Genomic DNA, 127,526 nt, shown 5'->3' with positions numbered 1-127,526 from the left:
GCGGCGTTCATTCATGCGTGTGACTTGGTGCACTCAAACATAGAGAAGGCAATGATGGTCACAGGGATTCTGTGGTTGCTTCAAAGCAAGATACATCAAGCTCTGCCTGTAGATCCTACAGTCTAAAGGTCTGCTGTTAGTAAAATGAGATCAATAATTTTGAAGCAAGCCCTGTTTGGTTGAGTTAAGCTTTAAATCAATGGGTATAAAATATTGCAGTGAATGGTTTAACACAAAAGGGGAGGGTCTCTTGACAAAGCTTGTTCAGCAAGAATGAAATGAATCCTCAGGCTGAGCTCCACAGACCTCAACACAGCTACAACAAATTGCACAATCTGCCTCTGAACAGAAAAACCAGCTATTTCATCTTATAATGTATAAACATCCAACAAAGAAATTTTAAATATATATGCTAAAAAGATAAAATATAACAACTTTACAGAAGTCTCAGAGAGATGTGTTTAGATAGCTGTGATACATTTCAAAACTCAAGTAAACATCAGATATTAATCAAACATTAACTTATCCTAACTTCCCAGGTTAAAGATTGCTTCCACGCACAATTAAGGATCAATTTTCTGCCTCCCTGCCAACCTGGCAATTCATGGAACACGCTGCTTCCTCCAGATTTGAATTTTATAGGACTTATAACTAAGTAAACATAGAGAATGCATTTTATGAATGTTTAAAAACCTCGGTAGCCAACATAAAAGAGAGCAAAATATAAAACAGAGAGTGAGGGAGTGAGTTTCATAGGCTGCCCAGGGGGTTGTGGAATCTCCTTCTCTGGGGATATTCAAGACCTGCCTGGATGCCTATCTGTGTGACCTGTCCTAGGGAACCTGCTTTGGTGGGGGGTTGGACCCAATGATCTCTGGAGGTCCCTTTCAACCCCTACAGTTCTGTGATTAATAAAAATAGACATGACAGATTCCATAGAAATAATGGGAAGGATGATGCAAAAAGCATAATGTTGTTTTTGCAGTAATTTGATATATTTTCTGAAGCCTAGCTCTTTAAAAACTTACTTCTCCCCCCACCTTCAAATCAGGTCTAATGGTATCTTGTCAGTTCTTTTTTTAATTTTTTTTTTTCTCCTTAATTTCTACTGCATATCGGAATGGTCAAAGTTTGTTTAAAAATTAGTCATAGTTATGACATAATTATGAGAGAAGTTATTTATTTTGCCTTCAAGCTCAATTTGAAGATACAGCCTGATGCAACTAACCCAACTAGTTGGAAAAAAATAGGGAGGCTAGAACCAGTGTTTCCATTCAATGAGAATTCTGCTGTGCCAGAATTTCCTCTCATTTCAAATTACTTAAAAGTAACAGAAATTACTTACCTGTAGTTAAAAAATGTGTAAGGATTCTGTGTATTCACATTGCTTCTGCAGCTGGAGCAATTTTTCCACGTTTGTTCACCATTCTTGACCTATTGGATCAAAAACGTGCAAGAGTTAAAAAACCACCGTCTCCTGTGTGGTTTAGATTAGCCACACTAACTAAATAAAGTTATTTTAATGGCTGAAGAAAACCACTACCACTTGACAGGCACCAAAAAAGAAGCAGTGTTAGGTACTTAGTGTCAAAATGAGGAAGGCCAAAACCCAGCTGGAGCTGAGACTGCTGAGGTGCACCCACTGATGGGGACAAGACCGATTCTGTGAGAATGCTGACTGGAAAAGCAAGGTCAAGGAAAATGGGCTTCTGGTGATGGAGGCCCCTAATGATGACAAGTGTCAATGAAAAAGCTGAGGAACTCAGCACTTTTTTTCTACCTCTGTCTTGACAGCCAAAGCCAGCTTCCAGCCCCTGCCTGTACAGGCACAGTCAGGGAAGGAATTGGGCAGCCAGCAATGGAAGAGAACAGGTTAGAGTAACTGGATGTATTCCGACCCATTGGGCTGGATAGGAATCATCCCAGGCTACTGGAAGAGCTGGTGGCCTGAGTGCGCGGCAACTATGAGTCTGTCATCTTTAAAAAAGGCAAGAAGGAGGACTGGGGAAACTATCTGCCAGTCAGCTTCACCTCAGTCAGAAGGAAGCCCAGGGAACACATAATAGCAGCAGTCAGCCCAGGAAGCCAAGCCAGATTTGACCTGCCTGATTGCCTGCTATGATGTATCCACTCTGTGGGCAAAAGCAGAGTCATGGACGATTGATTTGAGTATGTCCTTGGACACCACCTTCCCCATCCTTCCTCTCTGGAAACAGCAGAAGCATGAACTGGACAAACAGACTGCTTAGATATAAGTGAAAACTGGCTATAAGGGTAGCAGTCAGTAACCCAGTATTTGGCTGGTAACCAGCAAAGCACCCAGATCCAACCCCTTCATCAATGACCTGGCTGGAACGGAGAGCTCATGCTGAAAAGATCTGCAGGTAACGCTGAGTTAGGGGAAGCAACTGCTGGTTCAACCCAGAAGGACCCTGAAAAACGTATGGATTGGACAGAGACCTCATGAACCCTGTAGGAAGTCCTGTATTTGGGACAGCTGGAAGAACCCGTATGTGGTATGGGTTCAGGCTGGGAAGTACCTGGCTAGGTCACAGTCTGGGTTACAGCACATGCTGGGTTGGATGTGAACCCATGGCAAGCTCTTCTGGAAGAAGGTACACACTGGGTTACATCAGGAGTGCCCTCAGCAAATCAAGGGAAATTTGCTGATAATCTCTGCTTCGTCCTGGTGAAGCCATACCTGGAGGAGTGTTTAGTTTTGGATACCTCTGGTCAAGAGAGACATGGAGAAATTAGAGTTCAGTGGAGGGCTAGTAGGAAAGCTATTGAGGAGAGGCTGGAGGAGCTGGAATACTCTGTCTGGTAAAAAGGAACCTGAAAAGTGACATAAGTGCAGCTGACAATTGTATGAAAGTTCATTACTAAAGTGACAGAGCCAAACTCTTCTTGCTACTGCCACCTGGTCTAGCAGAGCAATTGCCACAGTTTACAACTTGGGAGGTTCAGCCTGGGCGTTAGACAATAAAATCAACATGAGGGTAGCTGGCCACTAGAACAGGTTGTCCAGAGAGGTGGACACATCTCTGTCACTGGGGCTTTTCAAGACTCAGCAAAGCCAAGAGCAACATCATCTAGAGCTAAGCTGGTCCAACTAAAAGACAACGTCCAGCAATGCCTTCCAACCAACATTTTAATGGTCTTGCAGCAGGTCTCAGGTCTTCACAACATCTTATTAATAAAGCCCTATTATTAAAATAATCTGTTTATTAACTTGTTTGTTTTCATGAGTGACGGTAGAAGATTGTCACCTAGCCTGTTTGAAGGGAGAAGGTTCAACAAATGGGAAACACCTTGGTGAGTTGCATAACTGAGGCAACACCTCTCATCAACACACTTCATGGAATTAGAACTATAGCAAGAGGCTCCAGCTAAGGAAAGGCATTCAAGTCACACTTCCGCTCCACATCCCTTTTTCCCTTGTCCTGGCACCCATTCACCTTTCCAACTTAGTTGACTCAGTCCTGTACCACAGTAAAATCTGAATATGGACTCAGTCACTCCTCCTGCGGTGTCTGAAACAAAGAGGACCTATATTAGTAATTAGCCTCTCTCTGCCCTTCTGTCATCAAAGCATTATCCAACTTGCTTGGTCTGTGGGAAGTGGTTTGACATAAATAAGACACATTCTGCTGTCACTCTTTTGGTTCCATAACATCTCAGCCCAGCTGTCTTCCACACTGTAGGATATAGGAGGGAAATAAATATATGTCTTTCTCAATTGCAATGTATTTTTTTCTCCATCAGGAAATCACAGAATCACAGGACGTTAGGAGTTGAAAGGGACCTCAAAAGATCACCTAGCCCAACCCCCTGCCAGAGCAGGATCTCCCAGACTAACTCGCTTAGGAACGTGTCCAGGTGGGTTTTGAATGTCTCCAGAGAGGGAGACTTCACATCCTCTCTGGGCAGCCTGTGCATTGTAATTTTCCTCTAAGTCCATGGACTGCCATTGCCTTTAGCAGCTGGGAATAAGCTGCACGTGAAATACAAGATTTTGTTTCTGAGCAAAACATAAATTTGCCAGTTTTTTCTGCATAGCTTAACATGATGGGACAGATCACATTGTCAAAGGCCATCTGATGTTTAAGTCTCGATAGAAAGATACTTACAAAGTCACGATTCTGTCCTCAGCACGACAGAGTACAGAGCATCCTCTGGAACAGAGGACATTGAAGCAGTTAGACCTGTGAAGAATTCTGCTCCTACTTCTTTGACCCTCTCTGCTGGCCACAAGCTTATCTTTTATCTGTGCTAGATGAAACAGGGGAAAATGCTTTCCAAAGAGGCTGAGTTGGTTGGAATCGCATACTTTAGATCTAAAAAGTATATTTCTGCAATATTTACAAGTTGCCATGCATATGAGAGGCCACATGATTTCTCTAACCATAGGCAGATGGCAAGATGATCATTTAGAGTCAGTAGGATTTTCGAGTGTCACCACCAAGAGAACTTGCTTCTCCATGTTCAGGGGAACAGAAAGCTGCTTGTCTCCGGTTTGGAGGTGTGGGATTTCTCTTTGGATCTTTTTTTCCCTTGCAGCAAAAAAAACCCCAAACCTCAGAGGGTAGTATATATATACATATATACATATATTCTACACATATACATACACATATACATATATTCTACACATCTGAATTCTTGCTTGTATCGGGGGTTTGACCTTCGCTCCAGTATTCTAGGTTTCAATGGAAAAAATGATAGGACATGATGTATCTAAAGGAGAGGAGAAGTGCAGCCATGGTTTGGGAAACTAGAACCAGAAGGTACAGGATAGGAGGCACCTAATGCACCCATGGGTGCCAAAAGATCAGATGGTTTGGTTTAGAACATATAAACCTTCCATGGAGAAATCTGAACTACATATGCTAAAAAGGTAAAAGAACCTGACTTCACAGAAGCTCCACAGGGGTGAGTTTAGATGGATTTAGGTAGCTGTTGGTCAAGACCTGAGCAAACATCTGATGTTAATCAAACATTAACTTGCCTTAATTTCAAAGGTTAAAGATCACTCATGTACGCTTAAGGATTGGTTTTCTCCCTCCTTGCAAATTCTGCAGTTCATAGAACATGCTGCTTCCTCTAGATTGGTGTAGTTACAGCATCATGGAGCTGGCTGATGTCATTGTGAGGTCACTCTCACTAATCTCTGAAAGGTGACAGTGATTGGGGGAGGTTCCTGGGGACCAGAAAAAAGCAAATGTCACTGTTATCTTCAAGAAGGGCAAAAAGGAGGATCCACGAATCTACAGGGCAGGTGGCCTCACCTCAGTCCCTGCGAAGGGGCATTGCAAATTATTCCCAAACATACAAAGGGTAAGGAGGTGTCAGGGAGTCAGCACTGATTTACAAAGCAGAGATTGTGCCTCCCCTCTGCTGAGATGATGAGTGGCTTAGTGGAAGAAGGAAGAGCAGTGACTTGAGCAAGGCAGTCAACACTGTCTCCCATAACATCCTCACAGACCAACTGATGAAATCTGGACTAGACAAACGGACTTTCTTCATTAATGACTTGGATGATGGGACAGAGTGCACCCTCAGCAAGTCTGCAGATGACACAAAACTGGGAGGAGCAGGCAGTACATCAGATGGGTGTGCTGCCATTTGAGGGACCTTGACAGGCTGGAGAAATGGGTCAACAGAATCCTTATGAAATTCAAGAAAGGGAAACACCTAGCCCTGCCATAGAATCATAGAATGGCATGGGTTGGAAGGGACCCCAAGGATCATTAGAGCTCCAACCCCCCTGCCACAGGCAGGGCCACCAACCTCCAGGCCTGGATCTACACAAGGTTGCCCAGGGCCTCATCCAACCTGGCCTTGAACACTTCCAGGGAAGGGGCATCCACCACCTCTCTGGGCAGCCTGTTCCAGCACCTCACCACTCTCTCTGTAAAAAACTTTCCCCTAATATCTAATCTAAACCTTCCCTCCTTTAGTTTTGCTCCATTCCCCCTTGTCCTGCCAGTGTCTATCCTTTTAAAAAGCTGCTTCCCCTGCTGCTTATAAGCTCCCCTCAGGCACTGGAAGGCTGCAATGAGGTCCCCCTGCAGCCTTCTCTTCTCCGGGCTAAACAAGCCCAGCTCCCTCAGCCTCCCTTCATAGGGGAGGTGCTCCAGCCCTCTAATCATCTTCGTGGCTCCTCTGAACCCTCTCCAACAGTTCCACATCTTTCTTGTACTGGGGGCCCCAGACCTGGACACAGAATTCTGGATGGGGCCTCACGAGGGCAGAGTAGAGAGGGACAATCACCTCCCTGTCCCTGCCGGCCCCCCTCTCCTGATGGAGCCCAGGATACCATTGGCCTTCCAAGCTGCAAGAGCACACTGGTGGCTCGTGTTAAGTTTCTCATCCACCACAATCCCAAGTACTTCTCAGCAGGGATATTCTCAAGGAGCTCTTCTCCCAGTCTGTATCTGTGTCTGGGATTCTTCCGGCCCAAGTGCAACACCTTACACTTGGCAGTGTTGAACCGCATTAGGTTCCCTCGGGCCCACCTTTCCAGCCTGTCAAGATCCCTCTGGATGGCTCCTTTCCTTCTAGGGTGTCAACCACACCACTCAGCTTGGTGTCATCCACAAAGAAAAAGAAGAAGTGCCCAAGGATTCACTGAAACAATGTATCTCACATCCTTTTTGCATTGCCCCAACCCACATGCAGCACCTTGCCTTTGGCCTTGTTGAACCTCACGAGTCGCATAGGTCCACTGCTTGAGCTTGTCCAGGTCCCTCTGGATGACATCCCATTCCTCAGGCATATCAACTGCACCACTCAGCTTGGTGTTGTCTACAAGCTCGCAGAGGGTGGACTTGATCCCACTGTCCATATCAATGAAGATGATATTAAACTGTTCTGGTTCCAGTACAGACCCCTGAGGAACACCACTCATCACTGATCTCCATTTGGACATTGAGCCGGTGACCGCTACCCTCTGGATGTGACCATCCAGCAAATTCCTTATCCACTGAACAGCCCATCTATTAAATTCAGATAGACATAGGAATGGATTTTAAAATGGGGCTTCACTAGACAGGCTGTCATAACAACCATGAAATTATTCCAGCAGTTGCACTTACTTCCTCAGAAGGCACCTCCCTAGAAGAAAGGCTGCAAGCTAATTAAGTATAAAGATGAAGAAATGATCCTCCAGAGTGAACACTCTGACTGATTATAGCCTTAAGAAAAATACTTCATTTAAACATGAACTTAAAAATAATTCCAGAACCTCACAGCTCAAACAAATATACCTCTGAAGGTCCTTCTGGTATGAGAAATATGTACTATCCTCTTGTGGTGGTTTGACCCTGTGGAGGCCAGATGCCCACCAAAGCTGCTCTATCACTCCTCTTTTCAGTTGGATGGGGAGAAAATACATATTGAGAGGCTCAGGAGTTGAGATAGGGACAGGGAGAGATCATTCCACAATCAGTGTCACGGGCACAACAGACTCAACATGGAATAAAATGCATCTAATGTATTACCCCATCAAAACAGAGTAGGATAACAAGAAACAAAACCAAATTTTAAACCACCTTCCCCCACCCCTCCCTCCTTCCCAGGCTCAATTTTATTCCCTATTTTTCTCCCTCCATCTCTCCCCCCAAGCAGCACAGGGTGAGGGGAAATGGGAGGTGGGGTGTTGGTTGGTTGATTACCAGTTATCTTCACTGCTCCACCTCTCTCAGGGGGAGGACACCTCATGCTCTTCCCCTGCTCCTGCATGGGGTCCCAGTCACAGGAAACAGTCCTTCACCAATTTATCCAAAATGAGTCCTTCCCACAGAGGCTTCAGTTCTTCACGAACTGCCCCAGCATGGCTTCCATGGAATGCAGACCTTCAGGATCAGACTGCTCCAGCATGGGTCCCCTGGGGAGTCACAAGTCCCCTCAGCAAACCTGCTCCAGCATGGGCTTCTCTCTCCATGGGCTGTAGGCCCTGATAGGAGATTGCTCCAACATGGGCTTCCTACCAGGTAACAGCATCCTTCATATGTCTCCACCTGCTTCAACATGGGGTCCTCCATGGGCTGCAGGTGGGATCTCTACTCCCCATTATCGTCCATGGGCTGCAGGGGGACAACCTGCTCCACCATGGTCTTCTCCAAAGGCTGTGGGGGAAATCTCTGGCACCTGGAGCGCCTCCTCCACCCCTTCTCCCCTGGCCTTGGTGCCGGCACAGTTCCTTACATCTTCTCATTCCCTCCTCTGGTGGCAAGAAGTGACTGCTCATGTTACTTTTTTCTGAAGTATGTTATCACAGAGGTGCTACCACTGTTGCTGATTACCTCACTGCTGGTCTGGCCTTGAGCCAGCTGGCATTGCCTCTCTCAGACCTGGGAGAAGCTTCTAGCAGCTCCTTGCAGAAGCCACCCCTGCAGCCACTCCTCTACCGCCCTCCCTCTGCCCCCCAAAAAAAACCCCACTTGCCACACAAACCCACACCAGCTCTATACGAGCATTTAATCTTCTCAGCTGAGCTTCAGCACGTATAAATCAGACCTTTGGGTCTGAGCTGTAAGTTAACAATCTGAAATCATCATCGAAATAATAGAAACCTTCTCACAACCCCCCCCTTCCCCTCCCCACACTGCCAATCCCTCTGGCAGCCGTACAGTTCCGACAGAAGGAAAAGAAATCCAACCCAAGAAACATTAATGGATTGAACTTTGGCAGCTGAATGCTGAAGAAACAGTCAGAGGATCACCTAAAGCCTCAACTTCGGTCTCACAGAAGTCGCAGGCTCGGCTCGCGACAGAGGCGCGCGTAGAACCTGCTGCCTGTTGGCACGTTCCTCAGCTGGCTCAGAAACCTGCAGCGACAGCTGGGCCTCACTTCTTCCCCCACTGAAGTCCCACAGCTACAAACGAAACCAGCTTCACAAAGCACACAGGCAGGAAAAAAAATAATCAAAAGTCACTCACAGGGAGCCCCTAAAACATGAATTACTCTATTTTTTATTCCCCCCCCAAAGATTTTCAGATGGATCCGTGGTTCTGACAGTAACCAGTAACTGGACAGTAACCAGTCCAGCGTGCAGCTTTTACTGGAGGTACAGGCAAATCTGACTGCACTGAAGACAAAGCTAGTCCAAAGAAAACCCCACAGGGAACCTCTTCATATTTTCTGTGCAATACCCCCTGATTGTGTTTGTTCCACGTGGTACAACTTCTCCACTGGGACAGTCCCACAGTTACCTTCTCTCACAGGGACGCGAGTCAGGTGTTCACTGATCCTCAGACCCAACTTCAAGTCTTGTGATTCAGATCAAGTGCTCCAACTGCTCAGCAGTGGGCAAAAAATAATAACTTAAAATAAAATCCCACATCAAATGCTTGGTTCAGGCTGCAGTGAGCAGTTACATGGAGGTTGCATCTCTTTAGGGGCTTCCCAGCATGAGGAAAAACCAGCAAGTCCAGCAGATGATCACCAAGAGTGCTGGAGGAAGGGGCTGCTGTGTGTGACGCTGAGGAGAGGCTCAGAGACCCCCTCCAACCTGTGCAGTTCTGTGGACCTAACAAATGAGTAGGGCTGTGATTTCCTCAGAGTCCTCAGAGGCTCCACCAGCTTACCACACAGCCTTGGTACCTCTGCTGCTCTTCTCACCTCCCAGTGCATTTTCCCACCAGCTTGGCTGGCACTAATGCCAACTTAAAGACAGGATTAAAAAGGAAAAAAAAAGAAAAAGAAAAAAAAGGAAGAAAAAGTTTTCTTGAGTTACTTAAACTGTGGTGAGATGGTTCTGAGTGCCGCGTTGGCACGCTGCGGCAGGGCTTCAAAAAGAGCATCAACTAGGGGAAGCCCCTCAAGATCATTTAGCAAAAAAAAGTCGTCTCTCTAATGATCAGCATTAGAATTGTTACTATCTCTGAAACTCTCATGTTGTAATAGATGTAAAGTTTCCAGCCCTTTCCTGTGCCAGTTACCACCAGTGCACTCTCATCCTGCCAACACAGCCCTACGGAAACAGAGTAACGCGGGTACCACGGCCCTAAAGCGGTTGGGTACTCACCTCACTCAAACAGAAGGCTGACATTTAGGACCATCAAGGGACTCCTTTCACAGAAGAACTACAGTGGGGGGGATCTGAACTGAAAAGACCCCAACAGGACCCCTAATTCAGCTCGAGAGAGAACAGGGTTTCTGTGGCTTCTGACATTATTATTGTGTGACAGTACAACCCATGACCCTGCTCTGGCAGGGGGGTTGGACTTGGTGATCTTTGGAGGTCCCTTCCAACTCCTAACGTTCTGCTGCGATTCTGCAACATACTACCTGCTGAAGAAATCATACAGACGTAGTACTTAAGTGAAGTGAACTAGGAGCATTCATCAGTTACCACTGAAAAATAACAAGAACTATGGAAAAATGCAGGAGCCCCTAATCTGAAAGCGTGATCAAACCTGCTCTCCAAAGGCACATTTTCAATGTCCTCTGCACAGATGTGACTATTTGAGCTGGAAACAGTTTTAGATCTCACAGTACTTTCCTCTGTCAAACTGCACGAGCAACCTACAAAAGGGGCAGAACGTGCCCCATCTCCTGCACACACCTCATACCCAAGTTGTGTTGAGGGATTCAAGGATAACTACAAAAGAACAACATAGATTTTTAATTAACTTCCTGTTTCACGGGAAATGAGTTAATTATTTTTCTCCAAATGACTGTCCCAGGAAGGGCTCTGTGTGTGGGGTGCCTCTAACCAGCAGATCCCCTGCACTTTTAACCTAGAATCATGAAGCTGAATTAGGGACTTGCAAACCGCTGAAAATAGGGGCTGGAGGAGCTCACAGCCCACTGCACCATCAAATTTAAATTCTTTTGTGCTGGCATACTGAGCAAAAGCTTGAACCAGTATTTTTGCACATCCCAGTGACAGAAGCAGTTCTGGAGAGCACCCAAGAGTCCAGAGAACTCTAGTGCAGCCCCAGGAGGTCCTTCTGCTCCCTGGCAAATCTCAGCAGCGTACCAGCAAGTAAGGCAGACACCATCACACCTCTCTGGAGAGAACAAAGGTTTGAAAGGGTTGGGAGTATCCAACAGGAGCCTGGAGAGAGACCTGACTTGGAGCTGAAGGTCTAGTGCTTTCTTAGTGTGTGATGAAAAGAATTGACCTCAAGGTTTTCTCAGTCCTGAGAGGGACTGTTTCCCCCTTTGTGATCTACTGTTCTAAAATGACTCAAATATTCTGCCCACATACATAGTGCTGTCAGTGATTTACAGCTGAGCTCTCCAACAGAAGAACAGGCTCCAAGGGGAAAATGCTTTTTGACCCAGAAGAACAAATCTTGTGCTACTCTCTTTAAGCAAGGCCACCAAAATGTGTATTTCTGATTAGAGCTGAGCACTCAATCCAGATTCCTGATATGCCCCAGGGCAGACCCGGGCAGCTTGTAGAATCAAAAAAACCCCACAATCTCTTCCCTGCCTTTTCCTGAATGATTGTCATCCTCACTCCCCATTTCCCTAGCTAAAAAGGGGGGGCTTTATCATGACACAGTGAGCTCTGGCTGGACAACCCCCAAGCTGGCAAGCACTGGAAGTGGAAGAACACATGAGAAGAGAGATTTTGTTGTGTATGACCTTTTTTTTGACATTTTCTGTCTGATTTTGGCTATTTCAAAGCCAGGGTGAGAGGGGCCAGACGGTCCTTTCAATCTGTCAGAGACTGGGTGTTTTTCACATGTTTATTAAGTGCTCAGTTGAGGTAACAAACCCCAAATATTCCAAGTTATTTCAAGAGATTAGGTGCAATTACTTAAAGCCTTATTAAGACTAAAAAGGGACTAACAGGGGAAGTGTGGAAGAGTGTGGTGAAGTTGGGAAGTGAAACATGAGACAGAACTTACTTTGCCAACTCTGGATTAGAATTTATAGGAAAAAAGATAAAGAGTGTATTGGGCATGGATCTTCTACCCCCCACTGTTTCAAATCTACTCACCTTGCCAGTAACTCCACCTCAGCACTGCATCCCATCACGGGCTGTAGTCTGTTACTGGAAGGATTTGGTCTAGCAGAACAGTAAGGCTTTTGTAAGGTAAGCGTCAAGGTAAGGTACCTCTTTAACTGGTTCTGGTCAGTGAGTCACACGTGGCCCTTGAAGGAGCTGCCATAAAAGCCAATTTAAAAAATATATTTCTGAACACCAGTAACATACAGCTTGATAAAGCATTTTCTAACTATAATGTCCACATTCAGTTATTTTGAAATACAGGCATTCAGCTATGGCATACAGTCACCAAAAAGATTCCCTGACCCCTTTAAGTTTTGGGGAAAAAGCCAGGAGCTCAGCTGAACAGCTTTGCTTCTGCATGTCTGAGTTCTGATTGCACTTAAATGTGCTCCCCTTGGGGGAAATATGGTTTTGGGAGAAAGAAAAAATAAAATATGCTGAATTTCACCCTTGGGAGAAATCAGCATCCCAGACTGGTTTGGGTTGGAAGGGACCTCAAAGACCATCTAGTCCCAATCCCCTGCCATGGACAGGGACACTCTCCACCAGACCAGGCTGCCCAAAGCCCCATCCAACCTGGCCTTGAACACTGCCAGGGAGGGGGCAGCCACAGCTTCTCTGGGTAGCCTGTGGCAGGGCCTCGCCGCCCTCACAGGGAAGAATTTCTTCCTAATGTCTAAATTAAATCTACCCTCTTTTAGTTTAAACCCATTGCCCTTTGTTTTATCAACCACACTTCCTGATGAAGAGTCCCTCCCCAGATTTCCTGTAGGCCCCTTCAGGTACTAGAAGGTCTCCCTGGTGCATCGAGCCTCCAGGCTGAACGAGCCCAACTCTCTCAGCCTGTCCTCCTAGGAGAGGTGCTCCAGCCCTCTGGTCATCTTCACAGCCCTACATTTGATCTCACAGGGTATCCATGATTCGTACTTTCAGTTGTCCAAATCCAACTTGAAACCAAAACATTAACTACGTGTGGCAAGAGAAATCATTGAAACAAAATGGCATATGCAGTGTAAGACAGTACAGTCTTTACATCTGTTTTCCTGGTGGATGTGATGTTAAACTATTGGGTGTTATACTCTCCTTGCTCCTCCTTTTATTACTTCAATTGATTTAGATGTCAGTCTACACAAGGGATCAGAAACGGTCTGAAGACAAGGTCTTCAACACCTTTTCAGGGTCTTTGACATCTTGGTGCATCTCCCAGATGACACAGACTTAACCATTTTATACATCTGCAATGTCAGCCACGAGCAGGGGAGATCCTTGCCCTGGGTCAGGCAGCAGATGAGTAAAATTCTTCTCAGAAACCAAAGTGGTTCCAAAGAATGTTTATCAATATGGTGATAGGTGCTTTATATATGTAAATATATATATATATATATAAAAGAGGGGGCATCTTTCCCCAGCCCTTGCCCCCACTGTCTACTACACTTCATTTTAAAGCCTTGGGAGTCAGGAGCTGCTTCCTCGAGCTCACTGCAGCACTCGCCTTTCCCCTCTGCGCACGGAGACCGAACGCGGCAGCGGCAGAGTCCTCTCGCAGTCTTGAGGGGTGTCACAAAGCCGAATCCTCCCTGACGGCTGGTGGCAGAATGAATGTGACCCACGCGGGTCTGGGTGTCCTGTGAGGATCCTCCCTCCAGTCTCTCCGCTGCCCTTTGCTGTATTCCCTACGGATAGGAACAGCAGTGCCCATCCCACATTGCTGCTGGTGACAGGCCTGCGCCTGAGCCCATACTTACATGCTTGGATCAGCTTGTTCTTCAGGAAGAGGGTGACCTACTCCAAACCCCTGTTTGGTTCCATTGCTGGCAACGCTTCTTGCAGGCACTGGCCCCAAGAGTCCCTGAAATCCAGTGATAGAAACTCTTTCTACGGAGAAATTGAGGCACCCTTGCTTCCTCTAATCTGCCACAGTTTTTTGCTTGTCTGCTCCCTCCAGAGGCCAAACAGGCCAAGGGCATTTTCCTGATCTTCCTTGGGAATAAAAGTCATTAACTTGACCATAAAGACGAGCAGGACCAATTAAGGAATATGGATGCTCGTGACTGCAGAAGAGATTCCTACACCATCTCAGCTTAGAGACGCAAAGAGGAGCTACTCACTTGCACAAGACAGAAGAATGAGTGTCTAAAAAATACAGTAAGAGTACCTTGAAGAGAATTTACTGTTAGATAAATTGTGCAGTAGAATCACAGAATGGTTGGTTAGGTTGAAAGGGACCTTTAGAGGCCACCTAGTCCTACCCCCCTGCATTAAGCAGGGACATCTTCACTAGATCAGGTCGCTCAGAGCCCCATCCAGCCTGACCTTGAATGTTTCCAGGGATGGGGCCTCCACTGCCTCTCTGGGAAACCTGTTCCAGTGATCCACCACCCTCATAGTGAAGAACTTTTTTCTAGTATCCAATCTCAATCTGCCCTTTTCTAGTTTAAAACCTTTACCCCTCATCCCATTGCTACATGCCCTCGTGAGCAGTTCTTCCCCAGCTTTCTTCCAGGCACTGTTCAGGTACTGGAAGGCTGCTATAAGGTCCCCCCAGAGCCTCCTCTTCTCCAAGCAGAACAAGCCCAACTCTCTCAGCCTGTCTTCACAGGAGAGGTGCTCCAGCCCTTTGATCATTTTCGTGGCCTTCCTCTGGTTATGTAAGAGCAATAGGCCTCTTAACTGTTACCAAGCCTCCTTCAGCTTCTGATGAAGCTTTCCCTTCCTGAGCTGGCAGCTTGAATGGAAATAAAACTGCTGTGCAGGTGCCCTCTCTGTCTGTAAACAGTTTCCATGGTTTGGAAAAAAACATGAAGAAAATATAACTCATAGGACAGACAACACAGTCTACTTTATATTTTTTAATGTATTTTTGTCCCACTAAGCATCTAAAGGAAAGTCTGAAAACATAATTGCTACAATTAAAGCATCTGGCTTCCAAGTGTGGCCCAGGAGCAAAGAAGCACTCGAAAGGAGAAACTAGTGGTACCCTGCTGCTAGTACCTACTTCCTAGATGGAATTACTACATGAAGGTGCTCACTCTTTGCAGCTCACCTGTTTGTATTTTCTAATAACAAAGTTGACCTTTGGCACTAAATGTGATGGGGAAGGTATAGCACAAGCAGCCTGAATTCATCAACAGAAACTCTGACTCATGCTTGCTGTGATGAAAAAAATATTAAAGGCAAGGCATCCTTCCTGCTCCCCTCTTCTCCCTCCTCCTCACCTCTTCTCCCTCCTTCTCCAAAGGGAAGGGCACACGCAGCATGAGCAGCAAGTTCTGAAGATTCATTGCTTTGTGTCTCTGCTGGTTTTGGCTGGGATGGAGCCACGTTTCTTGATAGCAGCTCGTACAGGGCTGGTTTCCATTGTGGGGTGTTTAGGTCGCTGCTGAGCAGGGCTCACACAGAGCCAAGGCCTTCGCAGCTTCTCACCCCATCCCACCTGCGAGGGGCTGGGGGTGCACAAGGAGTTGGGAGGGGACACAGCCAGGACAGCTGACCCCAGGGATATCCCATACCATATGGTGTCATGCTCAGCGTATAAAGCTGGGGGAAGAAAGAGGAAAGGGAGATACTTGGAATGAAGGTGTTTGCCTTCCCAAGTCGCCGTTGGGCACGATGGAGCCTGCTTCCCTGGGGACAGCTGAACCCCTGCCTGCCTGGGGGCAGTGGGAAATGAATTGTTTTGCTTTCTGCATGTGGCCTTGGCTTTACCCATTAAACTGCTTTAAATCTCAGCCCACCCGTTTTCTTTTACTCTTCTGATTCTCTCCCCCATCTCACCGGCGGGGAGCAAGAGAGTCGCTGCGTGGGCTGGAGCTGCTGGCCAGGGTTAAGCCCTGACAGCACACAGGATGAAGCACCACCACCAGCTACCTTCACAGCAGCCAGCCACGGGCCTCAAGACTAAAGGGACAAGTAAAGCTGCACTCAGGCTACTCCAAGATTATTTCTGCTAACACTTCCCTCTCCCTACATGTCTTCCAAAGCCTGCACTTGTTTTAGCTCTCAAGAGCTCAGTTCTATGAAATGGTCAAACTCTCTGTAGGATAGTGCAGTGTCCAGCTGAAAGGCTCGAGTCCTCTAGCGAACCATGTGGTACAGGCACTCAAGTCCCATGACAGGCATGTTCAGTAACATAAGTAATTACTGCTTAGATGAGCTTGCTCAACAAGCAGGAATGGTCAACACCCCAACTCACCTGAAAACTGGACTTACCTCCTGACCAGAAGGTCCCTGGGAGCCGCAGTCACAGCCAGGACGTGCCACCAGTCCTCTGCACTCAGCCGAGCCAGCTGCCCCCCTCGGCCATCACCTCATCTTCCTTCAGGGACATGGCACTGGCCACTGTGCCAGCCCAGCCCCGAGCAGGCTGCACGCCATGCAGGGAGCTGAGCGCGGTGCGCACACCTACGCGGTACCACAGACGTACATCTGGCACGTATCACGCACACGTATGGCGCCAGCACACGGCGCCACAGACACAGAGTCACGTGATACAAGCAGTAGTAACAAGTCAGCGGCACAAGGCTCAAGTCATCATGGGGCACCAGCTCCTCCGCCTCTTTCCTAAGGAGGGGAGAGGGTTTGGGGTTTCCTAAAACCACACACTTCTTTGTTTCCAGTGAGCGTGTCTGGGCTGCACCTGCTGAGGATCAGGGCTGCCCAACCAAGTGCACAGCTGCCCTGGTTACCAGGTGAAGAGACAGCATCTGGAACGATGAACAAAAACCATGTTTCAAAGTTTTAATCACAGAGCTCAACCTGGGAAACAGAGAGCGTGAAGTTCACACTCTGGCTGCAGGAAATTAAGGTTTGAATCCTTTCAATTTTATACTACAGGTAAAAAGGCAGCAACAGCACCCAAAGCTAAACAAGCATTCTTACAGGTTACCCAGAAGCTCCTCTTGCAGGTGGAGCACCTTTCATGGCTTTACAGTCGGCATTTTTGCAATCCTCTACCCAGCAGCAGCTGACCTACCACTGGTCTGTGCATGGAGACATGGGACAGAGCTCCTTCTGTGGCTGTTTCCCCCCACCCCCCAAAAGGGAAGGGAAGGAAGGGCAATATACAGCTGCCCGGACTGGGTTATGGAAGAATCTTTAAGCAGCAGACAGAGAAAATGAGGAATTGTATTCAAGGAAGACAACGCTGCCCAGCATGCAAGCAGAAAACAGAGAGGGTTGAGTTGGAACATTAGTCAGGAAATTTCCTGTTTAGCTATCAGTTTCTTAAGGACTCTGCTGCATCTTGGTCCTACAGCTGAAGTCTCTTGTTACACAGGAGAACTGGGGTATGGTGAAGCCAGCCCCTTACAACAGTCAATTTTATTTTCCCTGTACCACTCAACATTTCCTCATGCATGCCATGTTGGTTTTGGTGAGTGGAATTTCCCTAAAGGCCTGGACCTTGCGGCCAGTTTTGAGGGCTCTTAACCGTTTTCAGAGCTGCTCCCAGTCTGTTTAGTACAGTGAGGAACCCAGTGAGCTAAGGAGCAATTTATAAGCCTTATCCTGACCCATTATGGCATTTAATGCTGCTTCACAACTGAACCCCATGGGCAGACCAAGACAGTAAATTCATGTGCTTTAAGATCAGCAGAGTAAGAATGGTGTATTGGTACATATCCCATCCCAACAAATACTCAAACCCCATAAAACATTTGGCAAAATGACTCAATACTAATCAAATATTATCCCTAGAGCAAGACACCAGATCTGTGTAAGGAAAATAGACGCTGTAGTGACAGATAAAAAGAAAGAGGGAAGATATTTTGACCAAAGGTCTGGAGATCCAAATCAAATGCAGGACTGCTCCTTGGAAGTCATGTAAAGCAATGAGGCCACTCTGTATTTAAAGCCATTTTGTTTTTATCTATTGGGGTAGTCACTTTACATCATACCAAAAAGACCGTATAATGAATACAAGAGTCAAGAATCAGAATTTCTTTTTATGGCACAAAGGAATTTTTCCATTAACCTGCTTTCAGAGCTGTTAAATACATCATTGAAGACAAATTAACTAAGGCTACCACAAAATAATATCTGCATGATGTTGTTAGTCCTTTATTCAGCTTCTTAACCGACACCTCCAGTCTGAAGGCGGAGAAGAATCTTTCCCCCAGTTTGTTTCAGGGATTTATTCTGGATGAAAAGATTCTTTTCCTACATCTGACACAAATTTCTCCTCTCATTTATGCTGTTAATCAAAGTTCACGTAAGCTCCAACGCTGTACCTTACAATGTATGGAATTCAAGACTAAAATAAAACTCTACCCTTAACATAACCTTTCCTATAATGTAAAAATATTCTATGCGTTTAACATATCCAGAATGTGAAGCATTCGCTTTTTTTTTTTTGGGGGGGGGGGGGGGGGGGAGAGGGAGAAAACATTTGAGGCTATTTTTTCAGTACAAACCCAACGGCTGATGCTCGGCGTTCCCGGCTCCTGGTGAGGTTGGGTGCCACCCAGTGTCCATCCTCCGCAGCTACAGCTTGCCCACCGCACTGACCCGGCGGGAGGAGGGAGCTAAAGCGCACAGGAGAGTTTCCAACAACTGCGAATTGGAGATGCTGCTTACCCGTTCGCTTTACTTCCCCCCCCCCCCCCATCCCCCCTCCCCAACCCCTACCCCGACACGGTGGCAGATTTACACCTTGGAAATCAGGAGCGTGTTTTTTTGTTAGTTATCAAAACCAGTATAAAAATAGCAGCGTGCCACGAGGCGCCTGGGGCAGGGTCATCGCGCATCCCGGCTGCCGACGCGGATTCCTGCCTTCCTTTTGCATTATCAAAACCTTTGTGAGGTCAACATCAAGGCAAGGGGGGGTCTCAGGACAGACACTGCATAGTATGACTTGATGTTGATCTGAGCTGGGCATTTGCATTTAATCAGAATCCATGATAATTACAGGGTAAACAGTTTTTATTTCAAAATACAAGTTTAACTGGAATTGTAGTGATGAAAGCAGAAGGGGGGGGGAAATGCAGTCTTTTACAGCCCATGTCACTGTATCTCACTCACACCCAGAGGTAACAGCTCTAATTGGTGAAGAGACAAAATATTTGTGGCGTTTCATTGAACCTTTGTGATAATCCAGCATTATCCATTTCTAAAGAAATATAAATACTTTAAAACAACATTGAAAATAAATCCTTTTGATGTAACAAACTACACTCTTTACTGAGAATTTTCAGTCTTCTTAAAAGAAAGGGACTTCACCCAAAAAATAATCGAAATATCAATGTAGAACAATCCTTGGAGGGAAAAAGTCGGAATGTAAACCTCTGTTCCAAATTAGATCTGAAAAGTAAACACACCACACCAGGTATTTAATTCACACACGTTCTTCAGCAGGGAACTCTGCCTTTCAGCTCTTTGTAGGGTTCAAGGGGAGCCTTCCTGAGCTCAGTTCTGGTTCTCCCACAGCTCATATCCCCTTTTCTTAACAAATGAGCAGTTTCTCTCCTCGTGCCCCCCACCCCTGTCCCTGTCCCCCCTGTTACCACACCACAGTTCTGCAGGTAAGCAATTCTGCCCACAGAATCAGACAAATGGTACGGGCACAAATTAGCCCACAGTCCACAAAATCAAAACTGAAGCTGAGTTTAAGGGTACCTTCCTTAAGCAGTGACTGTTCAAATTAGTTTGGTGGCAAAATTAATGGCTTCCTAACCATTCTTCTGACATAAAACAACAAAGGAATCATTCCAACATGTCTTCCGTGCTAACTACGACCTTGGAAGCTGCCCTTCATTCTAGGCAGACTAGGACGATCCTCAGAGAGGTCACTCTCATTTCATCTCCTGATGTCTTTTCTTTTCTTCAAGCAGGATATTAATATTACACTGCATAGCTGGCAGAGCTTAGCAACAACCACGGCTGCTTCCTTCCATACATTATCCCACACAAAGATCCACCCGTTTGCAAATCTTACTCTTTCGCTATTCCTATCACTACTCATCACTGTAATGTCTTACAACAGCTTTACTACTAGAAGCGTGTAGAAGCACACGGTGCTAGAAAGTGTTTCCAGCTTCAGTGAGCTCAACCACAGACAGGTCCAAAGTGCAATTTTCAAAAGCCTGAGGAAAACCCATGGAGGTTTGGGTATTTTTAAAAGATCTGATCTAAGGCATCGCGCCTTCAGAACCTCGAGCACATAAAAATAATGCAAGCGTTTACACACAGAAAACATCATGTCCTCAACTCAGAGAGAGAGAGGGAGGACTAAAAAGATGAAGAATTAAAACATAGTAACTTCCTTAGGACAGTATATCCAATTAACTCAACTCATTGGCTCAGTAAGTTACTACTGATCCTCTCAGCCAGTTGACCCTACACACATTCATCTCAACTGCAAAACAAAGCACATCTCATTAGAAAGCATTTCACAGCAGATTCTGCATTTTACTATATAAATTGAATCACAACAACTGCTTTGTTTTTTTTTACAATCAGAAATCCTTCAATTACTTCTGTAGTTATTAGAGAGTGAGGTGGTTAAAACTACAGAGGGAGCAGAAAGGTAAATCCCACAGTGTGGATGCAATTCTGCAACACGCCTAGGTAACCTGTGACCTGTTCCAGATGCTGACACCCGGTCACTGGCATTGGCACTTCTGGGCTCTCCCTGCCTCGGGGAGACAAGAGGCCACAGCTGCCCTACACAGCACACAAATGACCCACCAACCTTTGTGCCCCCTCTCCGAGAGGTGTTTCTAGCCTACTGAGCCGGTGAAGTAAGGAAATCCTGCTAGTCTGCTAAACCTTCCTGTATCATCTCCTTTGCTTTCCATCATGAGCTCTTCACTTCAGGGAGCAGCACTGCGGCCGTGCTTGGCTCCTTTGACATGAAGACACCCACCTACATGGTCCCCGACTCGCGTACCTGCAGCTCCTCGTGCACACACACACGTGTGTACACACACGGAGACACAAGATGGTGTGAACGGGTGCTGCTACGTAACGCCAGCTCTTTGGGGTCAAACTACTTTGGTTTTCTTCTAGGAATTTGATCTTCTTCTCAAGGGCACTGAGAAGACTGCTCTCTCTCCATGTATGTTTTAATACTATGGCACTAAGCATACTATTTGCTTAGAGGTCAACTAGGGAACGATCTTAGGACCAGGCAGAGAACAGAAAACTGGCCTGTGGATGTCCACACCACTTCCTGAAGCAGCCCCTGAGAAGGTGAGCTATTCTGGACATCAGTGTGTTACCTCACCTGTGCTAGAGCAATGAAAAGCAGCTTACTGCCAAAGGCGACAGTTTCAAACTACACAGTTACTACTTACATCATCAATATCTTCATCATCATCGCCAATATCATCAAACTGGATTTCATCATCATCTCCAGGACCAAATGTGTCTGTTTCATTGATTTTAGCTAAAAAGGAATTTAGAGAAGTTAAGGAGTGCACTTACACCAAGTCAAGATAGACTGACTATTCTTGCCTGAAATGAACTTGCAGTTTGGAGTGAAAAGATTCTTACCATGTTCTGGAAGCTCCCCGTATGCTTTCAGACTTCTGGCTTCATCTGCATTGTACTTTAGAATAACATCAGCCTTGTTATCCTAAATAAGAATTTATTAGAATTTATTAGTCACCTATGAAGAAAAAACCCCTCCCAATTAACCTCAGCAGACTTGTGACACCTATATTATTTATAGAAGAATATCCTGTTCTTCCTTCCACTCTGGTTCCTTAAAATATGAAATTAAAAAAGCTCATTTGTAGAATAACTTCTTCTGGGTGATTACTTATAGGAACACAATTAAGTTATCTAGGAAGTTCAGTTTTGTGCCTTTGAAACTAACCTTCAGAGAACAGACAGAACCTTCCTCAGAGAGCACACGCAGCCAGGTGAGCTGCTGGGTGGTCAGCCAGGAGGTGTCAGCACTTCTCAGCTGTAGGTAGTTTCACCTATGCAGTGGATGACGGTGTCTACAACACTTTACAACTCTATCATACAGTTCAGAAGCAGAACCTGTGTTCAAACTGCTGACACAACACTAATGCTCCTGAGAAAGCATTTGCCCAGTGAAAATCTGACAACTGCTTTCCACCAGCCTTTACATTAGGTAAAATTACACTCCATTTTTGGAAATTTAAGTAGAAACTGATCACTGATGAACTGGCCTCTGAAGGTGAGAGGCTCCAGAGTTCTGATTACCAATAAAAACACTTGGGTGCTTGGCTCAGTCTCACTTACATCACAGGACCCAAGCACCACACACTTATAACCAGGAAAAAAAAGAAAGAGAAGGAAGGAAGCGTGTGATGCCAATAAGCACCTTCACTCATGAAGTCTCAGGGTGCAATTTAGAAGAACAAGTTGAACCAGGTTTTGTCATCTACTCATGACAACCTTTCTGTCATACAGGGAAACTAAAAGCCATGATTTAGCATAACTAAATACAAATTCAAAGAAAGCTAAATGGGAATCTCCTCCTGCTAGCTGCTGCAGTTTAACACTAAAGCAAGCTGTAAGATACCCTCCATTGACAAGTCACACTGAATTTTTACCTGGTAGTCTCTTAAGCCAACCAATATAATATCAGACGTATTTATCCAAACCTGAAAGAGAAAACATGTGTTATATTGCAGGAGTTCAACTGCTGCTGTACAGCACAAGAGTCAAGCATTAAGGTTTACCAGGAGACAGGAAACATTTTACTACAGCCACTATTTTCACTTTTACCTGGTAAATTACGAAATTGGGTATTTCCAGTTTAACAACAAAACTAAGGACACAAATGCTCATATCACTTCACAGGTTATGGAGCTATTACTAAGGTAAATCAAAGTTCTTTGAAGAGCCTCAAGCTAACAAGGTGGTTATTAAGTCATAACTTCTGAGAAAACAGAAATAATGCATCAAGCTACCACGCTGTGAACTGAGCTCCATGGGGAGCAAAAATGAAAGAAGAACGTGATGAAAGGGTGGTGGGTGATGGACAAGCACAGCGAAGAGCACACAAAAACAAGTGGAGCTGTTTCTAGTAACAAAATGGGCAGGTGGAATAATCCACACACACAGAATCATGTGTGTGGAAAAGACCTTTAAGATCATCAAGTCCAACCATTCCCATCCTATGCTAAACCATATCCCTAAGTACCTCATCTACCCATTTTTTAAACACACCCAGGGATGGTGACTCAACCCCCTTCCCTGGGCAGCCTGTTCCAGGCCCTGACAACTCTTTCAGTGATAAATTTTTTTGCTAACATCTGATCTGACCCTGCCCTGTCACAGCTTTGTGCCATCTCCCCTTGTCCTATCTCCTGTCACTTGGCTGAAGAGACCATCGCCCACCTCTCTACAACCTCCCTTCAGGTAGTTGTAGGTGGTGATAAGGTCTCCCCTCAGCCTCCTCTTCTCCAGACTGAACAGCCCCAGCTCCCTCAGCTGCTCCTCATAGGATTTGCCCTCCAGCCCCTTCTCCAGCCTGGTTGCCCTTCTCTGGACTCACTTGAGGACCTCAATGTCCTTCTTGTGGTGAGGAGCCCAGAACTGGGCACAGCACTCAAGGTGTGGCCTCACTAATGCCGAGTACAGGGGCAAATCCAGAGTGAAGAGAGCTGTTTTTATGGAGAACAGACTGTCTGAGAGGACCTCCTCTGTAACAAACACCCGCAGAGGACAGAAAGCTGACAAAGGCAAGAGTCACAAGACTGTGAACGTGCACACCTGACTTCCCTGAAGGTACAAACTCCTGCAGATCATCTTTGCATGAAAATATTTTGAGAACTTACGAAGTGGACAATGAATCTGAAGTGCCTGCGAGAAGCTATATAGAAATTTTTCCAAACCACCCTTACTGAGCTGTTCTCATGTAAATTGCTCAGTGAGATGAGGATGATGATTATCCAGTTCCTTCACAGACCCCACTAAGTGAAGTATCAAACCCGGGTTCTTAGCGGTTTCAGGAAAGAGCATACAAAAGAGGTGGCTTTGCACAACCCTTTTACCCCTTTATTTTGCTAGGCTGCATGTCAATCTTGATGATAACAGAAGTCCTCTTCCAAAGCTAAGCACTCATCTGGCCTCGGATAGAACATGCTGATTCTCCAAATAGTCAAGTTCCCTGTCTACAATTTATAGTATTTAACTCTATAATATTTCATATGCATATAATTTTCTAGAAGATGAAAAATTCCTATTTCATAAGCAGCCAAAAAAATCTCCACTGAAACATACACATCCAGGAGCAGCCCTTCAACTACGAGCTTCACCCAGACATCAAAGCCTGCCTGTTTTTGTACTGGTAGCACAAACAGGCAGACAAACAAGACTTTATCTAAAAAAGAAGTTCAAGATATTAAACACAGTAGAAACATTAGCCTTTGGAACGAGCTACATCACATGAAGTTTTACAATTCCGTATCACGCTCGACACCACTGTCGGCTACCGCTGGGCTTCAGAATTACCTTTTTCCTTAGCTTCCCTCTAATGTGACATAACCTCTTCACACCATCGAAACACAATGCCTCCAGTCTTCCATTGCCTAACATCTTGATCACCTGGGCATACTCTGAAAAGAGACAGTAACAAACAGTCAAACTTCCCAACAAACAGAGCCACCAAACCACCTGTAACTTCTGCTACTGTAGCCACAATCTGCTGTAACATTTTATCCAACGCCCCCAGTTGAGAGGAGGTTTGGTCAGCCACACAGGCTGGGCTTTAGTGCCCTTGTTGATATCACGGTGTTCAAACACTGCCCATTCTTGGCTGTACCTGTGGCTTTGTTCCCTTTGAAATGCTCACTACCCCCAAGCTTCAGAGTGATCGATCGTATCACGTTCACAATTTGAAGGTTTATGGCAGCATCGCGGTGCCTGTCGTAACTGACAAAATCTGGCCCTGTCACTGAAGGAAGAGGAGACTGTGGCACATCCCGCACACCCCACTGATACCCCAAAACCCTTCCGCCCAGGCTCTGTGAAAAAGCTGCCCTTCAAAGCATGCATCACAGTGTTCTCAGAAGCCTTCTGCAACAAAGGCAAGTGCCAGGCTTCAGCTGAAACCTACCAACCCTCTCTCCAACATCCACCCTTGGTCTCCCTCCCCAAATTCAACCCCCTTCCCACGCAGGGTTCCAGAAATCACTGCTGATGCACTCCTCACAATTAAAAGTTTGAGGCAGAATGCATTATTGCCATCCAACTGAAAGGAATAAGGCTTGCAAGAATGATAATGTTATCTGACCGCCCGTACTCGCCAGGGAAAAAGCTGCTCTCAGTCAGCCAAAGCTTTATTTCAATATTCTCATGTCTTTCCCCAGCACAAGCTAGAGAGTGACAACAAACACACGGGACTATTAATACCCGAGAATAAGGAGATTTTACTTGGGAGTTGAAAAGGATTTTAAGTTTAAAAGCAACTCCTCTTCTGCTTACAACCGTCACAGAACATCAGAAAGAGCACAACGTTTCTTAGTCCAGCGGTCACTTCTTTATACAGTGGTTTAGGTCAGTAGTTTTCCTGTATTTCTAACAAACCAACTGATTAACTGGTCACTGGGTAAGTCCTCACACCTACGTGAGCAACCGCAAGAGCGTGACGCAAAGCGGGCCAGAAGGGAGGAGAGCTCACCTCACCAAAGGGCAGGGGAGACAGGAATCCTCGTCCCCGCCCCAAGGCTGAACACGCTTGTGGCTCACTTGACCTGACAACATCCAAGTAAGAGCCCTGCCGATTGCTCCTGCTTTAGGAACTGTTGGACATCCCAACGCAGGAGCCGCTTCAGCCGAGCCAGCGGGGGACAGCGGAAGAGCTGTCCTGCCAGGGCAGGGGCTTCAGAGTTCTGCCAGGGCAGGGGCTTCAGAGTTCACACAGGGACCCAAGACACGTCACACTTGGTATAAAGCCAAAAGGGGACGGTGCAGCCAACAGACACCAAGAACTACTGGCAACACTGAACTACAGCAGCCAAGCCAGCTGCTTACAGACCCTCACACAGAGCTGCTCAAGGGATTTCCAGGGAATGTTTACAGACGTGCTGTACTACACACTGCACTGCAGTATGGTCAAGAGGAGGCAAGCTTCATTCTTAAGTGGTGAACCTACTTAAAACGTCCCTTTTCCTAGCATCTTCTTCCTACACCTGACACGCCATTCAGAATTCAAATAACCCCCCAATAACACCACCTCTCCTTACTCCACAATAACTTGGTGTTTCTCAGACTTCCAGATGTTTTCTTTGTCAACTTCCAACGTACATCACTTACAATATCTGACCTAAAACAATGGTGTCACCACACTATAGTTCAAGACTCACCTTGCCCGTCCTCCTTGAACACCAGCTCTCTTTTTTCCGATTCATTCTCATTCTTACCTCGTCGCCTATTTTTACCTCCTTTGCCTAAATTAAAAGAGAAGTGGGGAGGGAAAAAGCATGTGTTACTCTCTCTGCATACAGGGAATGAAACAGACTGACGGGGAGCCCTGGGCTTGTTCCCTACGCAGCTGCCTTCAGCACCCTAACCAGACCTAGATATTTTTTTGCTTGCCTTTAACATTTCAAGCTCTACCCTTTTAACTGAGCAGCAAACAGCAATTAGAAGATTAGAACCTCCACTGTTTAAGCCGTGGTGGCTGCTCTCTCGAGTGACAGAGCGGCTTCCAAGAGGGATTTGCACAGGATCGCCATTTTCAGGTTCTGTGACGGCTACTGCCAAACACCCCATAAATAATGGTGGGGTGACCTGAGGCACACAACCACTGAGGAATAAGTGGAGGGGACCCCGGTAGCGCTGAACCCCCCGAAATACTGAGCGGAAAGCTTACGCCCAACGCGAAGACGCCGTTTTTACAAGGCACACACGTGGCAACAGGACTGGATGCCCTTCACGAAGACCCGGAGGGGCAGCTCGTTCTTCCCCCGCGAGCTCTTAACAGGCCGCGGTTCCCTTCCACTTTTTCTTCTTTCCCTTTAAGCGGGGGGTTGAGCGGGGGGGCCGAGGGGGGAAGCAGCGGTCCCCAGCCAGGCACGGAGGAGCACGCACACCCGGCCGCTTCCTCGGCGGCCGCCCGCGGAGGAAGGGGGGGGCGGGCAGGGCCGCCCCTGACAGCCAAACCCCGCCAGGGCCTCTCCCTCCCTCCCTTCCTCCCGGCCGGGCCCCAGAGGCCTCCGACACGCCGCCGCGCCGCGTACGGCCGGGGCCAGGCCGGGACCTGCGCCCCAGAAAGGGGAACCGTCCCGGGGAACACGGCGGCGTCGGGAGGTGGGCGGGAGGGCTCCTCCGCCCCCTCCCCGCCCCGCCCGCGGGCTCCAGGCCGCGGCGGCTCCCACGTGAGAGGCGGCGGCGGGCGGGGGAGGCGTCCCCGGGCCTCCGCGGCGCGGGCGGGCCCGGCCTGATCGCTACGGCGAAGGGACGGGCCGCCGCGGAAGGCCCGGCGGAGGGGAGGCCGCCTCACCTTTATTCTTGGGCATGGCGCCGGGCGCTGCGCCGCGAACGGGCTGCGGACAGGGGCGGCGGCTCGGGCTTCACACGGCTCCCGCGGGGCGGCGGCGGGCGGCGGCTGCGGGCGGAATCGGCGGCGGCGGCGGCTCCTCGCGCGGCGGGACCGGGGCCGGGGCTGCGGCTGACTCGTGCGTTCCGGCCGCTGGCGCCAAGCCGAGCCGCAGCGCCCCCTGGCGCGCAGGCGGGCTCGCCGCCTCCGCGCAGGCGCCTAGCGCTGGCTCGGGAGCCTGCCCGCTCCCGGCGGCGTAGCTGCGCCGCGGTGGGAGGGGTGAGTGTTACACCTCAATGGGCGTCGTCATCGGCGGCCGCGACGCGATTGGCCGAGACTCTACGCCGGGCGGGCAGCGGTGGCCAATCAGAAGCTTCGGGAGGCGGCTCTTGGCGGGACAGGCCGCTCGAGCACGGCTGCGGCGCGTTGGGTTGTAGTTGGGCACCGGAAGAAGGGTGCGGACGGGCGACCCGCTGTGCCCCACGGCCGCCTCTGCCCGCCCCCCGCCTGCTCCCGCCTTCCCTGCCCCAGCGCCGGCAGCGGCCGCGCACGGGGATTGGGACTTCCAGTGGTGGCTGCTCCGGAGAAGGACCTCGCACCTTGGCCCGGGGGAGCCGCCGGCCCGGGGGAAACCTGGAGGCTCTGGGCGAGGAGCAGCATTGTCAGGAGCCAAAGCGAGAAGCCACCGCGAATGGGAGGGTGTGAGGATCGGCTCACGGGGGTCCCGTGTTACACTGACACCCCCCCCCCCCCCCCGGGTTCACAGGATCGCAGAACGTGCCGGGTTGAAAAGGGACCTCAGAAGATCATCCAGCCCAACCTTCCCCCTCAAGCAGGATTGCCTACAGTGGGTCACACAGGGATACGCCCTTCCCAGAGCTTCTGGAGGCCTCGAGATCGCCTGGTTTGGTCAGAACCTCATTTTCAGATGGTTTAGGTTGGCAGGATAACGCCTCATGTGGCACCTCTGATCCGAGGTGAATTTCGCTCAGGAGCGAACTGTCCCCTCACCGTCTCTTGTGCTTTGCTGGGCCTGTGACCAAACCTCTCTGAGTGCCTTTACAGCTTGCTTTTGGCACGCTTAGCAAGGCTACTGGCTGTGTTCCTTGTATATTCTCTATCAAAATCATCGTATTTCTGTGTAGACTTAAGCAAACTTTCACAATTCCAGGTTGCAAGGCTAAAAAGAATTCCTGTCGCAAGCTCCCAAGTTGTGTGAGCTGCTGCAAGGCGTGGGGGTGGTGGGCATGGAGTGCGTGTGCATAATACTCTCATTTTCCAAATGCTGAAAGGTCACCCATTCTCACACATGCCCCCGTTTTCAGTGTCCAGAGGACACGGGCATTGCAAGTGCTTAGGACCCTGCTTCTACGTTGTACTTTTCACTCACCTGGAGCCTTTAGAGGGTATTAAAATAGAACATTCTTGCACTTCAGTCTTGCAGTGTCATATATTGTGTCTTCAACATCTATTTACCTGACTAATAGTGATCTGACTAAACACGCTGTGAAATAGTGACATTTTAACTGACAAAGGCTTCCTTATTACAAACTCTGGCTGGAAAAGCACCCTCAGTATGCTGCAAATGTTCAGCATTCGTGGTGAACAAATGACAACTCTTACAAGTGGGCTGGACAAGCAATTAAGCAACAAAGCACTTTAGGATGTTTGAAAGTTTATTCATAGTAGAAATTTCAATTTCTTTTGAAGACTACAAAACCTGCCATTAGACAGGAGTACAAGCAATGGTATCTTTCCAGAACTGTTCATCGTTACATCTGGAACAGTTCTAATTACACATTAATAGCATGATTGGAACATTTCCTAGATCAGACTCTGAATAAAACAATCATTTAAAGTATTCAGTACAATTTTTTTTTTTTCCTTTACTAGCATTTCAGTTCTATGACAGCAGTGCCAAGCATCTAACAGATGCTATCATAATGGTCTAGAATAAGGTACAATACCACTGATTTCCTGGAATGGTACCTTAAAGTCACTTACATGCCATGCTGAGAAAACTAGTATAAAGTATGATTGTATAGAATTGTAGAAAAATATTTTAATCTGTGATTTTGTCATTTTTTAAAAACGTTTTAAGTAGGACCCCCTCCCCCCCAACTAGGTTGCAAAATAATTACATCCCTCATAAGTACACCTTCCCTTTGATTAGGTCAAGAGTATCAAGATAAAGCTAATCATTTACATCATTTTCATCAGTGAAAATTCATCTATTAACCATTGCTGCTTCCTAAGGACCAGTATACTTTGAATCCTTTCCTTCTGACAATAGAAAAGCACAGCTTTAGTTGGTACACCACATTTACAAAAGCAAAACACACACAAAAAAAATCCCAGACATGTAAATCTATGTTCTTATGCCCTTGTCTCTTTAGAAAAAAAAGTTTTAAGTATTCTTTTGAAAAAAACCCAAACCCTTAGAAGTTTCATTCAACATTATAGCCATTATGAATAAAGAACTTTGCCCTTACTGGATGTAGATGGCATTTAGTAAGTATTGCAACTACGCTCATCCCTCTGTTCTCTCATGCTCTGAAGCAGAGTAAGTGGGATTTCACACTAAAAAAAATAAACCACCGCCTCCAGAGAATTCACCTGTATCTGCAGCTCTTCTTTTTATCCTCCATGACTCTCTATCCTAGAGTTGCTTGCTATGCTTTGCAGAACAAAAGGCAGTCTAGCAATGAGTTTGCAGTGTGTCATATACACTCACATTCTACCAGGAAGGGGCTGGGATTCAAAAACAACATCATTATGTTGATTTCTTTACAACTTCTAACAACTGCAGCTACAAAACCATAAAAACAAATGTGAAAGTTGTGAACATGGTTCCAAGATAGGAGGTAAGGTACAGAAAAGCACGTAGGCTACCCTGTGAAATACACCGCCTGCACAGGCGGGCCCTGTATACCTTGGGTTTAGAAAGTAACTTGAAAATACAGTGGATCTGGACTTCCAACACATTTGAGCCAGTATGTGCTAGCTATCTGCATTTAAAATGTTCACCCTGTGCTGAATGTCACACATGGCACAGTAGCAGCATCTGTAGAGTCCAGACTAAATTAACCGCTTACCAGAGAACGTAGATGCGTGAAGTCTAAGAGTTTATTTTGCTTTGCTCCTTGGCTAATGACCAGTGAGCTTGAGGGATCAAATAAAATTTACTTTGGCTGAAGTAAAATTACTGAATGTACTTCTATTCTAACACAGGCGTTGCCAGTAGTGAAGCAGCCTAGGGCTGCCTCCTCTTTGCCAGGTACCATTATATATACACACTGAGGACCCAGGAAGAATTCCTTCCTGAAGTGAAAGTCTGTGACTGACACACTAGCAAGTACTGACATCCCTTTATTGCAACAGTATCACTTTTAAATCCTGCTTGTTAACTAGATACAACAATCTTCAGATTAACATGTTTAAAAGCCACTCCAGGAGGCATGGTTTTGAGATTTTGCTAAACCTGACTTACAATTGCTCACAGAGCTGAAAATAGGTTTTCTGAAAGGTAAGGTTTTACTAAGTTCCTCTGGAACTGCAGGCGCTGTCAAAGAGAAATTAAAATGGCCTTTTCTGCCTCTAAAGATGTTTCTTGAAGGGAGGGTAGATGCATCTGTACAGCTAAAGGGAACTTCAAGCACCAGGCAAGGGTAAAATTCGAATTCCGTGGAAGAACTGCGTGTTCAAATTTCTGAGGTCTATGGTAACTTAAGAATCCTTGTCCATAAAACCAATCCCTTAACAATTATGTGATGGATTAAATACTTAACAGACTTCTTTAAGGGCAATAAAAGTGGGACCCTTGGCAAGTCTAAAAAGAAAGCTTCCCCAAGGACCCTGGAAAAACTTGTGGCAGGAGCAGCACTCACATTCATTTAGAGCAAATCTGTGGTGTCATAAAGACATTTCTCCCTTTCGACAAACCTCTGATGATTTCAGGGAAACTAGCAAATTAATCACCATAAAAGAAATTTCATACCACTAAATCAAGGAAATGCCTTCTTATGGAAAACACAAAATTGCACATTTAAGTTCGTAAGTTGTGTATTGCTCACCTAGAGCTCGTCACCCAGATTCCTATTTATTAAAGCTGGAATTCCCAATACCTGTATTCATATCTGGACTGAGTTGATGGAGCAGTACACTCATGGAATTCAACACATTCCAGGACACCTTCTCATGTGGGCAATTTGACCTTTCATGACCAGCCATCAGGATGTGCCATCGAGATTACTTAAGACACTGAGAGGCCAAGACTACTAGACACTTAGATTCAGATTTAAAATAAGTCTTTCACCCTCACTGTGAACTTGCTTCCAGCTGGGGAGAAGTGAGAACACTCACTCTGCTGATATGGTTTTCATGGTAAAGGTAATTACGACGACCCTTTTCTAAGCCCTGACAGATCTGGGTGATTCTTGTTTTGTAAATTAAAGTTACCAGGAAATAACTGACAGAACATTACATCCATCAGTTTCGCAACCGCAACACAGGCGGTTTAAACCTACTCTTGTGCAGGCTTCTGTCTATTAGGGGACAATATGTTTTGCTTTATCTTCGATGTTGCCTTTCTTCTATAATGCCAACATTCACTGAACAAATCCTTTGCAGCTTAAAACAAAAGTCACAGAATAGAGATAAAATATTAACAATGGATTATAAGAATAAACAATATAGAAATGTCCTCTATCAGAAAGTATTTAGCAATGATTCCTGAGTCCAGAGATTAGATGAGGGGGAGAAGAAAAGGGAGTGGAAGGGGGAACAAAAGACAGAGTGAAATACGGAGCAAGTTATCTTTTCTCTGGGTTATATTACCTATCGCATACATAGTAAGGTGAGAGATCCACTGTTTAAATTTTGAATACTATAAACAGTATCCCGATTTTCATAACACGACATGCAGTGTCAAAACCATGGAAATGTAGAAAAGACATAGGCAAGGAGAAATACATATTCATAGTATTACATTCAATAGCTGTTTAACAGTCAGGCTTCTTTTAGAGCTGTCCAACAATACTGATTAATCCAGGTGAACTGTTTAATCAGCCTTAATTGTCAAAATGATTAATAATATCTAAGTAAAACAAGGCATGTATACATTAAAGAAAACAGCACAGAAACGTACTGCTTGTGAACTGTTTACAAAAACATACAAAATGTTGGATGGCACAAAGTATATAGTGCTAATATAAACAGATTGTTTAAGCTAAGTGCTTAACATAAACTGTCCATCTCTACCTGTAACAAAGAATATTTTAGGGGACAAAAAAATATTCCTTATAAAAATAATGCTATGTGGTGCAGAGTGCTTTATTCAGTGTATTTTTGACAGAGGTGGCATTCGTAATTCTTCTGGTTTATTCAATCGTGAACATGATCGTTTGCATTGTGTTTCCACTTGTCACTCCGTTTGAAGCTCCAGTAAGATCAGTAACTTGCCATCAACAGTTTAAAGCGAGAATAGATGAAAGCAGTAGCAGCAGCAGGAGCAGCAGCATTATAGGTACCAGCTGGGACAGAGTGTGCTTGCAGGTATCTGTCAGATATGTGCTACCTGTCGCCATGATTTGTGCTATCATCTTATGCCGTGGTACCAAACATCTGGCTGAGGTCACTTCACAGGGCTGTCGAGGTAATCTTCTTTATACCTCTTCTCTGAGCAAGAGTTGAACGGCCGACTGGCTCCAGAACGGGTGACTGGTTACGATTCAAAGCAGAGTAAGTTGCTGCCATTGCACCCTGTGAGGCAGAGGGGGAAGAAGAACCCGAGAACAGTAAGTGGTGGCTGAGGCGCACACTGGGGACTGCGCAGCGCCAGGGATTCTGAACGAGTTCTAACTTCCAGTCTACTTCCCATCTACGAAACGGAAACGTACCCCTGCGTTACTCAGATGCCAGCAGCGTTAGGAGGGAGTGTTTTCCAGGGTAACAAACGGTGTTCAGAGTAATCTAAAGCAGTTTCACCTCGCTTAAAAAGCCAGACCCGGAAGGCATACGCTAGATTGCTAAATTCAGTTCTCTCTCCGTGCTTTGAGAGTTAGCTGAGGAGTGAAATCCCCTTGGCTACGCCATCCCCGCTTACCACTTATATAACCAGTTCAGTTTCCAGCACAATATTTAAAAATCACCCACATTATTCAGCACATGAAGATTCATTTAAACAAAAAGTGTTAGGAAGTTGTGAGATGTGGGAGCAGAACTTCCCCCTCTTTCCACTTGGATGCTAGAAATGCCTAATAGCTGACTCAGAGAGAGTGTTAATTATATTCTTCAGATCCCTTTTATGTTGCGTGACAGAGATTCTTGGGTGTAGGACTGACAGCAGGGTGGAATACAGAGAACCAGAATTCAATTATTTTTGATTTCTCTCTGCTTGTTCAAAGTGAAAAAAGTTTATTAGGGTCAAAACCAGACTGTGTTTTAGACAAGAGCAGAGAACAGTACAATGCCATATTAACACTGCCTTTTTTGGCCTCTTTTTAGCTTATGCTGTGAGCATGAAGAACACTGTTTTCTTTTAGTCACTGACAATCTCTTCTTAAACTGTGAAAATAGCCAAAATATTTTCCAGCTCCCCTATAATCACTCAACAACATTTTTCAATATTGAAAGACAATTTCCTCTATGCTGGTTTCTTAAGGCAGTTACACCTCCCAGTGTATGTCCAATATATTTCAAACCTAAAAATATTATTTTTCAAATGTTTTAGATCTATTCTTTGTGAGTGGGTTCTTATGAAATCCTATTACATATTACAAATTCATGTCATGGCTTAGTGCAATTCTCAGTCCTAACAACTTTCCAACAGTATTTAGAGGAAACACATGCTGCTCTAACTTTTTTTTTTTTTAAAAAATCATTTTGTTGACATTATTTTTGGCTAAACAGCAAGCTGAACAAATATCTACTTACCTTCACTAAATGGGGAGCATCCTGCCTGTTCAGCTGGTATTGAGGCAACTGGTCGCAGTGAACTATCCAGGGGTGACTAAGAACTTGGGCTGCAGTCAGTCTTTGATGTGGGTCAACATGAAGCATTTTTGAAACAAGGTCCTGTCAAGAATACACAAAGAATCAAGGAAAATAACGGTAAAACTTCAAGTTTAAAACAGTTTACAGTTCAAAAGGGCAGACTTCAGCGGTACAAAAGTATATTCATAATGCCAGTTTGGAACAGCTGAAAAACTGCCCATCAATACTAAACTCTATCTTTTAATTATGTGACTTAATAGATTTTTGGTAATGCAACAGAAAAGTATCTAATTAAATGAGGCAGAATTTACAAACATAAGAACACACACATTGGGCTGGAGGCCCCACTATACCCACTGTTTGGTTTTTTTTTTAACAGTGACAGATAGCAGGTACGTAGGAAGTGAGTACTGAAAAAGGAACAACTAAGGAAATAGAGGTGATCCTTTCCTTTGTGTATTTGCCCCATGTCCAACAATCTTTCAACAACTGTGCAAGTTGAAGGTTGAATTTCAGTACTCCTCCTGGCCATAAACATATCCTTAGTGACTTCTACTCCATCCCCTCTGAATTAATTTTGCTGCTCATAATTTTATTATAAGCATAAGGAGCAAAAGTGTAAGTCCCTTCCCTGAGACAGCTCAGTTGTTTAACAATAAAGTTGTGATGTGAACATTATCAGATATTTAATTATGGGGGTATTTAACTTCCACAGAATTTATTACTCGAATGATTCCTAATTTCCCTAATAAAATCATCACATGAGAAAAAAAAAGGAACTAGTCTTTCCTTCTGTGTATCACCAGTGAAATGATCTTTTGTCTCATGTCAGTCAATCCTGCTGAGATCAAACACTGTATTCTATTTACTCTCTTTACATGGAAGTGACTCTTGACATCTGGCAAGATGTTTTGGTACATCCTTTTCAACCACCTTTTCAATTTGTATTTTAATCCTTTTCCAATTATGCCAATGAGAACTGTGTACAACACTCAAGGTGTTGAAAAAAATTTATAGAGCAGCATTAACACTTTATAGATGACTTTTGATGTCAGTCAGTAAGGGTAGACCATAAACCACATTTCTGTACTAATCAGTGACCTGGGGAGAAATACTTTTAGTGGACTACAGCTGGATTTAAGATAATTTAAGTTACATTAGCAATACCTGACATTTCTGTATACAACACTGTTTTGTAATTCAAATTAAAAGTTTGAACCTAAGGATATTAAAAAGGAATCTAAGACTTTTTATTTTATTTGGTAGGCTTTGGTTCATTCCAGGATCCCAAGTACAACTGAACAGAATGTCACTGAAGGAAGGAAAAGCCGATACTACCAGATTAGTGTAAATGTGTTGCTTTGTCAATCTAACTGACAAAGGTTACAGGTTGCTTTGTCAATCAACTGAACAACATGATTTGTGGGAAAATGGTTGGGTTATGAGAACAGTCCATTAGAAAGCATATCTCAAATCAATTCACAAGAAAGAGCACAACATATGTAAGTGATTTTTTTTTTAATTATGGTAATTATTGGAGTATTTTCATTATTCTGATTTAGACTATCTGTACTAGGCTAGGTTAGCATGAATGTCATGTTTCCACATGAAATTTTATTACAGCATTTCTCATCATGGATGACTGTGCATGTGCGTGGATAATGATCACAGAATCACAGAATTGTAGGGGTTGGAAGTGACCTCAAGAGATCGAGTCCAACTCCCCTATAATACATGCTATATTTCTGAGGATGCTAGTTAACAGCCACAGTATAAGGCACACAATCAAATTTCTAGGCACAGTATGGATCAGATCAGCGTTTTAAAATAACAATGATAATGAGTGGAACTTGCCCAATCATATATGATGTAACATATCCATTATAAGCAACATGTTACAGTGCATTCCGTTTCTCATCCCCATGGAACAAAGCAAATATACTTGCCTTAGCTGTGTCCGAGACGGTATTCCAATAACCACCGCTGAGAGAGAACTTCCCACTACCTATTCGGGCCAAAATCTCCTCTGGGGTATCATCAGGACCATTGGCGAAAGGAGTGTAGCTAGTTAACCAAACAATTCCAATGTTAAAAGCTTCCATGATCTGGACCTCAGTAGTTACTATAAACCTTATCATAATATTCAGAATGTTCAACATAGTTACAGGCAACAGACAGTCAAACAGCTGTAATAAGAAATGACTCTTAACAAAAGCAACTGCCCGGTGCTGACTACAGATCTGTTTTGTGGCATGTATTCCCTCTGCACTGGATCTGAACATCAGGTTTTTCCTATACCAGACTAAATACTGGTGGTTCCTGAACTACAGAAAGTATTTATTAAGCCTTCATATTTTAGTGAACTACTAAACAAACTCTTATAAAATTAAATGTGAAGACTCTATGATGCATCTGGAAAAGACTAAATGCTGTTCTGATCTTAGAGGAAGGAAGGTACAGGAATTTTGCTTGCTTCACTGTAAGCGTCCTCCCTGCTACCAGAATATCCACATCCAAGAGAGATAAATTTAAACACGAATATGTTTTTCTCTTATTTATTTTAAAATGCCAGAAATGCCTCTGATTATGTTAACTCTTAACTAATTCAGGCAATCTGAATAGTCCATCATAAAAAGGCAAGCGATTTGGCAGGCACAATAGCAACTATCTTTTGAACTCGTGGAGCTACAGTTGAATTTATTATTCATCATCTTTTATACAAGTAATTTCTGTTGCATACATAAATGCATTTCTATTGTATTTATTATACCCTAACTGCATCAATTCAAATTACCCAGTGGCTGAGTTTTGCACATAATCATGCTTCAATGCATTGCAATTATATTGGCAATATGTATTTCCTTCAACATATATATGCTGCTTAATCCGCTAATTTTCACATGAAACAATCAATTCTCACTCCTAAATCACCATAAAGCAGAAATTCAACACCTAAAGTAGGTGAGACATGAGAAACCAAGAACTTTTCCCATCAGTCCCCACAAACTTGGACTCTAGTACTAAAGGCAAAGCATATTCTACCCCCTACTGAAGCCAAAGTTCAGATGAAGTGCCTCAATAGAAACATCTTCAACAGTCAGCCTACTTGTATTATTCTTTTTGTTTATATAGGGTTGCTATACTGCAGCAAAGCAAACTAAAGTTACCCTTACCCAGTAAGCATGGTATAAAGTAGAACACCAAGGCTCCATATGTCACATGCAGCATCATAACCTTGCCTCTTTAAAACCTGAGGGAGACAAGTATTTTTTCTGAGAAAAATGCATTGATTATGCCATAAAAATAGTGAGATTACACACTTTCAGTTTAGTGTTTAAAAAGTGATTTCACGTATTACAGAAGCATGAAGCAAGTATCTGAGAAGAAAAAGAATCCTATCAAAATAAATCAAGGCATATAAGCTATCCCCAGCATTTACCTCTGGTGCAACAAAATTTGCTGTGTAACATGGAGTCATCAGAAGACCATTTTCTGCTCGTAGTTGTTTCGCAAAGCCAAAATCACAAATTCGAATTGATTCTGGATTACCAGATTCATCAACATAAAGAATATTGCTAGGCTTCAGGTCTCTATGAACAACCTAAAAAACAACCCAAAACAAAACCAATAAACCACTAAACACAATAAGCTGAACACAGGAAAGGCTTTATATTGTATTTATCAACTCTGCTCCTTTATTTCAAATCTCCCATCAGCAATCAGTATTCCCAATTTCCAGTTTCTAAGATCAGCTGCAGTATTCTGATGCTCTCTGGTGTCAGGAGTACTACAATTCTGACTTGGAAGTTCCCTCCAGACATCCCACTTACCCCAAACTGATTTGTACAGGCAGTTCTGAACGTCTTGTTCTAATGGGTAAACATCTGCATTTTCTATTTTAACATGCATGCCCATAAGGCTCTTTAAATTGGAGCCTTTGTCTAGCAATATCTTTTGGAGTCATGGATGTCCATAGCTGCTGATGCACCACTGTGCTATGTAGCCACAGACTAGTTACTCTTGGAGTAACCTCTATATTGTGTTCTCTTCATTCAGATAAACTGAATTAATTTCAGTGCCAACATATAAGGCCTGATTAAGGAGGAATTTTAATACAGAACCCTAAAATATCAAAGAAGTATTCTCCTAATGGACTTTAATGTCTCTCCATCCCTCTTCCCCGGTTCCGGCTGTTTTGTAGGGGCCTGAGATGTAGAATGCTTGACAAAAACTAGTAAAGCTGCCAAAGTACTGGCAGAATGCATCTGATCTTAATTGAAGCTAAGTTATAATAAGCCTTAATAAAACCTGGAATGTGCAAGGACATTATTTGAAATCAGATGACCCGATATATTTTCTTCACAAGACAAATTAGCCAAGTCTCTGGAGACTTTGCTCTCTCTAAGGAAAAGGGTATAAACTGCTGTAAGACAGTAAAGTGGATCTAAATGTCCTCTCTTAAATATTTAAATACACCTGCTATGAAGGCTTTTTTATCTTCCCAATTGTCCAGTCCTATGTGTTTGATTAATATTAAACAAAGCTTTTCATGGTTAAACTTGAATGGAAAACTCATTTCCTCTTGGAAAGACATAGAAGGTGGTGATCACCTTAGAACAAGAAGATACCCCAAAGCTTCTGCAAGTGAGGAATGCACAGAATCAGAAGGTCTATGCAGTCTTTCAGAAAGCTAGCAGTGCTTCAGGAAAGTAATAAAAGACAAAGTAGTAAAAAACTGCAGAAAGTCTAGAGATTGTAAAGCCATTTAACACAGTAAGTCTATTTAGTAGAGACCTTTTTCAACATGCAAATACTTTGTAATTCTCAGATTTAACAAAACAAGTACTTAAAATTACGGAAAAGAGCACCTTTATAAGTTAAAATATATAAAGTGATGTTAAAGAATCTGAGTTGGAAGAGTAGATGTTAACAGGAATGTTCTGGCTTGTCAGTGTACAAGAGAATTGGCTCTGGATAGCCTTCCTTTTTTGGTGTTCAGGGATCAGAATCCCTTTTCTCTAATGACTGAAACATCCTTTACTGCTCCAAGAGGAACATGAAAAAAACCCACAGTTTTATGCTAACTGGTTGGGTTTTTTTTGAAATACATCCCGAAAGGGGTAGAGAGGAAGAAGTGGGCAACGGAAGCAGCACAGAGCTGGGGACTTGGCAGACTGTTTCTAGAACCAGTTTGAGTTATGTTTTTTGGGTGTGGGTTTTGTGGGTTGGGTTTTTTTTCCAAGGGGAAGCAATTCTCAAGTGGGAGGAAGAGTAAGTGTAACAGTCTAGTTCAAATCCAAATGCAAATCCTAGGCAATCAAAAGTTCATGTCAAAGAATAAAATACCTTCCTGTATTAAACTGTTTTCCCCAAGGAGAATTTTAAAAATATTTCATATTACTTTGAATATATTGATATTTTCAACAGAAAAAAAAATCAGAACAGAAAAGCAAAACAATATGCAAGATGCTGCATTTATTAGAATCCTGGTTTTGATTAGCATTCTCAATCATCTACCAGCATGCAGAACTATTCTGCTCCAAGATGACACAATAGTTCTTGTTCATCCTTTTTATGATGTCCCTTAATTGACAGAAGGTCTCTTATTTGACACTGGGTCTTTTTTGGCCACATGTGGTAAGAAGGAACTAGGTTAAGATTTGTGTTATTCTATTATTTGTATTTCCATACAGAAGGTATCGAGGTTTATTCATAATTCCCATGGGTGGTGCTGGCCAAGGATTCTAGGCCTGTGCACAAAGGCTCAAATAAAAGCCCACACATGAGCAGGTGACTGAAGGAAGCCTTGAATCGCAGAATAAGATACACCAGATTATTTCAGAGAGCTTATGATCAAAGTTCCTAGCTCCAAAAATGACAGTGTGTGTAGAATAGTTATTTATTTCTTAAAATAATTTGAGTATTATCAATTGAAAGCATCTTTTCTTGGATACCAGTTTGACATTTTCTTTGCTCCCTTACTTTCTGCTTTTTCTTGATCCCCCTTTTCTTGTTCAGTTAAAAATGCAACAGGACTTGTTGTTCTTGCCATGCAATTGTCACACCTGCCTTGTCCATCTTTGACTACTTCCTCTGTCTCCAAATTAATTTCCTGCAGCATTAATTTTCTTTCTCTTAACAGTTCAAGACAACTTTCTGATCCTTTGGTGCAGGAGTTACAAGTCATAAACTGTGTTCTTCCAAACCAAGAAGTGGAAGAAATTGCCAGTGTGATAGGTAGAAAATAAATTTTAAGGGTCTATCTCAAGATGGGGTCAGAATTACACTAGGTCCCGTGGCTAGGTAACAGCACTCGTCCTAGCAGCTCTTCCTGGCTTACTTCCTTTCATATCCTGTCTATTAGCCATCTGCATATTCCATGGAAGTACTGACAGCAAATGCAGGACAAGAGAAACACCACCTTTATCTGGACATCTACACAGCCAATGAGGAATGTTTTTATTTCAACACAAATTCCTGCTGCCATGTTATTATTTACCAAAATTTACTTAATTACCACACAAAACAACACAACAAGACATGAGTTTTTCACCTCTGAAAGAAAATACAAACTTACATGAGCATTCTGTCTGAGATGAAAACTTACCCCTTGTGCATGGAGATATTCAACTGTTTTTGTGATTGTGAACAGAACAGCACTAGCTTCTCGTTCTGAGAAGAATTTTTGCCTAAGGATTTTATCCAGCAGCTCTCCTCCTTTCATAAGTTCTGTTACTACATATACATATTTTCCATCATCGTACACCTGCAAGAAGTACATAAAGATGTAAATTTCAAAATATTTGTCCTCTGCTGTCTTGCTGCAAAATGCACAGAGATAGTGCAGGTGTATCCACAAGCTGTTTTCTTCAATTATCTTTCCCTTATTTCTCACCCCACATGGAAACCAAACATTGTTCCTCTTCAAAAAAAACCCAACACCTAAAACCTACAAAAAAGTCTATGAAAAGGCAGTACCATAATGAAGTAACATAAAAATACTGGCATGTAAATGTTTAGACAGGAAAGGATGAATAACATGTAGTTTTCCCTACATATTTTTACTGAAACAAATTAAAATAGACACTGGAGAAATTAAGAAATAGTAGCAAATGGAAATTAGCCTAATTAAAGCAAAGCCAGAGCTAATTCTAGACACAAATTATTGCAGCAAATTACAAATATGAGCAGAGATCACTCCAACTGAACAGTCAGACAAAAAAAAAAAGAAAAAAGGAATCTAAGTTCACCTCAAATAGTCTCCATGAACAGTGAAGTTAATGCATGCAAAGCTGATATGCTAAAATCCTACAACTCCACATATAAATCCTTGTATAAAAATTAATAAAATACACATATTTTAGCCCTTCTAGTTATGGAAAATGGCTTAAGTTTTTTGCATTGCTTTTACCATCTAGGGAAACAATAGTTGGAAATGTTTTATATTATCACCAGGGGGCACTACAGACTGAGCTATACTACAGCACAGTTTAAGGTACACTTAAACATTTCATTTCAGTTGCAATTTCTTGGGGTTTTAATTTAATCCAGAAGGTAGTTCCTGCTTTAGTGAAACCTTTTACTGACTCTGTTCCCTATTATTATTTCAACGTATTTTTTTAAGGTAATGTTGGAATTGTTGTCTTCAGTAATACATGTGAAATAAAAACTAGTTTGACTTTAAATGGAAAATTATCCAAGATGTAGTAAAATAAATTTAGGAATAGCTACCAGCTAAATGAAAAAAAAAATTCATCCCAATTTCCTTGTCTTAACTCTACATAGAAATTTTTGTGCTTTTAATGATACTAAAAGGATTTATGTTCTTACAAAAAAAACTCAACAAAAAAACCCCAAAAAACCAACCCCAAACCAAAAAAAGAATCAGAGGAGGAGTGTTTAACAAATAATTTTGTAGGCTTTGCAAGCTTATGATCTTAAGGAGAGGAAGACATGATGGGCTTCTATGTTCTCATTTAACAGTAATTTTCCCCTCTTGAAATATGAGTCATAATTAAGACTTTAAACCTTACACAAAACCCAGAACTATATCATTCTAGATACAAAATTGACATTTTATATTTTCTTAATAGGCATGCTCCCTCTAATCCTGGTATAACATGAGGGAACAAGCTTATTTCATTTGACATCACAACACACACACATCTCAGTACTGCAGGGGGTATTCAAGCCAAATTTGCATTTCGTTACTATTTTATCTGTTACCCCGTGCTGGACCCATCTGCCTGCCAAAACCAACCCAACCAAACAACTCAACTGAAAACCCCACCCCAAACAAACCATTACCATCATCCCATTTTCCCCTTATGGTCTTTATCAATTTAGTTGTTTGCACTGAGTAAATACTCCTGAAGTTTCCCTCACAGTTAGGTGCCCAGTATTACACTGAACTCATAAATGCAATACTAATTTCTCAAACGACCTCCTGGCACACACCAAAGATCAGTCAGTGTGGCTTCTCTACCAGGCCAATGGGAAGAAGCTGTAGTGAGAAACAGATGCAGGCACACCAAGAAAATCTAATGTAACGAAGAAAGAGGCTGTGGTTTTTTGCAAAGTGAAACAAGATCTCACATACATATTAGGAGTCTCTTTTGAAGCCTAAGTAAGCACTTGCACAGGGAGAATGCATATACAGTTTCATATTTCTAAAAGCATTCTTCAGCCAAGGCTTTAAATAACTCAAAAGAACTTTAAATAAAAGTTCTGATACAGAACAGTAACTAATAGGTAAAAAAGGGGAATTTTTTTATATAAATATATATAAAATTTTTATATATATATATATAATTATATATATATATATAAAAAATGTTCTGGTACAGGAAGTTTCTAGGTAATGGTTTGTTGGAAGCTATGTGCTTCCTCCAGTGTTACACTGTTTCCTACGCATCCACTAATGGCCACTGTCAGAGGCAGGATACTGGATAAGAAGGACATCTGATTTAGCACAATATAGCTCCTTTTGTTTATATACTATGGTACTGAAAAAGACTAGTGATAACAATCAGAAGGAAAAACCCCAGAGGGCTGTACATTGCAGTAAGAATTTGGTCTTTTGAATATCCATTGTTTCAATCCAAACACCTTCAGAATTAAAATACTTAAAAAGGCTGAGCAAAAATGAAAATTTCCATCCTAGGCTTAATTCAAATATGACTGCATTTATTCTTGAGTTACATTAAAAGAAAGAACTTATTTCTTGCAGAACAGTAATTTCCAAAGACACACACTTAAATGCTGAAACACTTCAGAAGCATTTAAATTTTAGTGTAAAACTGAATGAAAAAATGAATCAAATCAACACTGACTTTTATTTGTATAAAAATTCATGGAGCTGTTGATGAGTTTGAGACCTGAAGGCCAAGTACTCATCCTTTCTTTTGAAAGCTGTAATAGCACACCACTATATTGCGGGATATACAATCCATCAGCATCTATATTAGGAGAATGAAAACTTAACACAATGTTAACTTTCTACAGTAGTGGATATCCTACAAGTTTTTAACACATATGAAACCTATATCTCTTTCCTTACACTGGACATACTTCCATAAACTGAGCTTGAGAAATTGATCTGAAGTAGAAATAAGGAAGGATTACAGTCTCCTGTCTTTTTTTCCTCTGTGAACTGAAGGATTTTTCTTTCTTTTTCTTTTTTTTTTTTAATTTTTTGTAGTCTCCTTTTGCTATTTGTGTATTACTGTTGGTGTGAATGAAAGATGGCTCCTCCTGGAAGATGACTGATGATGAATTAATGACAAGGTAGAATGATTCAGCGCATGCAGCAACTTTTAAGACTCCCTGGGTTTCTCTGCTCTCAATGAAAAATATTCATAATGCTTAAGTTCGGGTATGTGCTCACATTCCTTATGTTTCTTTTTCTGCCTAAGTAACATTACCTCTATTATGAATTCAACAAACACATAAACCTAGCACACAGCACTGAAAGCAACCTGAATGCAGACGCAGGATCTATGTTACCACAATTGCTTTCAGGTAGCTTTATTGTCCAACCACATGAAGCAGAACAAACAGAAATTGGGGCTGTAATTATGGTATCTAGCTTGCTGGAAGGTAAGGCCCATGGTGAGCTCCCTTATACATCTGATTTCCTGTGTTCTCCCGAGAAAGGGCCAAGCTACATGATATCAAGAGAGTGAGGACAGATTATAGTAAGAGAAGGCATTTAGGCAGAGTTCTCTAGTACTCAGCTCCACAGTATTTACGAGCTACTGTTTTAACAACTTCAAAATGTCTGGGAGTGGCCCTTCAACTGAGCTCAGCTTCCTGGAAATGGTTAGCTGTTTCACTTGAGGTTTGATTTTGGGTACCAGAATAGTTTCTTGCAGACTAAGTCATTAATTTTTAATCCTCTAACGCATAATCAAGGAGAAAAAGCCATTTTTCTTTTTCTCTTAGATCATCAGAATCTTCTGTTTACTATGAAAAACCTTTCCTTCCCAATTTATGGTTTTCTTTGCTTTTTATGGTCAGAGCAAATAATAATAAAAAAATTGCTAATCTTACATACAAAGACACTAAGAAAAGTGATGACTGTGGATATGAAAAGATTTTATCTACTACTGAGTAACACTCACTACTGTCCATGCAAATTACTTTGGCCGTTGTGGTACCTCAAACAGTGGGTCCTCTGCAACTACATAATAATGTCTTTAAAATGGCTTTTGACTAATGTAGACAAAAGTAGATTCAAAGTTAACCAAGCAACCAAAAAACTTGCTTGTTCCTTTAAAAATACAACCAATGTTAAATGAATGATTCCTGTGCTAGGGTTTATGAAAGATGAATTATTTGACTGTGTAAGATTATGCTGTACCAAAGTATGAGCATCTTTAAAAGATGACGAGACACCTCAGTAAAAAAAAAAGGTACTGTTGAATAAATTGCACTATAGGGCATTAATTTATTTTTAAATATTGAGAAACAGTAACATAACTTAAACATGTAGTCTGTCATCTGTCAAATGAGAAATTGATGTGCAATTGTAATACACTGAAGGATGTCTAACACAGTACTTACATCTTTTAGGGTGATAATATTTGGATGCTGTCCATAGCGCAGTAGGATTTCGATCTCCTCTGTTGGATCTCTTTTACTCTTGTCAATGATCTATAAGAGCAAATAGATACATAGGCATAATTCTTTTTGTGAATACTATGTGGTGTAGAAGTTTGGTGTGCTTACTAGCATAAAAGATATGCACTATTTATTGTTATTCAGTAAAGGGTGTGAATTATAACCAACACAAGTTAAATTGGAACAGCAAGGCACAGCAAAAAACATTGGAAAAACATGGGAATAAACCACTCAGTTGAAAACAGTTTTGGAGGGTAAGTGATCTGATCCCTCAGGCTGTGATAAATAATGCAAGGCTGTTCAGTGGATAAGACTTCTGTCACCCACCATTTAATAAAATAGGCAGTTCCGAATTTGACACGAGATACTGGTTTGACGATGCTAATGAACTGATTTTCACAAAGCTAGCCTCAAACAAATATTTAATGCAGTATAAGACAAAACAGGAGAGTAAGGGAATAAAAAATAAGAAAAAGGAAAAATTCCTCAAGAGTTAATTCAGACAACCATTCCATTACGAAAGTTCATTTGAATCTCTGGAGGCTTGCTGTCAGACTCTGAAGTTCTCCCTGTGCAAACAAGCAAAACATTATTTTGCCCTACTTAAAATGTATTTTTGTTCTTTTCCTTTTTTTCCCTCATCTGCTAAACTTCAGAATTTTCTCTAATGTTTTTTCAATTTCTGTCTTGCCCCTTCTTCCTCTTGGCAACCTAAAGCCCTTACTGCTATCTGCACCATTCTAACACACTGGACATTGATCTTCTTACTTTTTTTTTTTCACGAAGAAGAAGCCACAACAGAGGCAGCAGAAAAATGAGGTAACCCTTAAATGTTACAGATCAGAGAATTAACAGCTATGCCAGTCCTTTCTTCCAGTTTGAAGAAGTTACTACAAACTGCAAGCATCAAAGTTAGATCTGTTCTTGGCCAGAACCAGAATAATGACAAGTATGTAACTAGCAAGCTGAAACTGGAGGGTTTCCAGCAGACAATCCATGTACAAGGATACAGCAAAACATAATGTGCTTCTGCATTTTTCATATTTGAGCAGTAAACTATTCAACAATTCAAATAGAGAACTGCCTCACAGTACAGGATTTAAATGTTTTTGGGTTTTTTATTTTAATATCTGCTAATCTATAGTCCTGCTTTCCTAGTAACCATTCAGCTCACAGTGTTACATAGAAAGATAAGATACACTTATCATTCCACTCCTGGGAATTCTGCCGATTTCAACTAAGAATTTAACACCTTCAAAGTGCTAGAAAGCCCAAGAGAATAACATACAAACAACATTAGAAAGTTTGTGGAAAAACTAGCAAGCTAAGACAAACAGCTGAACCTTATTCTGGAAGGTATACTAGATTTAAACACTGTTATAAACTCTTAGACAGCTAATCTATGAATCTACTTTGGAAGCACCCCCCTTTGCTATATCATAGCTATGTTTAAATCAAAGTAACCAATCATATTTTTAAAGAGTAATGGAAGGTCAGACAAGTTTTTCATTGTGCATTTCCTTCTAGAAGCAGTCATGTAACTTCCATCAGCTTTACTGTAATTACATAGGTGTTTCAAAGATCGTAGATTGCTTTTCACCACCCAAACCAGAATACAGAGAACAGCACCCATAGCAATTCTATATAAATATTTGCCACTAAATATTCTATTTGGTTGATTAGTATAGTTCACATTTATATCTAAAATATTTTTATACTACAAAAATAATCTTAATTTGTTATGCTCTCTATGGCAAAAAAAAAAAAACCCCGATGCCCAATGCCTATGATGCTAAAACCTGAAAAGAGTGGGTGTGTTTTATAACAGAGTAATTACCTTTACAGCATATTCCATGTTTGATGCTTTATGAATACATCTCTTGCAGATAGAGTAGGACCCAACTCCGATATCTTCCTTTACTTCATATCCATCAGTAAACTGAATGCTGTTCCTGTGCAACTGCTACCAAAATAACATTATCAATTAATGAATATTCCAAATATATAACTGACCTTTATATTAATTTTTTTACTTCCTATTGATTTGCTTCATATTTTAAACTGACAGCTGCACTAGGTCAAAGCGGCCTAAATATCACTACCTTCTGTTTGATTATTGGTATGTGGTAAATTATATATTAGACACATTGTAATGATTGCACACTGTATTGAGTTTCTGAATACTGATGTATTAATATAAAGACAGAATCTCCAAATCAAAGATGATCAGAAGACTACACGATAAGCTAACGGCATTGCTGTTCCCGTTATCTGAACAGATGAATGCCAGCCGGAAAATTCAGACATAATGAAAAGAATCAGATTAACTGGAAGTTCCACAGACTGGCAGTCAGTAATCCTTTCACAGAAATAAAAAGCTGAAAGAAGGACAAGTGCTCACTCTTGCAAGGGAAGGAAATGGTGTTCTACTATAAGGAGGCTGTTTAAAGGATGCAAAGCATGTGCAGGAAACCATCTGGGTATGCTGCAGTACAGAAAGAGGAAACAGGAGTGAGGAAGTGGTTGAGGGACACAGAGGAAAGGTGGCAGAGAACCAGACTTTTACAAGAGAAGGAAACCATATACAAAGAGAAAGAATTTAATCCACAGAACTATGTGGGAAAGGAGCACAGTAAAGCCTGAAGGAACTTTTACCAAGATTTTAAGATCAGAAGTCATTCTGACCTATATACCAAATCAGGCAGCTTCTTTACAATAAAAAAGAATCTAAACCCCCTTGAAATTTAATGGTGTATTACACATGGAACAGGTAATTTGTAAAAATGAGCATGTTACGACTATTCTAGACATAAGGCAATTACAGAAATAGAAGAATTATTAATTTTCTGAATAACTTTTAGAAATTCTCAGACATTTACAAAATATCCTTGCAGCAAAGATACAAACCAAATCATACAGCCACCTTTTTATTGCTACCTATATACCAATAAGCACTATCACCAGTTGTTTTTTCATGACTCAAGTCCTCCTCAGTAATTTGAATTATTAAAAGCAGAAAGAGGATGGAGAAATATATTTTTTGCTGAGGTTTTACAGTTTTCTTTCCTGTACACACATCTGCTTTTTTTCCCCCATTCTGGCTGCAAACTCTCTGGTGCTGAAGCACGCTTTTAAGAACGACCTCATAAGGAGCCCTCTCCCCCATTTAACATGAGGTTCACTTTTCTCATCTCACACAAAAATCACACCTAAGCAATGGGTTTTTTTGTCCCAAAATAAGCAGTAGTCTTCGTACAGCTTATATATGAATAGCTATTAAAAGTGACAAGCTTGGGATTGTTAATGTGGGAGACTGCACTGGAGTCATTGCAATACTGCTAGGAAGGCAAAGCCCATGTGCGTACCATAGCGTTGACTTGTACGATACACCGAAAGCGGTCAGAAAATACCACATCAACTTAAAGTGGCTCAGGAGGGATGGGACACGTCCTGGGGTGTGCATTCCCAACCACACAGCAGTCCAAAACATCCAGGCAGAAATGACATTTGTACTCCAGTGCCTTCTACTGCGCTGTTTGGATCAATTGACATTTTCATACATTGGGGGGGGGTGGGGTGGGGAGGGGGGGGAATGAAACAAAAAGAAATGCCTGTTACTCCACTCTACCTTCTAATTCTGGCTGGACAGACAGGAATTGCCAGAGACCTGCGTGCGGTCGTAGGGCCGTGATCGCATTAGGATTACAGAGAGGTGGTGGGACAGGCCAGATGACTGGAATGCCATCGCAGATGGCTACGGACTTTTTTAGGCAAGGCAGCGGAGTGGCTCTTTATGTAATACAGCAACTGGAATGCATTGAGCTCTGCCCAGGCACGGATGAAGAATGAGGTGAGAGTTTATGGGTAAGAAGTAGGAGGCAGGCTAGTATGGGTGACACTGTTGTGGGTGTTTACTACAGGCTATCTGATCAGTAAGGCCTTCTACTGACAGCTGGAAGTAGCCTCACGATCAGAGGTCCTGGTTCTCACGGGGGGACTTCAACCACCCTGATATTTGCTGGAAAGGCAGCACAGCCAGGCATGCACACTCCTGGAGGTCCCTACAGAGCACTGATGATAACTTTGACATAGGTGGTGGAGGAGCCCACGAGGAGAGGGGCATTCTGGACCTTGCACAAACGAAGAAGGACTGGCTGGGATGTGTAGGTCAGGGGCAGCCTGGGCTTTCCGTGTGGAAGGATAAGGACAATAAGTAGGATTACAACCCTGGACTTTGAGAAAGCTAACTCTGGCCTCTTTGAAGAAGTACTTGGAAGAATTGCATGGGTTAGGACTCAAGCAGATAAAAAGTTCAAAGAGGGCTGGTTAATATTCAAGTACAGCTTCCTCGTAGCTCCCGATTGGTGTATCACAAAGAGTAGGAAATCCAGCAAAGGAGGAAGGGGCCCTGCCTGGATGAGCAAGGAGCTTCTGAAAAAATTCAAAGGGAAGAAGGAAATTTTTAGAATGTGGAAAAAGGGACAGGCCACTTAGGAAGAATACAGAGACATGATCAAACTATAGAAACACAGAATGGTTTGTGTTGGAATGGGCCTTAAAGACCATCGAGTTCCAACCCCCCTGCCATGGGCAGGGACACCCTCCACCAAACCCAGGTTCCTCAACGCCCCACGCATCCTGGCCTTGAACACTGCCAGTGAGGGGGCAGCCACAGCTTCTCAGGTCAACTGTATTGGGTTTGCATGGCAAGGTTTTGGTAGCGGGGAGGCTATAGGGCTCCTGCAAGAAGCTGCTAGAAGCTTCCCCCATGTCTAACAGAGAAAATGCCATCTGGCTCCAAGACAGACCTACCGCTGGCCAACACCAAGCCAATCAGCAATAGTGGAAGCGCCTCTGGGTCAGTACTTGGTCTGGTCTTATTCAACATATTGATCAAGACAAGGGAACAGTGTACCCTCAGCATGTTTGCTGACAATACTAAACTGGGAGGAGTGGCTGATACACCAGACGGCTGTTTAGGGAGACCTGGACAGTCTGGAGAATTAGGCAGAGAGGAATCAAATGAAATTCAGCAAAGGCAGGTGTAGGGTCCTGCACCTAGGAAAGAATAACCCCATGCACTAGTACAGGTTAAGGGCTGACACGTGCTGGGAAGCAGTGCTGCAAGGAAGGACCTGGATATCCTGGTGGACAACAAGCTCTCCATGAGCCAGCAATGTGCCCTTGTGGCCAAGAAGGCCACTGGTATCCTGGGGTGCATCAAGAAAAGTGTGACCAAGCAGGTTGAGGGAATTTCTCCTCCCCCTCTACTCTTCCTTGGTGATGCCACATCTGGAGGACCATGTCCAGGTCTGGGGTCCCCAGTTCAAGACAAACAAGGAACTACTGGAGAGAGTCCAGCAAAGGGCTACAAAGATGGTTAGGGAACTGAAGCATCTCTCTTATGAGGAAAGGCTGAGAGAACTGGAGAAGATTGAGGGAGGATCTTATCAATAAATATCTAAAGGGTGGGTGTCAGAAGGATGGGGCCAGACCTTTTTCAGTTGTGCTCAGTGACAGAAGGGGCACTGGGCCCAAACTGAAACACAGGAAGTTCCATCTGAATATAAGGAAAAACTTCTTCACTGTGAGGGTGACAAATCACTGGAACAGACTGCCCAGAGAGGCTGTGGGGTCTCCTTCTCTAGAGATATTCAAAAGTCACCTGGATGTCATCCTGTGCAAACTGCTCTAGGTGAACCCGCTTTAGCAGAGGTGTTGGACCAGATCTCCAGGGGTCCTTTCCATTCCCCACCATTCTGTGATATTAAACAGTTATTACAGTACAGATGATAAAAGAGTTAAAGAAGCCTATTCAAATCTGTGGCTGCTCAGTAACAAGTCTTGCACCTTCAGAGGTTTTGTGTGGATAAAATAATCTGGTCTTTACTTTTCTTCTATAAAGCTGATGACAACTTTATTATGGTACTTTATTCTGTGTTGAAGGAAACAATCCATCCATCTAGAAACAGCAATATTGTTTTATTCACTTTATTTTTTAAGCAGATGTACTCACCTGGACAATCGAATGCACCCCAACTGTCTGCATTGCTTGGCTTTCATCATCTGATGCAATAGCTACAAAACTAAATCCCCGAAAAAGCTGATGTGCATTAGCACTAGGTGGGATACCAGGTGAATCTGAAAAACACATTGTCTACTTACAAACAGCTTTTAAAACGTAGAGATGAGATTAAGTCTGCTCTGAAGAGTAAGCTAGAGATTTTTTTCTATGAAGTATACAGAAACTGGAACTTGTAGGAAGTGTTTCTGAGGACCAAAATACAAATAATTACTGAACTGTCCCCAGCATGAATTAAACGAAGCCATAGATTATAGCCTTTAAAGGGACTCAGACATGAATAACCTTTTTGAATAAAAAAAATTACTTAAGTAAAATTTAACTTCTGTATGTGCTTTGTCGGTGAGGATTATTTTTAACATAGGACAACTCAGTTGTCACTTGTGATATTTCAACAAAGATCACAAAATCTTTCATGACCTATGGAACACTTGTCTGTGAGCATTCATTTGGGCCAGCAACACCTGGAAGAACAGGACACTTTGCATAAGCTGATGAGCAACAATGTTTCTGATTTTTTTAATATATAAACTGTTTAATTCTTCTCTTTTTACCTTTTGGAGTTTTTGCTGTAAATTCAGGGTCAAAATAAAATGTATCTTCTGGTCTGCCCGTTGCAGGTTTAAAAGGGGGATGAATTTCTCTCCTGTATAATTTCTGAAGAGAAGGCATAGGTCAGAGTGAGTTAAAAAGTTATATGACACCACCAAACATTTAACTAGAGTATTTACTGAATTAACTTTGAATTAAATACTCACATTCCAATCTATTTTGGAAAAGAATGCATGCCTCTTAATTTCTTCAACTCCATCTGGACCTGCTCCTTTTATAAGGAAGTAAAATGTCTGTAAATTATTTTCTTCTTGGTCAAAAGAATGACTAGCACAATTATATTTTTTACTTCTTCTACATTGATTTTAGATGTGTGAATAACAGAAATGATACTTTGTCAATCATTAGAAGACCAAACAGATAAATTATGTTCTTATTTCAAAGCCTATTTTACACAAGAAACTGTAAACTTATTTAGTCATTTTAATGATAATTAGCATTATCAACATTATGATAGAATTTAAAATATTCTCTAAAGCACTTTACCTAATCTGTTTGCTGGGTTTCTTTTGAAGAGCATTCGCAGAAGACTTTGTGCTTCAGGACTCAAGAACTGGGGCATTCCAAGTTTGGCCCTATAGAACAAAAATAATTAATAGCATACAAACATATTCAGGTAAGAAATAACTCTGCATTCTCCTTGTCCTTTGTCATTCAACAAATCCATATTAAACAAAATAGTGACACTGAGAAATTGCCTTCAGACATCAGAAACAGAGAAAAAGTGCTGTCAGTCATGTAAAACTCATTTATCCTCCCCTCTCCCCCATTTTGAACAGTATCATTTTCAGTAATGACTCAGGAACTTAAGTAGAGGAAGATGTGGTAAAAATGTAGAAAATAAGCTATATGATAACAGTTTACAAGTTTGTAAATTTTTGCAATATGCTTGCATCCACTTTTAAGTTTAGTTATTACTAAATTATATCAAACAAGAAAATCCATTCTGATAATAAAAAGCCTTTCAGATGGGGTAAAAAACCACAATATCGTACACCAAGAACACCCAAGCAAAACAACAGGAAACCTAATCTAGAAGATAGCATTAAAAAAAAAAGAGAGTTATTTTTCTCTTTTTCTTTCTCTCCCTCCCCTCCCCCAACATTTCAAATATTATTTTCCAACTTGTCAGTTTTGAATTGTTAGACTTATGTTTTTGTAGTTCTGCACTTCAATTTTTGGTAATCCTTTACCATAATTTTTTCCTCCCCATTTAGTGTAGAGCTTTCATCCTCCCACTATTAACAGGTTTCACTTTTTCTTATGACCATGATAATGGTACAGATGGGTATAATTGTCTCTTTTTCATCACTTGTTCAGGCTGTAGCTTTTATTTTTCCATAATAATCTATGACACAAGCTTTCTCTGTTTCAAGCAGAAGATTTGATTTATAGACTCCCAGACTGATTTGGGTTGGAATGGGCCTTAAAGCCCATCTAGTTCCAACCCCCCTGCCATGGGCAGGGACACCCTCCACCATACCAGGCTGCCCAAAGCCACATCCTCCCTGGCCTTGAACACTGCCAGGGAGGGGGAAGCCACAGCTTCGTTGGGCAACTTTATTGGGTTTGTGTGGCAAAGTTTTGGTAGCAGGGAGGCTACAGGGGTGGCTTTTGCAAGAAGCTGCTAGAAGCTTCCTCCATGTCTAACAGAGCAAATGCCATCTGGCTCCAAGACAGACCTGCCACTGGCCAATGCCGAGCCAGTCAGCAATAGTGGCAGTGCCTCTGGGACAACATATTTAAGGAGGATAAAAAAAACTACCAGCAGCTTTTACAGCCAGAGTGAGGACTGAGAAGACGTAAGATACTTTGCAGACACCAAAGCAAGCATGAAGCAGGGGCAGGAGGTGCTCCAGGTGCTGGAGCAGAGATTCCCCTGCAGCCAACCATGGTGAGGCAGGATGTCCCCCTGCAGCCCGTGGACATTGATGGTGGAGCAGAGAGCCACCTGCAGCCCCTAGAGGACCACATGCTGGTGCAGGTGGAGGTACCCAGAGGAGGCTGTGATCCCACAGGAAGCCCTCACTAGAGCAAGCTCCTGGCAGGACCTGTGGTCCCTTGGACAGAGAAGCCCACATTGGAATAGGTCTGCAGGCAGGACTTAGGAGGAACACCATGCTGGAGCAGGGGAAGAGTGTGAGGAACCCTTCCCCTCAGGAGGAAAGAGCAGCAGAGACAGTGCACGATGAACTGACCGTTACCCCCATTGCCCATCCCCCTGTGCTGCTGAGGGGAAGAGAGAATTCGGGAATAAACTTGAGCCAGGGAAGAAGGGAAAGGCTCAGGGTGGGGGCGGGGGGGGGAAGGAGTTTTGGACTGGCTTGCATTTCTCATTATTCTGATTTGTTTGGTATAGGTCAAGTTTTTTAAGTCAAGTCTGTTCTGCCTGTGACAGTAACTGGTGAATGATCTCTCCCTGCCCTTATCTTGACCCATGAGCTTTTTGTTATATTTTCTCCCCCCAAGTCCACTTGAGGAGGGGGAGTAATAGCAGCTTTTGGAGGCACCTGGCCTCCAGCCAGGGTCAACTCATCACAGCAACCTTTTCCAGAGCCTCACTGCCCTCACAGTGAAGAATTTGTTCCTAATATCTGCTCTAAATCCTTCTTCCCCTTAAAGCCATTATCCCTTGTTCTATCGCCGCATGTCACTGTACGAAAGCTGTAGTGGGACTTCTTATCTAGTTATCCAGCTATTCTTATATGTCCCCCCCCGTCACTTCAGCACGTGCATATACATTGCCATTGATTCACTATTCATTACTTTAAAAGTAGAATTTACTAAATTTTCCATTCCTTTCTGCATTAAAAAGCATTGGGCGGGTGGGGTGTGCAGTTCTGAAAGACTTTGCCTTCTTTGGGCTCTTCAATAACATACTAGATTTAATTGCATGTTGGCTTAATGTTATTTCTGCTCACAGCAAAGTTTCAGGGAGTTACACTGCACGAGGGAATCTAGGAACACATTTTGTGCACAAGCACAATAGTATCATTTACAGTATTACTGAAGAACAGAGGACAGACAGCTACACAACAGGGCCGTGCTGAAGTGGGTGGAAATCCTTCTCAAATTATAATCCAAAACAGCTCCAACAGTAGGATGCAGCCCTGGAAGTTCAGCATGAGAGGTCAACTGCTTAGAGACATCTAAACCCAGGCCAAAACCATAACTGCAATTAATCTCACAGGGAAGTGACTTAATAAACAGAAAACATGAAGAAATTCTACAATACTCTTATGTACTGCAGTCCATGGTGAAGTGAAGGCCTTGTGCAAACCACAGACACTAGGATTGTCTGTATTTCCTTTCCATCATGAACCTTTCACAAGCCTCTTTATTGGGCACATGACACAGCAAAAGAAAAAGCTATCACCAGCCGCTCAGAGTTCCTGGGTTATACAAGTACATGAGTGACAGCAATTTTTTTCTGACATTCCTGATGGACAAAGAGAAAATTTTCTATGAAGGTATACCTCTTCAGTAAAGGAGAAAAAGAGCTTTAAAAAGTTAACTTTATTGCTGCAATCTGTGATTCCTTCAAATTGCAGAGTTTCTCAGTTTTACACAAAAGAATAAACAAAAACTTGTCTTGGTAACTTTATGAAAAACAAAAAGCCCAGGAAAACAGGTGTTGTAAGCAGAATACACTTTCTGTCAACATTCAGGAACTGGAGGTAAGAAAAGCAATACATCTTAAATGATACACTATGAAAATATGAATTTGTATGCACACCTGTCCATTTTAAACAGTTTTATGAGAAATTTAAGGAGAAACATAGTAAGTTTACTAGAATACAGAAAATAAAAAGAAAACATACTGCCATTCTTATGGGGCCAGGCAAAATGGGAGCTTATCAGAAAAGACTCTAAAATATCTTCTGGTTTTCAGCTGTTCATATTACCAACAGCAAAATGTATTTATATGTATGTAATAGTAATAAGCACACAGAACACTAAAACAGAAGTAAAAATTCTTTACTTTGTGCTACATTTTTTGTGTAGCTTTCTGAAACTGATCACAGTTATAAGGACTAGAAAGTGAGAAAAGTTGGAAAAAGGAGTTAGAGATACATGCTCAGATGAAATCTGAAAGCAATTATGAATGTCAATTAACTGGGGAGATGCAAGGAGGATATTCTACATGGCAGCTGAATACAGAAGATTTTTTGTAGCAACAGTGGAAAGACTGTTGAGGTGCAGAGTGGAGTCACATGCGGGTAAAGACAAGAGAAAGATGTGACTCGAGAGACACGGATAGAAAAAAACCCCCACATAGCTCCCAAAATAAGTGAGTGCAGCAGAACTATCTCAGACTAGCTTCTTGTAAATAGGAGGGGCTCAGGAGTGAGCTTGCTGTGAATAGATAGAATCTTTTCATTAAAGACATTCAGTAATCAAAACATGAAGATTTGAACTGGCATGGTCTTGAGGCAGCAACAGAAATTAGCACCACTAAATACGTTTGCACATATAAGATGAGGAGGAAAACCAAGGCAAGGAGTAACATAACATGTATGCATTATGAAAAAAAAAAAAAGAAAAAACCCAAGGAAAAGAATGAGTGTACTTTTTCTAGTGTTTTTCACATTTAAATAACTTAGAAAAAATGATTTAATGTATTTACTGTGCAAAAGAAACCCTGACTTCAATATACAGGCAGACAAGTGGTAACAGGACTAAGAACAATGATAATGAAGCAGAAAACAAATGAGAAAACTAAAATAGTCTTATGAGCTTCCATGGGAAAAACCCCCATGGTGTTAGTAAAATAGGGCTGGAAACAGAGAAGTGAAACCATGACATAAGGAAACAGAACTGTTTGCACAGTGTTAGGCTACAGTCCCAAAAGTGGGACAATTATGCCATAAGTTTTATTAGTTCAGAGATATGTAGGGGATCAGCAAGGAAAAGAAGCAGGCCTTCATTAGCAAAACCAAGAATGTTAACTGCATGAAGGAAAGCAATTTCCACAATATAGCTAATACAAAACCTATACTGGGAATAGCAAAGGAGAAAATCGGAGCTCGGGCAAGTCACAGGGGATTACAGAAGGGAAGATGCACTTTAGCAAATAGGGGAAATACTAGGGAAGCAAGTTGTTGGCAGCACTAGTAATATTAAAGAAGTGGGATAAGGAGCTGGTAAGATAAAAGGAGGTAAGGAGATACTATCTCAAAAAAACCCCCAACCCCATACCACCAAACAATCCAACAAAAAAGCCTAAAACAAAAAAGACCAAGGAAAAAATTCACAGGTTATCCAAAAGGGTAAGAAAGTTTAAAAATATTATGGAAATAAGATGGGAAGGGGAAGATCATACGGTTGGAGGAGTTATTATTACAGGTTAAAGAGCTGCTATGAAATTCTTTGTACCTGGTATGGGAGAGGAATAGAAAGGCAAATTAGATAGGCAGCAAAGGGAATTAATAGTATGGAATAGGGAGTGAGGATTTACCAGTACCTTTGGAAATGAGGGAAGAGTAGAAATTAGATATTGCAGCCCGGAGGGCATCCCTGTAGAATACCTGATGAGATATATAAATAAGAGTGTACTCACTTGAGAATCATAGTCATGGTTTCTTTTCTGTCTTTCCCTTGGAAAGGTAGAGTACCAGTGAGCATTTCAAACTGTATAGAGTAAAACTTTCATCAATTACATTACCTGGACAAAATCTAATTTTTGACAAAACTACTTAGCATCTTAACCTTCCAAAATTCATGCATATGTTAACAACCAAGTCTGTGCAAAACAACTTCTCATTGTACAATTTAAATTACTATGAGCATCGAGCAGCCTTTGCCATTTTTAAAGCTGCAAAATATTTTCCTGTATCGATACCTTGCTTGACATGCTTTTATCTGAACAATTTAGACTATAATGGTCTGTGTTTCAATTCTACCTAAATAGTTTATTCTTGGAAGACTTGTTCTATACGACTGCAGCTTTCAAGAGGATGGGGGTAGGGAAGAATTAATCTTTCAAAAGTTAGTGACAATTTCTCCTCATGCAGAGATATTTAAAAAGGTCAGAATTTTTAAAATTGGCATTTACATATCCTTCATTGGATAGGGGGAAAAGGTTAGTTGATTGACAAAGACATGCATGATGGAAAGCGGTTACTGTTGGCATACAGTGGAAATAAAGCCTGAAGGAACACGTAAGAGCTACACAGTACGTGCATGCACATTCTACAGTGCCCGGTAGTAAGGCAACAGACACTGTTAAAACACTGGTTTGTTCTGAAAGTGACTGAGTAAAAATAGATAAACATGAAGGGACTTCTGCTGGCCTGCAGTATACTGCAGGGACATCTGATCTAAGCCTGGTAGCCAAAGCAGTCTGGCAGCAGTCATGGCAGCCAACATTCTGAGGCAGAAATCGTTATTTTTGGCTTAAGAATTGTAAAACGATTTAGTTCAAGGAAATTTCATGGCATACACTTAACGCCATAAAAATTAAGATAATTATAAAGAAACCCTCTGAGCAGCTTATATTCAAACTCAGGTTATCCTGAACACAATGTATCCTTTATTCCCCTCTTTTTTTTGATACAACCCAAGCATTCAGCTTTCTAAGCACTAAAAATGTACGTGGATAACTTGAGTGGCTACTGTGTGACTGTAGCATTTTCAGATCTACAAGAGCCTGAAGTTGCACTTACAGCATTCTTTAAAACCCCTTATTATTAAAATAAAATGTTAAATTTCTAATTGGACTGTAAAGTATCCAGAGAACAAAAGCTGTCAACTTTCCACTACTACTAGATACTTTTTACCCTAAACGTTTTTTGCATATAAACTTATATTTTAGATTTAAATAAGACTGACATGAAAAATCCCTACTTTTAACACTTAAGACAATTTTCATGAAGATGTGAAAGGCATAAGCCAAAACTATATATATATAAAATTATCTTTTGTTTATTTAGTTTAGAAAGATCTTGACAAATTGCACTTGCAAAAAACCACAACCTTAAAGGTAAAATTGTAGTGCTGCATGTTTTACCCACAGTTGCTTGAAATAGTTTCTTTAGCAAGCTCCTATTTTTTTCCACAAGCATACACACTTGTATAATCATATATGTTTGTATGTTCAAGCATACATGCTCTTTATCCCTTAGCCCACCACCTCAAATACTACATTTGAACATCAACAGCCAAGAGTACTTGCAGAATAAACCAACATTGGCCTCCCCTAGATATCTTTTATTTCAGCAGGAGAGCACCTCAACAAATGCATGCTTCCAAAAACTTTAAATGAGTGCTTTCAGATGTCTGGCATCCCTTAAAACAGTCACTGTTTTAAAGGACAAATTTGAATATACTTGTCAAGGACAGTTTAAACATACTTAATGTGTAGCAGCAGGAGAAAAGAGGCCAAATGATTTGTTGAGATATTTTTCTAGTCTCCCTTTCTATGCTATAAATTCTGTTCCACGTAGGTACAGTGTAGTTATACCACTTGAATTCTCAATCAACAGAGATTCTAATTAAGAATGATTTAGGACTGGCTACATACAGATGGTCTATGAAAATCACCACGCATGCTAGAAATGCAGGCAACAAAAATATGTCATAAAGAAACCGCACTGTATTCTATACACTAATATAGAGAATTTCCTTTTTAAGGTCATATTTTTGTTTTCAAAGTAAAAGCCAAAAGTTTTTAAAATTCAGTGCACTTAGACTGTGAAAGCTACACCAGTCATCTAATGTCTTTCAATTTTTAACATATGCACTTTAAAAGCACAAAATTGTATTTTCCAGCTTTATAGCAAAGCTGAAGATTCTGCAGCTAGATTATAATCAGATTAATTGACCGTGTTCTTATTGATAAAATGTGTAATTGTGTGTGGGGTGCTTGTCTGTCTGGAGAGAGTTTAGTTCTCAGGTGCTACTTTTACATAGTCAGTTTTCAGATCACAACAGCATTCTAGGTGATTAAAAGGTGATAGATAGGACGACTTATTTTCAGACACAAGAGTCCTCGTACTACAAAGCACACACATTAGTTATACTGTTACAATCATATGCAGCAGAAGCAGCAAGAAACAAAAGCATTTCCTTTAAGAAATACAATTATTTAATCTTTATGTCAGAAATGCACACAAAGACCATAAATATTCAAAGTCATTCAGTGTTCCTAAAACACCAACCACGATTTTTCTTTTCCAAAGCTGTATTTGATATAAATATTATTTTCCCTGACCCAGCAACTTCACAGAAGTTAGCTCCTTGCAAAAACACCATAAGCAACTGAGCAATTACATCCCCTATCATCTGTGTCATTTAGCTTATTTTGATGTGAGAGCAACAGCTGTCATTGTAACACTAAATTGTAATCAGAAAACACTAATTAAAAAGTTATTCCTAATTTTTTTTCCACTTGAGAGTAAATTCAAATTTAAGACTTGGATTAAATTTCTTCCCTGCCTTGGAAGACACAGTATTTTGCCTGTATACTTTAGTATTCCTATTAGTCTCCATAACATTCAAACTACAATAGATGCATAATATTTCAACGATAACAAAAACATGGAATATTGTTGGTGTTGATATGAGAGCTAGTCCATGTTCTTGATCCAACTCTGTGGTATTAATTTAATGGTATTTAGACTTTTTCTTGGTAGTTACAATTCATTTAAAGCTCACCTTACAGTTCAATGTTTGATATGTCTCACCAAACCTCACAAAGCACAGTATTGCTCTAATTTACTTTTACCAGAAACCTACCATTAAAACACCAAACGACCACCAGTCTGCACTCTGTGTATGGCCTCGTCTATTAACAACTTCTGGTGCCATGTATTCCACTGTTCCACAGAAAGAGTAGGCTTTTTTTTCATGATCAATTGATTCCTTACTTAAGCCAAAATCTGGAAGAAAAAAAAAATAATAGTTCTAAATGTAACAATTTTTTATAAATCACTCATGGTTATTACTTGCACCATAATGCAAAATGTGATGCCCACATCAGTCACATATACACCCAAATGCATATAAAGAATGACAGAATTCTCTCTCCCTGCTTTATCACAGGTCCATAACATCAAATGTACTTATAGAGCCAGTATCTTATTTAAATATTAGCTTATTTATTTCAAACTAATTACACTATTTGCCCCACAGCAAAATGACCTGTTAAAATTATTTATTTTGCCACATTGCTTTCCTGAAAAAAAGTAAAATGCAAAAATTTTATTGTGACCAGAAAAAATCCAGGTGGTGCAATTTCCCTTTATTCACCTGTCAATTTGATATGTCCTTCCTCATCAAGCAGGATGCTAAAAAAAATAAACACAAAAAGAATAAAATGAACGAAATAAGAATATCTTTTAACTGTTGTTTCAGACAATGTACTGACAGCATAGAGGCATAAAAAGAACATACACAAAGACAAGCAGAATTGAGTATGTATGAAAACGAATCATCAGGAGTAGAATTTGAAGCTACATGTTTTCTTTTCTACAATTCTTCCTTTTTAAACATTATGAAACATAATCAGTGTATCAGATTTTGTTTATCTGTTTGCTTTAATTCAACACAGTATGTAGTAACATTTATCTGGAACTTCCAGTTTTGGCCATCTGCAGTATGTGTCATTATCAATTGTTTAAAATAGAGATATCATTCTACTTCTATTAAACTGAGAGAGACACATTGATACAAGGTATATTTGCATGTGTATACAAAATGAGTATTCATCTGTAATTACCATTTCAAATGGTGTTGACCACTTCAAACAACATCAGGTAATAAATATTCCCATATGGTACCAAAGGACAGGACCCAAGGGCCCTACACTTAAGAGGAGGCCTGTTCATTTCCATCACAAAAAAGGCCAAACTTCTGAGATGCCAGCCATCCTTAACCACTGCAAACTCTCCAACAACTTGACTTGCTAACAGAGCTGACTTAGCTTTTCCAGCTTCTCCTGTGGGGAGCTGTATTCCAGGGATGATACATGACCAAGAACACACTACTGCTCCATTTGTCCTGCCCTTTTCCTCATTTCACTCCCTGTGGTGGGAAACAGCCCCACAGTAAAGACATGGCCTGCGAGAGTTACCACTATCTCATTCATAACTGGCAAATAATTTCAACCTTTGATTTATTTTTTTTTAAATCAGATGCACTCAAGGCTTAAAACCAAGGCTTTCCAATAGGTAGACACACATGCAATTTAAAAAAAAATACAAACACCACCACAAAACCCTAAACCCCCCCCCCAACCCAACAAAGAAACCTATGTTGGAACAGTAACTATTTAAGTCTTCTGACAATTACTATTTCATCCTTTCTCTTGGAAGTGAATGTTAGCAAATCAACCAAAGTTTTCTCACTTTGTTTTTTAAAGACCTTTTTCCACTCCGTAACCTTATTTTTCCTCACTTCAGAATTATTTAACAGAACACTCTCAAAATCCAAACATAATTCACCCCCTGGTGATTTGTAAGCACAACCCCATGCAAAAAGTCTCCAAAATTTTGATATGAGTATGACTCTTTCCTTTTTCGTCTATCAAGGCTAAACAATTTTAATTTTGTGTCTTTTTTTTTCCCCAGGAGACACACAAAAGAACAAGCCTTCCTGACTGAAGTTCCATATAACAGCCAGTTTATGTGATGCTTGTTACTAATTGCTCTTTTCCATTTCTAATTCACATGAGACAATTATCTTGCTCAGAAATTCCAGGTTCTCCATATAGCCATAACAGAGGAGTGGGGTCACCAAGGACATCAGGACTTCAGAGTTATTACATATTTCCTGGCAACAAGACAGAGTACATTATCTGTTTAAGCACAACTGAGATGCACACATCTTTGTGCCTTAGATTCCCCTCCAGGTAGAGGGTAACACTACAGCACACATTGATATCTGAAGGTTCAGATGTTCTAGATGACAGCACTGACATTTTCATAAATATATTGAGACACAAGACAACACTGGAATTGTAGCTTCAAGCTCATTTGAAATTTTCAGTGTAATTATGTAATTGCCAATACATTAAATAAAGCCTGTGCTCTACTATTTTCATATTTTACTTAAAATTTAAATTCCATTCTTACTGCAGCGTATTAAAAAACCCCCAACCCATCAGCTTTAGGAAAAAAGTGTGCTCTTAGGCGTTCAAATACAAAAGGACAACATTCAGCTGGATCTCTGTATCATGCATTCATTCTAAATTTATCTCTAGTCCAGAAAAGGCCAAGATAACCTCTTCTCCATTGTATACCCTAAACCACCTGGAAAATGAGAGCTAGGAATATTTCAGCATACTCCTTGAAGTAACATGGATCACAGCACTTGGCACATCACTCTGAAAATAAATGCTCATGTCCTGGTGGAAATTAAATCCAACCTTTCAATTAAAACAGCCCACAAGCTTTCCTCACCCCTCCTTCCTGTTAAGATTATACAGTAAATTACTGAAATTTATCAGCTGGAAAGAGAATTGCATAGCTAGAAGAGCTATACAAATCAAATTAGTACACCACATTTGCCACAGAGATGTCTTACTTTTCTGGTTTTAGGTCCCGGTATATTATTCCAAGACTATGTAGATGGTCTAAAGCAAGTGCTAATTCTGCCAGGTAAAATTTAACATCATCTTCTGTGAACATCACCTGAAAAAGCAGAACAATGACTTTTACATGTAAAATCTATAAAGCTTATACCAGCAGCAACTAAGGAATGATAACAGTGTTTTTGCAGAATGGATCTTCACAATACTTGAATTTATTTCTATACAAAACCAGAGAAATTCAAGTTTCTTGATTAGACAAAACCTATTTTATAATCAATACTAACTCACAGTACATATTTGAAAAAGAATCTCTGAAGCCACTATCTTATTAATCTTTCAGCAAAACTGAAGTTCTTTGTTTATGACTGTTCAAGAGAACAGACACACTGCAGCAGGGTTGAAAAAATTTTTGGAAGTGTTTAAAGAGTGTGACTACCTTTTTATTGGATATCACCATTTAATTTCCAGGCCATAAATCGAATAAAGAAGTCCAAATGGTTGAATTTTGTCTACAGAGCCAGAGACAAGAAAAGCACATGCATCTTGTTTTTGTCTCTAAATACTGAGAAAGAAGTCATCACAGTGGTGGCAAAAAGCTCCAAGGTGCAGCCCAAGATGTAATTGCAGAAAAGGTAGATCAAAGAGTAAACTAAGAAATCTAAACTGTTGTATGAGTCCAGAGGACCACCATGAAGGTTGTCAGAGGGCTGGAGCACCTCTCCTGTGAAGACAGGCTGAGAGAGTTGGGCTTGTTCAGCCTGGAGAAGAGAAGGCTCAAGGGAGACGTTATTCTTGAAGGGGGCCTACAGGAAAGATAGAGGGTTTATCAGCAGATGTAGTGATAGGACAAGGGGCAGTGGGTTTAAACCAAAAAAACCTACACCCACCCACCCCCCCCCAAACTGTTGGGAAGATAAACTACTCCTTGTATACATTCAATTAAATGAACATGTTGTCCCAATTTCATCAAGAACCATTGTGATCTACCAACAGAAAATTCTACAATTACACTTTCCTGAGAATTCAGAAAAAGACAAAAATAATTAATAAAAAACCCTGCAAGATTTGATTCTATCTCAGTTCCTACTCCAAGCCTTTTTTAAAAAATAAGAAAATATTATTTTTAATTTAGAATTTAAGACTAACTTCTTTAGACAGCATATGGACCTGGAAAAAAGGATAGTAATGGTGAGCACAGATGAACATTATTTTAAGCAAGTGTTAAGAATGGGGAACACCATACATTTTCCCCTTAGCAGCTTAAAGAAAGCAATACTAAAGCTTCCACAAAAGGTTGTTGCTGATCTTACTTCTACAAAAGAGCCAATATTTAGTACAGGACATTAAAAATGGAAATCTCAGTAAGAAAAACTTTAAAAGCTCAAATAATAAAAGATCCCATGAGGATGATAATACACCCACACTATATACATATAAACATTGTATGCAATTCATCACTCCTAACCTTAAACATCTGCAGTGCAGACATCTAGCTCTGAATTAATCGCTTCTCCCATTGTAGTCAATAGGGAAAAAGCAGGAACTTTTAGACTGCAGCTCATCTGATCTATTTTAAAATCACATCAACTGATATCAAGATGACATTAATTGCATCCAGCATGCCCATTTTACTACATCAGTTATGAACAATTAGCATATATTCAGATAATTATAATGACTATTTCTTATCTAACCATAACAGATCTTTTAAAATTTGAGTGGTTTAAGACAAAAAAGTCCTCAGCAGGAAAGTGATATACATTCTTTCTTGGGAATCAAGAAAGGACTATGGATTTTAAGAAAAAAGTGCTAATACCTTCTACTTATCTGTGGCATAAATAATAAACTGAACTAAAAGAAGCAACTTGAAGCAGACGGCTTCACTGAATTAAATGTAATAATTTATGTGGTCAGCACCAAAATTGTGATACATCTATACACAAAATGCATTGCATTCTACTCTCCTCTTAATAATATATAGCTTTGTAGTGGTGACCCAATTGTCCCAGATACTTTGTGAAAATAGCAGGCAGCTACAATTACAAGTTCTGGATACAAGATATGCATTGGATATATTTAGATCTCTATCTGATCATATATTTCTTGGAGGTTTTTGCATGAGTGACAGCAAAAACGTAGAAATTTCTGATATATGAAACGGTGACCTCTATTTTAAGGGTTATAATAAAATTAATTTGAGATAATAAAATTTTTAAGAGTTGTTACTTCACATATCTACACAGAAATGTCACCTGCATGACAGAGGTGAAGCATTCATGTTCAGCAAATTACTAAAGGAAGTATCACACAATTCTTGCTTTTTATATTCATAAATAATGTATTTTTATGTTTATGTGTAAATCATTAAAGAAAAAGAAAGACACTTAATTCTGGATACTAAAACCAGGCAGAGATCAGTAAATTTGAATCTCATGACTTTATATAAACCCATGCTCTTTCTGAGACTGATCTCTAAATATGGTATGAATAGTAGAAAATTTTGGAAGGTGTAAAAAGCAGCATGGAAAGAGACTGCATGCCTAAGCTTTTTTTCAGAAACAATGTCAATTATCAATAGTATTTTCATGAACTACCCTGCAGAAAAATCCCAAACAAACAAAAGACCTAACTTGTTAATAATCAAATTTTCATGCAATGAAAGCTGTATTTAAAAAGTGAACTCCCCTAATACAGGCAGAACTCCCCTAATACAGGCACTATTTGTTTATAGTCAAATTTTATCAAGACACATTTTTCAAAAGTTTACCTCTTTGGATAAACGTGTAAACAAGTCTCCTCCCCTGAGAAAATCCAAAATAAGATACAGCTTCCCTTCCGTTTGAAAAGCTGAAAAATCAATTAAAGAAATTAAACATCATTTATTTTATCAATAATCAGAAAAATAACATAAAAATCCACTCTTATTTTCACTATTAGAATGAAATCTTCTTTCTCCTGAAATGAATTAAGTAACAGTTCCTCTACCATGGAGCAAGTAACTTTGCTTTCACATGTCATGGGAGTAAGTCACCAATGGGATTTCTAAAAAAAAATAAACCATACTTAGGGTAGTCCACATTTCATTCCATATTTTGGGAGTAAAAAGCCTAGATTTAAAAGGCCAAGTTAGTAACTAATGCATGTATTCTAAAATCTTTGGAAACTCAGCTTACCAGGAACATCTAGTCTATTTTGGAACAGTGACAAATAAAATAGTGAAGACTACATTATTTAAGCCACGTTAAGTCTGAGGTTTGAACTACAGGAAAAACTGGATCCTAAAAGAAAACCAGAGACTGAGAAAAAGAAAAAAGAACAACAGAAGCTGTTTCCAATCTTTTTTCAGTTTACTTTCTTCATGACACATTAAAAGTATTGATTTCCTCCCTCCTTGACATGAGTAATTTTTTACGGCTGTCCATAGTGCTAAAATTGAAAGCCTATCCCCACCAATTCTGATAAACTGGAAACAATGCTATTGCATATGTTTTCTACAGAGTAAATAAAGCAGCGATAAAAAATATTTAAGAAAAAACAAAAGGTGAATGACATATACAAAAGACAAGAGGTTCTGGAAAAAAATGGCTAGGCAAATACATAGTTTTAAATGAAGGGCTACAGACTCAGTCCTATAGATTTAATCCCATCAGCCGTGTACTTAGTTTGCATAAGAATTCCTACAAAGCAAGTCTATGCACAATCAGGATTTAGACAGCACGCTAATTTTCTATGATTCTCTTAATTACAAAGCAAATGTTAGGTACTATCTTGACAAGAACCCATTTTTATGATATAAAAAATGAATTTTTCCTGCAACTCACCATAATGTAACTTGACAATAAAAGGATGATTAACTTCTACCAGGATATCACGCTCCATTTTTGTCCGAACCCGATCTCGAACTACAATAGGACAAAAGCAAGATAAAAAAAAAAATAATTGACATTATTTCCTAAGTTTCTGGATGTACTTCACATTGTATTCTGCAAAATTACTTTTGTAACATTAATAACTACAGAATACGTAATATTATCTATTAATATTACACATTAATATTACATATTCTGTCTCTATTACAACTGTCTGCAGGTTACTACACACAGAAGAGAGACTGGAGACAGAGAAGAGTTTTTTGATACATCTGCATTTTGATTTGCTTCACCTCCTGCAGATTGGCAAAATCTGACAACAGGTAAAAAAATTTAACAGAAGCACAAGAGAACACAACTATCCCCTTCAGTCTGCTCTACACTTGGTTAATCTTTTGAACAGCAGAACAGAACTGCCACAACTATATTTAGAAAAACACCGCCTTTTTCTCTATTGGTGAAAAGTAGGGAGAATCAGTTATAGCAAGACAAGATTATATAACATAAATACAATGACACTATCATAAAGGTGCTTATATTGGCTTAAATAAGTTACACTATTAAGATACTAAAGCACGATCACAATTTGGAAGGGAAATTTTTCAAATTTCCTTAAAATTCCTTTCTTTGGTATGAACTGACAATGAAAAGAATATTCATTCGATGCAGTCTGTACTTCAGACAATATTTTTGATTTTTGAACAAGTTTACTGGCAGCACACATGCACACAGAGCAGTGTATCAGACAGCAGAAGCAGCTCCGGCTCAGCCTGCCCGTGCTGCCCCAGGACACCCATCAGCTCCTGTGCCACTCCAGGCTGCGCTGAGGATCACATGCAGATGCCCCACATACAGGGCTGGCAATCCACACAGGGCAGTCAGCTGAGCACAGCACCTGCTTCAGCTGTCCCAGGCAATTCCCCTGTCACTCCAGTCAGTGCCTGCTTCTCATCCAAAGCTCCAAATCCAGCAGGATTCAGAACTCGTCCAGATGAGAGCTAGTGAAGTTTGCTACCCTGGTTTAAGGTCTTGAATTTTATTTTACATTTTATTCTACATTTTGTTACTGGCCCGTTCTGAAACGTTAGAGCTTCTTGAGGGAAGTGCCCTGGACCAATGGGACCAGTCCAAAGTTTAAGTTGCTGGCATTCCCTGTACAGTTAACAAGCCAGAGTTCTCAGGTATTAAAACATAACAAGGCAAAAAAAGTTCAGCAGCAAAATGGTCTTTTAGAAGATTAGCTCATTTTTTCCCCAGAAACAGGGACGGGCAATAATACAGACACTTATGAAATAAAGTTATGTTGATGTATTTTAATGAATGAAACAATCAATTTTCCATCTCTCTGCAGAAGATTCCTAAATATGCATGAAATAAATGCTCAAATGCAGAGCAAACATCACATTTGAATTTTGACCCTTACATTTAAAATCATGAATGTCAACATAGTTGTGTAATTTCACTCTTCCAGGGATTAATGTGAAGCATAAAATTGAAATGCAGAATATTCTTTCTTTTGGGTTTTTTTTTTAGACAGGCTTGATTGGGGACAAGAAAAAATAAATCAGAAGACCTAAGTGCATATAGCTATGAAACAGTTACATGGACAAGTCTTATTTCTGAACAGCTAGAGAAAATTTGGACTCTCTCAGACATTAGTGTTAACCATTAAAACTTTTGTTGACTATAGTTTCTGTATGTATACTGCTGGAAGTACTGATTTTTCATAATACATTTGTTGCCAGACTCTCTAGGAATGATTTGGCCCTGCTCCTCTCCCCATCATAAAGGGGCACTGAAAGATGATACCGTCTATCAGAGCATATTAATAAACTAGTTCATGCACTAAACAAAATTGTATGTGTATATTCTTGGATTTGCTCTAAACATTAAAAGATCGGACCGTGTAGTTAGATCAACATGAAAATGTTCTCTCTAAATTTGATTTTGCTTATCATTTATCATTTGCTTGCAACTCCATTGTTCCTAAAACATGAGTCACCACCAGAAAACACTCAAAATCCTCTGAAAATTCAGATAAATGTTGAAAAATGTGGCATTCTCCTGTTTGTGCCACCTTTCTGCTCAAACCTTTTGCATCCTTAAATTCTTAATGCCGACAAGTTGTCTTTTCCAACCAAAAGTCAAGCTTCCAATTTCAGTGTTTATCAGTCTCTGTCATCTGTAGGCAAAACTAGGTCCATGGCTTGGACTTTAATTTTTACACTGCAGGTTAAACCACAATCAGAAGGTGATGGAGGGAAGCCCTCAAGCGCCTTACAAAAAGCAACTGCTGAATGACCCTTTGACTCCAGTTCTGAGCTATTAACATGGTCAGGGTAATGCAAGGTTCTTGAGGCTATCAAAGTGGAAATAAAATTCAGAAAAATAGGAAGTAAATAATGAGAATAACACATGCCACAAAACACAGAGGAATCAAAATATAGGAAACTGTTCAAAAACACATCCTCTGTAATAGTGTTAAGTGAAAGTGATGCACAGTGAGATCTGAGAGAGATATTCAGCACTAGATCTTAAGCAGAAATATATCAGGTTTAACATTTCAGCAGAAGGTCACAATTCAATGTGAGTTTCTGTTCCCAGCATCATTCTACTAATATTTTCAGATTAAATCAGATGGGAAAATTGCAAATCAATATAATAATAACCAATAACACAGGTAAAGTACTACAAGTTGTAGGAACGATACCAAAATTATCACTGCAATTTCAGTTCAGTCATGAGTTGGAAAACTGCAAGATGTATTAAACAATGGCATAAAGCAACAAATACACATTCAGGTTAAGGTGTTAATGTTAAAGAGCACTTTAATTTTAATCTACAGTAAACAGAAAAGATTAGTTCTTTCTCTCTTACGGAATCTTCCAGGACAGAATTGGGATTGTTCAGGACTGAACTTATTTTCTTACCGATACCATTCAAGACCAAAGCCACCCAAGAAACTATGTTTTAAAGCTCCTTTTATTTTTTTCTGCAACTACTTTAGATGATTAACTTAAGATTTTATAAAATATATCCTACACCCGGAACACACAGCAAATGTCTTGGGAAGAGGAACCATACACTTCATTTTAAAGACAGACTTGAACTCCTGTGCTTAGAACTTTTAGAATAAACACCTGATATAATGTTCTTTTAAATATCATGACCTAAATATAAACTGAGCAAAAGGCATCAACTGTATCCTTGGGGATATACAGCAGATGAAAAAAGGAAGGATATTAAGTTTCAAATAACAGCTCCGGAACAAGTCAGGTGGCAGATGTAACACAACTACTCTATTACAACCATCACCTAACTTAGCATGGAAAGGAACCTCCTTACCCCTGTAACTATCAATATACTACTGTTTACTTAATTCTTCTGCGTTTACAATACAAGTGTTCCGCTGCTCAATAGGGGAAAATTCTAAATACAATCTGTAGAATAGCAAGTATGTGAAGATTTAAGTTTTGGTATAATGTCCCTAATCATTTTCTTTTCTTTTTGTTCTTCTCTCTACAACGCTTACCTTTTAAGGTGGCCTTTTTCAATACCTTCATTGCATAAAGCTGTCTAGCATCTGATCCTGAGATTTTTTTGACAAGAAAGACCTGCATTGAAAATTAAATAGAATTCTTAAAATAAAGGCAATTCAGATCCATATACTTGCCTATGAAACTCAAATATTCAGTACTATTTCAATCTTATTAGTTCTCCAACTACTATTACTAGCTTCTTCAACAGTTTGCTTGGTCTTGCAGAATCTAAACCAAAAATTTCCTTGCCGTTTTTCCTAGTGTCCCTTCAATTCATAATCCAAAAGGTTCAAGACAGTATGAAAAATTAATTTTAGTTTAAATTAAATTATTTCAGTGAATAAAAGAATGGATTTGGATTCTTTGAGAAACTGAGACAAATATTAAACACAAAATTCAGCATTTTAACAGTAACCTCTACATACTTTTGTCTTTTTAAAATGTATAAGATGGCATAACAAAAGTTAATAAAATAATTGTCAAATATGAAAATAAATGTGTGTACAAAAGTTGATCCAGAAAGAGAGATGAATCAATGCATAATCTCGTGTCACAAAACCATTTATTTTAATGACATGATCTGGTTGAGTTTTGCACGTACCGATAAAGTACAATCAGTCTCAATTAAAGTGTGTTTCATTTCCTTCTTTAGTGTAAGGGGATTTTGTGAATGAGATTGTTTTTAATATCCTCAATATAAAAATGGAGAAAGAAAAGAAAAAAGAATGAAAAAAAGACCTGCCACAGAGTTTCTGGTTCATTATGAAGAAGCAGAGAGATGTGTGGTGGTATATGAGAATGTTTAACATGGTTTATGAAATCAGTTTCTTGTCTGGATTTGTATCCAGTTTCCACGTATGTGAACATCGCTTTGCATTATCCAGATTACCAGAACATCAACAGGCCTTGTAAAGCATGCAAATTAGTCTTTTTAACTGAATGGGAAGTAGTGACATCTTCCCAAATTATCAGAAAAAAGGGACTACAGGTCTTGTGCTATTTATTAATCATTTCTGCATAAAAGTGAAAACAATTAAGACCAAGGTTGGTAACTTTGCAATACTTGGAGTCAGCCAAATGGTTAATTATTTCTGCATTTTCAAAATTTGCCCCTCCAGCAGTTATAGCATTTAATTTAGTAATATCAATAAAAGAGTTATTAAAAATAGCATTTATTGGCTTACATTTCCTTACCCCTGAATTATTTTATTCTCCTGATTTGAAAATTTCCTAATAAAAACTTGTTTATGCTTCTTGATTAGATCAAACACAGTAAATAATCTTTAGAATTAGGTATCTCAGTGAATTCTTACTAGCTTGAGTATAAAATTCTACAGTAGCTAAACATTTGGATTTCCAAGTTTTACTGGAACTGCTTTACTGAGAGAATTGGACTGATCATTCTCATTTTCCCCCGTATCCAAGCTAGATTTGGCATCATATGCTAGATCTTAACATCACATTCAGAATAGCAATTAAAGCTGAAAATGGATGTAAAGACTGTACTGTCTTACACTGCATATGCCATTTTGTTTCAATGATTTGTCTTGCCACATGTAGTTAGTGTTTTGTTTTCAAGTTGGATTTGGACAACTGAAAGTACGAATCATGGACACCCTGTGAGATCAAATGTAGGGCCGTGAAGATGACCAGAGGGCTGGAGCACCTCTCCTAGGAGGACAGGCTGAGACAGTTGGGCTTGTTCAGCCTGGAGAAGAGAAGGCTCCAGGAAGACCTTAGAGCCAGTCTTCCAGTACATAAAGGAAGACTGCAGGAAAGCTGGAGAGGGACTGGTTACAAGAGCAGAACATTGGGTAATGGTCTTAAGTGGAAGGTGGGCAGATTTAGATTAGACATTAGGAAGAAATTCTCCCCTGTGAGGGCGGTGAGGCCCTGGCACAGGCTGCCCAGAGAAGCTGTGGCTGCCCCCTCCCTGGCAGTGTCCAAGGCCAGGTTGGATGGGGCTTTGGGCAGCCTGGTCTGGTGGAGGGTGTCCCTGCCCATGGCAGGAGGTTAGGAACTAGATGATCTTTGAGATCCCTTCCAACCCAAACCATTCTGTGATTCTAGGCTTCTACCATCTGTAAAACCAAATTCTGCCTATAGCTTCTATACTGGTGATAACCTACTATCAGCAAGTTAGCAACTAGGAGTACTTATTAAAAAAAACCTCTTTCAACGCTCGCCCCCTCAAACATGGAAAAGTAATTATTGAAAAAGGATATTCTGTTTTAACACTGAATACCTGATTAATTCACATCAAACCATTAAATTTCTATGGATGTTTGAGATCTACAAACTAGAAAAAAAAATTACTCCTTTAAAAAGATCTGCTCCAATTGCAGTGCCTAGCTGACATTAATTTAGAAAGCAGTTTTCTCTTGCAACATTGCCTTATTGCAAGATTGTGGCTGTACTATTTTCTTTGTAGCAGGATTCCTAACTATTTCATTCCTAGTGCTACATTCCAAAATATGTGGGTCCACAAGAGTTCAGTTACCAACCTTTCCAAAGGATCCTTGTCCTAGTACTTTCAGAAGTTCAAACTGTGAAGGGTCTGCTTTCTCATGTCCTTCCTTTACATGGTGAGTTATTGCAATTTCTTTGATATTTCCTTCTTCCTAACAGAGGAAAAGAGTTGAATAAGTTTACATTAGTGGTACATCTATCTAAAACGTTTATAAATTCACGACATGGTAAAATATCAGTGCTACTGAATACAGTGAACTAAACACTCCCAAATATAGATAAAAACCACTGAGTAACACTATTTTCATAATTAAGACACACACACAAAACATAAATTATGTATATTACAAAAGGCAGTATTAGTTCAGTAACTATGTGTCCTAAATTTTTAGGGATGCATCAGAATCCAGGTAAAAAGAGAGTCGATAATAACAAGTCAGCAACTCCCAAGCTGTTGTGCTTAGACCCATATTGTTTGGTTCATAATCTCCTTTCCAGACTCACAACCCATTAATGGAAATCAAACTTGTTAAGACTTTAGTGCTCTTAAAGCATACCTAGAGTGCAGATCTCTTAGGAAAGTCACACTTTTTAACACTTGAATGAGGAGCAGTATCCTGCAATGATGCTCACGTTCACCTTCATAACACAGCATGAGACTCAAAACATCTCACGAAGCAGCACACCCTCCACCCCCATTCCAGCAGCCAAACAATCTTCACTTCCCACTGAGAAAATTCTGATGAGGAAAAAGAACCTCATTGCCTCTCCTCAAGGAAAGTGTATTCTATAAGAGTTGCCAGCCTTCAGCATTCCCCCTTCTGGGAGAAAATAGTCACCAGAAAGCTCTAAAGGGCTGTGGTCCTTCTAGCCCTTTTTTTGCTCTTACTTCAGTATTTTCCACACCGAATTTGAAAATCCCCCGAAAAGCAACATGGCCTGTCACACATGGAAATCATTTCAGAACTTACCAGGTACTGTTCAAAAGCAAGTACAAAAGTGCATTCTCATCAGTCACTTGAACGATCTAGGCACTACACACAATCCAACCTAAGCAGCATGGACTGTAAGTCAGCTTGCATGAAACAAACATACTAACTACAACTGCAATTTTTTCTGCATTGTCTTCCTACTCCTTCTGTGGGCTATAGGGAATAAAATAAATCTGGGGATACTTTTCCTCTATTTAATAGGGAAGTCTCGGATCTATTTCACAGAATCACACACTGGTCGGGTTGGAAAGAACCTCTGGAGGTCATCTGGTCCAACATCTCTGTTCAAGCAGGGACATCTACAGCTGGTTGCCCAGAAACATGTCCCATCAGCTTTTGAATATCTCCAAGGGGGGTGGAGACTCCACAGTCTCCCTAGACAGCCTATGCCAGGCTCTGGTCACCCTCTCAGTGAAAAAAAGTGTTGATGGTCAGATGGAGCCTCTGGAGTTTCAGTTAATGTCCATTGCCTCTGGTCCTGCTGTTGGACATTGCTGAAAAAAGCCCAGCTCTAACCTCTTTGCATCCTCCCTTCAGGTTGGCCAAACATGATTTCACCATCATGAATCCATGCTGACTAACCCCAGTCACCTTCTCCTTCAGGTACACGGAATTGGTTTCTAGGACTAGTTGTTCCATGACCTCCCCAGGGTTCAAGGGGTGGCTGACCATCCCATAGTTCCCTAGGTACTCCTTCTTGTCCTTTTTGAAGATAGGCATGTCACATGGTTTACTTCAGTCCTCAAGCACTTCTCTCACCATGATCACTGGAAGATAAATAGCGTTCTCACAATGACATCTGCCAGGTCCCTAAGCATTCAGCACTCCATGAACATATGTACTTCCAATTTGCTTTAGTATTCTTTAACCTGAACCTTTTCCAGTAAGGGTATGTCTTCCTTGCTCCAAACTTTCCCCTTACCTATATGCACCAAAGTGTGCACTCATTAGTTCTAGTGATGGGAGAACAGAGTCAGCATTATAGAGCTCTACAACTGCAGCACTAATTTACGTATTTTTCAAGCATTCAGAAAAAATTATGTGCATGAATTACTGATTAAAAGTATCTTTTTGTACCTGGTCATTTGAGTACCATATATAAATGCAAAGAAACCGTTCATGTCTGCATCTGTGCTCAAACACACACTTCTCCTAGATCAATATTTCTCTTTCAAAAGATTGATTTCTCTCAAAGATTTCAACCAGAGTTGGAAATGAGTCCAGAGCATGTACGTGTTAAGAGAGCGTACACACATATACAGGAACTCCAATGTTCACTTTGGGATAAAGCACAGAACATCCTGGCAACTTGTAAAATCAGAAAGTAAAAAAAACGTATTTTCAAGTAATGAACTTGGGTTTGTTTCGGGTGTTCCAAAGTTCAGATCACCAATAAGGATAAGTGCCAGTTTTCATTTTAAGACAGCTGAAGATTTGCATAGCTTTACAAGTATGCTTGCAGTGTATTACTTCTAATAAACATAAGTTCCTTTTCCCTTTTAGGGACTGTGTTGTGGTTTTGTATGGCAAGGTTCTGCTGGAGGAGGGGGTGGGGGCTGCAAGGGGTGGCTTCTGCCACTAGCAGCTAGAAGCTTTCCCTAGGTCCAACAGAGCTCAGCTGGGCTCAAGACCAGACCCACTACTGACCAAGGCTGAGCCCATCAGCGATGGTCATAGTGCCTCTGTGATAAAACATCTAGGAAAAAACCCCACAAACAGCCATTTTTCCCAGCAGAGAAGGGAGGGAGAAGATGTAAGAAGCTGTGTAGACACCAAGGTCAATGAAGAAGCAGGGGAAAGAGGTGCTCCAGTCACCGGAGAGAAAGATTCCCCTGTAGCCCATGGAGAAGATCATGGTCGAGTGGGTGCCCCCCCCAGCCCATGGAAGAGGATGGGGAGCAGAGACCCCCACCTGCAGCCTGTGGAGACAGAGGCCTATGCAGGAGCAGGTTTGCTGGAGCACTTGTGACTCTATGGGGGACCAGGCTGGAGCAGTCTGGGCCTGAGAGACTTTCTATGATTTATGACAGCACCCCATAGCAGTGACCCACACTGGGGCAGCTGGGGAAGAGCTGAAGCCCTGTGGGAGAGAACTCTTGTTAGAGAAGCTCATGAAGGACTGTCTCCCATGGGTGGAATCCCACAGTGCAGCAGAGGAAGGGTGAGAGGAATGTCGTCCCACCCCCCCAAGCCAAGAAGGAAAGCAGATTGTAAGGAACTGACTGAAACCCCCATTTCCCCATTCCCTGCCCCTCCTTGTGCCACAATGGGTGGGGACAAAGGGAGCGAAATCATGACTAGAGTGCAGTCTGCTAAGAAGGGAGGGGTGGGGGGAGGTGCTTTAAGATCTGGCTGCGCTTCTCATTACCCGACTCTGGTGTCACTGGGTGTGCAGGGCAGTGTCATAAATTGGAGAGTTTCTTTCCTTTATTTTGTGCTGAGTCTGTTCTGCCCGTGAAGCTGATTGTGGAATGATCTCTCCCTGTCCTTATCTCGACTCCTGAGCCTCTCAATACGTATTTTCTCCCCCGCCAAAATGAAAAGGGGAGTGATAGAGTGGCTTTGGTGGGCATCTGGCCTCCAGCCAGCATCAAACTACCAGAGATTGTTACCATTGTTGACCCAAGTCTGAATCTTTGGCGTTTGAAAGAAATACCGATCCCTTCTACTTGCTGAAGGAATTATTTGCTGGTGGACATCTGTATTTCCGTCTTTCAGATTAGTATATCATCAGCTGGATTACATACTACTTAAACCACCCACTACAGTCTTAGAGAATCCCAAGGGAGGAACAGCACAGTAGAACAGATTGCCAAGTACACATTACTTTGGATACTTTGATCCCTTTTTGTTTAACTGTTTTATCTATTAGCTCCCTGGCAACCTTGAAGAAGTAAAAAAAAAGTGTGAAACGGAGCTCCCTTAAATCTTTGTGTCCCTGAATCTGAGCAGATAACAGAAAGTGATCAACTAGACAGACACGTTGCTTTAAAAGCATCATAAACTGCAATAAAAACAAGTCATGAAGAAAAGATTAACTCGTTCTCTGTACAGAAACAAAAAATATTTTTAATGCAACGTGATTATTATGCAACCAACTTCCCAGTGGTTATTTTGGGCACCCTCTAAAAAAACCCAAACAAAACCAAAACAAAAAGCCAATACCAAACCACCACTTCACATTCCAGATACAAAGAAAATATTCCCGGTCTTTTCATTTCTAAGGGTTCAGATGCTCTTCAGTCCTTATAAGGCAGACCTAATACAACTGTTTTAAACAAAACGGAACTCAGACCGTATCCTACTTAGTAGCTGGTCCATAACACATTTGAGAGCAAGACTTACACTGACTAGTAACGTACACATTTATAGTTTCCTCTTGACACGACTGCTGAATGCTTGCTATTTTAACCTAAACAGTGTTTTGCAAATTCAGTTAAGAATACAAAAGCTAAACCTTTTATAGAAATGCAAATTATATACAGAAGTAGTCGACCCTGACTGTACCCACTCTCTACCTCAATTAAAATACAAGCCTCTCACACAGTAAAAAGCGATTTCTTTCTCAGCCAACTGCACTAATTACATTAGTTGATAGATGCTGACTTACACTAAGCTGGAAGAGAAGCCACACAGCACTCAAGGCCTTATTCACACTAGAAAGTATAACTGTCACAGAAAGCAACACTTAAAAAAATACATATACAATACTGTGTTAGTCAAAGTGGCTGCTACTGGCTTCCGTTGTTGTGAAACTAAATATGGAATACAAGGAAACAAGCAGAAGGTAACATTACTCGGAGTTTCCTGAGCATTTCCTTAACAGTATAATAGTGTTAAATCAACACTGGCCTAGAAAGGAAGCGAGTGACAAACAAGTTTGGGTATGAATTTTAAACACCAGTACTTCAGAATAACTTCCTGTACTGATACATCTTGTAAGTCAGAAATATTATGCTTAGTAAGTATTGCACTACAAGTAAGTTCTTAGTAATGTACCTCACCGTATACGTCTATGCACAGGAAAGAACACTGAATACACTATATTCCACAGACAAATCAAATCCAAAAGAAAAGCATACATAAAATAAGATTCAGCAGCATCAAGGGTGATGCATTTTTACCCTCAGGAATCAAATTGGAAAGCAAACATGCTTGTCAAGAATAAGATACCTGCTAGGCAAGTAGTGAAAAACTGTAACCATTTTTAGGATATAAAAATAATAGCCTAATCATTTAGCTGGAAAAATGGTATATTTCTATATATTTTATACAATTCTATATTTTATAATTTTACAAAATTCTATATGGTGAACACTAAATCACTTTTGTTGCTGTGAACGAATTTATGTGAATTTCTTTTCTGTTCATTTTTTAATTCAGGACTAAATTAACTCTGCTGTAACACAGGACTTTTATTTGTTTCTGAGATCTTATTAGAGGAACAACTAGTAGAGAATGCATTAAAGGGAAACTGGACTTCAAACCGTAAAGGAAGTGGAAGCAGAAGTATTTCTCAGTAGTAATGAAAGAGCCCAGAAAAGCAAGAGAAGAGTATGAGTTTATCCATACACAGAATCTTGCATAATTTATCCTTCAGATTTCTGAATTTTCCGTAGGAGATCTGAAAATGGCACTATGTGTAAAGGAGTGGCCCCTGCAGAGTTGGATGGCGTAACATACTGTTTGCTGTACGCAGAGTGGTTTATCTGCAGACCTTTTCCTGGAGCAGTATGTTGTAGGGACAACTGAAAAGCTGATCCAGGGCTTGTAAACTAGGCTCTTTACTGCTAGGAGAGCTGCCAGTATCATCTACAATACCATTTCTATTCACCATGGTTTAACCCCAACCAGTAACTGAGCACCACACATCTGCTCGCTCCCCTCCCCACCCCCACCTCAGTGTGATCAGGGAGAGAATCAGAAGGGTAAAAATGAGAAAATCCATGGGTTGAGATAAGGACAGTGTAATAATTGAAATAACATCAGCAAATGAATTGTAATGGAAAGGAAAATAACAAAGAGATAGAGAAAGAAAACCCAAGAAAAACAAATGATGTAAAGGAAAAATAGTTGCGCACCACCCACCAACTGATGACCAGCCAGTCCTTGAGCAGTGATCGCCATCCCCAGCCAACTCCCCCCAGCTTTACATCCTGAGCATGACGTCATATGGTATGGGATATGCCTTTGGTCAGCTGAGGTCAGCTGTCCTGGCTGTGCACCTCCAGCCTACTTGTTGGCAAGGCATAAGCTGCTGAACAGTCCTTGCCTTAGTGTACCTAGCAGCAACTGACACATCAGTGTGTTACTAACATTATTTCCATCCTAAATCCAAAACACAGCGCCATACCAGCTGCTAGGAAGAAAATGAACTCTATCCCAGCCAAAACCAGGACACTATTGTTCTCACAGACCAGTAGTTTCCACCTCTTTTATTACTTCTACTAATTCCAATCCCTTTAAAGATTGATTTTATTTTCTAATCCAGAATACAGCAGTAGAAAGAGTTCATAGCCCTTTTACCTCTTCTTCAAATTCGTGAGGATAATGTAAGAGGGATGAAAGGAAAAAACAAATAAAAGTGAAAGAATTCTGGAGTTGAACTTAAACCATCTTTAGACACTTGGAGAGCATTTCCAGACATGCACTCACAACAACCAAGTACTGAGAGTGCCATATGAAATAGATTCTTGTGATATAACCTAAATCCTATGAATTTACAAGATGCAATAAACACTCATTAGAATTTAAATAGCAGCTTAAAAAAAAAAGTATTCTTATCCCACAAATTTTATGTTAAAAGGTCAAAGAAGCAACTAAACTTAAAAAATAACAACAATAATAATAATTATATGCTCTGACACAGACAAAATAACCCACAAGACAGGCTATCCGGAATAAGGAACATCAGCAGATCCACACCACAGGGGTCCTAAAATTCTCAGTTTCAGGATCCTGAATAAATGCATAAGCACAGTGTGAGCATACACAATGATAAGTGCTTGACAAAGAAATTTCAAAACACTGAGATGGAAAAAGGAAATTCAGCAAGGAGGTTGCCTTACTCTCAAATATGTGTAAGAATTAGATATGAATTAACTGAAACAGAACATCCAGAATAAGCTGGTTTGTCACATATGGAATGCTTATTCAGGAAAGATATCCCCATTAGACAGGCTCCACCTTTTCTGGACACTTAAAATTATGTTAATTTAAGTAGAACTATTTTAAACACCTTACCCTTTATGACAGCATATTCTAGATAATAGTATTAAAAGAGCAATTAGTTCTTCAGCTTCACAATGAGTGACAAAAATCTGAGTATAGACTCTTTGGTACACTGAAAAGTAGAAGATTATGTAAGAGCAGCAGCTATCTAAAAACTTTAAAAGTTTTACAGCAATAACAACAACAATGGAATACATTTAATGGATGTGAAGTCATGAAATGGCGTAAAATTAGAAAAGTAAGAAAAAACCCAACCAAACAGGGAAACATTTACAGCTTCAGACAACAAAGCATTCAGGTCAAGTGAAATGTGTCTCAAAGTAAACTAAACCCATCCTGAACAGAAGGCCTGACTGGCTCATCTCTGCTCTCAGCTTCAGTGGAATTGAAGTCAAGTCTGATGGAATACAGAAAAGTTAATCAAAACCAAGATATCCAAAGGTAAGATCTCTGTCAAAGGTATGCATGCACAAGACTGGGGGTTGATGGTTGAAGGGGGCCTGGAAGGTTTTATTTCATTATAACACTGTGGGCTTTTAAATGTATCTGTGGTCAACAGTGCACAAAATAACAAAATCTGGCAGTTTATTTTTTACAGTATCAAGATTGAATATAAGCATGCAGTAGATGCTACGGGTACCTACAGATTAAAGGCTTTTGAAAGAACATTCCATATGTCTTTAAGCATGCTAAAACACTTCAACAGGATTGGCATTACATTTTTGATGATTCTAATGCCTTTTATTGTGGAAAATCAGCGTTCTTATTTGATGGCAAAAAAGGGAGTCACAGCAGGTAAAGGCGAAATGAAATAAATGGCTCCATCATACCTGACCTTCACCAGAAAGTTTTAAACAAATTCAGAAACAGCTCCCTGAGAGAATTATCTTTATAAAAAAGTTCATATATGGATTTTGAAAACCTCAAGTTCTTACTGCGTGAGATATATGATGAATAGTTGTATCCTCAGGTTCTTTGCATCAGGAAGGAAATATTAAAGATAAGACACAGCATCCGTATTCCATTACTAAGAAGGGACTACAAAACAAGGCTGCATGTTCACTTTCCCACAAAAATGAATAGGACCTAAACATAGGCAAAAGTCTCTTCCCAAGTGCGGTGAATTTCAGCTGGCAGATGACTAAGCAGTGATCAAAGAACTTTCCCTCTCCACACTTGCTGGTTATGTGAAATATATCAAGAAATACACCACCAAACCTGTAACAACCCAATGAAAGGTTTCACAGGTAGAGAAAGTAAACGGCCACATATCAACCCCTCTGCATCTAACAGAGATGGAAGTTATGAACCGACCTAAAAAAGGAACAAGGATAAAACAGTAACCCTCACACTCTTGTTAAAACAAAACCTCTGAATTTTATGACACAAACTCTGGACAAAAAAAATGAAATTAAAATACCACAGCATGTTTGCTTTTGGAATTGAGAAGCAACTTGCCTCTTCATTGCACTTTTTAATAAACTGTATTTTTCTATTAAGAAGCACAGATACCCAGACAGACATGGCTACACATACTCAAGTTCACTGAAACCCAGTGGGAGGAAAGTCTGGCATATGCAAAAAGTCCTTAAACAAGTCCTGTATTCAAAAAAAGCTCCTCCTGGACAACACACATTGTTGATAACGTAGAAAAAAACTGAAGAAATGGGGTTAAGACTTTGACTTCATGCAAACATTAAACAAACATATAAACAAATTTTAATCTCAATGAATATATGGTCTACCTAAACCAGGTTAAGTAACTACTGGACAAAGTAACTTAAATACTGGTTCCAACATTACCCAAGTTTCACCATTATCTGTTAATTCTGTCCTGCTCTTAACAGAGTCAAGAAGATATAATCTTTTATGTATGGTTACGTACAGACTTGGTTATGACTTAATTTGCCCCTTAAAATAAATAAGGTTTTCCAGATTTTTTTGCTGCAAACAACCTTCCAGCTCCTGATCTTGTAAGGTCTTCTGTGATTTTTTTTTTAATTTTTATTTTTAATACTTGTCTTTTTTTTAATGTTATTTTGGAAATCTTTGCATACCTGCTAGGCACGGTAGCAATGGACTGATTACTGCATCTAGAGCAACAGCCCCACACTATGCTTTCCTTGACCTGCAGAGACTGCAGGCTGTGCTCCTCGTTCAGCTACATATTAGTCCTTTCAGTGATACTGCCTGACAAAGTCAAGTCATTCCCCCCCAAATTGTGCAAGATCCTTTGTTCCTAACACTCGAGTTAGCATTTAACCGTGCCAATAGCGGTGTTTTAACACTCCTCCTAAAAGGACACGATTAATACATTAAGAAATGTTGGTGGCATCCCACCAGACACTCCTTCAGGAGCTTTCATTAATATTTTCTATTTAAAATAACATTTAAAAATTAATTTTAATCTGGTTTAGATATTTGCGATACAGTGATAATTTACACATGAGAGAGCTAGAATCACCATTAGAACGCTCACAATTCTGGAATTTCAATTTCTGTACAGCCAGGAATCAGAATGGAATAATGATAATGATAATAATGTCATCTTTTTGCTAGTCTTAATCTCAACAACTAAGTCAGATCTATATTCCCAGTATTGGGGAACAATGCCTTGAAAGATTAGCCAGCTTTCAAGATAAGACAGCCCTGAAATAAATTTTAAAATTAAGTTTCTGAAATAAATTTATTTCAACAGCATTGAAGTGCAACCCTATAAAAAAAAAAAAACCTGACAGGTAATAGCAATTTCTATCAGTGTAAAGGACAGTTCATAGTGCAATACTACCTAATGCTGCTCAGTTGCACTTAATGACTTTTAATTTACCTGACAAACTCACAGCTCTGATAGTTTATGCTACTGACCATACAATTTTCAGAAAAGCAAACGCAATGAAGAAAGAGCCACTTCAAAGTTAAGAAGCAGCTGCAAAAATACTGCACTTATCAGTTTTCTCCTGTTAGCAATAGATATGTAGCCACACAGATTTTTCCATTTGCATTACAAAGTAGCATCCGTGTTTTCACTTCTCTCAATCCCTTTTTCGGGAAGGAGTTGCTTCCTCTAGAAAAACGCGCATTCCTCAGGCACGTGTGCATTCACTAGGAGCAAAGAGGAGGCTGAAAACACAGGATTCCCCAGCGCATTTCTTAACACTGTTCCAACCACGATTACAAGTTGCATTTTATTACTCTGCAAGCCTTCCTTGTACTTATTAGAGCTCACTTGGACATTGCTGCGTTTGGCAAAATATTTTCCTGCCTGCCACAAGCAGAGTTATGTCGATTCCTGTAATCGCATAGAAACCAGTTCTGAAATACTGACTCTGATATTAAACCTTGGTGCTGAAGTTACATAAAGCAGTTATGTCCTGTAAGGACAGCAAGCTTATTGGATATCCAGTAATTTTAAAAGGATGACTCAATGTTGGCACAGTTCCCCAACTCATATACATAATTTCCTTTTCCTCCCCTCCCTTGAGTCAGGAAGTCTCCTAGATGCATTTTTACTTTCCCAGCTTGTTATGAATGCAGGATGAATTTTACCTGAAGAAATAAGACCCCCACGAGCGATGCTTTTTGAAGTAAAAAAAAAGAGCCAAGAAGCTGAAAACCAATTACTTTTAACTTTTGTATAAGGGTTTATGGAAATCTGTTAAAAACAGGAGCTAAAGGTCTGAGGAGTGCACCAGTCTAGGTAACTTTAAAAGACTCTCAAACACATTCTATTTATGCTCATATGTTCTATACTCATTATACACCCAACTTCAAATTCATAACTGCCTTTAAAAATAAATAGATAAATCGATGTCCAACAAGCATTTGACAACCTCCCCTTATTTCAGTAGGAAATGTTAGTGAGTTAAAACCATGGAATAAAACCCACCACATTCCTTGTATCTGTGACTAATATTTAATTTCAGTCACTTAACAGAATTAATGATTACTTAAGTGCTTGTATACAATAATTGTTCTAAAAGCTGATTAAAACGTTCATTTTGAAGAAGCAATTATTCAAATACAACAGAAATCAAAGCACTGCCATGCATAAAATTAAGTCGAGCTGACTTAAGGATATTCCATTTATGTTGTCTGTTTTAAACTACTATCAAAGAAAAGCAAGACTAGAGCAAAAGCTTTAATTAACATGGACATCTGAAGTTAGAAATGCAGGTTTTTACAATTTATGTCTCTGCTTCTTTTTAAAGGATGGAAAAATTTACATCAAATTGCTTTTTACAGACAGAATCTATTGTTTTACCTGACAGCATTATTTTAAAGCGAACTATTTGCAAATGCCTAGTTGTTTCAGAGTTTTTTGTGTTTTGATTTGTGGGGTTTTGTTTTTTTTTGTTTGTGAGGGTTTTTTTGTTTGTTTTTAATTATTAAATTAAGTCTCCAAGAAAAAAACCCCAATGCCTAGAGGTAAAGAAGAGAAAACAACATATTTATTCCTTACTCTCTATACTTCTACTTTTTTCCATTCCTGGCTTTCTACTACAACAGTCTTGTGATCTAGAAGGATGTCTGTGTCCGTATTTGTTCTACGTAGCCAACTCAATGGATAAACATTATGGACCAGGCTGGGAAGGTAGTTCTGAAGATGCTTTTCCATCCTTGTAATGAAAATACAAAATGCCAGGACAGAAGTAGGACTCTACTCCTCAGGTAAAGCTGAGGAATTCCTGTAAGCATTTTAAAAGGTCAGTGTTGGTCACCAAAAGCAGTTTTGTAATGCAATTCTCTTTTGACCAAACACAATGAAATTATCTCGTGGACTGGGCTCTGCATGCCAGCATTGGAAAAAAATACTCATTGGGTGGAACTCTAATTTCCCAGTAACATATCAAAGTTTTGCTCCTACTTTGTAAGCACTAACATTTCAGAGCACTGCAATTAACAAAAATAATTCTAAATTTTTAATTTTAAAAAAGTTAATTAAAAAAAAAAACACACCCACAAAGCATATTCAGCAATAATCTATGAAAACTATGAGTCCCATTTTACTGAGATAATATTCTAAATATACTCTAAAATTTATATGGCCTGCACTATCAATCACTTTAAAATCAACAGAATGTAGAAAATAATATCAAACCACCCTAAGTAGATAAAATAATGTCTTTTCTTTGACCAGAGTCTCTAATAACTATCTTTCATGCTGCCCATGTAAAAGAACTAATTCAGGACTATGGGCTGATAAACATTGATTTTACAAGGTTTACATTAAAAGCCTTATATACAATGCAGACTATGTTCTATTGCTTGACACACGTCTTGTTTAAATGTTTCATTACATTTAATTTTCTATCACATATTGCAAAGTTTAAACCAGTGCATAGGCACACAGGTGGTAAATTAACAGCCTTTTATTTACAAGTTAGTAGACCTGCTTCAAGACAGTATACCCAAAGAGGGTTTTTAAGCGGTTTGTTTTGTTGTTGTTTCTCACCACCAGTGAAAAGTATTTGCAGACTTACAGGAGCAGAAACTGAAAAGCGATTTGAATTTCAACAGTGAAATGCTCTACCACGCTGCATGTTTACCTGTACTGTTAAATAGTTCAGAAACAGTACTCAGCATAATGTAGTGCTTCACCAGAGTTTTCTCAATGTAAAAAAGCCCATATTTTTTCTTTAAATACACGTTCAACAAATTATACAAATTAATGTCTGCTACAACTGAATTATTTAAAAGTTGAAATAGCCACAACATTAACTGTAAAGTGTTACTATTCTTAATACTGTTTTCAGAAGTAAATTTAAGTTATTAATTACCCTCAGTTATTTTAACTGTCAGTCCACATACAACCATATTTTACAGTTTATAAAGTCCGACAGGAAAATGTTAACTAATAAAATAACCACTAACTATTAATTTTAAAAATACAAACTTTTTTACTAAAATTAGATCCTCAGTGAGAAAACATACCACTGAACTCAAACACTTCTGGAGGAAAAAAAATGTTACTTTTACAGTATTTACATACAGGTAAAAATCTCCCAGTAAGGTTAAACTATCAACAGGCGCCTTAGAAACTTCTGCAAAGTAAAAGCAAACCACAACCTTTTTTTTCCTTTAAAAAAAAAAAGACAATACAAAAGGCTTTGTACACAAACAGCACCCGATCCCACAGCACTGAAAGGCTAAAATCGCTTCGTAAGTTTAATTGCCATTAATCTTCCCCTTATTCTTTCAAATAAGAAACTAAGCTCACCCGAACAGAACGAACGCGTAGAGCCAGAAACTTAAACATGACTAAGAAACCATGATGTTTAGGTTTTCTGACTGAGCGATCATAAGTCTAGCAAGGAAGACCAACCCTGGCGTTTTTGCTGTGACCAGCTGTTCCGGCAATTAGAAAATTTCCTGTCAGGCAAGTCAGACACAGTTAGGGGGTGGGGAGAGAGAAGGGAAAGGGGGGGGGGGGGCTGCAATGGGGGGGGCGGGAGCAAGAAGGTTAAAAAAAAAAAAAAAGAGACACACTGATTTTTAAGTTTTTTAAAATTTCCCCTCACTCTGGTAAAGAAAAGCCGGGCAGCAGTGGTACCCGTGGTGCTGATGCTGCAGAGATCAGCACAGGAAACTTGAACAGATTGCCTGATAGTGACGTGCTGCTGCAGATGTTATTTATTCCTGGTTCTCAGAAAAAGACTGAAAAAGATCAACATCTCTTTCAGAAATCATGCTACTATGCAACATTTCACTAGTTAAGCAGAATAGCATCTATTTTAAGTCCTGCATGCAATGATTGTATTTTTATGATTTAACTTAATTTTACAAAGTACTTTAATATACATACATATTTCACCACTTTTTAGACTTCAATGCAGAGAATGTGGTATCCTTATGCTTAATGACTATTTTTATTTACTAAAGTTGTTGGAGGAGCAAACAGACCTTGTGCCTAGCCCTTTGAAATCCTGCACACAGAAAATGGTACACAGATGTTATAGAGGTTAGGCCAAGACAGATTGCAGAAATTATTTGAACTGGATATCCCAGCTCAAATGACTGAATTATGCACTGATATGATATTGCTCTGTAGAGAGTGAAAAATTTCTTATAGTAACAAAACACTTCAGCTTTCTTTCAATGCTAAAACCACTCAAAATGTTTCTAAGAATCAGAGTTTAATGTAATTACTTCAAAACAGCTAGAGATGAAGTTTTTAATTTGATCTCTCCCTCAATTTAGTACAGAAGTTACTGTTCTGAAAATTGACAGTATCTTTAACTTTTTTTGACATTTATTAAAAACACTGAATTAAACAGAACATGCTCTATTAGAACCTGGAGCAAGACTGCTTTTCTTCAACCACTAAAGAAATAAAGGCCAGTAACACCATTTAGTCAGAGCCATATACACGTACACAGCTATAAACAGATCCAGATGATTGCATTTAGTGACCAAATGAAACCTGCAGCAAAATACTGTACTTCGTCCTGCACAAGACATGAAAACAAACCAACCTTCCAAACCACCTCCCTTGATTGACTTCTAACAAATAACTGGATTATGGCAAAATTTTTTTTAGATTTTAATTCCTGTTCAGAATAAAAAGGTCAGCAATCTGTTTATTTTCAGTGACAGGACATGTTGCTTCTCTCTATACCACAGCCTAGCTGTCTACTGTATCATAACTTTGCCTTTAAAGGCAGGATTATGTGACTCCCCAGCGAAGACCCTCCTGCCCAAATGCAGAGATGAAATAAAGACCCCTCACTCTTGGCTTTATCAGGACCCCACAAGAAAAAATGTGCCCTTTTTTGTGTTCTGTACTCCCCCAGGCCTTTATTTAGGTCGGCTCCACAGGGCTAGTATATTCTTTGTACTGAATGTATAGAGTTATTACTATAGATGATACAGGCATACAGCCTCTACTACTACACCTCAGTTATAAGGGACTTTTTACAGCTCAGTGTATTACGACCTTTGGGGAAGAACCAGCCTCTACTCCAACAGCAGTAACACAACATGAAAAATGATTCAATATTGTTTCAGGATAAACAAAGCTTCTCGAACACGAGAGGTTACTGCAACACATGGATTTCAAGTATTTCATAAATGGTACAAATATTACTCGAAGCTTCCCTCCCTTGTTTAAACTTTCAGCTGCTTCCTCCTCTAAAATGACAGATGTCAAGAAGTGCAGTTCAACAGCAATAGACTTGTTTACACTTTGGAGATTAAGATTGTGTACGATGAACGCACTAAACGCAGAGTGACTGAGAGTCCTGAAACCACCATATTACACTCTACGGTAGCAAGGAGAACCAAGAACAGAAATGGAGAACAAGTGGTAAGACCTACAGTGACTATAATGTTCTTTAAAGCTGAAAAGATACTGTGGGTAAATGACCATTTTATTCTCTCTTTCTTGTAAGAGTACGAGCGTATTCTGCTGCAGATAAGCTGTATCTGCGAAGGGTGACAGGAATAAGGCATTTCAACTGCAGCATTTGTACAATTACTGACTACTGCTCTCCCAAACCTTTTATGTGACCTCTGAGGCAAGTACAAAGCACAGTGCTCAGGGGTCAGCAGGGTTACTTCACAACAATAGTTCTCCTATAACTGGCATGGGTCTGCAGCAGGTGGAAGAAATGTCTTGTGTTCTGGGAGAATAAAGGCTGCACGGTTCCCAAAGAGCCCTACCAGCCAACCAGAAACATTAAGATATATGCTACATAATTCATTTTGAGAATCTCTGAGAAGAGAGCTTGCCCTTTTAAATATTCCATCGTCTGAGAAGCAGACAGGTTAGAGGGCAGCAGTCCCCAACAGGGAAGTCTGTGATAACAAGGACAAACTGCTCCAGCAAATTGCTCCCCTTACCTTGAAGTCTTTGATAAGGATTTGTATTATACATGTTTACCATGAAACACAACTGTCTCCAAAAGAAAAGGAATTTGCTGTGCCCATCAGTGACAGTTTTGTCATCTGCAGAACTCCACTTGTACAAGGCATTTTGTCCTCTAGTACAGAAACATAGAGTCAGTTCATCTCTCATCTTCCCCTCCTCGTCTTTTAAACTGAATGCTCTCAGTTTACAAAATTGAAGAGAAAAATCTGATCAGACTTTCTGTCTACACATTCAAAAGAATGGGGCTCATAGCCTGCACAGTGAGCAGGAGACCTGAAAGATGCTGGAGGAACTCTCAAAGCACCACAGAACATGTAGGAATCTGTAGTTTTACTGAATAAAAAGTACACATCACAGTGGGATGCTCATTTTTACACATAACCAGGAAACATTAAAGCCTTACATCTAAGTTGAGTCCATTAGGTAGACTGACAGTCTTTCTACACTGTCAGTTTGAGAAATGTATTATTAATATGCTGCTAGAAGACTATCAAGGCTCTAAAAACCAGATCACCTTTAATTCTCTGGAAAAAAACAAAGATTGATTGCACATAAGGGATGAAAAGCCCTCATTTGATGAGTGTCAACAGTTGAGGAAGAGAAATACACTTTTTGGAGTTTCTGGAGCTGAATAATATACTTTTCTTCATGATAAACATGTTTGCATAGCCAAAGCAGCAATATTCTATTAATCAGGGGGAGTGGCAGTTTCCATCTGCTAGTTTACAGGCTTTTCAGGGCTACCATCTGTTTTCTTTTCATCTAACAAGCAAGCTGCTTGACTTCTAATGATGCTTACTCTCAAATTATTCAATTTTCTGACCAAGATCCATAAAGTAAGTTGCACCTAAGACACTAAGTACAAAATAAACCACTCAAAATCGATTAGAAGACAGCAATGAAAGTCTTGCTGTAACCCTTCCTCAACACCTAATGACATCTTCGGGGGAAGGGGTATTCCAGGGTTTGCCGCCTTTATAGGTGTTTGATATCTCACTAGTAATATCTCAGACAAGAAATTTTGCACTGTCTACAAGGATGCTGTAGCTTCTTACATGAGGACCACTACGTCCATTCTGCACTTCACTAAGATTCTAACAAAATTCATCCAAGTCGCAGCACAGTGCTTTTGGGAGATAATGAACTTCCAATTTCATTACATTAAGAGGTAAAATGGGTATTCTGCCTCTTACAGAGCAAAACCTGGGCATGGAGAAGGGAATAAATGGATTCAAGTTTTACAGGTGTAAATGGTTTACTTCGGAAACTTACTTGTTCAAGAATCAAGTTATCTGATTGTAAAATAGAATACATGTGTACATACATCTAAATATATTTTTAAAGTACATTAGAAAGAATGTGAGAGTTGTGGACCACCTTAAAGTACAGTATTTGTAACCAAGATCACTTCCTTCACTGCATTACACAGTGGACACTTTCATTATACACCCGGGTTATCGTCTGACTGGAACAGAAACTACAACTTACTTTATAATAAAAACCATGGCATTATACTGAATTATGTAACAGGATGGTTTCAAACAACTGCATTGCTATGGCTGTAAAGAAAAGCTTCCTCAATCTGATTTCCATACAAACAGGCGGTAATTGCACATTCAAGAATGTACAAGCAATGTGAAAGAATAACTTGATTGTATAGCTCATCTCTCAGCAAAACTACAAAAGTACTAACTTGTCATTGTTTTATTACTGATAAACTATCCAGGAAGCTGTTTCAGCTAAAATTATCAGTCTTCAAGAAAAAAAAAAAAAAACACCACAAAAAAAAAAAAGAAAAAGAGAGAAATCCCAAACTCAGTAGACTATGAAGACTTGTAAACTCAAATATTTCTGTAATTGGTAGAATTCCTTAAATATACTTAACGTCTACCACAGAGTCAAGAATTTACATCAAAATACTGGCAGAAATACACCCAGAGAAAACTGATACATAAAGGTTATTTTCCAGCAAAGTAAAAAACCCTATCAGAACAATTAGTGAGAAACAAAACTGCTACTAAGTACACAAATGCCAATATCCAACAGAAGTCTGGAGCAGTCCTGAAACAGTGTTTCAATCTGCCAAAATGCAAAGTTCTTGAAACTAAGAGTCCTCACTGGTACAATGCTATAATATTAATAATTGAGATGAGAACTAAAAATCAGTTAAAGCCTCTCTCAAATGTTTCAAGACATCCGAATCAGTCTAATTACACTTTATTTTTTGTGAATTACTTTAACATTCTTATCTTTCATTGTTTTCATGGACAGTGACCTAAGTGAGATTACATCAGTTTACTCCATTTTTAGTGTTACTGCCCGAGTGATAGGGGACTGTTTTGCCCATGGCCATAACTGCCATCTCCCTCTCTTCACCTACCCACCCCCACACTGACCAGTGTTTTATACATGAATGATACATACACGTATACTGTACCATTTACAATATAGAATCTCAACATTATTACTCCATACAATTGATCAAGTTCAGTACTTCAGCGAAGAGACTCTATTGCCCAGAAGCTTCAAATTATTTTTCTGAAGTATCTTAAAGCCGTTTCTAAGATAAACTCTTCTATTAAAATGCAGATTGGCAAGAAAAAGGCCATAATTTTCAGCTCTCCTGACTCCAAACAGGTGTTGTCTTTAAATTCTATTAGAGAACATAAATGAAAAACATGTTTTTCACTAATGACTTATTCTTTGAAAGTATTTCTTACACTACCTTTTGAGTACCCACTGACTAGTCTTAGTTAGCTTAGTTATATATTGCTGGTAAAAGGATGGCAGCTACAGACATTTTGTTTTTAATCATCCAGATCAGCGTATTTCAACATATTGCTTCATGTTTTAGTTCTATTTAATTCTATGTATGCTTTAATTCTGCTCATTTTGTTTAAAGTTTTACCAAAGCACACAATAAGTGTAATAATATTACCCAACCACCTCCACTGGAAAGAGGATTTACTGTTTCATCCCAATTGTTTGAGCCAGAATAGGTTCCACTCCTACCTGTACTGAAAAAATTAAATCCTCAGTCCTGGCAGGTTACCAAGAAGAAATGTAGTGAGTTTTTCTGCAACTTAAAAGTGTTACTGAAAATAGCTTTTCATAAATGCTTGGAACTTAGTATTTTTGTATGTTTAATAATTATGCTTAAGATTGTAGAGCACAATGGTAATAAATCAGTTACAGTAAGCATTTTAATAGCTAAATTGAATCCAGATAACAGAATGGAACAAAGAGGACACACAATAAGCTCTTCACTTATATACAAAGTGGGAAGCTATTTGCTGGACCAGCTGTAGTTTCTGGTTAGCTTTAGAGCTAGTAGAAAAACATGCATCATTATTTCCAGATCTCAAAACAATTAATTCACTCAGTTAATTTACTCAATCTCTATGGACACAGAGCTACAGAAAGCAATGGCAGACAGCACAAGAGTGAGAAAGGCAGCAAATGAAAGGTTTTAAATAGCTTCCCCTCTTTCAGTACTGTTCACTTAAGCTTTCACATTAGGTCAAACTTCAGCCAGGTGTTTACTTATTCTTACATTTATTTCCTGCTGGACCCCAATAATTTATGAGATACATCAGATAAAAAAAAGTTGATATCAAGCTATAAAGCCAGACATAGTCAGTATATTTACTGTAGTGATACTAGAATGCTGAATGATTCCTCTGAAGAGGAGCAAAACTTTAAATCATACAGCATCTTGGACTCCTTAGTAACAGGTATGTACCATTATAGATCCTGTTATTTTCTTAAAACAAACTACTGGATTTCCATCAAAGCTACGTGACTCAGACCCTCCTGTCAATTAACTTTACTTTTGACCAAAAGAACAGGGATGTTCTTTTGATACTCAGAATACTAGGGAAACTTCCTATGTAGATAAAACTGTGTCAAGGCTTTAATATTTAACATTCTTATCTGATTTTCATTATCAGCACACTATCCAAACACTTGACACAGCAAAAGGATGCAGTATTTCAAGTTTTTACCTTTCATTTCCACAGAACTATTGCAACTCTCTCTATATCCTGAGCTTGTATACCCTACACATCTACCCTACCTGATGTAGTGGTACATGGTCAGCCTGTTCATTCTACTGTCCTCAGCTACAACTGAGAAATTTAATAAATTGTCAGTGACTGGATAAGTGGTCTAAATCCCTTTCAGTGCAAAGTTAAACAAAATAACTTACATGAGTTTCAGTGGTCATTTAAAATTAGTCTTCATCTTGCACCAAAACAGAGACGAAGTGCTGAAAGAGTATCATTTGCTAACAGACAGCAACGATTAACTTCCAGCAATAACTGACTGAGCAGCCATAGTAAATTTTTGTGTAAAAAAAGCCCTAGATTATTTTGTGTCACTATTGACAACCATTTATTCACCACAAGCTAGGAAAAAAAAAAAAGCAAAATAAATTCCTAAAATACTGGTTTCAGGCCCTAAAGAACTAAACCAATCTTATACCAAGTAGCTCAAGCATGACAGAAAGAATATTAGAGAAATGTTTTAATCTTTTGATGAGCATATCAGGCCCCGTCAGCACGGATTTATTAAAGGCAGGTCCTGATTGACTAACTTGATCTCCTCCTATGACAAGGTGACTCCTATGACTGCTTCGTTTTTCACTGCATGAAAACTGGCTGGATGGCCAGGACCAAAGAGTTGTGGTGAATGAAGTTACATCCAGTTGGCGTTCACAAGTGGTGCTCCCCAGGGCTCAGTTCTCTTTGCCTTTATCAATGATCTGGACAAGGGTATTGAGTGCACCCTCAGTCAGTTTGCAGATGACACCAAGTTGGGCAGGAGTGTTGATCTGCTTGAGAGTAGGAAGGGCCTACAGAGGGACCTGGACAGGCAGGATTGATGGGCCAAGGCCAGCTCTGTGAGGTTCAACAAGGCCAAATGTAGGGTACTGAATTTGTGTCACAAACACCCTATGCAATGCTACAGACTTGGGGAAGAGTGGCTGGAAAGCTGCCAGGCAGAAAAGGACCTGGGGGTGCTGGTCGACAGCCAGATGAAGATGAACCAGCAGTGTGCCCAGGTAGCCAAGGTGGCCAATGACATCCTGGCTTGCATCAGAAATATCATGGCCAGCAGGACCAGGGAAGTGATCGTCCCTAGTCTGGCACTTAGCACAGATGAGGCCGCACCTCGAGTACATTCAGTTTTGGGCCCCTCAGTTCAAGGACATTGAGGTTCTGGAGCGTGTCCAGAGAAGGGCAATGAAGCTGGTGAAGGGTCTGGAGCACAACCCTTACAAGGAGTGGTTGAGGGAACTGGGGTTGCTTAGCCTGGAGAAGAGGAGGCTTAGGGAAGACATCATCCCTCTCTACAACTGCCTCAAAGAGGGCTGTAGTCAGGTGGATGTTGGTCTCTTTTCTCAGGTCAGAAGTGATACAAGGAGAGAAAACAGCCTCAAGTTGGGTTAGGGGAGGTTTAAATTGGGTATTAGAAAAAGTATCTTCACTGAAACAGTTGTCAATCATTGGACTAGGATGCCCAGGGAAGTGATTGAATCACTATGCCTGGAGGTATTTAAAAGATGTGTAGATGTGACACTTAAAGACATAGTTTAATGGTGGAGTTGGCAGTGTTAGGTTTACAGTTGGACTTGGTCATCTTAAGGGTTTTTTCCAGCCTAAATGATTCTATGATATTGTGTTGCCCCTCAATACAGCAGTAATTCAGGAATGTCTGAAGAAAGTAAGCCACTTGCACATAGTTAGCAAACCTTCGAAGAGAAATTTGATAGTGGTAGTGGGCTACATTTGGCTGCCTGCTGGGACACCCACCAAGCCACTCTTCATTGACAGGCTCTGCTTTGGCCAACGGTGGGTCTATTTTGGACCCAGCAAGAACTGTTTCTGTCTTACGTGGTGGCCAGCCCCTGACCTCTTCTCACAAAGGCCACCCCATGCTACCAAAACATTCTCACGTAAATTCAATAAAATAAAGAATGTAATTTTAGCAAATAAACACAAAACAAAAAAGCTCATAAGAAGATGAAGCAGCACATTAACAAACCAAACCTAACCACTTTTCCAAAAACAAATGTTCTAGTCCAAGCAAGAACTCAAGTAAGCACTGTAGCCTATGTTATGCAGAATATTAGAACTAATGATCTTCTGGTGTTGCCTTCTAACCATATTGTTCCTTCCTGAGTTTTTAACACTGCATTACTTCAGAATAATCTGCCAGCACTTGCCTTATTTCTTTATCCTGAGCTAGAAACAGGAGAGTCTTGCATGATATGAGGAGGAATGAAAAGCAGTTATATAGCACAGGGGTTTACTCTCTTAATTTTCATATAAGCTAAAGAGTGACATCTATTACTGGTACATTTGAAGACAAGCATGGAAAAGGCAATTCCACTTACGTAAACTGGCTCTGTCCAAAACTTCAGCAGAGAGATGAACTGCTATAGCATTGCAATTAGATGGAAGCAGCTTTGACCATTTAACCACAAGCTGAAGTCTGCACACTATGTGATACCAGACATTTGAATACGAACTGCAGCCAGAGTTCCAAAAATTGTGTTTTATCAATAAGGCCATTTATCACCAGGCTTAACAGTGAGCTAGTACCCTCTAACACAAATCTACAAGTAAACACTAAAGTTGCCTTCATGTCTGAGGAAAAGTCCCAGGCATTGTAACAAGAAACCTGGACTCACTGCTGTCTTCACATTACAAAATTTTGTAAACCACAAGTTTTACATTATGATAAGGAACTTAAATTATCAATGAACCTTCCTGATTGTGAACTTCTCTTTAGTAGCAACCTCTATTTTCAAGAAGCCTTGATTAATAATTCCTTTGATTAATGCCTCTCAGTTCCAAGAGCAACGGAAACTACGTTTTCAGTCCTTCCTCACCCTTGGTCTTCCCCTGAAAGACTAGTGACATCTGAGAGCAGAAAGGAATGCAAGGTGTGGGCTTTTAGAACTTACTTGCAGCTGAAATTTAAAAAAAAAAAAAATCAAGGAAGAAAAAAAAGGGATGGATACCTGGGGGGTTTTTGTGCTCACTTGCTTTTCAAACAGAGTGACCATTCTGTGTCTGTATGTGCTTCGCAATGCACTGCTTCAGATGTCTCTAATGCTTACTGTCCAGATCTGATTTACAGCAAACACTCAAGATCTACATTAATAGTTTAGCCTCTGCCTTTGGCTATTCCATCATGATGAAAATTTCACCAAGTATGTTTCAGCCCATAGCATCTTATCTGAGGCAGGGAAGGGGTCTTAACTCACCATCTAAATTGATACCTACAGCTGTCATCTTCAAGTATCTCCATGAAACCATTTCTGAAGCTCCAAGCTTTGTCAGATCTGAACCAATGAACACAAAAAGTTCTCTTCCACTCTCACTTAGCCAAATTCACCACACAAGAAGAAAGTTCAAATTTGCATCACCAAAGAAAAGACTTAGGAAACCCCTAGGCCTCAATGAACTAGCTTTGCTATTCTTGAATGCACTCCAATGTGACACTCCTAAACTTTTCAACCAGAAGTCCTGGAAGCAGACCTAAAACTTACTATCCTGGTTTCTTGGTTCTATGGAGAAAGGGAATAGAAACAATCTTTTAGGCTAATGAAGATTTATTTTGCAAATAATCCAGTTTTACACAGGTCAGTAAAGAAAATATGAAATGACTAATGCTAAAAACAAAAGGGCACAGATAGATACTGACAAGAAATTTCATGACAGTATGGAAAAGCAAAGGTGATTGCTACTGTTACACCTTTCACATCAAACTAAAGCAGGAAAAATTGTGGTGTACACTGCCACTCTGGAAAAATCTCATTTGATATAGCAAGTATCAACTGAAACCTTAATTATTAATAAAGCATATTCTGGAACTCACAGATGTAAAATATTTTGACCTAAGCACTGATGTGACCAATAGGGCACAGTGGAAGTGCTTTGTTTAACTCTCTGTTTTTCCTACTGCCAGCAAAGAACTAAATGTTTTTAAGGTTTGCTAAACTAAGAGGAGCTCAATCTCCCTTCCTGTTCAGGAATGCTCTAAATAGTCACATCTTGCTATCAAACCTTTGCACTCCCCAACCCAATTATAATTGCCACCATATTCAGCTTTGTGCTTTTCCCAGGAAAAGCCACCTCATATTAGATACTAGGGAGAGCCTCTGTCACGCAACAATACTAGGGAAAGCATAAAAGTTCAGAACACGCAGTCAGATACCAAACCAGAGAAGAGAGTCAGTGAGAAAACCTCTCTCAAAATGTCAGGATCCTAGATTGCACCTCATGTCAAGTAAACTTAAACAACAAAACATTCATGGCAAACTGTCTGTAAATTAAGTAACATCAGTGTGCTACAATATGGTACTGTCTTTATTAGAACCGTATTTTACTCACAGTTTGTGGGTTGATATCATCTTCTCCCATAGGTTCATCCACAATTTGCTGGCCATTCTGTAAAAAACAGACACAGCAAGTTACTAGAAATGCTTAGTATAAGTACAGAAATAAATGTATTGCAGATGTGCTTTCATGGCATACTACTCTAAAGGATCAAGTGTTCTTTTCTCCATATTCCATAAAAAATAATAAATCATTGAAACTAAACACAGAAGACTGCATATCACTGGCATGCAAAGACACTCTCACTTTGATCCTCATGCATTATCAAACTGGATGAAGTCACAGTAAGAAGTAAGAATAAAACAATCTGGCATTTGAAACCTTACTCTACACAGTTCGACATTATTTCTACTACTATAACTTCTGCAGAAGAAATAAACCTGATAAAGACTGAACAGCCAAAAAAGCCATAATAAAGAACATAAACAGGTTCTTTCTAAGAGCAAGACCTTATGCAGCAATCGGTCCTTACTCTACTGTGACTACTGAACATGCGTAACTACACTACAGCCTTACAAAAGCTGTGAACATAATGCTAATTTTATTAGCCAGCATTTACTACTTTCTGTACTTTTCTAAGGACCATTTTAAAAATCCATACAGGAATAGGCTTCTGATTTTGAGATTTAGCTATGCAGATTTTTAAAAAGCCTTGTTGGTCAAAAATCGCTTTTTCTTGTCAGTGATCCTCTACTTGAAAAATCTCTAAGAGACATTTTTACCAGAAAGACACAGAATGACCTTGCTTACACAACAAACATGATTATTAGCAAATTGCATGGAAAAATACATATTTCCTAAGTTATGGTACAGGATATGACCTGAGGGATTAATTCTTAGTTTGCGCCTAAAGTTTAATTTATTTCTAAAATTATATTGAATTGCTGTTAAAAACTATTAAAACCAGTTACATTTCCCATTACTACCAGAGGCAAAATTTGCGCATTGTTTCCCTAGAGAACACAAGGCCTAATTAATCAATTTTTTTCCAGAATGTATTTACTTAAAGTTACAGGCATTCATGGATACATTTGTTTTAGTAGATGGAAAAGTAATAAAAGCTGCTCAGAGCTTCAGAGATTTTAGCTTTATTCTATACCTGCCTTCCCACGGTTCACTTTTTCAGCAAACTTCTCGTGTGGAACCTTATTAATATTTTTCTCTAACAACAGTCATATGCTTTCAGCTAGCATATGACTGGAGGAGAATCTGTTATAAGACATGACAGATTAATTGTAACAATTTATTAATTCTAATTTTCAAATATTGCAAACATATTGAATGTTCAATCTCAGATGATTTACCAACTCTATGAAGTTTTCTCCCAAGCATTTTCTTATGCTAAAAGATGAAGCTGGATAAAGCTAAAGGAGAAGAATTATGGACAGCCCACATATGACACCAGCTTCCCCATCTCCAGCACAGAGTATTGGCACGTGGTAACAGTGCCATTTTCTCTTTTTTTAATTGACTTCAAGAAGTTGTAAGAGATATCCCGTACAACTCTAGTCTGCTCTGGAAGTCATCTTTCCACGAGGGAGGATTAGTAAGAAATCAGCTTCACGTGTTATGGGTTACTACAGAGATGAATGTAATCTTTATAAGCTGTCTCAGTCAAGATGATGTTCCAAAAAACCCAAATACCATTCACTATAGAGTATCTGACTCATTGTGTACAAGCAGTGAATATTGTACTATACTTCCTCAAGATACATAAAGTCGAAATTATCACACAGAAGACCATAAAAATACCAACTTACCTAAGAAACAGCAGTGAGTGCTTTTGATAAAGCCTGTTTATAAGGAAGTATATTGTGTATACATATATTATCATCATCAAGGCCACAAGTCACATGTTTTCCTGTTCTCAAATCTATGGCATATATTTAAATTGACATTTGTATTTCAGCTACACATCTCTATATTCTGTTCACACTACAAGACAGCTACTAAAGTTTCTCGTCAAGAGAACAAAAAAACAGACGAGAAACAGTAAGAACAAATAAGACAATTGACTTTAGCTGGAAAGGAGGAACCCTAACAAGTAATGATGGCTAAACTCTGGGGCCTAAAAAAGGGCAATTTGTCTATCAAAGCCATGTGCTCTAAACTGACTCCACATGCCGACTTTCAGAAACAGCGATTCCTGCTACAACAATCATGCCACTGAATAATAACGTACCTTAACTGCAGGTTAAGTAGGATTTTACTACACCGTAAAGATTTCATGCTTAGTATTTTAAGGCAACTGCAACACTATCAGAAGCTTGAGAGAAGCCTCTCAAAAAGGTGAGATGGACCTCTGGTTTTAAAAAGGCTCTAATCTTTAATGTCACTGACTTGTTCAATTTTACCAGTTCACTAGAAAATAAAAGACCGCAAGCTTTCGCAATGCAAATGAACTGGTTTGTACAATCTGGTTTCCCAGTTCAGTTCCTCCCTGCTTTCAGGTACTCTGCAGTTGAATTCAAGCAATGATTTCCAAACACACTTATTGGAACCAGGAACGAACTCAAGAAATCGGCATATGCACCAAGCAGTCAAGTCTGAGCCAGATCACTGGATTAACAAGATCTTTTTAACTAGGTCTAGCCAAGCAATGATTATGCTAAGGGAATCACTGGATGGCAGAACCAGTTTTTCTCGGAACAGTCTGAGCCATGTAAGGTAAAGAAGAATATGTATGTGTGATTTATGGTTTGCTTGTATATGATACTATTAAATGGAAAGCAGCTGTGTATTCTGAGAGTCTACAAAGTGTACTGCCTTCCTCATGAGTTAAAACGTGAAGGCAAAAGGTGCCTAATGGGAGTGGCAATATTTAAACCACTGTGGAGTCAGGACGTCAGCATCATGCTTAAGAGCAAATGGAATAGGTTCTATTTTGCTGGGCAGAGACTCTAGCATTTAAGTAGAGCCAAGGGCATGTCTCAATAACATAACAGTTTGGGACTAAATATAATAGCCTGCTGAAAACAGAGTAAGAGAAGGCTGAATCTCTCTCTCACGTGTACAGATTGGTCTAGTTCAAAAGACAGAGACTCTAGACCTTGATTGCGCTTCAGCTGCACTCTTATTCTAGTGGGACACTAAGCAAGCTGAAGTGACCAAAGGTGTCTGGCTCCAAATTTCAGATGATAGCACAAGAGAGCTATAAGAAAAATATCTGGAAAGGTCCATAGAAAGCTTCTACTTACATCTAAACACATCAGCAATCAATTTACCCCACAAAAGGAGGGTGCACCTATGAAATGCTGTTACAATCCACTCAAATTCCATTCCCTATTCTGTTCTCCAGTGGAAGCAGTCACGTTAGTTAGCTACAAATTTCACTCCTAGAAGCTTTTAAACCTGTTGCCACATTTCACTAAATTGGTGGAAATGAGTACTTAAACGCAGTTGGGTTCCAGCAGTTTTCCTGAAGGCAGATGGACAAGAACAGAAGAGATCCTACATGTTGCCTAACTAAGCATAAAGCAGACAAACATCAGGGAATCTGCAGCTGGTGTGTGCATGTCTCCCATATGAACTGACAGAATCTCCAACAAAATTCTACCAAGTACAAAACAAGAAATAAACCATCAATATTTCTAGCAATCAAAGATTACAGCTTTAAACCCACTGAACTCTTAGGATGTAATCAAGTACTTATTTTCCTGGCAAAAACACAGTTTAAAGAAGGATTTTATTATTTTTAAATTCGGATTATTGAACTTCTTGACCAGGAATACACCTCTAAACTGCCCTGGAAGGGCCCAGGAGATAGCAAGTAGTGGTGTATGTTAAGGCATTGGTATTGAAAATATACAATCATAGTAAATCCTTTGCAAGAAAGGTATGTAGCTCACATCCCACCCACAATCCATTAACCACTTTTTGTGAAGCAGGGAATATCCTGCACTAGACACATGACGACAGCTATATTGATGGACAGTTTTAAGATCACTTCTAACTTTGTTTTTTTCCTTCAAACTATGGTTCCAACATTCACAGCAAGAGAGATCCAACTCATCACAGAAGTCTGGCAAAATTGTACTATTTTGAGCACCTGCACAATAAACCTAATGTTATTTCCATTTATCCTTCTAATCAGCACTGGACCCACACAGGTAATCTTGTATGGAAAATACACCATCCAGCACCCACAACAGCAATTTGAACAGACCAATTTGGTGCAAATATATTTTAATAATAATATTAAGTACCCAACATTTACATCACACAGGTTTCATTCAGGTATCTAAGTCATAATGACCCTGTAGTACACATTTTTCCCATTAGTTTCATCAGTAATACCACAGATAGTATACACTTCAAGTTTTTAGATTTAGTTCAGTATCTCCATTCTCACATCCTGTTTGCAAACAAAGTTCTGCTAATTTGGATTTACCTCACTGAACTTTATGTTCTTTCCTACAGTTTACTAGAATTTTCTGTCTGAGGGACATAAGCTGTCCCCAAGGTTTCTCCAACATTTGATACCACCAAACATCTTCCACCCCCACCCCTCCCCCTCCAAACACTTTTGCTTTGCATTTAGACTATTGCTGGAATATTTTGGGATATTTTGCATAGGGGCTACTTAAGTATTTTAAATTTTTATCCAAATATCTTTGTCAATTATTTTTAAATTCTTTATTAATTTAATCCCATTTATAGTTTTTGGTACAATTCCTCTGCCATTAACCTCAACATTTCTTATATTATCAAGTCTAATATTAATAATTATGTTAGCAACCAGTCTTTATACTATTAAGGCAGTTCAATATATTATGTAACTACAGACTTTTCCATGTAATTGGTGTCTTTTAGCAGAGCCATATACCCCCAATTAAGATAGCATTTGAAAGTGTTATATTCTTAGACTTAGCTACTTAAATCAAGAGTTATGAACTGTGTATCAGTGCAGGGTGATGCTTTAACTACACAAATAAGCAGACAAGAGAAGATGTCTGAACCACACCATTTAAAAATCATTATCTAGAAGTTTTACGTGCCAATGAGTAACACAGGCAATGACTTAACTATGCTTTAATTATAATTTAAATAAATTACCTGGATAAGTCTGAAGTTTCTCCCAGGTAATTCCTAGTTTTTAGCCACCAAAACTTCCAGACTTACCCAACAACTTTTAAACACAGTTACAGGATTTCATAAACTTTTTTCTCCCCCTTTAAACCTTCCAAAAGAAAGTTTAGGATACCAAAAATAAATATTTCAAAACATACAAGAACATTTGGTATTACTTAGTCATTAAACCACCGGCCATATATAGATCTGAGCATTTACATTCTGGTGTTTACAAGAGACTCTCAACTGACAGATAAAGCTCCATAACTGTACAATCCTTGAATTGAATAAAGCTGTAACAATGCTTCGGGTTTGTTTCAAAGCAGCACAGAATACAGTATTCCCACTGAAACATTCATAACAAATTCACTGTTAGCAACACAAGGTGCTGCACAGAACTGCATTCAGCAAAAGCTTTTCAAATGGTACATGCTCAAACTTGCTATTCTAAGCAGCAATGAGCTACTCTGAGAAAAAAAAAAATGTAGGTCCAAAGAAAAATAGTTGAAAATAGACTGAAAAGACCTTGAGAGGTCATCCAATCTATCTCAGTGCACCAAGGCAAGATCAGCTATTCCTACAATGTTACTCACAAGACATTTATGTCTAACCCCTCTTAAATCTTCAGTAATGGAGTTTTCACAGTCTATTACAGTGCTTAACTAAAGTATAAGGCTTTAATAGGATCTGAATTAATGATTTGTGCCCTAACTCCTGAGCTGTGAAGCAAAGCACTTACCTAAATCCTGACATGATTAAAACTTACTATTGCATAGAATGCCAGGCCGGTTTGGGGTGGAAGGAACCTCAGGGATCATCTAGCTCCAACCCCTCTGCCATGGGCAGGGACACCCTCCACCAGACCAGGCTGCCCAAAGCCCCATCCAACCTGGCCTTGGACACTGTCAGGGAGGGGGCAGCCACAGCTTCTCTGGGAAACTTGTGGCAGGGCCTCACCACCCTCAAAGGGAAGAATTTCTTCCTAATATCTAATCTAAATCTGCCTTCCTTCTGCTTAAGGCCATTACTACTTGTCCAATCACTCCATGCCCTTATAAAAAGTCCCTCTTCGTCTTTCTTGCAGGACCTGTTCAAGTACTGGAAGGCTGTTATAAAGTCTCCCAGGAGCCTTTTCTTCTCCAGGCTGAAGAAACCCAACTCTCTCTGCCTGCCTTCACAGGAGAGGTGCTCCAGCCCTCTGGTCATCTTTGTGGGCTACCTCTGGACTTGCTTCAACAGTTCCACATCCTTCTTATGTTAGGAGCCCAGAGCTGGATGCCATATGCCAGGTAGGGTCTCACGAGAGAGGAACAGAAGGGGAGAATCGCTTCCCTACTTAAGCAGGAGTAATGAGCTATCAACTTAGATTTCTGTAGCTCTCACAGCATCAATCCGATGCATTTCGCATATACTACGTTACAAATAGTACACACAAGTATTAAAAACTCATTTAACCTTTTGAAAAATTACAAAACCCCTGAAGATACAAATCTTTATTTTTTGAAACATAAAATTACTGCAACTATTTATTTCATAAAAAACACTGTCACTTGAATTTCCATTAATTCTACATAATTTATTCTAAACTTAGTCACCTTAGTCAATAGACGACTTCTTTTTCTGAGTATTGAAACAGCAGGACACTGAAACTTGTCCTTCCGTAGACAATCAACTTCACATATAAGCCATTAACATGGCTTATTTAGGTACAAAGCCAAACTTCCTTAAATTGGGATACCTGAGCAACTTCAATTGTGTGATTTCTTAATCCCTGTCTACTTCACACTACTACCTTATCTAATATGACTTCAGTATACCTTAACAATACAGAAAAGCAGCCTTGTTTCCTTCACTTCTACACTTTCCTTGGCAGTGGCATTTTTCCAGCCCTATGCAGTTAAGTCAGAAAAGTAAACTAAAAAAAGTTTGCAGCTCTCAAGGAGTTTAATTCTCTGAATTAACTCAGCTTGAAGTCAGACAAGTGCCAGGGCATCACTGAAGATGTCAGACATATAGTATCTTCATTCAGGCCTACCACTTTCTGTAGTTAAAATAAGCTCCATATTGTGTATATTCATTTGTTCAGGGAAAAAAAAAACAACAAACAAACCAATAAAAAGACACAAAAGACAGGGAAGTGAAATCTTCCTTTAGTTCCCTACACGTCTAACTGGTAAATTACTGCATTTAACACATCAATTCAGCAGCCTTAGTAAAAAACACCACCAAGAACAACCCAAAACAAAAACACACCACCTATTCTCTGTTCATCTGCTCCAAAGAAATACACATGTAAAAATCACTTCAATATATGCAACCATTGCTGCACACATGAAAATAAATTCCTCCTCTGCTCACACACATCACTCCAAGAGTGACTCCAGCACCTGACAGCACACAGATCTTATTTCCAGGACCATATTTGTATGAGAAGCCAGGTGTGCTCCACTGTCACTGCCTCCTGCAAGCCCAGGCCCACTGAAATACCCTGTGCCTGCCCAGGGTTCCTTCCAAAAGGGGGCTGGGGCACACACATGGGAGTATGTCCCAGGTCCTTACCCCTAGAGTCAGGGGGCAGCCAGTGGGCACATCAAGGCTGCGTGCTGAAATTCCTTACAAAGCAGACATGGGTTTCTTAGAATTTCCTTGCATGATAAATAACAAAGGTTGACATTTAATATTGAACTCAACTAAAGCATTATTCTTTTATGTTCAATTTGTCAGTTAACTATCTTAAATTCTACTAAGAAGAGATACTAAGCTATGGAGCCACTTCACTATTTCCTAAAATTCAGGATTTCTAAAATGACTATACAAGAAACATCAACTACTGGAACACGGGAGGAGAAAGACTCCCTGTTAAAGGTATTCAGAAGACACATGCTACTTGTTACACTATCAAATTTCTTCACTAAAAAAACCCAAACAAACAAACAAAAAAAACAAAACCCAAAAAGGAGGGCCAGCACATTTCTTCCAAAAAGGGTTAAGCTGAGCATTGAGCGCACCACCGGGGTTCCTAGCATCAAAGGGCACATATGGTAACTGTTACTGATAAGCATGAGATCGCAGTAACTTTGTGGTTGAGCCACTGAAGTAGGTCCCTCATCTCCTAGCTCTAGAACAGACCCCATGAATCAAGCTAGATGTTACTAAACTGTTGAGCCTCATTTCCCCATCTGCTACACAGAATTCCCTCCCCCCACCCTTGTTTCCAATGGGTGAGGCATTTCATCTGATTTCAGAGAATAAGGAGAGAATAAGTAGCGCAGTATGACATATGCAAGCATATATCACAGTACTTGGAACGATCAACCACTCCAGTTCATCTAAACTTAAAAATTCCCTGAAGAGACTCTAACTTCACCCGTTTACTGATTAAATTATTCCCCTCTTGAAATTCACCGAGACTGAAAAAAACAATTATGCCTGAAGACCTGCTTAAAAGTTTCATTATTGGAATACTGCTATGAATTATACTTGGACTTAAAGTAACAAAAAACTTCACCCACCCAAACCCCAAAACCCCCCAAACCCACAAAAAAGCACAACCCCAAAACCAGTACTTTGAATGAGTTCTTAAAGTTGATAGATCTGCCAACTGCCAAGATCAATCAACTTGTAAAGCTAATATTTTTGATGTGCAGACATAATTATACACCCACCTTAGTCTATGTATCATTGTGAATCTAAGTTGAGCATTTCAAATGACAAACAACTACAGTTAGTGTGACAGATCAAAATCATTTCAAAGACAACAGACATGCCTTCAAACATGTCACTCTGCTTATATCTACTTTGTGTTGGATGCCCCTGTTGTGGCAAGAAATATTACATATGCTATAATGAACAAAACAACTACAAGCTAAGAACTGCCAGAGAAAAAAAAAACAAAACAAACCCATCAACCAACAAACCTAATGGAACGATTCGAGACACCAAACTCAACACCATCCACAAGGAAACAAAGAGTTGTGGAGCACACACAATAGTGCAAGAAGGTACTGAATTCAGTACCTGTCCCCTACACCCCACCCAGCTGACAGCAGGACATCAATACTGTATCACATAACAGGAATGCGTTAACTAGAAAAAACAGTACAGGTAAAATTGTACTACTCAGGATCTGAAAAAGCTAGAGAAGCCCCCCCCACACACCTAAACAACTTTCATGCAGATGGTATGTTTCTGGAGACAGTATTTACACATATCTAACATCTGTTATCTATCACAGTTGTTTGTAGAGTACAGGGCATACATTTCAGATGAGAATTAAATTGCCAATTGCCACTTTTAAGTCAATGTAAGAAAACGCTGCTCCTCAAATCTGTGAAAAACCCAGACTTCAGCATGTGGTGTACTGACTGACAGCAGGTATGTGTGAGAAGCAGTAGTTGTGTTGCAGAGAATTCCACCTATAATGGACAGACGACTGGGAAGTCTTCAAAATCCACACAGACCAGACCATTTAGGTATTCCACTTCGGCTTTGAATTGTTCACTGGTATTGGCTACACAAGAAACTACTGTAAATACAGTCTTTGTTCCTGTGCAACAGAAGTACAACACTGATTACCCTGGCTAGCACAGAATGTAAAGAGATAATCACAGCCTCATGGCTTCAGGTGGCAAGACATCTGATAATTCCATGCCAGAAGTATACACTGACATAGAGAATGTCACATTGACATCAGAATGGAATTACAAAGCAGTAATTACATTATACCAGATTCTTTAAAGCATCAGCATGACCTTTAAATGTTAGCACCCCTGTCTCATGCAAGGTTCAAAAGATAAAACAAGGAATTCTCCAAAATGGGATTCATACACTCTAGTGACACACCTAAACAGGTGATCATAAAACCCATCAAAAGCAGCAGAAAAAAAACCCAAACCATCACTTTCTCCACAGCCAATTTAGAGCACCTAAATTAAAGCTCCTAAAGATAGATGTACAAATGCTTCCCAGAAAGTCTAGCAAACAGCATCTCCTAATGATGGCCAGCTCTTTCATCACACTGGTGTCCAAAATTCGGCTGCCATAACTGTATTCATTCTCCTCCAGTTGACATTAAAATGCATATCTGGGTGTACAGATCAAAGGATCAAGCTAGTTACTCAGGCATTCAAACACAAACTCAAATCATCAATACTTAATTTGCTTGAAAGCAGATGACTTGAAAAAACAGGCATATTCTCACCACAAAAACACAGACCTACGCTCCTTATAAATCTTGAGTAGACCCTGAGTCAATAAAAGACAGCAGCATTCCACAGGCTTTAAAGGTGATGTGATTTAAAACACCAAACTTCTAAAACAAAACCACATTATACTGCATAGACAAAAGTATTTTAAATACAGCATAACAACTTTACACCCTGAAAGCTGTCAGCAATGCAATGTGGATCACTGATCTATTTCTACCTGTAGATACAGCAGTCCTACAACTGATCTCTGAAACCATAAATTCTTATTTTATCTAAAAGAAGTTGGCATTATTTCTTGAGAAGGTCCATGTTCTACAGATCTGCTGTCCTGTATGCCTATGTTACAGCAGCTGCTGATGGCTAACTCTACTGTCTTCCAAAGAAATGCTGGTTAAAGACATTCTATTCCTCCTACTAAACTCGCTCATGCATCACAGAAAATCACCTCCTCAGTGATACCACTATAAAACCAGATACAGGGCTGCACTGGGAAACAAAGAAATTAATCCAGTATAAAAAAACCTCACAGAGATGTTAAGACAAAGTGTCTGAACTGAATTTTAAAGTTCAATTATTTGTAATTCCATGTGTGTTAAAAGAACTATGTCAGAGATGTTAGCAAAAACTCCTTCCCTCGCTCAGTATTACAGATACAGACATTATTAATACCAAACTATGACCAAAACCATACTGAATTTCCAGATGGATATAAAAACACTTTTCCGAAGGATAATCTTGCAGGACAGGGTCTGCAATTAGGGTATTGCTATGCTACAGATAAACACAAATCATGCAAATCGAAAATGTAAGTCATGTATTTAGGTCATTTGTTTATATAATTGACTTTAAATTACCTATTTTCACTAAAACATCTTTTCTTAAAAGCTCAATTCAGGTAAGCAGCCTTCTAAGCCTACCTTTTTCCGTTTCAGGTCTATCTGAGCAGCTTTTACAGTCTGGTGTTTTCAAGTACAGAATGTTTATTCTAGGCTAGAGCCTTAGAGTGCAAACCTGTCAGTTCAGTTACTGTTTCATGTTTTGTTAGTGGTCCTACAAAAGTTTTCCATGATAAACTGCTGTAGACTCATGTCAGTGTAAGTGTTTAACTATTTTTTTAGGTAGGGGTGAAATACACTTGTCCCAAGAAGTTTATGACAGCAGTTTGAAAACAAACCATGTCTGAAGTACACTAAAACAAGTGGCAAAGTATAATTAATCATACACATACACCCATTTCAAATAACATAATCTATTGTGCTACCTTTGCAGCATATGTACCATTACTGAAGTTACATAGACCACACGCAGTGAGCATGAAAGACTAAAATAAAAATTAAGATTTTTTTTCCCTCTAAATCTTTAGAGAAGTGGTCTTGCAGGACCATCTCCCCTAACAGCTTCTCCCCTTGATGCCCCAAAGCTTCACGCTACTATCATAGCTACTCCCCATTAAAAAAATCATCCAAGATCACCACTTCAGAAGTCAGCGAACAACCAGCAAGAATGTAAAAGTCACTACAGTAACTGGCAGGCATTTAAAAGACAAGCCCGTCAGATCTGAACTGCAGGTCCTTCTGAACCCCAGAGATGCAATCTCTTTAACCAGAAGGAAGACAAGACAAACACCAAAAGGACAAATACTTCTGGTACTGCAGAAACTTTGCCCTGGCCTCTCTTCTCTTTGCCCCGCTCACTAAGGAGTAAGTCCTAACCTTGCGACTAAACGTTGGGAACTGGCTGGAGTCCATACTGTTCAAGATCAGCATCACTTGGAGCAGCCTGGCTGCCTACCAGCTGGAGCAGATTCAGGTAGAAGCTGCACTGTCAGAGGAAGCTATTTCTTTTCAGCCTGGAGTCTGGTCGCAAACTAGCACACGCACTGTGGGCTACTAGGGAAACACGGAGCAAGCACAAACTGCCTGTGTAGGTGTAGTGTTTACATAGATTGAAACAAACATAGTAGTACGCTGTAGGGGAAGGAAAAAAAGAAAGAAAGAAAAGAAACGAAGGCATCTATGGCCTCGGTGAATCTAATTTCCAGCCACTCTCATTACCTCAGCCTAGGAAAGCTGACACGCGTCCTACCCAACAAGGGCAGGAGCACAATGCGAACTCCCCGCTACCAGCGGCAGGAAACCACACACCACAGCGCGCTGCATCTCAGGGATGTTCCTTATAAACACCACCAAGCACAAAGCTTCACCCATCCGAAACGTCCCTGCGGTTTCCCAAACGCTTGCGAAACTGCAGAGACAACCCCATCCTGCTTAGATAAGGGGGCAGCGGCACCCGGGCGGGGACGGCCCGCGGGGCGAGGGCACCGGGCAAGGTGAGGGGGCAGGCCCCCGGACCTCCCGCCGACCCCGCTCCCCGCGCCGCGCCTGAGGGAGGCGGTGGGGCCGCCCCGGGAAGGGAAACTCGCCGTGACAGTAACCAGACACCGCGCTGGAACAAAAGCGCCCGAGTCGGCCGCCGCCGCAGAAGCAGGTTACTCCCTCTCGGGGAAAAGGGGGCGGAAGGGGAGGGAGCGATCCGGGAGCAGCCCGGTCCGGTGAAGCACGCCCCGAGCCCCGGCGCGGGGCAGTCCCGGCCGGTCACGGCCCTAAGTCTCGTGCCTCGGAGAGGAAGCGGCGCACAGGGGCCGGCCGGGCGGCAGGCGCCAACGCTCACCGCTTCCCCCTACCCCCCCTACCCCCCCCAGCCCGCCCCACACTGCCCGCCCGAGCGGCCCGGGGGCTCGGCACCCCGCAGCGTCCCGTCCCCCCCGCCGGGCCGCTGCCCCCCCCCTCCCCTCTTCCCTTCCCGCAGTCGCGGCGCTGCCCGCCCCGAGCGCCCGCGAGGGGAAACTCTGCTCGTCCCTCGAGCGGCGGCGGCAGTCCCGGTCCCGTCCCCGCAACTTTCCCCACAACTCCCCGCCCGCCCCGTACCTCGGTGCTGCTCTCGGCAGTGCTCTCCACAGCCATCTTCTGCCAAGGGTCCGCCAGCTGCGCCAGGGGCATCTTCCCCGCCCGGCTCCCACAGCCTCCACGCTCCCCTTGCCCGCACCCCGGCGGCGAGGCGAGGACGGCGAAGCAGGCAACAAGCACTCCGGAAGGCGCGGAGCGCCTCGGCTGACTCACGCAGCGGCTCCTACGGCGACTGCTGCCCGCTGCCGCCCGGCCGTCCGTTCGGCCGTCCGTCCCTCCCCCCACCCCCTCCCCGCTGCCAGGCGGAGCCGCGCTTCCGCCCTCCCCCCGGCCCGCTGCTCGGGCCCGGCTTCCGCTCACAACATGGCGCCTGGGACGTACCTGCCCAGCCAACGGCGCTTGCGCGCACTACCGCCGGGCGGGTTCCCTGCCACCTCGGCCCTCTCCGCTCGCAGGTGCCGGGACGGGCCCCGAGGCGAAGCGGGGTTAAGAGGGGTGGCCCGCCGAGCCGAGCGAGGCTCACCCGCCTCAGCGGGAGTTGGCGGCCGCGCACGGTGGAGCCGCGGTCGAGAGTCTGGAGCGCGGTGCTGCGGGAGACTTGGGCAGGACCGAGTCAGCCGCAGACGCGGCCATACCGACACCCCTGTCCGGCGAGCGGGAGAAGCGCTGGGTGACCGCGGGTAGCCGGGCCGGGCCGGTGCGGGGCACCCGGCGGCGAGACCCGCGCCTACTCCTGCCGCTGCCCGGCCTCAGATGGTTTTGCCCAGCGTTGTGCAGGGCAGCGGCGGGCAGGCCCGCCGGGCTGAACGGCGGCAGCGGCCGGGGCGCGGCTCTTTGTACGAGGTGCGGGGTTTCACCCGTAGCGCTGCCGCTGCGGGGTTCTGTCTGGCCAGCCCCGACAGAAAGGGCTCCCGGTACTGCCTTGGGAAGCCCGGCCGGGGCCCGGGGCTGCCACTGCTCAGGCTGGCGGGCTGGGGGGAGAGCCAGAGGCACGGGAAGTGTGTGTAGAGTGAATGGGGAAGTTGAGGCATGAGCGAGGATAGGCAGGAGTAGGAGTAAGTGGTGTTGTGAGGAGTATCGGTAGGCAGAGAGGGAACAGAATTAAGACGCAGGATTTCTTTTACACCACCATTTAAATAGTAGTGGTTGCGCTGCATGGGTAGGAGCTGCCTCAGAGCGGGGAAAGTCATACTTATGCAAACCAAGAGACATGAAGATAAAGCAGTCAGAAAACCCTCACGGGTTCTGAAAACAACCCTTATTTCACTCTGTATTCCCAGCTGTTAGCCGCTACATAAACAGCGATGTAGTGTACATTGAGATCCGTGAATGTATGTGGTCTTACACAGTTCTCTTAAAATGCCAAGCGCTGTAATAAATGCCCACCCATTTGCAGCATCACGTGGCTTGGCTGATGCAGAAGAATCCCTGAAACATTAGACCAGACACTGAAGATGGGTCCTGGTGTGTCAGGCACCTTGCTGTCAAAGCTAAATTTTTCAGAACCATGTTTCAGAAAGCCACCTCGTTTTCAATAGCCCCCACTGTCCCAAAGCATTTCTATAGATACAAAGAACTAGACAGGCAGCTGCTCACAATGAATCAGACTTGAGCTGGTACTACAGAAACTTCCATATCTGGAGTAAAAGGTTATAGTTGAATAATCAGTCGAAGCCATCAACCCTGCCAGGAAAGGCAGCTGTGCCCTCACCTTGCTCACTGCTGTTTGGTCTGGCCCTGGCACCAGCATCCCTTTTGAAGTGGCACAACTGCTTATGAGGCCACACGGTGAGTTAGACTGGGGAATAGACTTATGTCAAAGCTAACTTTTTTAGCTTTAGTTGTCCACAAAAATACCACAAACAACCCTAACCAAACAACAGCCCTATAAAAATGAGTTAAAGGTTGAAGAGAGGTCAGGACTCCTTTCTTCAAAATCAGGCAATCTGCAAAACTCTGGCCACGTATTGGTATGAGATTTAAGACAAAGTAATGGAAAACAGATAATTCAGTAGTGCTTGGCAGTTTTTGTGCTTAATAGCATAGTGATAACAGCAAGGAAAAATGTTTTTGTAGTCTGATCAGCACCAGGCAACATTAGTCTCAAAGTGGCTGCTGGAACACTGAATAGAAAACTCATGTTCACAGTAGCCCTACATTATGCTTCTGACACACAAATCAAGGCTTTCATGAAAATCCACAATAAAATGTTTCCTTCCACCCTTTGGAAATACGACTTTCTGTTCTCTCTCAGGGATAACTCACTTTACCAAAACTCGTGCATTTGTACCCACATCAACTACAGTCGCGTGCATACATCTGAGACATGCCATTAGGGAGAACAACCTGAGCAACTGAAAGGTGGCAACCACAACAGGAAGAAAGCCCTAAACCCAAGCTTGCATTTAACAGTTCCAGCAATCCTCCTTTTATATAAGGCTTCCTCTGAATAAAAAAAAAATAATCCTGTGAGCTCTCCTTTTCCTTTCATAGTTGTCTAGTCCTGTCCTGCCACAGGTACCTATAACAAATTACTCGCTTGAATTAGAAACTCTTTTTAGAAGGAGAGTGGGTGTCACGTTTCAGTTAGCATCTCTCAAATATCGTATGTTGGTCATCTTTTGTCCTTCCCTGTAGGCATTCTATGAATCCTGAAAAGACAAGGGCGAAGATCTTAGATGCTAGGATATAAAAGGGCTGCAAACAATAGAAGCCTGACCTTTTCTCAGTCAACACCAGAGGGTAGGCAGAAGCATGCCGTCCCATTGTTCGGGGGTTTGAGTATTATCACACTACACATTTAAATTTTATAAAGGAGAAAGCAGCACCAGGCTTTTAATAGGAGCCACTGTGCAAGAACAGACCTCAGGGCAAGAAAATCATCTGGAAATTGTCTCCACAGGGAAGAGAAACATATCAGTTAATCTCTGGGAGATGGCGGAGGATTCTGACTTTCAGATCCCACTAAGCTCAGAGCTGGATTGCTCTCCCGGCGAGAGGTAGGATGCTGAAGCGATTTTGCCTCAAGACAAGAGCTCCTATGTTTCATTCCTTTTGTCAGGCCAAAGCAAGATCCTGCTTTCACCTGTGGCAGCAGACCTTTCCTTTCACCCTCCTTCCCTCTGGGCACAGCCATCACTACTTGCCTGTAGTCACTACTACTAACTCACCCACCACACTCGGCCGCAGGGGTTGATTTCACCTTCGCACGAGTGTTTGAGGTCGTATTGCATCCTCACAGATGCTTTCCATGCTTTGCACCGGAAAATTTGATCGTGTTTGTGAGGAAAAGGGAAAGCATATGGCACTGAAATGACAGTGCTGTATGAAACCCCGGTGGCCTGCCATCACGTGAATTGGGTGGGCTTCACTAGCTGCACCATTTTTTGATCTCACTTCTAACAAATCTCACCGAAACATCACCCTCTTGAAAGGGAGACCTCTGCTTAATAGGACTTGCCTTTCCTTCCTGCAAAGCACCTTGATGTGTGAGTAGTCGAAACTGGGGAAGCTTCCTTATGGTTGGTGGTATCTAACGCCTTGCCTAGGTTTGAAGTAGTACCTACTTTTTGCAATTAAGGCAGAAATCATGGCAGAGTTACTGAACTACCGTAGTCATACTCAAAAAATAGTGAGTATAAAACAGGATTAGTTACATTAATTAAGAGTATTACCATCAGAATAATGTTTGTGAGCTTGAACTTGCATTTTAAAAATACAAATAAATAAAAGGGGGGAAAAAGCCAAAGCAAAATATTAAAGCAATAAACCCCACAAACCAACACGCACCTAGAACATGTAGCAGTGTATTAGATGTGAATTAATATGCAGTATCTTCTGGATTAAAATGAATAGAATATGAAAAAGTAAATGCATTCCAAGAGTGTGAAATTCAGTTTCCAGTATTACAACCATGGTACTGAAGTGTGTAATTTAAATTTAATGCACAAGAAAATATACAGAAGCTACTCTCCAAATTAACATGGAATAAAATCAAGAAGATTAAATATATATATATATCTCAAGGCACTTTATTCGTATAGCTACTATACACAGAGAGTATCTTACTCTCAAGAGACCTGGATTAAATGCCTAGGAGATCACAAAGGACAACTGTATAAGTCACTGAATACAGATAGGATTCAATGAAGAACAGTTAGTCTTTCTTAATGATGTTTTCAAAAGTGTGAAGAGGCCTTGATTGGAGAAGCATAAAATACATCCTGCCAAAATAGTCTAAGAAAACCTTGATGCTAATTAGAACTGTTTGCTCCGTGCTTTAGTTGCAAACATAAAGAACATCTCCTTAACCTCCTTGGGATATTGAAAAGATGGTTTCATTGATGTTTGGAAAGCTGACAAAGACCAAAGGGAGAGAGACAAAGTGCTGTGAGAAGTTTCCAGCTGGTGTGAGCTGTCATAGCAGAGACACCAGAAGGACTGCCTGTACAAACCAGGGTTAAAGAGAGTTATAATCAATAATTGAAAAGGGAAGAACTGAAATAAATGTCTATCGTGTATTAAGACTTAACCCGACCTTTCAGACAACATCTGCTGAAGGCTGCTTTTGCCATTACAGGCCCCTTGATGATGGAATCATACAGGAATGCAAAAATTTCCTACAATTTCCTCTGGCAGGCTCTTCTTTGAAGTCCTGATCCTGAAAACGTAGTAGAAGATGCGATAATGACAATAAGGATACTTCTAAATCCTACATATATTAGAGATAGGGTGACTGACTGACTCACTGCTTAAAAACCAAGCTTTTCTGGATGTATGTAGGTTTACATAAAACGACACTGAGAGACTAAAGCCTAATGGATCAGGTTTGATGTTATTACCTCTCTATGTTTTATCTGTGGTCGCTGTACTAGCAGGAAATATTGTGCCTGTGGTTTCTACATCCTGAGTGGAAATCTGGAATTCAATAAAATACGGTCTCATTACAGCATACCTGTCTCCAACATATGTTCTCATTTTAGTGTTTCTGTACGTACAGATAACTCAGATTTATCTTCTGAATGACAGGGCTTATCCTGCTCGTCGCAGACAATGAGAAACCTTTTGCTGAGCTCTGAGAACTTACATGGAAACTTGCTATCACATGCTGAGTACAAGATGTCACCCCATTATAGTGGAACATTGAGAAGCAGATCAGGATTTCAGATTGCAGAACTTTGAGACAAAAAGGAAACTGTAGAATATGAACAAGGTTCTGTCCCAGGTTTGGGGGTCCTCCTGGGTTAAACATGACACAAACTAGCTGTTCAGTAGAAAAGGATACAAAGATAATAGGTAGAACATGATATAATGTAAGGTAGTACAGCAGTAACAAACTTACAAACTTCACAAGTCACTACTACAAAATACACCAGGCCTAGAGGAGGCCACAGCACTAAAGGCACCCAACATGTCTCCTTCCCCCAGACCTATAGGTTTAAGGGTCACATACCTTTCTATTATAATTATCAAATTCTGTCTGATTTGAAGAGTCTACTGACAAGCAAAGCCCCGTTCATCTAGTGGTTTTGGGATCTAACTGCACTACTTCAGTTTCCTGATTTTATATCCTCCCCCCATCCCTTGGTCTCTTCAGAAGCTACCCACCAAAGCACCTACTCTAACAATCTTGCTCTTCACTTTCTTTTATAGATTATCCAGTACTTCTTAGCCAATAATCCATTTAAAATCTAAAGCTTTACTTTCTCTTTCCTCACCCTTAATTACAGTCAACAGGATTCTCCTGACTGAGTTAACAGCTGTCCTTTATCCTGCTTGACAACACCTGATCCTTATTCCCAGCAATCTGGTGATCTTTTCTGAAATACCTGCTGTTGAAGTTATTGGACCTAAAAATACAGTTTTCTACCTCTGCTGGTTTGAAAGATCTCTGTGTTCTCTCTAGATAGTTCACGTGCTCTTCCACCAGCACCTCACATTTGTGCCTTGCCCTTCTCCTCTCTAGATAATCAAGCACTCCCAATCTGAGGGGGACCCATGCCCATAAACGTTCACTGGTGATCAATGAAACTTGTTACATCATCAAATGTCAATCCCAGGGGATCATGATCACGCATGTTGTACATCAGGCTGTGCGTATGTAGTATTTTCCCCATCTCCTTGTGTGATGTCTGCTGTTGCAGTGCAGCAGGGGAATTCCTGCCATGAACTCCCTCATAATTCAGGTATGTGACAGATTCACAGTTCCGTGTACTGTTGACTGTATGGCTTCTGTGAAAAAGGAACTTCACTGATGGTTGACTTACGCTGGAGCACTTCTTCACCACTCAGTATGAGCTGGGGGTTGGCAAAATCCAAAGCATCCTGGCACCCTTCCTTGTGTCACACAGGTGATTTAATGGTGAAAAGGTGCCTACTCTGAATATGGACATTGTAGATCCCCAGCAATCATTCCAAGACCATGTGATGACGTTCTACAGTGAGCGTTCATTTCCATCACCCAAAGACAGTGCCTACTAAAGGGAGTGTTAACATGATGGAAGCCAACTCATTATCTGGAAGGGATGAAAAGAAACATGTTAGCTGAAACAGCCCTTTCCCCTTCATGGGTACCACACTCTGTCACTGCTGTGTTGGCCTTCTTTGCCCTGTTGATTGAGGTCTTGCTCCAGAGTCACAACCTTGCCAAAAGCAGTAGCAAGATGAGGGGGCAGCAAAATTTGTCCGGTATTGCAGAGCAGCTGAAGGCTGTGTTAGGATATGGTCCCTTGTTTGAAACTTTAGTGTTGCAAAAAGGTATGTGTGTGATAGGTGATGTGTGATACTGTCTGTGCTGTCTGAGCTGTAGAAAGTTCTGGGCTATGGTGTGCTTAAGCTAAGAAATGGCACGGAATTGACCTACTGCTTACGTCACGCAGGATACCGTAGGTGGACAAGGGGAAGTTATGGAAGATTTTTGGCTTCTTGGTCATTCTCCAGTAAGAGAAAAGGAAGGTTAGGTAAAAAGTATGAAGAAACGGAAAGGGGAGGCTGAGAATAGGGGGTGGGTCTTTAAATGGGGAAAGGGAAAAAGAGCAAAACAATTCTAAAGGCAAAACAATTCTGAAAAGCATATAAGGAGCAGCTGTGTCTTGGAAATAAATAGCCAGTTAATCCTATGTAAGAATTTTTCTATTGCTATTAAATGAATCACAGGAAATCATAAAAGCTGATGTGTTAAACAGAGATCAGCCATTGCTCTAAGCAATTGCATGAATCTGCCAATATTTTCTTTTTTAGTCACTTGATACAAGATTAATGAAACAACCAACCATTCAGTGTCTCATTAAATCCATTAAAACCAGATAAAATTTCCAATAGCTTCAGCTAAATGTTTTCAGTAAGAAGCAAATTTTCAGCTCATGACTGGGCCTACAAGTTAATAGAGTCTTTGGTATTACATCACCACAGAGAGTAGAGAGGATTAAACGAGTTGTCAGGATTATATTCCCCCTCTACTGATTCACTTTCAGCAAAACTGAAACTTTGTCTGACTTCAAAGAAGCTATTTTTAAAAAACACAATTTTCAGGAAGGAGTGACGCTATTTTGCCCGCTTCACAAGAATGAATGCTCCTCGGCTGCGCACAAACGAGCTGCTTGCCCTAGTTGAACAAAAGCTACGATGAGGGCTTTGATCAGTGTTGACAGTGTTCCTGCAGTATTTCAGTGTCTCATTCCTTTGTGCTTTCTAGAACCACTACTAATGACGTTGGTTAAGGCAGAGTGTAAATTGCAATAAGATGTCCATCTCCAGAGAGTGCTGAATCGGTCTGTTGCAAGGATTCCTTAATTATTAATTCCATTGCTATAGACTTTTGTTGTTGTTGTTTAATAGTCTCTTATAGGACAAAGCAATCTTTTATGAGCTCCTTAAAGCACCACTCATATATATGGCAAAATTTGTCCACAGAAATCCCTGTGACCTACCAAAACTCTTGTTTAAAGGGTTGCATTCCACACTGGGCTTATTTTTCCTTGGAGACGAGCAGGAAATCTGTCACCAATTTCCTTCCAGCCAGCTCTGACTGCCTCTTCCCAGACCTCTTAATCCTCTGTACATTTCTTCTTCTCCATTTTATCTTCTGAAGACAGACCTCATCCTTGTGTTTCTTTCAAGGTATTCATCATCCTTCTCTCACAGCTCTTCACAGAAGAAATGGGTCTCCTGCTCTCTGTGTAATACATCAATCAGACCTAATGTGCTCACTCGCCTTGTGTCCATCTATTTCCTCACTCACTGCACCTCATCTTTCCTGCCCAGTCATCTTTATTTTTACCTATTTCCATATCACATGCAGCGTGTCCAAAACTTCGCTCCCCCTTTTCACACACAAACCTTTTCTCTTAAACCATTCCCACTTGCCATACAAGAAACCTCTCTAATCCTCCTTGTCAAGTCATCAGCTTCTCATTAAATCGTGTACCTTCGGGAGCTGTGTATTTGCAATCCAGCACTTCCTCTCTGTTGCCACTGCCAGGAGTTGCAGTCCTGTTGCCTCAACGCTCTCATCACCTCATGTCTCATCACTGACAAAGCCAGGCTGCTCCCATCTTCCTTGACATTTCTGCACCTTTGCTTCTTTCTGCTTCTTGCTTAGGTTCAGCTTCGTTGCTCAGCAGAACTCTGTCCTGGCTTATTTTACTTTTCTCATTTTATCCGTTGCCTTGTTCGTGGTTCCATATCCCTCTGCATCTTATTCTGTACTGTTTCTCAGCCTTATGCATTTTTTATGTCTCTTTGTGCTTCAGGCTTCTCATGTAGAAAGCCCTGCTCTTCCCCAAATCCCCTCGAGTCTTGTATCCACCTTAATCATGCCTCTCAGCCACTGTCCCAGAAAGTGTGTTTTTTCCAAGTTAGAAAACTCTTCGAAGTGCAGCTTTTGTACTGTCAAAAAGCAGAAGGTTTTCCACCTCCACTTTAAAAGTAGGTAGTGCACTTGAGAGCAAGGTATTTTTGCAGATGTAGAGCTAGATTCTGTACTGTCCTCTGGGGCTCACAGGTTGGCCATCTAAAGACCAACAGACTCCATGCAAGGTCACTTTTGAATATTTTGGCTAACAGTTTAAATTCTTCCCTGATTTATTTAGGTGCAGTTCTAGAGCATTTGGAGGACTTGTTCACACTGAATACTAGACTAAAATAGCTGTTAACCTCAGGTATCGGCGCTCCCTAAAGAAAGAAAGGAAACAACAACAAAAGAAGAGTTATATTCAGTCTGAAGCCTTTGAAAAATGCATATATACTTTTAAGCACAGAATAACAATTGCAAAAAAAAAAAAAAACATAATTTGAGGGAGTGGGTGCAAAAGAAAATATATTAGGAGTAGGCATGAATAAAAGTTCCCTTTCTCTTTTCCACTTCTCCTTTACCAGTGCTGCGGAGACTGAAAATAACCCCACTCTCGGTGACATCATCACCATTAGAGGCGCGCTGTCAGCTTAATTTGTTTTCTGACTTCAGCAGGGGAAATAGAATCTGACTGCTGACTCACTTGTTAGGTTTGAAGTAAAGTAGTTATGTTTCTTTCATCTATTTGGCCCTGAGCTTCAAATATTCGCCCCCTCTGTAGCAGGTACAGGTACTCCTATTTGTGAGGAAAAAAGGAACTGAAGAGCCTGAAATAACTCAGCAATTTGTTATCGTAGAGAAGATGCTGTCTCAAGCAGGAATACGTAAGATTTTTGTGGAGTTACCTTACCACGTAATTTTTGTCTTCCCTACTAGGCCACAGTGGTGTACCAGTGAGCGATGGTTTGGCTGAAGCTCCATTGTTCAGATGCTTTTATTTTTCTTTCTTGGCCTGCCCCCTAATGTCTCTGCAAGCTGACGTGAAGGAGCCTTGTGGAAAATCAGTAAGCAAGACCTTCTTCCATTTCCTTATCCTTTGTTTTCCATGTACCTGTGAGGTTGGGCAGAATTTCTCTTGCCCAAAAAGGGTATTTTTGATGTCTACATGACACATTTTACAGACATTTTGTTAAAAATAAAAAAATGCTTGCAGTTCTGTTTGGACTAGCAAAGTAGCAGCAAATGGAGACTTTTTCTGAGACCGTACTTTTTTTGTCTCTCCTTCTGTATTTAAGTACCCAGGGGGCAGATCCTCTGCTGGCAGAAGATGAGAGGGGCTTTAGCTTTTTTACCAGTCTGCATCTTCTGGGTATTTAAAGCTTTGAGTGCCACTGACTTGCCTAAGAAACTTGGAGCTGTGTCCCTTATCAAAAGATAAGGTATACTTGAATGCAATGAATGGCTCAAAATATTTAAAGCAAGAAAGAACACACAAAGGAAAAAATAATAAGTAAAAAAGGATACAGTTTGTTTCATTCATGTGTTTTTCCTCAGAATGTTTAAGTAGCATTGCCTTAGTTTCAGTTTATTTTTCTATAATCCTTAGAAGTTATTTAATATCAGATATAATCTTATTTTCTGCCTTTAGCTTGTTTGGGTTTAGTTCCTCCTTCTGGAGTTTAGGTTGGGAGCTAGTCCTTGCTGATTTGTTACCCTTTTGTTTCTATGCAGGAATAAAACGTGCCAGCGTATTTCTAAATTCTCATGGACTCAATGAATCATTTTTTTTATTTGTCCCACTTTTAATTATGTGCATGTATTTTAATGCTAGAACTGTTTAAGTGTAGGAAAACCCAAGGAATTCCAGAAATTGATGTCACAACAACATTAACAATACTCTTTTATAACTCTTCCCCCCCCCCCCCCCCCCCCAGGGATTAATTTAAATTGGAGAGTGTATCTTCTTATAAACAAACTGTGAGAAGCAAGGGCAACATTTCATTCAAATGCGAGGTGCATGGGAAGGTAATGTACATTAAAACAACAGATACAATATTTCTCCCATTGGATCCATAGACATAATTCAAATAAATACCTACAGGAGAAAAACTCAATCAAACTTTCTGACTTTCATTTTAAAATGGCAAAATTCATCCAGATGTAGAGGATCACTGCTAAGTATCTTTCAGTTTGGGAGCAGTCAAAACTGCTGTCTGGTCTAACACCACGCATTTAGAAGATATTGTCTCTGTACTCAGCATCAGGTGTTGGCTCTGTAGGGGTTCTCTTGGTAGGAAAAGACTTTCATCCTAATGCTGCACACCATGGTGGTCTTGTTTAACCTTTCTTTAGGAATCCCTTTAGCTTTAGGGTAGGATGAATGCAAGACAAAGAAAGTTTACTGTGACTGGCTTAGATATTCATGTCTCTGGTTTAAGTGGACTACACCAATGCACGATATTTTATGTGAAAACATCCAAGTATTTCTTTTCCAGCCTGTAATTATTAATGAAGATTAATTAATACTTCCTTTTACTCACAGACTGGTAAAGGACTTGAACTTAGATGATGAAAATTTCTGTGCTTCTAGGGCTCTGTGTCATAAGCAGGACTAGAAGAGACTTCACATTCCGTCTCACAGAGACATCTAGACGGTTCAGGCCTTGATTTTTAACTCTGGATACAGTTTAGTGAACTCTTGCCATAAAATGCTCTGCATCCTATAAAATGGCTTTTACTTGTCTTTCAAAAGGCAAAGACCATTGAAAGCTCATGGAAGTTTCATCTGATGGAGAACCAAATAAACCAAAAAGTACAAATCTCAGGATTTGACCCAGAGAAAGCTCAAGTGAGTTGTTTTTCACTGTTATATTGTCAGTTACTGAGCTTGGTAAACAAGGTGAAGATTTCAGCTAAAGAAAAAAATATCTGGACAATAATAAAAAAAAAGTAAACAGCATTACAAGAATTAGGTACTCAACCTTCTTGATGGCTGTTAAGTTGTTCAATGACATGAGTTGCTACTTTGTCTACCATAATATTAATCTATTTTGTATTTGATGATGTTTAAAAAATTGTAATAACTGCATTGAGTCTTATGCTGCCATAGAGGCGTGTTCAAACTCATTGAATTTCTACATCTAAGGGCTGGAGAAGCATAAGGGCCACCTAAGGCATTTCTGTGTTTGATAGTGTGTGCGCTCACTAAACATGCATACAAAATACATAAAAAGTGAAGAAACTATGGAAGGAAAATTCCTCTTGCCTCAAGTACTGTATAATTTTACAGAACAGAGTAAAACCCAGTTTTTCTAATGGTGATGTCTCAGATCAGGCCCCTGAAGAAAGCCATAGGTTTGTTTCCTTCATTTACTTCCTGAAACATCTACTGATGTGTCCTGCTGGTTCTTTTTCATGGGTTAACCACTCATAGGAGCAACACTCAAAACAGTACCTGTGCAGCAGCTGGCTTGCATGTTTTATACTTGTCAGCAAAGCAAAAGAAGTACAAAACCCAACACAAGTTCAGCAAAAGGTGGTTCAGCTTGACTTTTTAGCTGGAGGAAGAAGCTAATACTGGTGTTAATTATATGCCTTTAAAAATGCAAATCTTCATTACAGCTATTGTTCCCAATTCAAAATCATTTAGATTTACTGTCTATCACAATTCCTAGCTGCAATTCTTAAGCACCAGGAACTGCCTCCATACAAAAGGCTGCAATCAAGGACTTGCCAAAATTAAATAGATGCATGCATTGACATGCTTATTATAGCACTTATGATGTAATAAGTGCCAGGTGGATGCATAGACTATGACAGAATAAAAAATACAGAGTTATCCCAGCTTTATGCATTCGTATTGTTTGGTAAAAGATATCTAATGCCCTGTTTTCAGAGGCAGTGGGACAACACACTTTCAAAAAACTTTCTCCAGGGTGGAAAGGCTGGGAGACTAGACCAACCCTCCTGCTAAAACAGGATCACCTAGAGCAGCTGCACAGGATCACATCCAGGTGGATTTTGAATGTCTCCAGAGAAGGACACTCCACAATCTCTCTGGCCAGCCTTTCCCAGTGGTCTGTTCATCTCAGAGACAGCCTTGGGAATCTGGACAGCCTTCATCACAGCCTCAAAGCTGAGGGGTGCAAGAGGGGTCTGACCAAATCAGATGAGAGCTGACCTTCACAGAAAGAAGCAGGTGGGTGGCAGCACCTAAATACAATGCATCTTTCAAGGTATTTACTTTGGGCTGAAGTGTTAAAAAACCAAACAACCCCCAAACCAAACAAACTAAAAAATCCAATTCCCAATGCTTCAGAGTGCCAAAATAGCTGCAGTGAGAAGAGCAGGAGAGTTGTGGTCAGGGCAAAGGTTAGGAGTAGGCCTGAGAACAAACCTCAAAGGAGTTTTGCCACCTGGGCAAACTACAACAACCTGGAATTTGAGCCAATAAGTAGGATCAGAGAAAGTCATAATATCTGCCTTCCTGGTCCTGAAACGGACAGGCAGACCTAGACCTGTCTTGTTCACCTGCCATGTCAAACCTGACATGATGTCTGGGTTCCTAAACCTGGGCTTCTCATGCAGGAAAACAGTTAACTTCTAATCGTGATTTTCTTTTGGATGGGAACAGTAGCTTTTCCACAGGCAGTGTGGGCTTGTCCTACGTCTGTCCAGGCTTTGCCCATTTCAAACCACAAGAAAGAGCACAGAGGTGTAGTCAAAACCATTTCCCTACCATTGCTCTGGCCCTACACTGCCTTCCCATGCCTACGCTCTGAGGAACATTCTGAGAAATTATCCTGGAAGAAAAGACCTGTGCTCAGATCATAAAGAAACACCTGTAGATGTTCCCTCTTTAAAGTTTTTGAGTGAGAAAAGCCATGGTAGTAAATATTCAGTATTTATTTGATATCTAGGAGAAAGTATTTTCCTCAGCAGCAACCCTTACCCCACCTGAAGCTATGTCCCAAGCTGTTCTATAGTCTCTAAAGGGTTCCCCAGATTGGTTCACCAAATTTTAAAGCTCTCCCAGGTCTAGGTCTGTCCACCCATTTGCCCCAGGACCAGGAAGACAAACAGTACTGTAGACCTGATCTAGATATTCCTTCCAAGCCCTATTGCTGTCTTCCAGTTCATCCTTTTCTATCCCAACTTACCATCTGGAGTAACTTAGTCTAAGTGGATTCTGTGAAAATGCATCTCTTGTATCTCTTCAGTGTTTAGTCAGTATTTATATAGAGTGGGTGAGCCTGAAGGACTGACAGTGTGGGATTTTTGGTTTCACTTGTTTGGGTTGGTCAGGGGTGGTATAAGCTCAGAGAGAACTGGGGAGATGGTGGACAGAAATTGGACTTACAGGGCTAGTGTGAGAGGCAGAAATAGCACCAATGTCCTAGGCAAGGGCTGGATAATTGCATGGGAATATGGCCTGTACGTGTCCCTGTGTCTGCATGACCTTTAGTTCTAGACATCAGGTGAGTACTAGTGATTTATTGGAGATAGGTGGGATGAATCACAGAGTGGGCTTTATCTATCTAAATTGCCTTGGGCAGCTACTTTAAAGTTGATGAGCCTGTCCACTAATGCTTAGATGGATAAAACTGTATGAACAAAACCGTTCCCTGCAGAAATATCCTGGAGAGTGCCAGGTGGGGATGATGGAAAGGATGAAATGCTTTGGGGTGTATTAACTGATCAGAATCTGACTATGAACCCCTAATGAGAAGTTTCCTTGAAGCTCAATGCTTAGATGTGCCAATTGAGGCAACTTCAGAAAATATGAGACCTATTCATGCAGGTGTGTGTGACTGCCAAAACCTCATCTGGAGTATTGTGTGTACTTCTTAGCGTCGGTGACTGAGGGAGCTCAGACTGGAACAGGTGCAGAGAAGTGATGATGGTATTAAAAAGCGTTTGAGAGAAGACTGCTTGCTCAGCTTCAAAAAGCAAAGGCTGAAAGAGGTCATGGTTACTCTCTCTGAATGCAAAACAGGTAAAACACCTGGAAGGGAGGGAGCTGCTCATGCCAATGAACAATGCTGGCACAGGAATGAATAAGTTCACCATGAATAAATGTAAATTGAAAGCTAGGATGCCTCACAACCATTGGAGCAATAACATTTTGAGTGTTTTAAAACAATGGAAAAAAGAGAGGACAGAATCTACGTAGTTTAAAACCAGAACTTGCCCGGACTGTAAATAGAAAGATGCAGGTTATTTACCTGTAATAGCAGATAGGTAGAACTTGATACACAAGGAAATTCCATCCAGTCCATCACTCCTGGGTCAGCCTCTAATCTTTCTACTTGGGCAGACATAGCCAGTGTCAGTAACAGGTGAAACTAAAGCTGGGCTAAAATTGAAGTATCAGTGGCTTGCTGTGAGAGGGTGGGTAATTATTTAGAAGGTAATATCCCCCTGTAGATACAAAAAATCATGTTTTTGCTGGCAGCATTCAGGTACTTAGGCAACATGTAAACCTCATTAGATAAAGATGGTTAGGCTACAGTAGGGAATAAGAAATAATGCCTTATAAACAGAGATCACATTACAGATGCATGGCAAACACCATTCACCTAGAACCTTGAAAGCAAAGGAGTAAGACAGTAGGGGAGAAGTTTTCTCGTTTCTACATGTTCTTTAAAACTCAAAATTCAAGGACTACAGACTTTCTCTGTACTGAAAAGACAACAGAAAAGCACAACGTGACTTCAGAGCTCTGAAAGAAAACCTTATTAGTGGCGTGATCCCCAAAACTGGAATAGGATATGTTGGACTAGATGGGCCAAAGTTGTCCATTTCTAAATTTCTATGATAGTTATTTATGAGAACTAATGACATTTATATACCATATTCACTTCAGTGTATTATCATCCCCAGGAACATGGATCTCATTTTAGGATCTCTGACGATAAAATTAGTTTCTGGTAGTGAAAATCTGCAGAATGTGATCCTCAAGAATCAAAAAGAATAGTATAGAAAGGGAAGAATATAGATTTTAACATTAAAACCATCACATTCCACGTTTAATTTTTTGACCTCACAGACTAAAATTCCATAGAACACCTGTGTATCACACTTAGCAGCTCTGCAGGTGCAGCACAGGGACATCTCCTTTTTTCTTGTGGAAAAATGAGTCTTAAAGCCGTTCAGATAAGAAGACCCTCAGAGGTAACCATGTTTTCATCAAGTTCCACGTTTTTGTATCTGAATTTAAGCGTTGAAAATTCCAGATGCTATAAAAAACATTAATGTAGCACAACATAGCATTAAGGCCATGTCTCCCTGACATAGACTGTACTGGTTTAGCCACCCAGCCTGACAAACTGCTGCCAGTGCCAGCCAACATATCTTTTTTTTTTTTTTCCCCACCATAATTATACCATTTTTATCCCAGAGTGAGATTTGTC

At 40.8% G+C, this 127,526-nt stretch overlaps 2 protein-coding genes across 2 annotated transcripts; both read right to left on the bottom strand.

The window, feature by feature from the left end:
• Positions 1–17,893: 17,893 nt before the first annotated feature.
• Positions 17,894–27,564, bottom strand: EIF1AX (eukaryotic translation initiation factor 1A X-linked). The gene is made up of 7 exons (XM_084275631.1): positions 27,393–27,564; positions 26,254–26,337; positions 24,401–24,504; positions 22,495–22,545; positions 21,461–21,542; positions 21,262–21,353; positions 17,894–19,267 (listed from the first exon to the last, which is right to left on the bottom strand). Exons 1-7 carry the CDS (start codon positions 27,406–27,408, stop codon positions 19,262–19,264), a joined length of 435 nt encoding a protein of 144 aa, XP_084131757.1. The 5' UTR covers positions 27,409–27,564; the 3' UTR covers positions 17,894–19,261.
• Positions 27,565–32,975: 5,411 nt separating this feature from the next.
• RPS6KA3 (ribosomal protein S6 kinase A3) lies at positions 32,976–111,429 on the bottom strand. Its single transcript, XM_084272603.1, has 22 exons — positions 111,345–111,429; positions 98,135–98,191; positions 73,679–73,795; positions 71,168–71,249; positions 67,588–67,668; positions 66,534–66,613; positions 63,760–63,866; positions 61,486–61,523; positions 60,973–61,115; positions 57,797–57,867; positions 52,723–52,811; positions 52,383–52,447; positions 52,179–52,281; positions 51,559–51,683; positions 47,380–47,505; positions 45,486–45,575; positions 41,029–41,187; positions 37,861–38,022; positions 37,595–37,671; positions 36,368–36,485; positions 34,362–34,502; positions 32,976–33,188 (listed from the first exon to the last, which is right to left on the bottom strand). The coding sequence occupies exons 1-22, from the start codon at positions 111,414–111,416 to the stop codon at positions 33,066–33,068; spliced, it is 2,226 nt and encodes a 741-aa protein (XP_084128729.1). The 5' UTR covers positions 111,417–111,429; the 3' UTR covers positions 32,976–33,065.
• Between the last annotated feature and the right edge of the window lie 16,097 nt (positions 111,430–127,526).

The sequence above is a fragment of the Gallinula chloropus genome (genome assembly GCF_964237585.1).
Source record: "Gallinula chloropus genome assembly, chromosome: 1".
Taxonomy (NCBI): Eukaryota; Metazoa; Chordata; class Aves; order Gruiformes; family Rallidae; genus Gallinula; species Gallinula chloropus.
Note: the sequence above shows the minus strand (reverse complement) of the source record. Positions and strands in the feature narration are given on the sequence as shown.

What these genes read in the sequence shown, in the direction of transcription:
- EIF1AX (XM_084275631.1), bottom strand. An exon ending in GTTCAAGGAGGACGGGCAAG is followed by an intron (nt 24,505 to 26,253) that starts GTGAGTCTTGAA and finishes GTCTCTTTTCAG; the next exon opens with AGTATGCCCAGGTGATCAAG. An exon ending in CGGGGAGCTTCCAGAACATG is followed by an intron (nt 21,354 to 21,460) that starts GTAAGAATCTTT and finishes ATTCCTTTTTAG; the next exon opens with CTAAAATCAATGAAACAGAC.
- RPS6KA3 (XM_084272603.1), bottom strand. Translation starts at nt 111,416, where the DNA reads ATGCCCCTGGCGCAGCTGGCGGACCCTTGGCAGAAGATGGCTGTGGAG. An exon ending in CGGGACCTAAAACCAGAAAA is followed by an intron (nt 61,524 to 63,759) that starts GTAAGACATCTC and finishes TATTTTTTTTAG; the next exon opens with CATCCTGCTTGATGAGGAAG. An exon ending in CTTTATACCATGCTTACTGG is followed by an intron (nt 36,486 to 37,594) that starts GTAAGGGTAACT and finishes TTGGTTAACTAG; the next exon opens with CTACACTCCTTTCGCCAATG.